The sequence below is a fragment of the Equus asinus genome, chromosome 9 (genome assembly GCF_041296235.1).
Source record: "Equus asinus isolate D_3611 breed Donkey chromosome 9, EquAss-T2T_v2, whole genome shotgun sequence".
Taxonomy (NCBI): domain Eukaryota; kingdom Metazoa; phylum Chordata; class Mammalia; order Perissodactyla; family Equidae; genus Equus; species Equus asinus.
In genome coordinates, this window is record NC_091798.1 from 71,903,649 (window position 1) to 72,047,827 (window position 144,179).

Sequence of the window (144,179 nt, forward strand, 5' to 3'; positions counted from 1 at the left end):
GGCTGGAATTTGCAGGATAAGTAAAGGAGATAAAAATATGCAGAGCAAGTGGTTTCCTACACATTATTGCTGAGGGCAGGGCCGCACATGTACACAGTGAGTCTTAATAAGAGCTAACAGAGAGTAACTGCTACATGAGGAGAGCCAAGAGAGACATCAGAGGTCATGTGAGGACAGGAGATGTTGGAGTCACAACATATCCGAGACTTCCTACAATGCATTGTCTATCCCCAAGAACCACTACACAGTAAGAAAAAAAGAGACATACAAAACATGTGACCCACAATCAAGAAAAAAAAGAGCACACAGAGATAAATCCCAAGACAACTCAGATAGAGAAATTACCAAAAAAGACTTTAAAACAGAAATAATAAATATGATAAAGGTGTCACAGGGAAAATTGGATGTGATGAATGAGCAGATGGAGACTCTCAGAACTGATTTAAAACAATCTATAAAAGCGAACCAAATGGAAACACAAAAATACAAAATACAATATCTGAAATGAAAAATTTAATGGACAAGCTTAGTGGGAGATTATATATCTTGTGAAAAAATGTTAGTGAATTTGAACCCAGCCAAATAGAAATTTTCAAACCTAAAGAATAAAGAGAAAAAAGAAAAAACAGTTGGGAGAAAAAACAAGCTCAGTGACCAGTGTCAAAATATCAAGCGATATGATACACGTCTGTGGTGTTTCATAGAAGAGGAAAGAAAAAATGGGTCAGAAAGAGCAAGAATGATGCCCAAAACTTTCCCAAACTTTGTGAAAAACATCAACCTACTGATCAAGAAAGCTTGTTAAACAACTCCTAGACACGTAACAATCAGACCGCTGAAAATTAAAGATAAGAAGTTGAATGTTGAAGGAAGCCAGAATAAAAGGCACATGCGTAGGGAGGAACAACTACATGAATCAAGGCTGCCTTCTCATAAAAAAAGGAGAAATAAATATAATGGAAGAACATTTGTAAGGTGATGGAACAAGAACAATAAATATTGACTACTCCATGCTCTATTTCAAGCAAAAATATCCTTCAAAAAGTTGGGTGAAATGAAGAACACGTTGCCAGCTGACCTGCATTATAAGGGATGTTAAAGGAAGTGTTTCAGTCAGAAGACAAATGGTGCCACATGGAAATTCAGATCTGCACAAAGTAATAAATTTAAAAAACCCAAAAGAATATAAATATATGGATAAATATAAACACATTTTTATTTTGCATTATTTTAAATTTTTAAAAATTCAGCCAACTAAAGCAAAACCATAATGTATTGTGTAGTTTATAATATACACAAAGGGAAAATATATGACAACAACACAAAGGACAGAGGTAATAAATGGAATTACATACTTGTAATTTTCTTACATTTTACATGGTTTCATAATATTAATTGAATGTTCTAAGAATTAATATTCTAATACACACAGCAATCAGTTCATAAAATAAGTAGAAATATACCTTAATATATAAAAATAAAATCAAATGGTTAAAAAAAAATTGAAGTAATCCAAAAGAGGGTGAGAAAGGCAGAAAAGAAGAAGAATAAAATGGATCAAGTAGAAAAGTAATATCAAATTAGCATACGTAAACCAAAATATATTAATAATTAGTTAAAGTTAAAAAGACTAAAACAGACTTAATAGATTAGAAACTCTAATTAAAATTTAAAAATTGAAAAACTTGATTTGAAAAAATTAAAGCTTAAATGTATGTTGTCAACACATTCTCCTTAAACATAAGGGCAAAAATAGTTTGAGAGTAAAGGAGAAAAAAGATAGATCATACAAACTATCGATAAATGCGGCATTGAAAACTGTCCAAACCAAGTCACAAAAGAGTATGTACTGCATAAAGTCCATTCTTACAGTGCTCAAGAACCAGGTAAACTAATGGATGGTGAGATTCATAATAATCATTGCATATGGTAAATGGAGTTTGACTTGAGAGAGGGGCAAAGGGCATTTCTGGGATGATGGAAATGTTCTGTGCTCTGATCAGAGTGCTGGTATTGCTTATAGATTTTACCAAACTCATCAAATTCCACCCTTAAGAACACTATATTTCACTGAATATAAATTATTATTTCAATAAAGCAAAAATAACTCTTGATAAAGTCCACAGTGGACAAGGAGAAAGAATAGCTAAACTCATTGTTTTGCTTTTGTAAACACCTCTATTCTCATAGCTAATTGCTCCTTTGTTTAACTAAGTCTTTCTGCCCTGATCAGATAAATATTTTGGGTTGTTGACTTGATATTCCAGAGTTTTGAAGACTACCTTTCAAATATAAATATTGCTAATTTATTGAAGTGATATAATTAAGGCAAAACTTTCTCCAAGATTAAGATTCAGGAATATGTGTATATTATGTTGGTTCTTTGGAATTACAATGAAGTAAATCCTCTAAATTTTTAGAATGGAGTCAGGTAATGGTTACCTCCTGAGAGAGATTTTTTAAAATTAAAGAGCAGAGATATAATGTTACATGAATACGTATAACTACCTAGCCGTGAATACCTAAATGTAACCTGACTGTGTGGATTAAGAATGCTAAAGAATAAATGTGTCGATCAGAAGGGTTAAGATTAAACCAGAAACACTACAGAACAGAAACTTGAAGATATGTTTTGGCAGCTCCTAACCAAGCACAGTCTTACAGAAAGAGGGCTTTGGCCATCAGCCTTCAAATACATTTACCCCACTGGCGAAACCATCCTTATGCTGAGATAAATAAAACAAGCTATTAGCTTCAAGGGCTTAGTAACATAAGTCTCCCCTTTGACACATGGAGCACTTGTGGAGTGATGATAAAAATCATATATCTGAGTCAGTAAATTTGGTGGCCAGACATTGGATCATGAAAAATTGACCATAGAAGAATTGCCACTTTTGAGGGTTTCAGGGTTACAGACTAGCTAACCTTTCTTTTCTAACAGTATTATTCCCATTGCTTCACCTGTTTTTATTTTCTATGATTTTTACAGAAAAATATTCTTGACATTTATTCTTTCTTTAACTCTCCCATCCCTCCAGACCCTGCAGACTTTGTCAGCATTTGGATTACTATCCATGGCAGATACATGTCTCTCCACCCAATGTGGATTTATCACCTGAGTATTAGTCTCTTAACGATTTATCTGTTATATCTTTTTATCTTGTGTGAGGTATCAGTGCTACCTATGAATGGTAGATCTTGCTTTTGCTGCTAAATTTTTGCTCTCTTCTCTTTCTAGTAAAGACTTCATTTTGCCTCATGTATGGACATGTGGTGTGCAGTGCCCTCCTGAAGGAGGTGCTACTTCACTGACTCATTGATTTGGGGCTTGGCCACAGCACAAGCTTTAGCCAAAGCAATGTGAGAGAACATAACACACAGAAATATCTGAGAAGAAACTTTAAGAGGCATAAAGAGCTTCTGCCAGCTCTCTTTTTGGATGTCCTAAATAAGGCTCGTTCCTTGAGCCTGGAATCTGGAGTGAGAAGACATATGGAGCAGAGCCACAGAAGCTGACCCACAGCCACTGACATCTATCATGAACAAGAAATAAATGTTTGTTGTAAGTCACTTTGATTTTGGGGTGATTTGTTATAGTAAAGTTAACTAATAAAATTCATATACAGGATAAGGAAATAATCCAAATGAAATATTTAACAGCAAATTTGAATCCATTTTAGATGTGTAAAATAAGTGTGAAAAATACATTGTAGAAAAAATAAAAAGGATTAAAGTTATTTAAAGTTTACATTAATACAAAATAAGAAAAAAATCTTAAGAGGATGTCTCCAATCCAGAGTTACTAAAAAAGTGATTTTTTGCCTTTTGCCTTTGCCTTTTGAGTATAATAATTTAAGATTAAGTAACTAGTCTTCTCATCACTTAGTGATCACTTCTGAGCATTTGAGGGGAGATCGCTCCTTCTCCAGCAACCCCTCACAAGTGAAGGCTGTTTTTCTTCGATACCTTATGTAAGTTATGGCCAGTAATAGGAAAGATATCCTTTTGGGTTCCCGATTACATATACAAAACATCTTTTCATCTCCTTCAGAGCTTGTGCCATCAATGGTATCTCCTGCTGCCAACCCTCAAGCTGACATATACAGACCACCTATTTACTCCCAGTGATTACGGGCCTGCTCAGGTTGTGTAATCCATCCTTACTCCTGTCATCAAACATGGTGACTTTAAATAATCACATAGATGATCCATCCAAAACCCTAGTCTTTCTCTGCTTCTTGTTTTTCTCCTCTCTAGCAAAATGTGGGTTCACCTCAATTTAGTCTCCCGTTAGTCTTCCATTCCAACAGAAATTCTGTATCTTGCACTGGCATTAACTTATTTTACCCTGAAATCCAAATTGCAAGCACATCACTCTCTGAGTATATTCTCTCACCTTTTCAGCTCACTTTCTCTGGTAGCCCCTTAAAATTATTTCAGTGTACTAAGATTTCATCCTATTGGGTTGTAGACTTTATCTTTATGTGTCTATCCCCTTCTATTTTCACTCCCCCTTTTATCATCTTAGATTTGCAGGTCATCAATATTTTCATGAGTTTTTTAAGCACTTCCAACTCTGGTTTTCTCTCCCTCTGCCATACTTGTCTGGCAAAACCTCAACCCTGCTTGAACTCAAGTATATACATTCTGTGTCTAAAACCTATATAATTCAACTCAACTGGAAGTAGTCAAATAACCATATTGACAGGTCTCTGTTTAAATTCATGAGCTCAAGCCTCAAATAGACAAGTAGCTTTGCCTAAAAATACTAGTACATGTCCAAAATAAGTTTGCTTTCCCAGGCTTTGGTATAAATATTTCAGAAATTTGCTTTCAACACATACCTTCTTATAAGGTGTTCTACTTTGCTTAATTTATTATGCACGGTATAATGGCTTCCATTATATTCCTTATTTTCTGACATTTCTGCCTAGTCATTTTCTCCTTCCTGGCCTTTGTACTTGTTATTCTCTCAGCCTACAATGCTCTTGCCTTTTCCTGTGCATTGCTAGCTCCCTCTTATTCTGCAAGTCTCACTTCAAATGTCACCTCCTCAGAGAACTCTTCCCTGATCAACTTATTCAAAGAGCTCCTTTATTACCCTCTTTACATTGCTCTGTTTACTCCTTCACAGCTCTAATCATCGTATGTAATTGCCTCCATTTTTTCCTTTTATCATACCTTTCTACATCTAGAAATTAAACTCCTCAAGAGGAGGACATTTGTCTGTTTTGTACTCTGCTGTATCTTCAGTGCCAAGTATAATGTCTGGAAAATGATATGTACTTAAGAAATATTTTTTTACTAATGAAAAATAAGTGACTATCATATGCAAATCAATTTACAACCCTCTATTCATTTTTTTAATCTGTAAAGTGAAAATATGATAGTACATGGTTTCCAAAGTCTCCTGTGGGATTCCAGCTCCTTCTTTGATCCCTTGACTACAGGTTGGGAATAACTGTACCATGGGATTAAGTGGGTAGTTGAATCAACTGGTAGTTTGAAATATCTTTTTGCACTTGTTCTAACATTTGCCATCAGAGAAGTGACGATATAAGGCTAGCGTTGATGCTTCCTATGGGTGACTTCATCTTCAAACAGATCTCAACATCCATCGACAAGAATCATCAGCTTCCCAAACACCTCTGCTCGCCTCAACAGTGAGCAATAATACCGTGAGTAATACCGAGGACACACATTCGTAATCTTCATGGGTTCCAGGTTAATCTCCACAGGAATTTTACACATCAGAAATGTTGTAATAATCCATTCACTCCTGAGAATTTCCTGTAAACTTACTCCTCTGTCAAAGAGATTTTAAGTGGCTAACTCTAATCTATCTTCTTTGTGTCCCCATCTAACACATGGTATCAAAAGGTAAAAAGTTTTACATTTAGGTCACACAAGAGGTGTAAAATCCCCAGATATTTTGAGTCTTACCAGTAGAATTTTAAAATATATTTGTTTTTCTAATGATAGGATCACAACTGCAACCAATATAAGCAATCACAATTTGCAAAAGCTGTACATTTGTGAGCACGTGCTTAGGCACAATGCCTATGTTGTCCATAGGTATTTACATAAAGTTTTCTGGTGGAATGCAGGGAAATATGATGGTGGTATTACAGAAGATAGATCAATTATTTATATTATGAGGCACAGGTCAGATGTGAATTAGACTCATTATTTTTCTTTTATTCCCACAGCCTCCCCCCAGGAAGTATCTGTCGATTCATTTTCACAGAGCAACTTTCTCCTCCTGACAGATTAGGCATCTCTAGACTTGGCATTCAAAATTTTAGTTCATAAGGATTTTATTTAGTTATTTGCTCAAGTGTTCACTTTTAAAAGCCAGGACGATCAAAATTTCAATCTATTAAACAGGTAAATTGTGAAGTGTGTATCCTTTAATAGAATTATTTACCCGAAGGATTGCAAACTCAAATACATGCAGGGGCCAAATAGATAAAATAAATGAATAAAAAATTCTGGAATAAACAAAAATTATGGAGAGAAATGAAACAGCTGCTACTTAACTCAACATAATTGTTACCATCAGGGTAGGTGAGTCTTGTATTAGCAAGTCTTTTGATATTTTTGAAAAAAACAACCTTGAATTACTAGCAACTAATTATATGTGTGAGTGTGTATGTGTGTATGCATGTTTGTGGGTATTTGATTTCAACCCATTTTGTGGAAAACAAAAGCCTTCTGCAGCCTACATCCTATCACAAGTTTTCCAGTTAATAATGACCTCTATGTTATTTTTCTTTAAAATCTTCAAAAAGCAAGTACATAGATGTACATTTCTAGAAAGAGATAGACCTACACAAATAATTTTTTAACCATGAACAATTTGTACTACTATTTCTTTTTTGCTTTAATTACGATGAATTGAAAGTAATATGAAAGGAGGATAGGTTACATTAAAGAAGAAATAAAGTGGGTGATTGGATTGAGCAATAGGATAAAAGAAAGGTAATAAGAGAGAGAAAGAAATTGGTTAAATCAGATACAAGAGAGACTTTCAGAAAGTCCACAAAGATTAAAGAAATTACAGGGGTCAGCCCGCTGGTGTAGTGGTTAAGTTCAGTGCACTCTGCTTCTGTGGCCTGGATTCACGGGTTCATATCCCAGGTGCTGGGCCTATATCACTCATCAGCCTTGTTGTGGTGGCGACCCACATACAGAATAGAGGAAGATTGGCACAGATATTAGCTCAGGGCTAGTCTTCCTCAAGCAAAAAAAAAGAGGAAAATTGTCAATGGATGTTAGCTCAGGGTGAATCTTCCTCAGAAAAAAAAAAGAAAAGAAAGAAAAGAAATTACAACCCTAAATAATAAACTCTCTAGATAGTGACACAGAAAATTGCCTCATAAATTACCACTATCCAATAGGAGAGCAATTTGAGGTAATATTTAGCCTGATGGTTATTTTCTTCCTACCAGATAGTTCCTCCCATCACCATTGAGCACAGACACACAGCAGAAGGAGAATACAGAAAAAGTATCACTAGGCAATAAGGTAGGATATATAAGACTTCCCAAAATATGCATGGGATTGTGTATCTGTTTATTTTAACATTTCAGGGGTCTGTGCAGTAGGAAATAAAATAGCAAGAGCTAGGACAATAGAACTAAAGGAAAGTGTTTATAAACAAAATGTGGACCGTGAGCAGTTGAAGTGTCCATTCCAAATTAGGATATATTTGACTAGCCATAGTTAAAAGATGTCTCAGAGGACACATCAAATGGATATTACAAATTGAAGAAGATTTGACTAACAGTGCATAAGAATTGTGTCTTATAAGGACATTCGTGTTTAAATATAATAAAGTACTAAATGCAAAGGATGATTTAAGTGGCATGGGTTATATAATGGGAAAGAATTGAGAATGGCAATGATGGAATTTTCCTGTTGTTCCAGAAATTGTACTAGATTCATGATTGTATCTTGTACTTAAAGTCAAGGTCACTCTTCTGTTGTAACCTTATTATATTTGGTTATTATGCATTAAAAAAGAAACAAAAGTAACATAAGGATAATGAATATACATACAGAAAAAACAGTTGTGAAGCTTTTAAAGAGATTTACATGGGCAAAATGAATTAGTTTAAAGTAAAATTTTAAAAACTGGATATTTTGTCCAGAAAAAGATAAAAGAGATTGAGTTGCCTGGTGGCGAACAGCTGAATTTTCTCATTAATATGCTTCTTGCTTTTCCTGACCATTGATTCATAGGTGAAAGTCTTCGCATTAATAATTTTCACTATGTTCTAAGGTCGTTAACAAGAACGTCAACCAGCTAAGCTGTGATGATTATGTACCAACTTGGTTAGGCCACGGTACCCAGGTGTTTGGTCAAACACCAGTCTAGATGTTGCTGTGAAGATGTTTTTTAGATGAAATCAATTTTAAATCAATAAACTGGAGGTAAAGCAGATTATCTTCCATAATGTGGGTGGGCCTCATCCAATAAGCTGAAGGCCTTAACTCCAAAAAAGAGACTGAGGTTCCCCAAGGAAAAAGGATGTCTGTCTCCAAATGTCCTCAGACTTGAGTTGCAACATCGACTCTTCCCTTTCCCAGGTCTCCAGTCTGCCAGCTTACTCTGTAGAGTTGGAAACTGCCAAGCGTCCACAATCACATGATCAATTCCTTAAAATAAATCTGTTTCTTATCTATAAACACACTTCTTTTTGGTTCAGTTTCTCTGGAGATTCTTTACTAATACACCAACATTCTCATTATGAAAATGTCATGAGTACTAGCAAGAAACAATTGGTATTTGGAATTAAAACAAAATTGTTTGAGCATTCAAAAAATGAAGCACGTATGTACAAATCTAACTAAATACGTAGAAGATCTATATAGGGAAAACTACCAAATCTAATGAAAGGAATCAAAGAAGAACTAAATAAATGAAGAAATAATTCAATGTTCATGGATAGGAAGACTTAATATTGTCAAGAGTCAACCCTCCCCAACTTGATCTACAGATTCAATGCAATTTCACTCAAAATCCCAGCAAATTATTTTGAGGATATTGACAAACTGATTCTAAAGTTTATATGGAAAGACAAAAGACCCAAAATAGCCAACACGATATTGAAAGAGAACAAAGTTGGTGGACTGACATTACCTGACTTTAAGACTTCCTATAAAGCTACAATAATCAAGACAATGTGATACTGGTGAAAGAATGCACAAATAGATCAATGGAACAGATCAAATGCCCAGAAATAAATAGATGCACACAAGTGTATTCAACTGATTTTTGACAAAGGAGCAAAGGCAACACAGTGCAGAAAAGATAACCTTTTCAACAAATGGTGCTGAAACAAGTAGACATCCACATGTGAATATTTATATATGTATAAAATGGGAAACTATAAAACTCCTAGAAGATAACACATGAAGAAATCTAGACAAACTTGGGTTCAGTGATGACTTTTTAGATCCAACGTAAAAGGCATAATCAATGTAAGAAATAATTGAATCCTTGAATACATGAATAAACTGGACTTAAAATTAAAAAATTCTGCTCTGTGTAGACATTGTCAAGAGAATAAGAAGACAAGCCACAGACTGGAAGAAAGTATTTGCAAAAGACATATATGATAAAGGACTGCTGTTCAAAATACACAAAAGAACTCTTAAACGCAGTGGTAAGAAAACAAACAACCAAATTAAAAATGGGCAAAAGATCTGAAAGCATCTCACCATAGAAGATATAAAGATGGCAAATAAGCATACGAAAAGATGTTCCACACATATGTTATCAGGAAAATGCAAACTAAAAAAACAATCAGACACCTCTACACACCTATTGGAACGGTCACCTAAAACACCAAATGCTGGTGAGAAAGTGGAGCAACAGGAACTCTTATTCATTGCTGGCGGGATGGAAAATAGTACAGCCATTTGGAAGACAGTTCAGGTTTTTCACAAAGTTAACCATAGTCTTAACATCAATCTTCCCAGTAACTGCTCCCCTTGGTATTTACTCAAATGAGTTGAGAACTTATGTCCACACACAAACCTGCAGATGGATACTTATAGTAGCTTTATGATTGCCAAAACTTGGAAGGAACCAAGATGTCCTTCAGTAAGTATTCGGATAAACTGCGGTATATCCAGACAATGGACTATTATTCAGTGCTGAAAGGAAATGAGCTTTCAAGCCATGAAAAAATATGGAGAAATCTTTAAAGCTTATTACTGAGTAAAAGAAGCCAATATGAAAGAGCTACGTGTTCTATAATTCCAACTATATGACTTCTAGGAAAGGCAAAACGGTGGAGACAATAAAAAGATGAGTGGTTGCCTCAGGCTGGGGTGAAGGGAGGGGCATGAATAGCCAGAGCACAGGGGATTTTTAGGGCAGTGAAATTGGTGGATATGTGCCATTATACATCTGTCAAAGTGCACAGAATGTACAATACCAAAAGTGAACCCTAATGTAAGCTATGGACTGAGGGTGACAACAATACGTCAATGTAATTTCATTGATTTTAACAAATGTACTGCTGTGGTGTGGGATGTTGAAGTGGGGGAGGCTGTGCACGCTTGAAAGTGAGGCTATATGAGAAGTCTCTGTACTTTCTGCTCCATATTGCTGTAATCCCAAAACCGCTCTAAGTACAGTCTTTTAAATAAAAGTCATGGGCCATTAAAACCCTCTATGAGACTCCAAGTGTTTCTATTTCTTTCCAGCTAAAGTTGAGGGCACTGCCAGCAATTAAAACATGATTTACATTAAGTTAAAGGATAAAGTAGCATTTTAAAACCAGCTGCCATTACTTGCATTATTTATTCATAGGGTACTGTGTAATTGCAGAATTGTGCTGAATAAAGACAAATGAGTTATCTTTATTGAGGAACATTCAGTCCAAAGATAGAATGGAAATTTAGGAACAACTTTAATTTCTCAGGATCATCAAAATGGGCATTTGAATGGAAGGAGGTGAGTCCAAAAGACTCTTGCATGGACAAGACTCCTTTCCGGATATTTATACTTCTTGTACCTAACTGCACAGTGAGAAGAACCATACTGTCCTCAATTTGGCCTAAGTGTTGGCCTATACATATATATTTTTTTTACTTGGCAATTTGTTATGAATGCATATTTCATGAATCTAATAATATTAAACAAATGTCACTAAATTACACTCTAAATACAAAGTTGTCCAAATATGGGAAGGGAATCTCTTGAGTCTCATTGAACCACTACCAGTCATCAGAAGTGTTCATCTCGATATAAAATGCACTATTCTTAAAGAATTCAGAAACAGCAGCATTATACAATTGGAGAGCTTGTTTTTTCTCTTTTAGACATTTAAATTTGTCCTACGTGTTCCCATAACTAGTTCTTGGTGTGCTTTAGTTTTGTTGTTGTTGGGTTTGTTTTGTTTTGTTTTGTTTGAGCCAAGTGAATAGTTTCCCCTATTTTAACTTAAAGCTTAATACGTGAATTAGACACACTTTCCTCTCAAAGATTTTCTTGTTGCAACTTTCCCATTAGAGAAGATGGTTGACACTGTGGAGCTATAGAACATTATGACCACACTGAAAGCTTATGTCCCACTGCTCTCGCTTTCCACTTCCTGTTCTAACAGTACTGAAATACTTCCTTTTGTTCCTCTCTGAAGTCACACAGACTCTTTCCTCTGCTTGCAATGTCCTACCCTCCCTCTACCAGGCTTACTCCTTAACTTTGCAGACCCCAGTTTAAGCGTGTCCTCCCCCAGGAAGCTCACCCTCCTTGCTCCCAAATGACTTAAACACTCCATCTGCTTCTACCCGTTAGCTTACCTACATACCACATACGCACTTCAAATTGCTACTGTTAGTTTATGGTTCCATATTGCAACATTTCTTTTACAGTTTGTCGCCTCTGAGTGAGTGAACTTTGCCTGGTTAGATGCTATCTTTTATTCATCTCTGTTTTCTCATGCTCTCACACATTGCCTAGCCCATAGTAATTGCTCAAGAAATGTTGGATGAACTTATGAAGTAATGCATATTACTTCATCGTCATCAGCAAGTGGTGTTTTATTTAAAATACAAAATATATTTGTTTACAGTTTAAAAATCAAAAGTTAAGCTAGAGAATTTAGCATCCTAACCATGCCTTGTCCGCTCCCTGGCCCAGTTCCCTTGTAACTTAAATAAGAAGCTGTTTTATTCTTGCAGTTTCTGCTAGTTGAGAACTCAGTGTGATAGAGATGCATTAATGCAGGCTGGATTTGCCTAGACATCAATAAACTAGAAAGGCTCCCAGGGGGCCACTTGTAGTGTCAATAAAGGCTCATAATTACTTGCTCCTTTGAGCATTTTAGACCCTGTCCCCTAGTTCGCTCTGCTGTGAATATGAGGCTGGAGAAATGAGAGGTTCTTAACTTCTCAAACCCTAGGCGAAGAAGGGCAAACCTTGGCGGGGTCCCTGGGTTTTTAAGCAAATGTCCTGGCTGTTAACGTTAGCTGTCAGGGGAAGGGTAACTCAGAACTCTCCCTTTTGTCCCTCTCTGGCGGAGGACTGGTGGTGGGCCTCACCACTTTCGGGTTTGAGGAGGTGTAAACCCCAGTGGTGAAGAGTGGTTGACTGCGGCTCCCAGATACTGTCTCACGCTGGAGTTGCCTTCTGACCCATCCCCACCAGCCCCGCGGTGAGGAGCCAAACCAAGGCGTGATACAATCAGAGCAGCAAGCTTCTCTCCAGGTGAGGGCGGGGACCAAACGACCGAGGAGGAGTACTCAGACTGAAGACTCTAAACCAGGTCTAGAAAAGTGTCCCTGCCACACAATACAATAGACATAAGGCAAACAGTAGAGGGGAGGAGGATGTGAAAGTCAGAGGTTAAATACCCATCATTGAGACTATTTGGAAAAGAGTTTGCCTTTCATTCTTTCCTCTTTTGCTTCCTTCTTCCTTTCTTGCTTTCTTCCTCCTTTCTCTTTCTTTGTTTTCTCTTTCTTTCTTTCTTTTTCTTTCTTTCTTTCTTTCTCCTTTCTTTCTTTCTTTCTTCTTTCTTTCTTCTTTCTTTCTTTCTTTCTCCTTTCTTTCTCCTTTCTTTCTCCTTTCTTTCTTTCTTTCCTTCTTTCTTTTTCTTTCTTTCTTTCTTTCTCCTTTCTTTCTTTCTTTCTTTCTTTCTTTCTTTCTTTCTTTCTTCCTTCCTTTCTTCTCTCTCTCTTCCTCTCTCTCTCTCTCTCATTCCTTCTTTCCTTCTTTCCTCCTTTCCCTCCTTCCTTCCTTCCTTCGCGTGGGTATGGGTGTATTTAAAAAGGAGGTTCTTGGTGGCTGCTTTTCGCAGAATCCTGTTTCTCCGCAGTGAAGTTTAAGTGGGATTGGAGTTTCTTTGACTTCCACGTGAGGAGTTTCCAAGTGGCAATGAAAGCGTCACATAAATATCCATGAAGTTCCTAATGACACCTCTGTCATCACTTGTTTCCCGCAGGATCCTAAGCCAGGGTAGTCATCCACCACCCTCCCTGAGTATCGACTAACCGGTTCATGTGTGTATTTGTACTTTCCAGATTGAGCTGTGTACAAAACATCCTCCTCTTCCTTCCCCATTCACTCTACTTGGGAGGGCGTGCGTATGCGTGTGCGCGCCTATGTGCGCGTGTATGTGCGTGTGTGCGCGAGTGTATGTATGTTTAGCAAAGCGCTTGAAAGAAGCTACCCGTCTTGTAACCCGCCCCCAGCTCTAACCGAAGCATCTCTTGAGCAGGACGCTTCTCTAATCTGTCCCCAGTTGAGATGCCCTCTCCGCTGATGCGGGCAATCTCGGCGCTCCCCTGGCCAGGAGAGCTGATGCCTTGGTGTCCAGGGAGGGCGACCTGACTTCCTCCTAGCACGCTGCGCTCTCCCTAGGGTGTTGAGCGCTGGGGCGTGCGAGTGTGTGTGTGAGTGTGTGCACGACGGTGAGCTTGTGAGCTTCCTCTCTCGGCTCCAGCGCAGGCAGCGCCGGCAACGTTACTCTCCAAGCAGCCGCCAGCAAAGCAAGGAAACAGCAGCCTCCGCCTCCTCAGTCCGGTGATTGGCTGGTTTTGCTCATCATTTCCCTGCTAGAAAAAGGGAAGGGCCAGTGACGCCCCCAACCCAGCTGCAGAAGCGGCCGCCACCTCCAAGGCACAAGGTGTCTCATCTGCAAAGAAACCTGAGCCCCAGGGAGGCGGCGCGGAGTGTCCGGGCAGAGCTGGCGCGAAAGGCGAGGGAGAGCGCAGGGCAGCGCTGGAGGACCAGCGCGAGCTCGGCCGCAGAGGACCCTTGCGACCTGCTCCTGAGATCCCGGCTTCACGCTCTCCTCGCATTTTACAGAATCCTCCCGTCGACTGTATCTCCTCAAAACGGAGCCTCACCAAGAGAAGGTGAGGGAGCAGGGGCAACCAGGACTTTTCCGGGCACCCAAGATGCGCTCCATTAGGAAGAGGTGGACAATCTGCACGATAAGTCTGCTCCTGATCTTTTATAAGACAAAAGAAATAGCAAGAACTGAGGAGCACCAGGAGACGCAACTCATCGGGTAAATGCACAGCTTAATTTCAGGATATGACAAAAAGTCAAGCCATAAATGAAATCTGAACATGATAGAGTGAGGGCTGGGATAGTATGTGTGTTCGTATGAGCTTGTGTGTGTTTAGTCTCATGAATTAAATAACAAAGGCTGTTGTTGTGGTGTGTGTGCTTCTCTACAGCGTGTTTTCAGTAGGAGTTCAACTTGCCCTGTGCGGTGGTAGTGACGGTTGTGTTGGCGCCGGGGCTCGCACGCCAAAGGAGAAGTCACTGCAGAAGTGTCAACAAAGAATGTGTGCCCTTGTCCTTTTAATCCGTGGGCAGAACTCAAGCGAGTTCTCTTGATATTCACCATCTGATTGCCCTTCTTTCTCTGCCTTATCACTGCACGGAGGCACTAGAGAAAGCTGGCTTTCTGAAAGGCTGAAGTAAAGCCCAGAAAGCAGGAAATGTATCTCTTCTGTTCTTTACTCTTCTTAGGCGTCGGTAGATGTATGCATTTTAATTTGAATTAGTAACTCCAGTACAACCAAGGATACTTCCTCATTTGCTGTTTCGTGGGTTAAACGGATGGGCGTCATGGTTACAGTTTTAGAAACTGGGTACTGTTGCTTCGCACAGACTATATTTCTGCTCTTTCTTTAGTTTGTCTAGATGAGTTCAGTCTCTCCCCGCCCGGCCCCACGAAGTTCTCTAAATATCGCACTTCCTTCCTCCCTCCCCCCGGCCTCCGTGTCTTTGAAGTTTACCCAGGAGGCGGCTGCAACTCTGTGTTGCTTACAGAGCTTGGAAGCGTTTTCTGAGGATGTGAACCTGGTTGTCAACTCTGTTCAAAGTCCTGTTTCCGAAATCCTCCCTCATCCGGAGGCGTGCGCTGTTGGAAACTCCACACTGGCAGAGATGCCCGTCTGGTTTTTATTTTCCCTGATGTTTATTAAAACGAAGGGAGACCTTTGCTTCTGTGTGTGTGTAGTGTGTGTGTGTGTGTGGCATAGGACTGCTGTTTTAGCACACACACACAAACTTCATGCACTCCATTTCTTAATATTCCTGCTCCTCCCTAAGTAATGAGCATTTAAGTGAGCACGATACAGTCTTAGCCTTACAGAAGGAATTGCTATGTTAGAGAAAACTAAGCAGAAATACAGTCGAAAGGGACGGGAAGAGAATGAAAAAGCTAATAAGGAATGGGCTTGATGTTCGTTATGCATCACCAAATCTATAAATGGTCTATTCTGGGGGAAAAATGCCAAACTGTATGAGGTTCTTTACACAGGGAGTGGGTGCGTTGAAAATGCAGCCCAGTTCAATTGTCAGAAAAGAAGGACTTGGGGCAGGGGTGTGGGCATCCCCGCCAGACCTGTGATTCCCAGGCAGACAAAGGGGTCTTTAGGAAGGTGATGAACCGGCGCGTGGGGGAGAGGCGGAGGCTGGGGCGTGGGGGTCGAGGCTCTTTGTTCCCTTCCGGGCTGGTGGGCTCCAAAGATGAGCCTGAGCCCAGACAAAGCGGCCGAACCCGGCCAGGACTCTGAGGGTTCGGGCCCCGGCTCGGGACCCTGGAGAGCAGGAGTGGGCGGGGCGAGCGAGAGGAGGTGCCGCCAGCTGCCCAGACGCCCTCCCAGCCTTCCCTAAACCTCAGGGAGGGCAAGACGGAGCTGCGCACCCCCAGTCCCTCGGGGGGGAATAACAGAGCCGGGACGCCCCACGTTTCACTGGCGACATTCCTCCTTTCCTGGACGCCGGCGGCCGGGGGGAGCTGCGCAGCGTCGAGAAGGAGGAGGCGGCGCGGGCACGGCGGTGGCGGTGACAGTGGCGCTGGCCCTGGTGGCTTTCGCTCGCACCCTGGTCAGGATGAGCTGCGGGTTCTTCCCGGCTGCTCCGAGACAGCGCGGGGCGAGCGCCTGAGTTAATCAGACAGCAAGAGAGGTGCGCCCCGGTTCTGTCCCCTCCTCCCCGAGAGCTGGCAGCGAGGATGGAGGAATGAGTGAGGAGACAGGAGGAAGCCTTTATTGCAGGAATCAGGCCCCTTAAAAAAATGACTTTTGCTGCTCAGCCGGCAACCAGGCTCCTCCTCCTTTATTAAACCCCGCAATTACAGCCACGCGGGGCGAGGCAGAGAGCCCGCTGCCGGCGTCGCGCTTCCGCCGGTGCCCCGCAGCGTCCTGGCTGCTGTGGCCGCGCCGACTCCTCCCTGAGACTGGGAAACAGACGCCGCCCGGAGCAATGCGAGAAGGACAGCTGGTCCCCCTGAGCGCTCTTTCCCTTTTCCCTTGGGATGAAACGTTCAGTGGAAAAGCTTGTGATACTAGTTTGTGATTTCGTTTCAACTCGCAAATAGAGCCTCTGGTGGAGGAGTTGACTCATCAAAAGATCTAATCGTCTCATTGACTCTCTTTCTAACCAAGCCACGTGGAGGTACTAGCTTTGAGATGAGTCGACTAGAGAGGCGGTTTGGCCCCAGAGCCCAGGCCAGTAATCAAAAGTGAGGTAAGAGAGGCAGTCTCTGACCTTTGGGGGGCACTGCGTGCCTTGCGTGTGGGCTGTAGATTCAGTTAAGGGCCTTGCATAGTCCTTGTATCTTAGAACATCCTCCTAGATGCATGTTTAGCCTTACTGCCACCATTTTGCAATGGGCAGGCAGTTTCTTTATCTATGCGACCTGCCCCTCTCTTAACTGGAGTCCCCTCTAGAGTCTGTGCGCCATTACTCTTCTTGTATACAATATCGAGCAGAATTCCACGCAGAAGGAAAAAGAGAGCACACCAGTACAACTTCCCTGCCAACCATCCACATTCTCATAGCTCCAGAGGAATACTAGCAGCACCTATTTCATAAGGAATTTATTAGAGAATAGGTCAAGTAATTCTTACACATTTAAAACTGCTATTTCCTTCCATGCAAACCTGTGAATTGCCTGGTATGATGACTAGTTAATAAAGTTTAACGCAAAGGGCATTGGGGTATGAAGTGGTCTGTTCCTGACTGACATTTTTTCTTAATGGGAAAATGGCACGTGCTTCACAGTTGGCCCATGATTTCACTGGCTCTGTGTGTGCTCTTTCGGTATAATTGGAAGTGTGTTAACTTAAGGATCCTACAGATAAAAAGATGTGGATATGCTCATTTAATGAGAGAATGTATTTGAAAATTGTCACACAAGCTTTCATATCATACAAACTTTTGTTTTCATTGTTACTCCTTAAAACTTGCCACATACTATTTTCCTAGTTGATCAAAAATGAGACTTTTAACTTACTTTTCTTTCATCTAGAGATCTCCTTTTTAACTTGTGTACATTAGGTTGCTCACTAAATGATCACCAGAATTAGTTCTGAAACTCATGATAGAATTGACAGTTGATATAACATTCCCACTTAGAGTATCACCATTGTCAGCAAAGATAGTTCCAGTGTCTTCTAGGGTAGAACGCATTGCTGTAAATCTGAAAACTCAGAATCTGCATTTTACTTCATATTGACGTGTAGAATTCTACTAAAAGTCATAAGCAGTCAGTTAAGGTAGTACATCCTATCTCTATTTTTTGTTGTTTGACACTTAGGTAATGAAGACACAAAATTTCCTGCTGGTTGTGTTCAGGTTTAGTTTGAGGCAAGTTCTCGTCTTTTAAATGACTTCTAAAATCTTATATAAAGGAGGAAATGTAAAGTAATCCAAAGGGAACACATTCATTCCAAAGCCAAGTTATGAAGAGATTTCCGTGGGGTTGAATGCAGGGCTTTTGAGACCTAATTTTATGAAACAAAATTAATCATGTTTGTTATGTACTGCAGAGCTAATAGAACAAATCGTAGGGATATGCCTAGCAACTCATATCTCAAAGAGAAAAATATCTGTAAATGCTAGTAACATAACTAATGATTAGTTTCTGTTATTAGTATCACATAGTATCGGATCTAAGTGGGTTTGTCTTAGTTCCATATAAGCAGGAATACTTTATAATATATATTGCTTTATGCTGTATTATTTCCTTGATATGTTTTGTAATTTTCTCTTTTGTGGTATTGCATCTTCCTGTATATAGCCCTATGCGAGGAATGTTGTCAGTGCAGCTGTTTAGCAACTGAGTCTGATCTGGAATGAGAAACTAGTAGGGGGTGGCAACATCCTTCATGCCTTGCATTCACGGGAAGGAAAAGCCCTTTCTAAGACAGAACACTACCAAGGTCACAAGTGAAAAATCCCTTGGGACCCATTTAACTTTATACAAAGAAATTTGCTCCAGACCTAAGATTGCACTAAGCCTGGCCTTCTCACACATGAATTCCATTGACGTCAAGAAGTGTGACTAGTTGTAGTTATTTTCATTCAAAGTTATTTCCAGTGATAAAAGTCCAGAATTTGGCTCATCAGCAGTTCAATGAAAATAATTCAAAGCAGAGTAATATGGTAGTATTTCATTAATATAAAATTGATCTAAACTTTTAAGCCTCTGTTTTTTAACCTTAGAGGTTCTGGAAAGACTCCATACAACTAAGTACATCATAGCAATCATTCAGCCATGTAAAAATGTATATAAATCTACATGTCAGTACTGCAATCTTCCACAGAGATTTAAAAATGCCAGCCCATGTATATTTTTACTTCTCATATAAAAGTTTATGGGGTGGTGAAAATAATTATTATCATCATAGCAGTCTGTGGTTAGGAAAAGATATTGACAGGCCAGTTATTAACAACATGAAGACCAGAAAGATCCCTACCCCTAGAAATGGTGAGAGTTTGTGCCCATACTTTTGAAGGCACATCTCGAAAATTGTGAAGGTTAACTTCCATGTATATCCACACTTTCATTCATATATAGTTATTATCATTAGATATGTAATATAAAAATTGACTTCTGGGACACTGAGTAGTAAATTGCATCCTGTGTTTCCTTGCATCCTAAATGACCTCCATAAAGTGATTATCATTAGCTGTGCATAGAAATATAAATGTATCATTTTCATCAGTAGGATAATTTAAAATATTAACTTTTATGGAGTTCTAAATTTCACAGGGAGTAGTTGCATATGATGCTTTGAGTTGCTTCAAATTTGAACAACATGTTTAAAAAAGAATGCAAACCAAAATAACAAACTGTAAGCCTCCAATTACAGAATTCATCTAACAGCTGTTACACAGGCATGTTTCCATTGATAGTAGGAGAGGATTGCCTACATAATAAACACAGATTTAGACTTTGTGACTGAGCAAATAGTCATGCCACTTCTTAACTATGTTTTTGAGATTCTAAAAAGTTAAGAGGTAACGTAAAGGAATAAATGTAGATATTGAAGGGCTATGCCGTAAACAGAAGGCTTTTTGATTCTTTGAGTCGAGCTTTACATCTATAAAGTGCCAAGAAAATAGTTTATTGAATAATGAACTGGTTGAGCTGTAAATGTCCTAGTGGCATAAATGCTATCATAGGTATCTGTCACCATTATCACTACCACTAGCACCGCTGCTACCACCATGCCACATGATATACTTGCCTGACACTATTGACTGGAGGGGTAGCACAGTTTATTTTTTTATGTGGTGGAAAATACCAATAATAATGTCTATGAAATGAGTTTTCTCCTCACTACAATCTTTGTTTCCCCACCACCAACAACTATCAGGAAAATGTCTCCTGGGGATGTGTTGAGACCCAAGGTAATTTTAGAAATTAGCACTTCGATAGTGCTTTATAAATTACTTTCACATACAGAGTCCCACTTAATCCTCACAAAGTCATTGCATATTAGATAATGTTATTGCAATTTTCAAAGTAAGGGAAGGCCAGTGTAACCTAGAAAGAGAACATCGTCCAAGGACATAAAGGTTAGCAAGTGGTAGAATCACCCCTGCCCAGATCAACTGATATTCCAAGGTCTTCTTACTCCAAAACAAAAGCTCCTCCCACTATGTCTCTATGCCTTCTGCGAAAATCAAATTACAATCTTGGGAGTCACGATTATACAGATGCAGGAGAATTGGCCAAACATCCTGTCTCTATTGTCTAGACATAGTGGGGATGGAGGGACTAAAGGGGAACAGAACTTTGATGAGAACTTTTTTCTTTAAATACCACAAAGCCCTTTTCTTTACATGAAAATGATTTTATTTCAAAAAGAATAAGTCAAAATGATTGTCCTGATGAAGTCGTACTCACTTAATCCTTATAATACCTTTCATCATGTCATACCTCTTATTCTAACATCTAGAAAAAGTTGTACCTACAATTTGTCACCAGTAATCTAAATCAAAAGATCAATTATGCTGCTTCGATAAAATGCTTCTTACTTTCACAAAGCTGGCATTTTTGTTTTGTTTCAGAGATGGTGAACTGTGTTTGAGTCGGTCGCTTGTCAATAGTTCTGATAAAATCATTCGAAAGGCTGGCTCATCAATCTTCCAGCACTCTCTAGAAGGTTGGAAAATCAATTCCTCTTTGGTCCTGGAAATAAGGTGAGTTTCTCTAATAAGGCATAATAAATTTCACATCATGTTCTCAAATATGTTGGGCTTGGCAAACTTATAATGAATTCTTGATTTATAGTTTAAGTATGAATACTTTAATAAAAGGGTGAATCAGTTCTACTTAATGTGGCTCATTGAAGGATGTGAAATCATAAAACTGAAATCTTTATACAGTCAGAAATTTAAGGATGAATATGTGAGTTTTGAATATACCATCTTCAAACTAATAGATATTCAATATTAAGTACCAAATATTCAATAGAATGCTAAATTTTCAATTCAATACTAAATATCAATAGAATACTAACATTTAACATACTTCGCTCTATTATTCAGGATGGACACATTTTGAGAATTATCTTTAACTTCCCTATTGAGTCTTCATACTGAGCTTGTGTTTTCTCACACTAGATAAAAACAGAGTCTATTCAACTCCTATTTTGCTGACAATTATAAGTAAATTTGGCTAACTCTATGAATGAGTATTTCTATGTGAATTCCTGTAATAAAATTCTCAATAATTATATTGTAAATAGGTAAAAATCAGAAAGTGAGCTTATTAGAGTACTGGTTTATTCTTTGTAAGATTTTGGCATTTTAGCTGAAATAAGCTCTTGAAATCAAACTCATTGCCTACATATACCCATTATATCTTATTTTCTTCAATTATAATCCTGTTACTAGTAAGAAATTTAGGCCCAGACCTTTCTAATTATGGAGGAAGCAAGATCATTTTTCTCTGTAGTTACATTGCTGTGTTGGTTGGTATGTTTAAATCAGAGCATTTCAGTAAATCAGAACTCTTTTTAAAAGTTCAAGAGAACAACCATACTTTACATAGTAATACCATTGCATTTTTCTAGTACTGGCAAAATGTTGATTATTAAATGATTTGATATTAACGCAGATTTTGTAAGAGTAAGTTAGTGGTTAGGAGGATAAGCTGCTGATCTGTTTGTCTGGGTTTCTACCTACTCACTTCTTGGACCACACCTACATATAATGTAGATTATAAGCCAGTTGAAGGAAAAATGTACTACACTCATCTTTAGAGTAAGAATGCATTGCAGCAAAGGCACTCACTGCATGTTGAAATATACTTGAAACAATGTCTGGAAATTAAAAAGGGATGGGTGTCAGGGAAATGCAGGAATGGTTAAAGTATTTTGTTTAAAGCTTTGGCCATGGCTGGAAAGGGAAACAGGAATCAAACCTTGGCAATGTCAAGTTGTGTATGTTTGGTTGCTTTCGGTTTAGGGGGCACTTTGTATATTTGTAGGCAGAGTACAAGATGAGTAGAGTCTGAAGACAGAGTTTATAAATTGGTGTCTTCTGGGGGTAATGTGGTCAGCAAGCAAGATTTATTTCAACTGGTTAGAAAAAGAATTTAAAGGCAATATTAAAAATTAGGAGATTCCTTATAAAAGTACTGATTTTCATATACTCTTGAGAAACTGAAAAATTTGACTACTCTGTACCTGAATTTCTTTTGAGGACTAGTTGGCTAAAGCCAACACTAGCCATGGTCTCTCCAGTTTGACATTTTTACCTCCAGGCATGCCTTCTCTCATGATACTTACCTAGTATCTAATATCTGCCTCACTATCTCACACCGCTATATCCACATTTGAATTTAGAAATCCTATAAGAGATGAGATAATTATGAGGAAAAACAACAGGATGTGGGACTATATAGGGTCATAAATACAGGTGTGTTTTAGTTTAGAACAGAGTAAGGATTCATATTTCTTGGAGGTAGATTGGAAAGAGAGAAGCATGTGTGATTAAAAAGGGAAATATTTGATCTATAAAGATGTCTCAAAAGAGAATTTTCAAATCGAATTATTTGGCAAGAAGAGAGCCAATTAGGTAAGGCTGTACCGATCAGGAAAAGGAGAGTAATGGAAGAAAGTAAAGTAAAATAAGAAATTGCATAGTTTAATTAATATATCTAGACATGCTAAATAATATATCAAATAAAGTAAAGCCTAATTAAGTAAATTTAATAAGTAATTGGCAATAGTTTAATTAATATATCTGGCTATGCCTTCCTAGTATCTATACAAAAATGAATACTGTGGATGTGCATGAGGCTACACAGGTACACTTTGCTGTTTTTAAGATATTCAAGCTAAGGATATTAATCATAAATTGACCCAAGTAATTCCTTATTGCAAGTTTACAAATTAAGAGCGGTTGCAGTGATATCTTTGAGGGTGATCTATTTTCAATTATAACAGCTGATAAGATGAAATGTGTGAAATGTTAGTCTTTTCGCATGGTTCTCCTTAACAGATGAAGAAGAAAACAACAAAACAGTGAGCAAATATTGAATAATACCCACAAAGTTGTCACTTCCGTATAAGGAAATAATAACTTTTAAAATCATTATTGTGCGATGTGCAAACAGTTCATAAAAATTCTAATTGCCTATGGCAGTAGTGACTAGTGAGTATTAATCATTTGACATCTGTAATAACAAATTTAGAATACAAAAATGACCGATTGTTAGCTTAGCTTTTGTTTATCTTAAGTCATACTGGAAACTAATCATAAAGTATTTTGGGTTATTATTCTTCTTTGTTTCTTCCCCACATCTATAGCATTTATGAAGAACCATGTTATTTTGTGTCTGTGAGTGGGTGCGGGCATATTTTACAAGTCTTTTCAAAATTCTACTTTGAAGTTTTTGATTAAGACATTACAACTAATCATTTTTGATCTTACATGATTGAACCATGCTTACAAATATTTCTCATTTTAAAAATCTCATTAAACTTATAATGCTCTTATGACATTCCTAATAAATTATTTATCTATTTACATTAAAATGTGAAACAGTTACTGAAGATAAATTGCTTTTTCCCTACATTTGTAGACACAGTTTTCTTATTACTAATTCTCTCAGTCCTGTATGTACTCTGCTACTGTCATAGGCACATCAAGAATTGATTCATATATATTCATCAGGCAACTGTACCTCTGGGAGCTAAGAGAGATGGTTCCACATAGTAGTTCGTTGTGCTTTGAAGATGCATCAAGATTTAGGGGATTTTATGTATTCTATAGCTAACTTCACAATTAAAATAACTTGGATAAGGCTCAATTTTATTGGCAATAGTTTGTTCTTTATTATTGTAAGCTAAGAAATGACACATTTAAGATGCATCAGATGTTGTGAGTAAATCCGTGAATATTGTACTGAGAGATTATGTGGTGATGTCCAACACTTGTGACTTGACTTTTTTTTCCATCTTTGGGTTGTTTCTTTTCTTTCTTTTCTCTCGTTTTTCGTGTGTCAAAGAATTACAATTACAGAGAATTACAACTACCTAAAGAAATACGATACCAAATGTGAATGTATAGAAACGTATGAGGTCATCAGGACAGAGTAAGCACATCATAATGAATCAGAAAAAATATTTTCAACTCTTAGTATCAACATATATTAAAGTTCTTAAATTGATAAGCCTTGCATTTTAACTAAACATAACTGAAAATTTATACGTGCCTACCCTTTGAAAAGAATTTGCTGTTGATTACTTGAGAAAAAGGTCCACATTCAACTCTTTTACTTACTTTGCTCAGTAAGTGACCAGTACAGCACGTCTTGGGTCACACAGCTTATTAGTGGCAGAATCAAGCTTCAAAGCCAGGCCTGTCTGACTATAGAACCAGAGCTCTTATCATGAAACCAATTTCTTAGAGATCTATATTTAATACTAAAAATGCATCCTATTAAAATGTATCTTTAGGGAGTACACAATAGTTTTTGGTTCTAAAATAATAAAACATAAGATATTATTCACCCAGTATTACCCAATGCTGGGCCAAATATCACGTGGCCATCTGAGGTATAAATTAAACTTAAAAATGCTTTTCTTCAAACATTTTGAGACAATTTTTCCTTTCATTTGGTTATGTTCAGGATTTTTCTTTTTGATACTAGAATATCTTTTAACAGCTAAGGCCCTAAGCTCAGAAACCCTAACAACCTACAGGTTATGTTCTTTCAGAGCTTTGAGGCATGTTGCCTTGTGGAAATAATCTCTTGAGACAAAAAATTGTGTGTTCTCTCTGCTTTTTGTAGGCATAATGAAACACTTGGCATTTCTTAAACTTTTTTTTTCTCTTTAGTAAACCGTGTCAGTAACAATTGAATTGATTCAGTGATTTTTGTCTGGAGTCAAAAGTTTGTAAAAATTGATTCCTAATATATGTCTCATAACCTAATTTGCTTCTCACCTTGCAATGCATTCCAGCTATAAGATTTTTCTCACCATACTTGCTGATGGAGTCAACAATGTCATTTAGATTAAATTTTAGTTGCCCCAGCACGTATGCTTGTTGTTGACAAGAAACGTACAGAGAAGAAAGAGTGGCACCTGGTGATGGGTTAGCTATATTTAACATTTCACAAGTGAAAACAATGTGTAGTAAATTAGTTCTCCGGGACTCTGCAGCTGCTATTTCAAGGGACGGGTGGTGTTGAAAGGGAAGTTCTACTTGAAAATTCAGTTGAAAAGTTTCTGTATAGAATCTGTTCCTGTCAGTTTAACAGTCTAAACCGGCCTTTCGGTTTAAGTCAACATTGCCTACAAGAAATAATCTTTATGACTAAGTTCTTTAGTCTTACTGAAAGTGAAACATATTTTCAGATTCTTTCAGTTATCTTTATCGTTAAAAGTTGCTGAATTTTGATGTTTGCTTATCTAATGGGGTTTCAAAAGTTATATTATGCTTGCAAAATGACAGTTAAAGACCAGTAAGGAATCTTTGTTGTTTCTTTGAAGTCAGACACAGGAAACACAACTCCTGCTTTACATTTCTGGTACTAACTTGATGTTAAGAAAACTTGTACCGTCACAGCCAGCATATTAAACATTAGCTTTTATTGATTCACGTTTCTTTAAAACCCAGAAGTTAAATTGAGTTTTCTTTCTATCTCAATCTGAAGTAATTTTGTATAACCTACTCTTTTCATTTATGTCAATTATCTTGTGAGCAAAAGAGTATATGTTGTCCCTGGTGATACTCAGTGTTGTTTCAGTTCAATGTAAGTACAAGAGATTTTCATGCTTCCAGTGACATTTAGTTAATTATATTCAAGCGCTAGTTTTCTTCTTTCCATAGTCTGAACAACAACTAGCCTTAGCAAATACACAGAACTTTTTATAGTCCATTACCCCTATGATCTAAAAAATGCCTACTGCCTGCTAGAGAGAAAAAAGAGAAAGTAACCTTTTCTTACTGTTTCCAAAAAATATTAATCATTGAAGTCACAATGTTATTCACCAGTAGTAATTATTTTCATTCTACCTTGCATCCAACATCAGGAATCTTAGCTCAGACAATTTTCCATCCATACATTCAAGCCCTAAAATAGAAACTAAAAATCTGGTTCTCTGTGAGATAAAAGAACACGATGGAGACACTCAAGGTTTCCTTTCCCACCTGCCTCTTTCAGTTTAAAAAAGTAAATACTCCACTAACAGTCATTCTGAGTTTTTCCTAAGAAACTTATATTTTTATATTTTGATGTCTATGTGAATTGATATTTTTTAACTCTGTCTTGGAAAGCACTTTTACTATTTTTACTGCTGCCATTTAAAAAAATAAACCGTGTTGAGTCTCTAACACAGCATTGGAAGAACACATACAATAGTGTCATCTGCGCTTAATAACTTTTTATCTCATTAAGCTGTTTTCTTCCAAGAGTTAGACAATGTGATATCTTTTAAAAGTTTGCTGAACTCTTATAGTCCACTTTTTTATATCAATTTTCCCTGGGTGAATAAATTAAAGATGTTCCATTATTCAAGAATTTAGAAGACTCATGCTCAAAAACATTTTTACTGCTGACTTTCTATACCACAGCAGTGCTGTTATTGGAAAGCCCCTCTTGCTATCAGTTGACAAGCATGTAAGTGTTAACCTTTTTCATAAGGAAAGGGATTTTCCCTTTTGCATTTCCAAGCTAAAAAATCTTCTTTCAAATCTAGACCTCTAATCTAATCACTTCGTGCTTGCAAACATGCCCCTCCTTGTGAGTAATATCTTCAAATATCTAAAGCAACCCATTTAAATTATGTTCAGAGGAAGATGATGATGCCGTCTAGTTTGGTGATTTGACCACATCCGTGCAGTCTTCGTTTTAGAGCAAGTCTTGTTGTTGTCACAGGAAATGAAAAATTTTTGTTGAAATACAGGTGTCAGGCATTACTTATTTTCTTCACTGAACAAATAAACGGTAGTTAGTAAGTGTGTACAAAAGTTTCTATGGATTGCTGCTTTTGATGTTAGATGTTAATTTTTGGGAAGAATCATGTTATGTTCAACACAGTGAAAGATCTCTCAATTTTCTGCAATTCATTTGCCCAATAGTTTCTGATTTCACCGGCAACTCTATTGTTGAATAATCTGTATTTTTGTTAAGATGAACTGTTATTGTGTCTGATAGTATTTCTGTTAAATTTTAAATTTTACTTTTAGGGTGTTTATACACGTTTTCCTGTACAAATTTCACTCCTTATGAATCTGACATCTGAATATTTGAGAAAAAAATGCAAAAAATATTTTCCTTTTCAGAGAGCTGATGGACATTATCCCTGTCATATAAAATCTGGCCAAATAAAGGTTTCACTCACTTGGCTTTCTAATTAGACCACACATTAAACTGGTACCTATTTAAAGCAAACCAAAACAAAGAAAACAAAAGGAAAAATATGATTTAATTATTTCCCATCCCTCCTTGCTAGTTATGCTTCTGGCTAGTAAGTGCGATTTGGGGAATTGCCCTTTTGGTGGAGAGATGGGAGAAGGTCATACATCGTGCTCAGTAACAAAATTTATGATTTCTGTGATAGAGCTTAAATAATAATAGCACTAGAGGGAAAATATATCTGTCATATCTTGAATGTTATAATAATGGCATTGTTTCTAGCACTCTGAAAATACAAGCTTGCAATAAAAGCACTTCAGTAAATAACATCCAACTTCCAACCTAGAGGAGAGCTTTCTCAGATGGCTTCTGGCTGGTATATATTTGGTAGCTTGGGGATCAAGCAATCCCAGACTTTTGTAGGCCAGGTTCATAGTTTCTTTGGCAATATAATTCCCTCATAAACTTACTAGCTTCCTGGGATATTTCCTTTGTAGTTAGTTCCTGGTATAAATAACCCCACCCACAGATTCCTTCTGATCATAGTTTTTCAGCTGTCTGACTTCTAATTATTCTGGCCTATCCATCCTTTCCCTCAACTTAGTGGCAGCTACTCTTAAGTCATTTGAATCTACAGATTTAGGTGGGAAGGGAATATCCTTCTTGCTGCTGGGATGGCTCTGATTTATAGTTGTATCTCTTGCTAACTGGGGTATTAGAAACATTTGCGAGGTCCCCTTTACTAGACTCACGCAATTTAGATTACAGGCTCTTGCCAGATACATTCCCTTCCATCTCAGCCTGCAACTTGGCTATTTCATGCCTGGCTTCACCTCTTCGCCTTGCTAAAAGGAGTAACCAATATAAAACAACATACAAACACTTTTTAACCGATTCTCCAAGAGCAACAAGCTAATTAGATGTAGGGTGTGACTCCCAAATTATGGCAGACAATAGTTTTATCAGGTGCTTTGCTGTATCATGCCAAGGGTCACCAACTTTCCAGCCAGCTATATCTATTTTGTCATTTTCCATCATCTAACTTAGCATATGCATATATGTCTATATAGCATCTCACATCTGTTATCAATTTATTTATTAGATGTGGGATAGGCTAAACTTCCATAAAAAAGAGACCTTAAAATACAGTGGGTCAGACAAGTTGGAAGTTTATTTTTCTCTTCTATAGTCACGCACTTGATCCATTCATATCCCACTTAAGAAAACTAACTCGTATGATCAAACCCAGCTGCGCTTGGGTTTAGAAACTTAGAAATGTTCTAGCTGAGCATCCGTGTACCAAAATACTAAGGGAAGAAGGGAAGATTCAAATACTCAAAGGAAGAAGGGAAGAAAGAATATTAAGGGACAATTAGCTGTCTCTGTCATGCATAGTCCTCTTGTTCTATCTGTCCATCTTTTCCTCTAATGTACCCGTCTTACTTCCCGGATTCTTGAGCTTGGAAGAAAACTTTCATATACATTGAATGCTATAGTTTTAACTCTTCTTCAAATAATTATAGTATACACATAATTTGGATAAATGTATATAAATTTATTGGGAAGTTGAATCCTTTTAATAGAGTTAACTAAGGTATAATTTCAAACAAGTTCAAGTTATTTCTCTTCATCTTAAGTAGGCAACATTAAACAGAATAGATGACTATAGAAAATTAATTAAAACTAGCAGATATCTGGCTATGCAAAGTCAAGTCATAGCAAATGTATTTTATTTAATAAACGAACTTTTCTATATATTTTGATAGATGGGGTCTTTTTTTTACTCCACAAGTAGGGATATATGCTATAGCTATTTACAAAATCATTGAGAAACTATGTGCAAATGATTTTTTTAAATTATATTCTATAGAATATACTTAATTTGTTGGTTTGACTACCACCTGACAATTTAAGATTAATAATTTACCAATTTACATTTTAACATATGCATTACTTTGTAAGTGATATCACCAGTTCTTGGATATATTGTCACTAATGGAAAACTTTGCTTGTATTTCATCTGTAGGAAGAACATTCTTCGTTTCCTAGATGCAGAACGAGATGTCTCAGTGGTCAAGAGCAGTTTTAAGCCTGGTGATGTCATACACTACGTGCTCGACAGGCGCCGGACACTGAACATTTCCCAGGATCTGCATAGCCTCCTACCTGAAGTTTCACCCATGAAAAACCGGAGATTTAAGACCTGTGCAGTGGTTGGAAATTCTGGCATTCTGCTAGATAGTGAATGTGGAAAGGAGATCGACAGTCACAATTTTGTAATAAGGTGAGCTTTCTTCTCTTCTGGAAGATAGTAATTTCTTCAAAGATATTTTACTTCAGAGTAGAAAACTAGCAGAAATGTTTAAATCTAATATTAAGATTAAGAATTATAGAAAACTCAAACATTTATCTACGATATATTTTTCTGTATAGTATACAAATTTACATCTACTCTGGAACATAAAATTAAAAATTGTTGTATTATTTGAAAAAGGTGATCTTATTGCAGCAATAAGATTCATGCCAGCTTTTTAAAGTTTTGGCTAAATAGTAATTTTATTAGATTTAATACTTACACAAGAAAACTATTTTTCTTAATATTTCTTCTTTATATTCATTACTTTAATATTAATTTATTCATTCACTAATATAAAGAATTAATTATTTATATTAGTTATTTATATTAGTGGATGAACAAATTCACTTAATTATATCCCTAATTCACTGTATATTCATAAATTATATTAATTAATTTATTCATAAAGATTATGAACATTACTATGGAATGATGTAACAGATGTAAATTAATTTTATGTTTTTACTGATAATTATTTAGATTATTTAGATTCTAAGAACATAATGTAGTAAGTTTATATTTAATATCGTGGGCCACATTGCCTTCACTACTATTTATTTATGGTATTTGTGTCTGTTCATACATTTTAGTTTTTGAGTTTTCTCACATAATTAAACACGCCTGTTTGTTTTTCATTGACGGTCGGCAGATATTTGATGAGTCACGTGTTTAACTTTTGATTATCAGAAAGAAACATAGCAGTAGAAATAAAATTGTGATAGCATCATAAATATTAGCATTTTTTAATTTATTCATATATCTGAATAGATTTTTTAGCTTGTTTTAGTTTTTTAGAAAAATTCACTGAATGAATAAAACCTGTATATTGAACAATGAAATAGCACCATATAAAGATAAATAGGAAAGTATGCTGATTTGCCACATTGACAAATAACCTAAAGTCTTGAAAATACACTGGCATCCAGCCTGTGAAAATCTTTTTGAAACATTATCTTAAAAATAAATATAATTAATTATATAAATATTAACCATAAATAGGCAACACCTTTTTCATAAAATACTAATAGCCATGGAAAAATCACAATAGAACACTATCAGGTGAATACAATTCATAACGGTGAATGTAACTACAAACACTTTATTATCTTACTGTTTCCTAGTTGGGTGCAGGGTCAGAGATTGATCTGACATCAGTTGAACGTTTAAAAACTTGAACTCTTAAATTGATTGGACTGAGAGAAAAACCCTGCTGACATGTAGATATATAAACAGAATTGTGTCCGAGGAGGAGGTAGAAATATTTGCTGAGGGAGTGACAATGGCAGTGAAAGTCATAAGCTTCAAAGCCTAAAGTCTGTGTGAAGTATGGTTGTGAAGAAAAAGTAGGGCTTCTAAAATTTCTGAAGAGACTAAAATCACAAGGCATGGAGAATAAAGGAGTAAAGATTTAGAGCATAATAGAAATTGTTGCAAAGGAAAGAAGAGAATTTTAAAAGTTGATTAGTACTGGAGAAATACTGGATCCAAATGTGACTGATTCCTTGTTCCTCTGACCTTCTAAGCTTCAGCATTGAGGTCTAGATAATCCATCAGGTTCAGCACCACCTCTGACTCTGAAATTAAGACTCTAGTGTTAGCTAACACTTCTATCAGATCACATAATTATCGCTTCTTTTTTGTGGTGAGAACAATTAAAATGTATTATTTTAATAATTTTGGAGTTTATAATACAGTACTGTTGACTGTAATCACTATGGTTACTGCATTAGATTTCCAGAATTTATTCATCTACTTGTTGCAAGTCACTTCCTGGTGTTTGGGCATTTGCAAATGGTAGAGTGTTTTTAGGAATAGAACTTCAAGAGATTCTTTATGCTTTTGTAAACTATGATTATTTTAAAAACTTGTTTAACAAGAACACAATAGTGACCAATCCTATGAATCTATACTTGTGTTGCGGTCTTTCCAAGAAGTATATTAAAAAATGAAGATGAGCATCTTAATGAAGCCATAAAAATGATCACCATAATTATTTTTGAATTGTTTCCCCCATTTTTACTAGTTTCCAAAAATAGAAGTTGGAATATTCTAGATTAAAGTATGTTCTAGGGAAATGGAACCCAGGATTGGGTTTCTGATTTTCCAAGAAAAACTTTCTAAAGGTCCACTTATCATTAGAAACAAATAATCTCTGCAGAAAAACCATCTTTGTTTTGTAATAGCTACTTGGGAAATCCATTCCTTTGAATTTCATGGACACCAGGGTCTGCAATGACATATGGTTATACCAAACCTCCATCCTTCCTAAATCTTGTCTTTCTCATGGCATTCTGGCTCATCATCTGTGTGCCAAATACCTTCTCCTTCCCCAAGTATGTGTTGCCTTCTGTTATTTACATATGTCTCTTCTGCCCTGGAACATTAAGAAGGATTTTTGACTTAAAACTAAGTCAAAGCCTCATTCCTTGAAATAGTTTCCCATCCATATCAAATTTCATAAATTTTAGTAACAATCTTTAGAATTTTTCAAATTTCTCAACTTCCCAGAGACGTATTGTGTGTTTATCTGCACAGGTGTAGACAGTTTTGGTGGTTGTTTGCATGTTTGTTTGTTTGTTTGTTTCTCAATTTTCCTGTTAGATAGTAAGTTTGTTAAGGGAGAGAGAAATTATGCCTGGTCTGCTTGCAGAAGGCAGTAATTAGTTCAGTGACCCCTCAAGGATCAGATTCAGCCAGGTATTACGTTCAAGTTGACCTCTAACTTTATAAACCAAAACGTTATTTTTAGATAAAATCTTCCATTCAACATTAATTAAATTCTAAACTTTACCTTTGTTTTTTTTTGCAAGGGCTTTGAAGAAATGAAATGCTGTTTCTTTGTTTAGTGAGATACCAGGACCATTATTACATGCAAACAGGAATCTCTTGCTCTAAACAGTTGTCCTATTGGGGGAGGAAGACAGAGGCCATATACATGGCATTATTGTCCTGTGAAGTGTAGTTTTTGTTGTTGAGGAAGATTCGCCCTGAGCTAACGTCTGTCACCAATCTTCCTCTTTTTGTTTCAGGAAGATTCTCCCTGAGCTAACATCTGTGCCAATCTTCCTCTATGTTGTTTTGGTCGCTGCCACAACATGGCCAGTGATGACTGGTGTAGGTCCACACCTGGGAACGAAACCCAGGCTGCCAAAGCAGAGCGTGCTGAACTTAACCACTGGGCCGTGGGGCTAGCCCCTGAAGTGTAGTTTTGGATAATATTATTTTTAAAATCCCACACAAATATTTTAAAATAAGCCTGTGAAAAGTGCCCATATGTCTACACAAATAATGGTAGCTATACACAAATACAGACACACATACACATTGCCATGCATTTCCTCTTCTAGAAGAGATTGTCTCTCAGTGGCTATTTGTATTGTCAATTAGTCAATTAAATTGAATGCTGGTTTCTGTGGGATATTACACAAAATAGGAGCTCTGATCAATATCACTACGTGTGCTTCAAGTAAAAAAAATAATAATAAGGATAGGAAAATAAATTAAAGCCTAGTTTTGATTCTCTAATGACTGAATAAATATTGAACTGATTTATAAAATTTAGGTCTCATATACATATATACCTAAATAATAGAAAATAAACATAAGAAAAATAATTTTATTGCTTAGTCAGAAGTGCCTAAGATCAGAATTCAGATAATAGTGTTATGTTCACTTGATCAGTGTTTTTCATATGTGCAACCCTCAAGACATCTAGTACGTGGTTCCTCAATTAATGAATGCCATGTTGCAAGAAAGGAAGCTTGGCTAAGACAGATAAACATGGGTGGTCACTCCCTCAAGTTGAAAATATCTTACTTCTCTTGACCTGCAATCTTGTCTGATAGGGAAGATTCACAAAGGATGATAAAGTTTTTGTGACGTTAAAGATGTTGTCATATGGCTCCAGATAAGCAAAATTTTAACTAATTTACTCTGGCATTTTCTTGAGAAGAAAAAAAATGGGGGCAAAAAAGGAAATGTGATTTTTATCTTTCCAGCTTTATTGAGATATAATTGACATATAAGGTTGTGTAAGTTTAAAGGGTACAATGTACTGATTTGATCCACTGACATATTGCAGTATGATTACCCCATAGCGTTAGCAAACACCTTCATCAGGTCACAGAATTATCATTTTGCGATGAGAACAGATAAGATCTACTCTCTTAGTAACTTTCAAGTATATAATATAGTATTGTTAACCATAATCACAGAGTGCTGGGCATTAGATCCTCAGAACTTACTCATCTTCCAGCTGGCAGCTTGTATTCTTTGACCAACATCTCCCCAATTTCCCCACCCCTCACCCCCTGGTAACCACCATTCTGCTTTCTGTTTTATGAGTTTGGCTTTTTTAGATTCCACATATAAGTGATATTATGCGGTATTTTTTTTCTCTGCCTGACTTTTTTCACTTAGCATAATGCCCTCAAGTTCCATCCGTATTGTCACAAGTGACAGGAAAGGAAATATTATTTTAATATTATCCATTAGACCTAATTCTTCAGATATTGATAGGCATTTTGAATTTTCTGGACATGATATCTTGAAACTGGAGGAAACCATGACTTCCCTTTATGTGCTTCTGCATCCATAGAGGGGGCATAGTCCAGGATCCATATAAAAGAATGTTCTGTGGAGTGTATGATTTTATCTCCAATATTCTCTTTTTCCTCTCTGGGATAAGCTCTTCCTTTATCCAATAATGTCTATGTCCATGGTGTTTTTAAGTAAAGAAAAGTGCAATTTTAGGCCTAACAATAGCTTTGTTTTATTAACTAATAAAAAGACATTCCAAATATTCAGTTGACTAATGTTACACTTCTAGCATCAATTGTATTGATGTGTGTAGAAAGAAAGAAGGAAAATATATATGATTTTAAAATTGTGAAACACTCCTCTGTACAAGTACTTATAGGCCCAGTAAATTTAGAGGTCTCCACAAATAGTTCTCTAAAATCCTGCCATCAGGTGCTGCATTACCTATAATTCTACCCACTGAAACACCTTTGTTTGGTATTATTCTTATGGTCATTTAAAATGAAAATAATCTGTTAAAAGGTAAACATTAAGGGCTGGCCCTGTGGCCGAGTGGTTAAGTTCACGCGTTCTGCTGCAGGCGGCCCAGTGTTTCATTGGTTTGAATCCTGGGCGTGGACATGGCACTGCTCATCAAACCACGGTGAGGCAGCGTCCCACATGCCACAACCAGAAGGACCCACAACGAAGAATATACAACTATGTACTGGGGGGCTTTGGGGAGAAAAAGGAAAAAAAATAAAATCTTTAAAAAAAGGAAAAGGTGAACATTAAATTATTTTCTCAAAGGTACTAATAATTTATTATATTAGTTTGTTCATTCAACAAACCTTTATGAGTGCCACCCATGGGCAGCAGAGGAACACAATTATGGAAATTATATTTTTACAGTCCTTCATGAAATGAGGCCTGGGGCTGTGTGGGGTCAGGAATAATCATTGAAACAAGAATCTCTGAAGACACATGATAAATTTAAAATATTAGTCCATAGCAAGCTCTGTTATTTCAAATTATGTAGAATGATTTACAAAATATTTGCTTCTAGTACTGAGTGAGATTGTTCAAATTCAGAATTTTACCTGAAGTCTTTGAAGTATCTCAGAATAACTTTACATAGATAACCATGCTTTAGATATCACACACAATACATTTTAAGAAGATAAACTAATAAGGTACAGTGTAGTGCCATGAACTGTCTGGCAGCCTGCCGTACACTAACTGGAACACACCAGATAGCTACACAACTTGTAGAAATAGTTAAACCACTAAGAGACTGAGTCATCTTTACAAGGTGTGGAGCGATATTCCACTCAGTCTAAAAAGCATGGTAATTTCGACTTTAGCTGGACTGTAGGATAGTTGGACCCACTTTTAGACTTTACATATCGTTTATGGAACAGTCCAAATTGTATCATCTCTGAGCCAAATTTAACTTCAATAACTCTTTTTAGTGCCACGTGAAGAAGAAAATGATAGCGCTCAAAGCTTAATCAAGTTAAAAGAACTGGTAAACATTAGAGAAATTGTTCTACTGATATTAATTTTATATTTTATATTTGGATGGCCTGCCATTTGCTAAATATTGGAGAGAGAGGATCAGCGCTGCACAGGAAAACCATCGCCCAGTGTAGAGTCCAAGTGTCCAAGCAGAGTTCATCGTAGGTGATATTGGATGAAGTTGTAGCCCTTTCTTTACTTTACTTTTCCAATTTAGAAACTGAGATTATTGTACAAACTATTTCTCTCTACTTAGAATGTTACAACTTACCTACTCACAGAGCCGCGAGTGACAGAATTGCCTCTACAAAATCGCTGCCCTGAGTTTACCCAACGTACACTTACTTATCTAAAAGTACGCTGTAAAATTTCAAAAAGTTAGAGTTTAGAAGACAGCATATATCTTTTATATATCACCATAGGCAAAGGAAAACAAGTTTAGAAAGCTACCTTCATGCAATCTGATTAAAAGTTCTTTTGAATATTTTCTTGGGTTTTTTTTTTTTTTACTTTGTATGATTGTAAAATTATCGTAAGCGTATATCTTACATTAAAGAATACAACTATTTAACAGTGAAAATTGCTTTGGACTTTGCAAAACAATATTTAAAGTGCTTTTAAATTTTCCTGCAGTTATTTTTCAAGTGTTTCAGATAATTTACTCCCATGTGTATTTACAAAAAAGCACATTCTAATATTGCTACTGTCTATACTCAAGAATTTCATAAGCTTAACAATGGTGGTTTTCTAATGAGAATGGAAAAATATTCAGATATTTCCTAATATTGATGCTGAGGGATGGTGGAAAACAATCCAGGTTCCATCTTCCCTTTTCTTCTCTTCCCTCACCTTGGTGTGGAAGACTGATGGTGCGTTCTTTCCGTTCTCTGGGCTATCCAGGGATTGCAGGAAATGTCCGACAGCCTGTTAAGACTGGTTTTCCATAGAAGAGAGACTGTGTCCATCCTGATAACTGTCAACTTGGCCTCACAGCGTACTGTCCCTGATATTATATGGAGGACTCTGGGTGAGGGGTTATTTGACAGTTGCAATTGGCAACAGATATTTTTCGACCATCAAATGCCAGTTCTCCCTGGGTAAACAGAGATACTAGAAATAGTGAATATGACTTGAGAGATTCAGAAATGGTTAACTAAGAGCAGCAAAACATTCTTATTTCTGTTCTGGCTAGTTGGAATTTCAAATTTAATTTTGTTTATTTATTTTTTCCTTGGACCTCTCTTTTCTCCATTCTATATAGTCCCCATCTTCCCTTTAGCCTAGATCACTTTCTTCTCTTTGCTCATTTTTTCATTTGTTAACCAAAATCCTCAGTTCCTGCCATGTTTGACCAATTCCCTCCTAATTTCCTCTTGGTTCATATTTTTTCCCTAAGAATCTAAGAACAGTAATGAGAGATCAATTAAAATATCCATTTAAATATAAATGTGTTTATGTAAGTAAATTTTTGCCATTCAAATTGTGGTTCTGAGCTACCAGCATTGGCATTACCTGGAAGCTTGTTAGAAATACAGAATCTCAGAACTTGCACCAGACCTGCTGAGTCAGAATATGCATTTGGTCACAGTGGACAGGTGATTCTTATGTGGATTAGGGTTTGAGAGGTACTGGTCATCTCAATATGCCTAGACAATATGCTCTAGGCAAGCTGGAACTCCCCACTGTGTCTGATTTATTTAGCCTGTATCTTCAGGATCTAGCACCTAAATTGATATATTGAGGTATATGCTATTTATTTTCTTGAATGAAAAAATTATTGTAGGATTTGAGAAAAATTTGGCTTGTGTTTATTTATTGTTGTCTTAGAATTTATACAACACTGAATTCCAAAGTTAATATGTAAGAGGAGTCATATATAAGCGAAGATCATATAAATCCTTACAATTACTAAGAAAATACATAACTATGAAGAGTAGTATAGTGAAATGTCTTAGATGTTGGGGATCAAAAAAGCTGGGTTCCTGACAATTACTGTAAAAGTAATATTGGACAAATATCTTAGAGTTCTGAACACCATCATTCCCACTGTAGAGTGAAAATAATAATAGGCCTATCATTTCAAAGTGTTTTTCTAAGTATCAGATAGGAAATAGTATAGTAAAGAAATGCACAAGCTATAAAGCTAAATTAATGATGAATGATACTAAAACATATCTTGTCTGAGTTAGCTGTTGTAATTGAAAATTAAATTTGTCCCTGCATTTCCTAATAGCCGTGGCCAATGACTAGAAATGCAAATTGTCCTTGTCTGTTATAAACAAGAAGACAAACTTTCCCCAAATTTATCAAATACGTATATAGTTGATGATGAATAACATATTAGATAGTATGAAATTCAAAGTCACAGGGACACTGCTCAAATAGATAGGAGTGTCTATAAAATCTGAGCACATAAAATTAGAAATAATTGTAGTGAAGATATATATTTCTTAAGGAAACTCAAGTAATAAGATAAAAATGTTTTACTTTATGATGATCTAGCTTCCTAAGAGAAGGAATGATATGTTTCACAAAAGAAAATGATGGAGGAATTGACTTGCCTTGCCCGATACAATGCATTTTTATAACTCAATCAATTTTCCATCCTCCGCTGCTGGTGGATAATTTATGGCAAACTCTAAATCATCCTCTTGACCTTCTATGAATGCTAACTCTTTTATAGCAAAATAGCCTCTTTTCTGGGAAAGAAAAATTATACCTTCTTCTTTACATTCACAAAAATAGCCTTAATTCTTTCCCCCTCCACTTTCACAGAAAATATATTTGTTCTTAAACTCAAATGTTTTAACTGCAAGCAACTAAGTTTCTGGTGGGAATCCAGGTCCAGTGCATTAGAAAGATTTTTAAAAATTCTTATTGATTAAAATTACTGCTTTATATGTTAGGGATAGCAACATTGCTTGCGTGATATTTGCTGCATATATTTTCTACCTTATTTTTACATAATATTCACATTTTTGATCTATGAAATTTTTTAGTTGTATAGAGCTAATTATCCTTGTGATTTCTCTTGACTTCAATCATAAAATTCATGTTCTGCGTATAAATCAGAATTTTCATATTATTCTAAATATTTATGATTTTTAAAATTTAACTTAAAATTAAATATGCAATTTGTTATGGATTGTGATGTGAGGTAAGGTTCTAACTTTTTATTTCAATCATGTCCTTCCTTGGATAAAAAGATATTTGGATACAAGATATAATTTTTTTAAAGGAAATAACAATAACAAACTATTTTAAATTTTAAAACATGGTTTTAAAATGTTTATTCCATTTTCTAAAAACGAAATATTGTAAACAGATAAAATTTCTCATTATCAATCTGGCAAAGATTTTTATAATTCTTAATATTGTAAAGTGTAAAGTTGCGTAAAATTGCATGGATGTTGGCACTCCAATGAAATGCTTTCAAAAATGTAAATTGATACAACTTTTCCAAAAATCAGATTGATAGTATCTCGCAAGCCTTAAAAATAGTGTATTCCTTTATTCATCATTTCCAGTTCTAGGAACCTATCCACATGTGAACAGTTGTTTAAGTATAAAGGCATTTTATAATGCACAACAAGAAAGAGCAAGTAAATCATCATTCATCTGGATGATTAGTCATTCAACACATGGAAAAGAGTAATCTAAGGCAAAGGGACCAGTGAGCACAAAGACAAATACTTTCCATAGTCTTAGGATAAGACAAAGCTTGGGACTACTCTACTATCAGGTTCATAATGAGGAACAATGTGAAAGGTGCAATAGCAAGGTATGTTGAGCTTAAATGATAAAGGATCGTTAAGGATTTACATGGTATCTTGTAGTCCAAGAAAGATCCTTAGAATTTCTTGGTTTGTTTGTTTATTTTTTTGTTCTTGTTGAGGTTTTGATGTTGTTGTTGCAGGAGAGGAACATACTTAGAGGTTTAGAAGCATGAGCATATTTGCACATGCAAGAATCATGATGATAAATAAATCAAAGAGAGGAAAGACAAAGAGCACCCAATAAGGAAGATACTAAAGGAAACAAAATGTGATGAAATCTAAGTCAGAGGAGAGAGTAAGATGATCAAGCAAGCTTGGGGGGTATGATTCATATTAATGTGAAGTTGTAGAGATCATCCTTTCCTGACATCAAATGAGCATTAGCAAATGGGCGGGTGATTAGTCCTTCTATAGATTTGCAAAATATAGCTTCAGTTTTGGCTTTGAAGTATTTGTTATTTTTCAACTATCAAACTCACCTGTAAATTGACGTAGGCCCAAAATATGTCCTCCAAGGCCAAACATGAACAAACTTTTCAGTACCTATTGTTTCAAGCGCTACGTAGCATAGCTTTGATCTTTCTTTCTTATGATCTTTCAGCATCCTGGAATAGAAGGTTGTGGGGGTCACTGGAAGCAGGTGAGGCTGGAGAGGGAGGTAATGCAGGGTCCACTGTGCCTTGCTAAGGAGGTTGGACTTCACGTTTCAGATAGTCCATGAAGCCACTCGGTAAAGGAGAGGCATGGTCAAATTTAAACTTCAGGAAAATTTCTAGGTGATACATAAATTAAAGAGGGACAAAGATGGTAATCCTGAAAGCAGTTGAAAGGTGGTGGTAATGAAGGACAGAGATAGTGACAGTGGGGATAGATGTGGATGGCAAATTAAGAAAATCAAGGAATGATATGAATTGTATGATAAATGAAAAGTGCAAAAGATAATGAACATGAATGCTGTGTTTTAAAAAGTGACCATTTTTGGATGACAGAAAGTGAATCTTGAAGAATCCAAATTGGTTCCCATTGGTACCTCTGAGATAGGCTTAGGTTAACAAATTACATTTTTCCATAGAACTGAAAGTTAGAGTGACTTTCTGAGTGTACACAGTAAATTGGAGCAGGGAACAACAATAGAGCTTTTTAACTTTTCTACTTGAAGTCCAATACCTTATTTTCAAATAAGGATTGGAAACACTTATCTTTTTCAATTAGAAATAATAGTCAGTGCTACACTAGATTGAGAAGTTGTATGTTTACTGTGAAACATGAAGACCAATGAGAGATTGTCTTAATTAGGGTACATTTCAAATTTTGATGACTTAGCATGAAAGATAGAAGAGGGAATGCCATTTTAATATCTGCTGTTTCCACAAGGTACCAGCCATTCTTCAAAGTAGGGGCTAACAAAACAAGCAGATTAACAAATAAAACCACACACAAAAGTGGTAGCTACGTGAGGTAATGGATGTATTAACTAACCTTGTTCTGACAATCATTTCACAATATATATATGTATGCCAAATCACCATGTTGTACACCTTAAACCTGTGTGATGTTTTATGTTAATTATAGCTCAATAAAGTTGGAAAAAATTTTTGAAATCCAAGAAATACAAAATAAAAACACACCAAGCTGATTTTATAGTGTTGAGTAGTTTCTCCAATTGTGGTCTATGGACCATCTTTTGAGAATTCTTTTCTTTTATTAAGTACTTATTGTGTGCCAAGAGTATGTCAAAATATTCTAAAGACAGATGAATGAGTAGGAGACTCATGACCTTTTCTCTCAAGGGAGCTAGCACTTTAATCCAATGAGATGAAGCTTTAAATCATATTGATCTGAATTCAAGTTCCAGCTTTTCCATTTAATATGTATGTTTAATCTCAGGTGATTTATTTACTTCTCTAAGCCCAAGTTTCTTCACATTTAATAGGAAAAAAATAATCTCTATGTTCTGTTTTTGTGGATGTAGAAATAATATGAGATAATGTGTGAAAGTGTCTAGCATAAACCCCAGCACAAACTAGTTACTCAATCAATACAAATCTGTCTTCCTTCTGATGGCTTAGGATTGACATATGTGTAGTATACTTGTGGTGTGAAAATTATTTCTGTGACCTAGGCATTGAGAAGATGTAAATATTGCAGTTAAAAGCCATTGTTGCTAAGCAGTCCGTATTCCTCCATGAACTGTAATAATACTCATTTGAGAGTTCAGAAACCTGGCTCCTCCTGCTGGCTTTGCTGCTATATATAGCTGTGTGACTTTGAACAAGTAATGTAAGCCACTTTGGGTTTCTGTTTCCTGATATGCCAAGTGAGGCAGCTGAACTAGTTGGACTCATAAATTGCTTTCTGGCTCTATGATTCTATTTTCTTACAATTCAACAGTCACTTTAGAATAGGTCCTGTCAACTTGCATTGTTGTTTGAATTTTTTTTCTTTCTGGTTGCCATGTTTTATGAATAAATTTCCTCCCTCATGAGTCAACTGGTGGAAATAACTTTTTCCACTTAGTACTAAATCCTCTAATCTGGCCTTTTGTTTCCTTTGGTCCAGGAGTATTGCCTTTGCTCCTGATGTAAGCAAGCAAATGTTGAGACTTAAAATCAGGAGATGAGTATCACTTTTAAGCCAAAGAAAAAGAAGGATTATTTTTAATGACTCATACAAATAATTGTCAATGTGATAAGGTCAGGGCTTTGGGAAGTCATGATGTGTGCAGAATATGTAAAGAAGAACCAGTACACACAAGGAATATCAAAAGGAAGAGAGGATGTTTTAAATCAATATCATTTAGTATAGTTTTGGGGAAAGGACCTTGACGCTTTTCTAGGAGATAAGACTTCCCACTTCCCATATCTACTTCACTGGCAACCACCAAAATTCTTGGAACCACAGAATGCAATCTTTTCAGTATATTATTTGACTTATGCCATTATTGGAAACTTCTTTTTAGAGTATGAGCAGTCAGTACAGTACCAAATGTTAACAGTGATTATCTTTTAGAGGGAGACTTCAGAATTAGCTTAACTTCTGGTTTTGGTACTGATTATTAATGTTTATTTGTGTGTGTGTATTTTTTCATGCAGTGAACACAAATAATGTTTGTGGGTTTTTTAACTGAGGTTGTAATAGTTTACACCATTGTGAAATTTCAGTTGTAACAATGTCTTTAAATTGGGAATGAAAACAATTTTAATTTTAAAAGTTGTGTTAAAAATCCGGAGTGTGGATGGGAAAGGTAATATAAATATTGTGCAATAAATTTTGGGTTCATGATGTTTTAGATTCAAAGTTGGGTTCAAATCCCAACTTTGAAGATTGTCAACTGAAGGGTTTTTTTTCCTTATTTGTAAAATGTAATTACTAATACTCAATTATTTGGATGTTCCTTATAGTCTGTATAGTACCTGGCATAAGATAATAACTGATAGCTCTTATTATGTTTAGTGAATTAAATAAACAATCAGACTGAACAATACAGTCTTGAGTCAAAAGCATGATGATCCTATAAAGAGTTCAGAGTGATTTTTCTACTGTAATTCATAAATTGTTTGGGGAATAAGTTCAAAATTAGAATCCCATAATCAGTTTTTGAGTGCCAGTATAACCTTTGGTATAAATATATGCCTCCTAAATATGATTATTTAAAAATTTTATTTTTTAAAGATTTTATTTTTTTCCTTTTTCTCCCCAAAGCCCCCCAGTACATAGTTGTATATGCTTCGTTGTGGGTCCTTCTAGTTGTGGCATGTGGGATGCTGCCTCAGCCTGGTTTGATGAGCAGTACCATGTCCGTGCCCAGGACTCGAACCAATGAAACACTGGGCCGCCTGCAGCGGAGCAAGCGAACTTAACCGCTCGGCCACAGGGCCAGCCCTATTTAAAAAATTTTAAAAATCCATTTATTTGAAGTTTAAAAATGGAAGCAGTAGTTCCATTAATTTGTTGTCACATTAATTCAACAAGTATTTCTTCTGTTAACAAACAGTAATCAAGCAGCCACTAAATGCCAAGTTCTGAGGTATTTGGTAGGTATTAGGGATATAAAGATAAATTACATGGTATTCTTAGAGTTTGCAGTATGATGGAGGAGACAGACATAGAGAGAAGAAAAATGAAATAGTACAGTAACAGTAATAATAGAGCTGGGAATAAAGCATTGCTGCCAGGGAGACAGAAGGAATTAATTATAAAAATGAATGAAAGCGAGTTTTAAGGCAGTTCTATTTGGGACAGAAAAAAATAATTCCCTTTCCAGGAATGTCGTATTTTTATGGATATTCTTGCCCTATTCTTTGTGTACATCAGCTTCTCAAAGTACTGTGTGGCTGTGCTTTTCTTGCATGTCAGCATCGATGATTGAGATCATTAATAATAATCCTACTCAGTTTTCTAACATGTGTAGACGCATGCCAGGCCCTTTACTTTAATGCTTCAAATTCTCCAGGCATGATCTTCTACATGTAATTTAAGAAAACTATTAATATTTGGAATGCTTAATTTGGTGCGTTTTATGTTAAAGGTATTTCTGATCTCTTCTTTAGTTACCCGGTGAGAAGATTTCTAAGTCTTGGGCAATTTTAACGTATAATAGACTTAAGCGTATCTCAATATTTTATGTAATGTTCGGCAAAAAGCAGAACGCTATCTTGGTTATGGAAGAACTGGGAGTTTCATTTTTACAAACCACAAACTGAAATTCTTGTATTTTAATAAAATAAAGGGGGGAGGGATCCTAACAATTAGAAGCATACTAAACATTGTAGTTTCTTTTTTCCACTTATCATCCCTTTGTACCAGATCTTCTTATGGGTAAATTTTGACTTATAGCTGCTTTGAAAAATCAGAGTAAAAGAATATTACCAGCCTTTAGAATCTCTCTAGTTTCCTAACTTATTTTGAATGACGATGGCTCTGCTTACAGAAAACATTAGTCACCTAAAATAGGCACACCATTGGAACAGATCCTATTTCTTGTTTTAGTTTACATAATTCCAATTTAAAAGGATGATTTTTTTTCAAATTTGGTCTAATTTAATTAGCACAACTTCTGAGATTTAAACATGTTAACAACTGCAGTTAAAAGGCAGTTTTTAGCTTAACATATATTTATTAGTACCTTTTGTTTTCCTTAGCTCACCTTCCAAAACACACACTATGTTAACTTTGTAATGGAACAATCTTTAACATGTTTAACAGAACTAACATGTTAGAAATGAAAATTGAAGTGATGGCAGAGGGAATCAAAAGATTTAGTGCAGAGCTTGCAAACTGACAGCCTGGAGGCCCAAGCCCGGTAGCAGAATTGTTTTCTTTGTCATTTATAATCATAAGCCCAGAATACATTGTCTGTTTAAATGGGGAAATATTTAAGCAAAGTTACCCATTTTTTAGTTACCTTAATCTCTGGTATAGAGGCCTATATGTTTTCAGGACCTGGTTCAAGCATCACCAGTGCACATAGCAGACTGACAGGTCAAATGCCATTGTAAATAGGTTCTCAATTCACATACACAGAGTAACTCTCATTATTATTATGGTTAGCTCTACTAATTTCATTAAAGATATCAACTCCATACAAGCAACTAAATATGACAGAGTTTCATAAATGATAGAGTAAAGAAACAAGTAAATATTTTAAATGTTGCAGCGGAAGCAATTTGTTCTGACAAAGAAATCATGGAAAGCATTTCAGTGGATATTAACCTTTGAGTTTTAAGAGCAATTATGACTTTTTCAGGTTGGAGGTTAGAGTGCCTTGGAGAGGGAGGTCATTCAGGCAGAGACATCATCATAAATAAAGGAACACAGACAGAAAAGTACACAGAGTAGTCTGTTGCCATTCAGATCTAAGATAGGCAATGGATGTGTAGAGAGAAAATTCTGGAAAGCAAGAGTAGGGACAAGTTCTGAAAACCCTGGACTGATATCAGAAAAAATTTTTGCTTAGGATAGTAACATGATCAAATGTGTGTTTTAATAAGATAATGACATCCTTGAAACAGAGAATACTACAGTTGGAGTCCTTGTGTTAAAGAACTGATTAGAACAGCATTTGTCAATACTGTTTAATGAAGACGCATAATGAGAAATAGAACTTACATCATGACATTCTCCTACTGCTGCTTCCACTGCTACTATTGCTACACACGTGCGCACGTGAAGCTGAAACAAGTGTTCATAAAACTATGTGCAAGGACCACTGTCATTTTCTATTATAATCCATGCTATTCTTTTCATTCTTTAAAAATTGCTGATCAATGACCCCCAATTTAATTCATGATCCACCAATTAGCTGGACCAATGGATTCAGCTAATAGTTGGAAAAATAATCAATTAGGAAATTATTCCAATAATAGTTGAAAGAAACATGGTGGTGGCTAAGCTGAGAACTATCCATAGGCATAGAGAGGAAAGAATATATTCAGGAGAAATTTTCTGAGAGGAATTTTCAGGGCTTTGTAATGAACCAAGCATGGAGGATGGTAGAATTATGGAGATCAAGGCCTTTCAGCCAAGTCAAAATGTGGCTTTCTACTAAAATAGAACATGAGAATGATCCACTTAAAATAAATATAATGTAATGAATGTGAAGTTGCCTTGGCCTATCTTGTGATATCAGAAAATAAAACATTCATTTTTATCCACTCATGATACGATACATTTCTAAATGCTTGATTGATATCAGAATGCCTAGATCTTCTGAGCATTATACCAACTCTTTCTGGGACCAACTGTCAAATAAATCATATATACTAAGTTAGAAATCATTTTTCAACCTTGGATTGTACTTTCAAAAAAAATGAAAAGAAAAGTATTATTTATAATTTATAATGACAAATCAAATATTTTTATTTCTTACTTTCTTAAACAGGAAAATTAAATGTCAAAGCAATGTTACTGTGACAAATTTGGTGGTGTAATCACTAGAAGTTAGAAAACTCAGATATGTTTCCCACAGCCCCTATAATGACCCCGTTGTACATAGTTTATCAACACCATGGATTGCAAAGAAAAAAAGTTATGGTTTTTCTGCCTTGGTTTTCTGACATGGGTGATTAAAGTATCAGCCATAATATTTCATGAATGCTGTTTCCTTCTTTTTAATGCACAGCATAATTTTTAAGGACATAAATTTCAAGCTGAATCAGTTCTCTCTGTAAAACAGTAGTAACTGCTCAGCAGCCACTGATCGATGGGGTAGTCCTGTTCTCTGATTCTGACAAGTGTGCCTGAAAATACACTCTAAAAATTCTTGCTTGGTTTCCCACCCCCTTGCCTTAAATATCTACCAATCGTGAATTTTTACCAAGGACAGTGAATAGGAAATTTCTCAAGAACTGCCAGAACTTTCTCTTCCCACTCCCTTCAGAAAAATAAAAATGATCCTTCCTTTTTTAATTACAGACAAAGATTTAAAGAGTATGCTTAGTATTCATTCTGTATGCAATTTCAAGATACATGACATTTGTAATAATTCAAATAAATATTAGTCTTACTACCCTATGTATATCTATATTCACTTTTGTAAAAAAGAAAACAATCATATATAAGTTCTTAATTGTGATAAAGGGTGAAATAAATAGGTCATATTTAAATTATTTGAAAATTCATGTAGTATAATGTCAAGTTTTGAACATGTTCATGAAGTTTATAAACTTTTATAAGTATATTGTCAAGCCCCAGATAGAGAATAGCAGTTAAACCTCTTACCTTCTATGTTGCTTAATACACACAACTGTGCGTTGAGACAACCAAAGGCTGTGAGACTTTATTTTAATTGATAAAAATATATTTTTAAACATATTTTTGCAAATTTTTACCCCTTCCATTATTCCTTTTACCCCTTCCTCTATTTTTTGTTTTGTATCCTTTCTTTTCTTTTTTTTTGAGGAAGATTAGCCCTGAGCTAACTGCCGCCAGTCCTCTTTTTGCTGAGAAAGACTGGCCCTGAGCTAACATCCATGCCCAGCTTCCTCTAATTTATATGTGGGACGCCTACCACAACATGGCTTGCCAAGCAGTACCACGTCCACACCTGGGATTCCAACCAGCGAACCCTGGGCAGCCGAAACGGAACGTGTGCACTTAAACACTGTGCCACCGGGCCGGCCCCTATTTTTGTATCCTTTCTTGAAAAACAGGTGATAACTTGTAAATAGTCACAGCAATCAAAATTAAGTGGACTCCAAGGAGAAGGATGATAAATGCTAAACTTGAGCTTGATCAAAATGTGGAATCGCAATGAAAATCTCTGACCAGAACCACCCTTTCTGATTTCCTAGACTCTTGACTATTCTTATGCTGGAGTTAATCACGAGAGTCTAAGGTAGAGGTCTATGGAGTCAAATTTTAGTCCTTAGCTGCAATCTTGGATTAACTCTGCACCTTTAAGCTTTAGTTTTAATCCATTGCTTTATATCATATTAGATGTAATATTTATATTACATTTAAATTCATGAAAGTTACTAATAGCCTTCCAGTACTCTCAATATTTTGAGAGAACTTCAGCATCCTCTCATTATTTTAAGAACGATCTGAGTTCCAGTGCTAAAGGAGATTTGTCCTTTCAGCATTTGTTCATATGTAGTTTTTCATAGTGGGGGAACACTTTTTAATAGGAAATAAATCTCCAGAAGACAAAGAGAAGAAACACCTAAACAGTTGAATGTATTTATTTCAAAATTAAACTTAATAAGTAAACTTTACTTCTCATTCTCATCTAGGACAATTTCCCTGTTTTAGAGAAGAGAATGTAATCCACTAATTTTACTATAGAATCTCCAAGTGAATTCACATGTTCTGAATATTAGTCCTACCCTTTTAAATGGTATCGCCTGCCTCCCTTCTTTCTTCCCTCCCTTCTACCCTTTCTCTCCCCCTTACCTTCCTTAGAATGTGTACTTCTACTTTTAATCACCTCACCTTTCTTCCATACTCCACTGGTAAGAAATTTCAGGATCAACCTTTTCTTTTCTTCACATTTTCATGTCTATTTGCTTTGGTGGCTTTTCAGAGGTGCACAGCTTATTTATAAATCTCTGGCTAGGAATGACTCTCTGTGTAGTGGGATTATCATCTCCTACTCAAGACCTGATCTTTATGGAGAGATGCTCGCAGGAGAGTGAGGAAGAATGAAACCTCCATCCTAGCCAACCAGACCTTCAGACCAGACATGCATGTGAACCAATTAAATCAATGAGAAGATAAAAGCCACAGTTGTTATCACATTCAAATGCAACTGAACTTGTGACCAAGGTCTCTAAATTTGTTCTGTGGTTTAGTTCTTCCTTTTCATTCACAGGCATTAAGAGGTGCACAACGTTTAAGAGCTTAAAACCTGCCGCTACTGCTTATAAACTATGTGAGTTTGTACAACTTACCATGAGTGAGTTACTTCTTCAGTAGGGAAATATAAGGATAGTGCCTGTCTCATGGGATTATTACTAGAATTGCCTGTGATTTTACATGCAAAGCAAATAAGAACAACTTCTGGCACATAATAAGTGCTCAATAAACTTATCTCTTCTTCTCACTGTCATATTGAAAGACCTTACTACCTTATATATGAACTATTTCAAAGTTCTAATTGTAGAGCCTTATTCTGACTTCTCCTGCACACCTGTGTTGTATTCTTTGTCTTAAGTACACTTGGCCATGTCTGTGAACTTCAAGTTTTCACGTTGCTTAAGGGGTCAAATTTGTTTTCTCTAATATTCAATATGTTTGCAATCAACAATTGAATCAATCATTCAGGCCATAGTTGGTTTCAGACAGGGGGCTAAATTCCAGGCAAAATGGTTTATTCAATGTTCTATAAATAAATCTTTTTTTCCCTACACTGTTGCTCAGTAACTTCTTTCTATCTGATGTGCTCTTTGATTTGCCTGCATGCATTTCTTTTGCCTCTCACAATAGGTTGTAAAAGGAAAGAGCATGTAAAAAGATGAGCATGAGCTAATATTTATTAACAATTTTAAGCAAGCAATTCTGAGAGGAAATTCAGATATTTTGCTTTATTTAATTGTCTCAAAAGCAATTCAATCACTATTAATAGCCTCATTCATAGAAAAAGTTGCCTCTCAGAAAGGTTAGGTTACTTGCCTGAGGTCACATAGATTGGGATGTTAATGCCAAGGCCCTTGCAGCTACTGTTGAAAAGATGCCTGAGGGCAGAAACTAAACTGAATACCTGTCATTCCTCAAAGTTTAAGCAAAAGTTAGATATATATTAGGTGCGTATTTAACATTTTCTTTGAATTAAGCACAATATATCCATTCCTTGGCATGATTTCCCCTCAGCCTCAAAATTGTTATTAAGTAACATCTGTGTAGTTGTAGCAAATTTGCCCAATGACTACATTTTGGTTTTGACTAAAGTATGGGAATGACATAGTCTAACATATTTCTTGGTATTCAGATCTTTGTCGTCTAGAGTGGATTTGAGTGTTTTTTTCCGTCCTGTGATTTCCCTAGAAATAATATGACACTGTTCTTCTCACCTTTGCCAGTAATGTAAACAAATCTGGGTTTGTGAAAAAATTTCCTCTTCTGTTTAGTCACTTAGTTATTTTCATGACATAAGCGTCATTTGTTTTTATTTCTATCAAGTTGAGGATTTCCTTAATTATCAGCATGCATAAAATGTGATGTGTGTGTCTTCTTGTGCGCATCCACCATACTGAAATGCAAATCTTCAGCATGATGTCGCGTCTCTATTTCTTACCCTTTGTTTACTACATAATGATATCCAACATATAAATCAACTATTAATCCTGTGCTTCATGTTTCAGAGTCACATCAATTTAACCTTTTTACCAGCATTTTGAAAGTCCTTCCCCTCAAGAGATCTGAGGTGTAAATATTGTTTTTTATGTTTTAGATACCTAAAACCCTTTGTTTAATAACTGCTCAGGATTTGGGGAATGCCACGGCTGAGAGGACTTGTATAATATGTTTCAGTCCTGGGAGTCTGAGACTAAAACCTAAGACTAACTGGTGAAGCGCTCTTTCTGCTACAGGAAGGTTGGGGTGAAGGATGAACATTTAGACATTCGCTCCAATTCTTGAAGAATCACATGTGTCAATAGTGTCCTTTAAAGCTCCTGTCCTGAAGTCGTTCTAAAGTAGCCGTGCTTTTCTTATATGTACACTGTGTCCTTGGACGTGTTCCTTATCCATGCTGACCTTAGCTCCTCATCTCTAAAGTGGGGATAATATTACTCTTACCTTAAAGTATTGCAAAAACTATTGGTTTCAGTTCTATTTGAGGCCTACTACCCTCACCTCAAGAAAGTCGGGGAGACAGATAGGTTGTATGTTTCAGCTTCCACTATCAATTTTGAGAGGGTAACCGCAAAGCTTAAAAAAAGACAGGTATCACAGATTCTTTGTTTTCATGGCTCTTCAAGCTCAAAAACAGAATGGGAGCAGACAGGAACCATAAGTTTCCTGTGGGGGCAGAAAAGAGAAGAGGCTATCTCCCACTTCATGGTCAGTAACAAATGTGGTTCACTGGTAGTGATGGTTTGGGTTGAGGGGTTTCAGTGTTAGTACAGAGAAATACACAGTGGGATTGGCCAAAAGAGAAAAAGGACGCAAATCATATGTTTGGAACTTGTCTGAACATTAACTAATGGTGAGAAAGGCTAGAGTTTAATGTATAATCTACTCGATATTGTTTTCTTCTCATTTAATCTACATTGTTTGTATAAAGATGTAATCAACAACCTCCTGTATCACAGCACAGGTATTACCTCAAGGTAACTCAGATGACTAGTTTTACAGCTAGCACAAATGTATAATATGCACATGGGATGAATAAACACATGGCTAAGTGAATGAGTATTATCTTATTGATATTACTAGTAATAACTGTCAAGATTATATTTTGTCCAGATTATATCATTGCAAAATAGCACAAATGGCAAAATAGCTGGAAAAAGAGTTCTGAGCACGTGGTGTAGTATTTGCACAATGAACTCTCAAGACATATCTGCTGAACTATTGAAAGAGGGAACTCCTTGTATCTTAGACTGTTGAGCTATAACTTAAGGGAATGCAGAGAATATTGACAAATTTAAGAGATATGTCTTCCTAGGGAATTCTGTGATCTTGAGGTGTTCAACATGAAATAAGTGTTTCTTCCATATGAATTGAAAAAAATTTATATAGCCTTGAAATAAATGAAAGTCCCTTCAATTTTGCATATAAAGGGTGTTGAGAGGTAATCACATCCACTGTGAGATGATAGAAGAAATTTCAGAGGTCTAGAAGTACCAGTGGAGCTAGCTGCATTCCTGCAGGTTTTTAATCAATGATGGAAAATAAACACAAGTAAATTTAAATTTGGGCATCTTAGAGTACACAGAGAGTTTGGCCAGCATACCTAATTCTGTGCATATGTTTTCATGTTTTTGATATGCCAAAAATAGTTGGACAGTACAAAAAATTTAATTTGGCTAAAGAAATAGAGCTTGAGTGTATTAAAGATTCTTATGAACTCAGTAGTTTTGACTCCTAAAAATCCATCATTTAAAAATTGGCCACTCTTCAATTTTATGAGACTGAGAATAACATGTGAAATAATGTGCTACTTCATAAATTCTTGCTACACATTCTGGATCCTTTTGAATGTTATAACCCCTAAGAAGATTTTTAAAAAGAAAGATGAGGAATGTACGATTGCAAATCTATTTATAATCTTGCTCAATCAGCAGTTATTGCTGGTAGTAACACTATGAAGTTCACACCAAGACGGCAGAATTGTTGGAGTGCAACACAGCTGGTTGGTTATTTTGGCTTTCTTAATGCTTGCCCTGATTATGTGGCATTCAGCTAATTATTTGACTAAATATCTGACTCAACCACAGAGTTAATTTACTGGCCACATAGGGACCTGATTTTAATCTTCCCTTCCAGTGAAAAAGTAAACATAGTCACTCCAAGGAAGATGAACAAGCTGGACTCCTAGAGCCAACATAGATTATATTTTGCAGTGTGTCCTTCTGTCACGCTATTTTCTGTACCCCTATTTCCATCCCTCACAAAGCCTAATTGGGCCATGCTTAGGTCATAAAAGCTTTACGGTAAGGCTCTCGGAAATTGATTATTCTTGGATCTCCTGGTGCTTTCTTAGGTAGCATCACAGTCACTCAGCATTCTTTGATTGCGTCAACTCTGTTGGTTTGTCTTCCAGATCAACCTTATTCTCCAGAAATATTCTTATACTGTTAGTTTCCTTTTGCTTCCAAAGTGGAAAGTACCTGTCTTTCGACACCCAACTTTATTAATGAATACCTTATTGTCTCTTAAAAGACAGATGGCCAGACAATCATGTTTAAGAAACATGCTGAGTCAATCCTAAAAGAGCGAGTGTTAGCAAACGTGGGGGTGGAGGGGTTTTTAAGTATGTGATAAGTAATGAAAAGCACAAAGTAATTGATTTGGTTTTCTTTCCTGAAAAAATAATTCAGTAGAATTTTTTTTGCTCTCTTTAACTGGTTTGGCTCTGATTATTTTTATAATTATAGAGAAAATGAAGTATAGATATTATCTTTCTACAGTAGAAATCCTCTGAAAAGAATTACCGAGGAATTCTTATAGCAGAAAGATGTATCTGAAGCCATCCCCCCGACAGAAACATGTTAACTGTAATGTTAACAAATTTTGTTTATTTTTCACCTGAGGAAGGAGAAGTGTCTGTAATAATGATGTTGAGAATGCTTTTTCTCCACAGCATCCAGATTCATCTTATAATCAGCTTGGTCAGAATTTTAGACTATTTTTAAAGCTGGTATGGAGTGCATTTTAGGACTGTAAAAATTATCATGTCCTCAGTCTTTGATGAGTTCCACAGTAAGATCTTCACTTCGGCTTCTGTGCACGTGTAGCTGTTCTTTTCTGGGGCAGACCCTTTCAAAATATCTTTACTGAGATGGGGAAGAATAATATCTAATCTCAAACAGTGTGTGGGTCATGGATAGAGAGAAATAAGTACTCTACCATATAATATAGTAGGTGTAATTAAAGATATATAGAAAGATATATATAAAGATATAACTTGAAAAGATTGTTCCCAAGTAATATGATGTGTTAATTTTTATTTGTTTTCTCTCAGTAGCTCATCCTAGATAGTACAGACTGAGTAACTGTGTGAGATGAAAGATATTTTTTGTGGTGGCTAAATGTTGTGAGAGATCTAGGAAGTAACAAGATATATTAACTAAGAGAGATAATGAAGGATATACAAGCCAGTATTTTTAATAGCAGAGTAGACTCTTTACTTTTTAATTAAATTTAATTTGTTTGAGAATTTAATTAATGTGATAAAATGCACAAGGAAGAGAAATGTAAAAAACTGTCATAATGGTGTCAAATCAGCAAAAATGCAGAAAGAAAAAGTCAGTTTATTTTCCTTCCTCTTAAAAGGCTGATATAAGGAAAGAGAAAGAAAAGAAAAAGAAATTCTGTGGGTATCTGTGTTTTCATGAAGGTGTAGATTGAATAGATTCAAACGATTTTTTCCAAATCAGCAAACTCTTGTTTTTTTAAACTTTCATTTTTTGCTTATCAACTAGTTAAAATTTGCCTTTCTTAGCAAGTTAAAATATTTTAAAATAAAAAGCTTTTTTTTTAAGTCTAGTGTCTGAAGACCCATGTGACAAAATCAAAGAAGCATCACAAACTGCTTGAAGATGAAAATCAAAGTGTTTTCTCATAATGCACGAATGAAATCAGGTTCCAAGAATAAATTCAGGCCCAGGAACTTTGTGAGGCCCTGGAGCTTCAGTGGAGAGAACAGGACAACAAATTCTGTTTCTCCTCCACAGAAGGCCGACGTGACCTCTTAGCTTCCACAGCCCAGGGTGTCGCTGGTTCGGATCTTGGGCATGGCCCTAGCATTGCTCATCAAGCCATGCTGAGGGAGCATCCCACATGGCAGAACTAGAAGGACCTACAACTAGAATATACAACTGTGTACTGGGGGGGGGGGGCTTTGGGAAGAAGAAGAAAAAGGGAAAAAAAAAGATTGGCAACAGATGCTCAGGTGTCAATCTTAAAAAAAAAAAAATGATAACTCTATTTTTCTTACTTTTCTTTCCTATTTAGGCCTATAGAAGGTAAATACAAATATGTTTGTGGAAAATTATAAAGAATTATACTTTTCAGTTAACTTTAGGATACAGAAAAGCCATCTTCACTTACTTAACGTTTATAAAGTTGTTGAAATGACTTAAGCTTGGCAGGTGGTGCAGATTGGAATATCAGGTCTAATGTGTTTGACTGACTTCTAGAACAGCATGTGGCTGAGATTGCCTACTGCATGGCAACAGAGCCTTTGTGAATTTCCCATAGTAAATGCACTGATTAAGAATTCATATTACGTGGTTTTATGAAGATAACTTCACAGAGTATTCTAGAACAGCAGGTTGAATTAATGTAAATAACAATTCGAGCCCTATACTAAGAGTGCACATCCTTATTTAAGACAATATTCTTGAATATGTGGTGACTTATTGAGAATATAATTTTACCAGATAGATTATTTTTTTCTACCTGGTGGAAAAAACATGCTCGTTCCCCATTCTTCTTTTCATGCTCCCCATTTTAGGAGTGAATGTTTCATATTTATTTTTCATATGTCCATTAATTTTTTCCTCTTCAGGTGTAATCTAGCCCCTGTGGTGGAGTTTGCTGCAGATGTGGGAACTAAATCAGATTTTATTACCATGAATCCATCAGTGGTACAAAGAGCATTTGGAGGCTTTCGGAATGAGAGTGACAGAGAAAAATTTGTGCATAGACTTTCCATGCTGAATGACAGTGTCCTTTGGATCCCTGCTTTCATGGTCAAAGGAGGAGAGAAGCACGTGGAGTGGGTTAATGCGTTAATCCTTAAGAATAAACTGAAAGTGCGAACTGCCTATCCATCATTGAGACTTATTCATGCTGTCAGAGGGTAAGTGTCTGGAAAGGACCAGTCTGTCCTTGGCACAATGGAACACATAACCAAACATTTTCCCTAGACAGGAAGGAGCCTCAGTAATCTCCCAACGGATGTACGTTTCCATTATTTTATAATGGCTACTCTATTCACCAACTTGAATTTTGTTTATGTTCTATATTATTTTAGCTCATTCTCTGTCTTGAAAAAGCAAATATTTGAACTTGGAGCTTATTTATGTCTTCTCATGAACAAGCTACTGATTTTTATATTTTGCTGTGGTAAAGAGTAATAAGAATTGATAGTAAAATTGATAAATTTGGGGTAAGAAAACTACCAACAGAAGTATTCAATGGCTAATGGGCAATATTGTGCAAGCATAAATGTTAGGTGTATTTGAGGAGCAATTAAGCCCCATCTGTAGTTAAGAGGACTACTAGTGATAGAGAAGGCTGGCTGAGATAATATGCTTTAATGCTTCTCCCCAAAAGTCACAGATGCCATTTTTATGAATTGTCAACATTTCCCTTTTATTAACACAAGCTCAGGAGAAAAACTTAAGAAATAGACTCTTGTTTAAAAGTGTCAAATGACTAAAAGACCAGACACAGTCATGCATACATTTAAGTGTGTAGTAAAATACACAACACAAAGATAAGCAATAATGTACATGTTTATTGAATATCCACTGCGTGTCAGATACTGTAGATAACAAAAACTGACCACTCCTTTAAAGGAATGCGTAAGCTTTCTGGTGGAAACAGAGGCATGTATAACTAGCCAGGGCATAAACAAACGGTAAGGAGTTATATTGTCAGGAGTGTAGGATCTGTCCCTCAGGCTAGCAAAGAAGTCTTAAAAGTCTAACATTTGAACTAGACTTTCAAAACAAAGTAGCAATTGTCAGGAAAAAAAAGACAAAGCGTGAGAGAGAAAGAGACAGAGACAGAGAGACAGAGAGAAAGAGAGAGAGAGAAAACTAAACAGAAAGAAATGTAATTGCATCATTACAGCCAAGAGAGGCAAGGAAATAATTAAGCATATGGTAAACTTGTGGAATAATGGAGTCCATTGTGGAGCACTGGAAAAATAACTTGTGATCTAGCTGGGGAGAGAATCAGTTTTATCCTGTTTTAAGCACAGTTAGATGTGTGAGTTTAGGAGAGTAAATCTTGTAACTGCAGACTCTGCACTGGCAAGGAGAGATGCTAGAGGTATGAAGGCCGATTAAGCTTTTTGATTGACTTACTCAGAAGATGGTAAAGATGTAGGGCAGAATCAGTGGACGTGGAAAAGAAGAGCAAGTTCAGGGACTCTATTAAATACAATGGCCAGAAGGCCTAAAAGAAAAGGTTTCCAAACCCAGAGTTAAAAATAGTTTGCTTCCTATACTGTAATTGGGACTGGGCTAAAGTGCTTTCGTGTTGTTTTGTTGTTGAGACGCTTCCCTTCAAGGATTTACCATTTCCTTGTTTAATCCTCGGGACAGTTTCTTGGATGTGTTATTCGGCACACAAATTGCATTCTTATAATTAGATCATGGTTATTCAACATGCATTCTCTTGATGTTTGACATGAAGTTTCAACAAAGTAAGATAAAATAAGTTCATTTGGAGGATAAGTCAGTAATTTTTTTTAAGTTACAAAGATTCCTGATAATTACAATTTGACTCTGAAAGAAAATGATGGGTTCTTAACAAAAGCTTTATAATGCATTGTGCTAAGAACACATCTTAATTTTTGATTTGTCAATGTTGATATCATTTGGTTCAAAGAAAAACTGAAAGATGTCACTTTGTCCTATCTTACACACTCACACACTGACACATACATACACATATACACACACTCAAGCGGTAGCATTTTAAGATTCAAAATAAATACTTTGAAGTACTCCTTGACTATAGGAAACTAATAAGAAAATTTAAGATTACTCTGAATTAGTACTTTTTTTTAATAGATTATTTTTAGAGCAGTTTTAGATTAGCAGCAAAATTAAGAAGAAGGAACAGAAATTTCTCGTCTACTCCCTGCCCCCATACATGTACAGCCTCTCCCATTATCACTATCTTCCACCAAAGTCATACATTTGTTACAATTGATGAACCTACATTGACACATCATTATCACCCAAAGTCCATAGTTTACACCACAGGTCACTCTTAGTTTGTACATTCTATGGGTTTGACAGATGTATAATGAGATATATCCACCATTATAGTATCATAAAGAGAAATTTCACTGCCCTAAAAATCCTCTGTGCTCAGCGTATTCATCCCTCCCTCTCCAATAACCTATAGCAATCACTGATAGTTTTACTGTCTCCATAGTTTTGCCTTTTCCTGGATGTCATAAAGTTGGAATCATATAGTATGTAGCCTTTTCACATATGCTTCTTTCACTTAGTAATATGCAATTAAGTTTCCTCCATGTGTTTTCATGACTTGATAGCTCATTTCGTTTTTGGTGTTGTTTTAGTGACATTGAGTTTATTCTGACTCCTGGTGCCCCCGTGGACAGCAGAGCAGAACCCTGCTCAATCTTTTTGCACCATCCTCTCACCTCCCAGTGCTGTGTCAGACAATGCTCTGCTGCTATTTATAGGCTTTTCACGGGCAATTTTCTTGGGTAGTGGGTGGCCAGATGCTTCTTCCTAGTCTGTTTTAGTCTGGAAGCTCTGCTGAAACCTGTCCACCATGGATGACCTTGCCGTGTTTGAAATACTGGTGGCATAGCTTTCAGCATCACAGCAACATGCTATCACCACAGTATGACAACCAATAGATGGGAGGTATGGTTCCCTGACCGAAAAATGAACACAGGCCGTGGCAGTGAGAGTGCCAAATCTTAACCACTAAACTACTGAGGATGGCTCCTTTGTTTTGGGGGCTGAATAATATTCCATTCTCTGGATGTACCAGTTTATTTATTCATTCGCCTATTACTTCCAAGTTTTGGTAATTATGAATAAAGCTGCTATAAATAGTTTTGCATTTTACAGTTAGATCTGTGATCCACTTTGAGTTAATTTTTGTGAAGTGTGTAAGATATGTGTCTAGATTGATTTTTGTGTATGTAGACGTCCAATAATTCCAGCACCATTTGTTGAAAAGACTATCTTTCTTTGCTCCATTATAGTAGTGTGCTACTTTCTCAAACATTAGTTGCCTATATTTATGTGGCTCTATTTCTGGGCTCTTTATCTGTTCCATTGATCTATTTGCCTGTTCTTCACCAATACCACACTGTCCTGATTACTGTAGCTTTATAGTAAGACTTGAAGTGGGGTAGTGTCTGTCTTCTGACTTTGTTCTTCTCCATCAACATTGTGTTGACTGTTCTGAGTTTTTTGCCTCTCATATAAACTTTAGAGTTAGTACTTTTGTTCCTAGATTCTGGTTTATATTTCTTCATTTACTGCTAATAGCAAAACACAAAACAAGAGGCTTGGTTGAATAGAGCAATATCAGTAAGTTAGAATCCTGATAGAAGTATATATGATTAAGAACTGTGAATTCATATAGGATTTTACAGATATTTTACACAGAAAGTACAGAGCTTTTTAATAATTAGTTCACTAATATTCTCCTTTTATGTTTTGTCTTATCCATTTTTTCTCCATAATTATTATAAATATAAACTACTTGACTAATTCCTAAGCTTTTTCTTGCAAAGAGCAACGAGGCCAAACTTCTGACCTCTGGTGAAGTTAATGGTATGCTTTCTTTTGGTTACTGTGCTTGAGGTGTTTTTGACAGGACTGATTTTGAACCCTACAGAAAGAAATCACCTTGCTACTTTCCTGCTTGTACATCTACATAGTACCTCCCATGTGTCAAGTGATTGAGTTCTAAACTGTGGCCCAGGATATAAAAAGCAGCTCTAGAGTTCCCTTTCACCTTTCAAATACATCGGAAATTTGTACACGTGGTGTATGTGAAAGGTGAATTCACTTATGGAATTAATGAAATTGATATATTAATCCATGCAATGTAGCATTTCAACATCATGTTTGTACTCTACAAAACTACTAAAATTCTTCCAGGAAAATAAGGAAGTGTGAGCGCTGATGAAGCAAAGAAGATTCACATGATATGAAAGCAAGAGCAAATTTCCCAAAGCTCTGTTCTTTAAGTATTTGTCTTACATTTCTGAAATCCTGTGGTTAATACAATTCAGGAAAATAGGTTAGAGAGTTTCATTTCCTCTGTGGACTACTGGAGTTTGTTGTCTCTCATGAAAGGCTTACAGCCCCCAGCACATGCATGTTAGGGTACACATAGTCACCAAGTTAAAATGTGAAGGCCTTTCCAGTACTGCAATTATAAGTAGAAAGTTTAAGTGATCTGGAAAGCAAATGACTCTTGATCACAATGAGAATCATTTAGGTACTTTTCATATTGTCCAGCCTCATTATTTAAACATTTCCCTCTCTGAAAATTATAATGGCTTACTCACTTTAAGTATCCACTTAATTGTAGGTTTCTTAAAAAACTGTAGAAATATAACCATCGATCACATAACTCAGAGAGATTAAAAAAAAATACAGCTGGATTCTAATTTTAAAATAATCTTACAAAATAATGAAAGCATAATCTAATGGGGACAAATAAAAGATATAATTACAAATTTAAGAGACTACATGAATGTGTTAAGCACGTTTGGAATTGCAAGCTTTTCATTGGTACTTCTTCAGAAGCCCTACATGTCTACATATATTTATTATTATTTTGTAATTTGCCTTGTGAAGAATGGAACAATTTTTGTAAGACTTTAAGAGTGAAGAGGAGATTTTTAAATTTTAAAATGACTTGTTGAAACTTTAAAAATGTGTCTACACGATAAAAAAGTCGGTTAATTGTTTATGCATTTGTAATAAAATTATAATGTACAAGCTAATGTATCAATGTACAACCTAAAATCTCCTGAAAAAAAATTTAACCCAATTACATAAGTTAACATACAATTTTTAATTATTATATGACATATCAAAATATATTTTTATAAAATATTAGTGTTAGGTAAAAAAGTCCTATTTTAATAATTACTATAATTTGATTCATAATAGCCAAGTACTTTTTTCAGTGGGATTGTTATATTTTATTTTCTTATTTTTTAACATAGTGAAAAAAAAAATCAAGCAGTGCAAAAAGTAGATCCTTGGTTCAACTACCAACTACCATAGATAATTTCTTAAGAATTCTTCCAGGAAATAGATACATAGATAAATAAGCATTTTTTAAAGTTATATTTTATATGCATAAATATATTACATATAGATTGTTAGCTGTAGGCTAGAATAATATGTACTCTTCTGAAATTCTTTTTGAAGTTTGCACTTTGGGAAGTTTGCTCTCATAGTTCTTTTCTATTTTTTTAATCCTTTATCATAACGCTCTTATTCAGATATTTATATTTAAGAGCTTAATTAATTTAAACTTTAAATTTATTTATAATCAGTTCTGGAAATAATATTTAAACATTTATATTTGAATCCTTTGCCCCCGGCAATTATTATAAACTATTATTAAAATATTTAAGCCAAAAATAAAATATTTGTCTTAATTTTATAAATTTATATGATCCATTAGTTTTATTATTTTAATTCTACTGTAACAAAAATATTGCATTTGTCCTATTTTGTCAAAACAGTCTAATTATCAATTTGTTTTAATATCAGTATTCATATAATAGGAACTATACTCATTAAATTAATAAGCTGATACTTTGTATTAATCAAAGTAAACGCTTGAATTGAGGTTTCACTGGTGATTATTAAGATAAATAAAAGTACATAATGTTCTGTGATGTCACCCTCATAGTTAATAATTCTAAAGTTATCCAACAATTTTATAAACAAATATCTTCACCAAAATGATTTTTAAGGGGTAAATTTAGTTCTTATAGATTTTGAAAATTTTTATGCAAGTTCTACTTGTGACTTTTGTTCTTTATGCTTCAGTGAAGAATACATATGTAACCCTTATATTTGACAAATCTCCCAAATGTTTTTGTTTGAAGGATAATTTAACACCCTCCAAAAAAATGTGCTAGTGTGAGGTAAACTGACTACGTGAATGCTTTAAATCTGCTTGAAATTAAGAAGTTTTATTTGAAATGCTTGGTATACCCTTTATGACCTACAGCAGTGTTTCTCAAATTAGAGTTCACAGATGTATTTTGTAGGTTCTGAGAAAATGTTACTCTCTTTAAAATGTGTGTTTATATTAATGCAGACTGAGAACACTGGCTTAGAGAATTTTCAAGACTTATGTGGGAGTTTGTTTTCTGAGGAAGGTCAAAACAAACCCTTTCTATGGGTGGACAAGACTATTTACCGTGGACAAGACTATTTACATTCTTGAGTCTCAGAATTGTATCATTTGAAATGTGGGTATTGATATAATAATTGTTCATATTCCTTTAGGCTCCAAGTTTCCCTGTTTCTATACTTTAATTGCTCTTACTCAAATGAATATTCAAACAGCCACAGTAAACATTTGTGGTTAATTTTCATAAACATCCTCAGGAATGTCTTCTTTAACTTTTTATTTAACTTTTGATCCTCACAATAATTGAGGTAGCTTACTAGAATATTCCTTCTTTAAAGTCATTTCTCTTGAAATTTAAATATTCTTTATATTCTTTAAAACCATAACTAAGCTAACCCACCCTCAACTAAATATTTCCTGTTTATAGTAAAAGATACACTGACACAAGCAAACACATATATACATGCAAATATGTATATGTATGTATTATGTATATAGATTGATATGGAAGATACAGGTATATATATTTGTTATGGGGCCATTTAATCTATTGAATTTATTCTTTCTTTGAATTTCTACAATTCTTAAACTTCTAAGAAAGCATGGCTCTTTCTATAAATGCAAATTTTGGAAAATTATTTCTAGAGTAGTGTTTAAATATTGCATATATGAAAAATAAATGTAGTATGTAATGTCTACTTTAAAAATAAAACAGCCAGTTATTTTACCAGCAAAAATGGGTTTATTTGGGAATGGCAGAGGAATTGTAATTCAGGATACGCGAGCTGTGGTGAAACCTGGGCAAGCCGGAAGAGACAAAGGGAAGGTCAGCTTTTATCAGGTTTTAGGAGGAAATTGGGGAGGGTTGTTATGAACAAAAGTTCATTGGCGAAGAACAGGAGTTTGAGGTTGTGTGGTTTCTCGTTGGCTGCAAGTGGTGGTTAGTGTGTCGTCTGGGTCAAGGAGGGATCTTCGTTTTCTTAAAGGCAGGAGATGAAACTTCCATGCCATTAACATCTTCTCTTGTCAAAATAGCTTTTATCTTCCTTCTTTCTGCTGGTCATTCGGGCTGCAGTGAGTGGTACAGGTGGGCGTTCCCCCTTCAGGCTTCCGGACTCCATTTTAAGTGAGGTTTCCTTTATTTATTTTCACAACCTACATGCTATATACATACACACACAGCATATAACAATATTTAACATACCATTAATATTTTATATACACTTTACACAAATATTTAATATAAGACAACTGTTATGTACATACTATATAATATAGTTTGTATGTGAACTTATTCCACGCAAGTTGCTTTGCCAGACCTTTTGCATGTCAAACACTGTACCAAGAATACATTGACTTTTCTTATAATGATGATACACTGTTGATTCATATTCAACTTGTTGTCACTTGGGATATTCAAAAATTGGCTTTACTGTGCTTAATATATAGCAAAAGTCTCCCACTTTAGATTTATGTTGTTGTTGTTTGCTGTGCTATCTTGAATTTATTCCTGGTAATTTCATTTTGCATTGAGAGGATAAGTATTCTTTTACACCGTTACTGTAAGTGACTACATAACTTTTGAATTATTTCCTCTTATTCGGAATATATGATAATATTCTAATTAATATTCATATTTCATGAGCAATATACTTATTTCTCCATTTTTGTCGTTAAATAAAATTATATTGAACAATGGGATATCATTTAATATACCTTCCTAAGTTTCCCAGGGTTTTGCTGGATCGTTGATCAGGGTTTTCTTTTGGCAGGCAGCCCATAAACTAGCTGAGTATTTAATTCACAATGTAATGATCAAGGTCAAAATTCCTAACTTGTGGATTTAAATGTAGGAAGGAATAACTAGCCTGGCAGAAATCAAATCAAGTGACATCTCTAGCTCACCTCTTATCTGTGCAGCTGTCATTCTGTTGTGAAATATTTCATTGGTCAAGTCTATCTAAAAAAGAAAAAAGGCACGCATTAGTTGCTTTGTTACAAAGTGTGATTGTTTTTGATTCTTAACAAATAAACAGGCTGTATTGTCACACATCTTCCAGCATCAGCTTTTTGTCTAGTTTTAAGACTAACACAAAAATACCATTTCTCAGACTTTAGTTACTACATTCATCTTTCAAATATGAAAATCTGTCCATTTTAAATGAGTGTAAAGATAAAAGGCTGTATAAAATTAGGGTGATCCTCTGCAAGTTAATTCACGTGAATGGTGTGTGCTTGCAGACCAATTTAAATCAGACTAGGCTCCCCATAGAGTCCCAAGTAAAAGTATAGGCTGAACTAGATCATTAGTAGGCTTCACAAAATTAGAGTTTATCACTGTTAATCAAATGGATTGTTTTGGGGTATTGAATCAATTCAAAGTCACATAAGGAAAAGCAATTTTAAAAAACAACTTTGAAAATGGAGACATTCGCCACGAATGCTTTCTGAAAATGACTTGCTTGTATTAAATTTAGTTTTATGCCAAAAACATTTCCATATGGTTTCTATTTTGACCAATGAGCAACACAGCTGTAATATTTCTTTATAAAACATGTATCCTTCTTTATGTTTTTGAATAGCTAGATACTGTTTGTTTTTTTTTAAGATTTTTTTTATTTTTTCCTTTTTCTCCCCAAAGCCCCCCGGTACATAGTTGTGTATTCTTCGTTGTGGGTTCTTCTAGTTGTGGCATGTGGGACGCTGCCTCAGCGTGGTCTGATGAGCAGTGCCATGTCCGTGCCCAGGATTCGAACTAACGAAACACTGAGCCGCCTGCAGCGGAGCGCGCAAACTTAACCACTCGGCCACGGGGCCAGCCCCTAGCTAGATACTGTTTTTAAACCTCATGATATTTCCATGAGGGAATATTCCTTCCCTTACTGGGGACTCGGATATCCACCCTTCTGGCATTGCAGTATTCCTGATATCTTAACCCAGTTACCCTTGAGTCACAATATTATTTCCTAGCAGCTCCTATCATTCGTATTTCACTATGCAATGTGAAAATGTAAATGACTTATATCTGAGAAGTCATTCAAAGGTGTATGGCTCAGACAGGAACCTATGGGAAACAGAGCTGCCAGGCACCCTTGGCCAACATGCTTTGCAATTCTTATTTCTCTCTCATTGAGACTAAGAGGCTCTGCAAAGTATCTAGAATGTCTTTGAGGAGTGGGGAAGCCTTCATGGTGCTCAGTGACATTGACATATGCTGGTTTTTCTCTTTGGTATGCATTTTTCTCTCTTCTCCACCTGGATCATTTCCACTCCTTCGAGCCTCAGCTTAAAGTAAGTTCCAGTTAGGCACAATTCTTCATTCTTGTCCCTGTCTCTGAGATTGATCCGGGTGTCTTTTCTCTGTATTCTTTTCACAAAGGGTGCATGTCTCTAATAGAACAGTCATCAGAACGTATGATTATTGTTCATTTTGTTCTCTGTCTGTTTATATTGTAAGTTCCATGAGAGCAAAGATTGATTTTTTCATCTCTATATATACCTAAGAAGAAGCATGAAAGCTCTGTTTTCATTGTGGTGGAGGCTGGGGCACAGGTGCAAAGGGGTGAAGAATGGAGTTTGAAAAAGGCCAAAGTTGTGCTGAAGAAAGACTTTGAAGTTTGGTTCACAATTAGTTCTTTAGAGCAATCAAAGAAGCAGGGCAGCAAGCAGAATGGAGAAAAGGATTTTTTTTTTTTTTTTAATCAATCTAGTTACCTCTGGAAATCAAATTCACCATAAGCTTATGCTGGAACAGAGGGAAACGATGCCAATAAGGAAGGCTTGAATCTCAAATAATGAAGATAGAACCTGGATATCTTGTCTTCCCAGCAATTTACTAATTAATCAACTAGTATATATCAAGAACCAACTTGTGCCCAGTATCCACAGAATTATGAACCCAAGACTTACTAAATTTTACCTGCATAAGGTGTTATTAGAATGTTCTAAGTTCTGATTAAAAAGAAAATGGATCATAATAATGAAGTGTGACACTAGGGAATATCCAGACTGAACATCTACAAATTCATCCTGGGCACCTGAGAAAGTTGCCTTAGTTCCATAATTTAGTAACTTGGTATTACCTCTTGATTTTTATCTTCAAAGTCTGTATATAAAGAGAGATTAATCTATTCACTTAAAAAATAATATTAATCTATTATGGTGCTTTCTAGAAGAAGAGTGATTATTTTAAACACTTTGGCTGGGAAAGAAATTGATTTTCATTATTTTTTAATTCCAAGACTGAAATTTAGTATTCAGAACAAAGGTACAAAGGTTTACACTGCCATAATTAAGAACTACAGGAAAAATTCATGAATTTATTTCATAGGTTATATTCATTACATGCTTCTTGTTGTTTTATTGCCCTCCTGCTTACGAGACCCACTGTTGCACTGAACGATGGAAAGTACGTAAATAACCTTAGAAATTCCCTTGTTTCTCTGACCTTTCAGGAAAAAAGAGGAACACTGATCAACATGCAAAATTCATATTGAATTAATCTGCATAAAGCTACTCTAATTTAAGTCCAGATGACTAGGGAATTACTACATTCAGAGACTTCTTATATACATTAAAATAATTGGTTGTGAATTTAAAATAAAAAGCAAATATATAGTAATGAATTTTTAAACAATGAGCATGATTAGATACTGAGTTTGTTGAGAAAAATTATTGAATCAAGTATCCCATAAATCTTTAAAAATTTACTATTTCTTATCTCTCTAGAATAATTTAGATGTGGTTTAGCTTGAAGGAAATAGTTCAGATTAGGTGTATCCATGTGATTGATTATAGTTCAGTTGGCTGACTCTAGCTCCTAATATGTTTGATCAGATGATTACAACCTCAGGCTACAACTTCCAGATCATGGCTATAGATATTTGAAATGCCAACTCAGGATACCAATAATATATGAGAAGAGAATAAGGCAAAAGGCTTAGGGCTCGATTACTCATATTTTCATGTAGTAAACAAGTTATTAATAAGGTCTGTTGCATATGTCAAAGGCCTGTGTTCCAGCACACCATGATTCCTATTGGCAAGAGATCAAGTAAAGATCCGTCTCTCTTTCTTTTTCTCTCTCCTTGACAGCCTTAACCCCAAAACACTGAAAAATCTGAGTAAATAAACATATTGTACCAGAATAAGGACTTTGACTATGTAATATTTTTAAAAAGTCCCTTTGACAATTTCTTTTAGTTTTGTGTTTATGTGAAAACCAAGAATTGAAAAGCTTATTGTCCAGGGGCAGGCTGGAAGTACTATTTCCTATAGTTTCTGGTTGGAGCCATATACCTGGGATTGACTTCTCAGAAATAAGACATTTAAACTTGCATGTCCCATGGATGAAATAAATCAAGAAAAATATTCAGAGGGTAAAGAGAAGAATCAAAATTGTAGAGCCCTAGTGAAAACCAATATTCACTAGTAACAAGGGAAACCACATCACAGTGGTTTGAGTCTGATACCGCTGCCAGCTTCTCTTCATCAATGTGCGTCCCAAACAGCCAAGGCTATTCTCCGTTCCCCACTAATATGCTGAATAATGTTCTCTCTTATGCATTCATAAGTGAGTATGCTCTCCCTTCAAAATAGGGCATTTGTGGTTCAATATGGTTTCCTGAAGACTATATTTACACACAATATATGTTTGTCGATACATGTGGGAAATATTGTTCAATAGTTCATTTTGAAAAACACTCAAATCACATTAAATAAGTAGGAAATTATTATACTGTTTTTTCAGATCAGTGTTCCTTGTCACAATTGTTTCCTCCAAATGGTATTATTCTGTCACTTCAGCTGCCTAAGTGAAAGTGAAATCCTAAGGTATTTTCTCAGTTCTTAAGAAAGGATAGTTTCCATCATATCATAAGAACTTTAGCCTTCTTATACAACATTTTTACAACTTGTTGATAAATTAAGTTTCCACTTATATGGTAGAATTTTTGTATGTGCCGTGAAGGATTCCTCAAAAGACCTTACTCCTATGTGCTTTGAACAGATTTCAGTCTCAATGAGAAATAACCACCTAAACTTCAAATGTTCAGGACAGAGATAATAAAATAACTTAGATAAATAGTAAGGTATGCATAACTGATAGCTAATTCTTACTTAGTGACAAATAAGTTGTCGTGATTAAAGGAAAGCAATCCTAAAGTCCCGATGAATAGACTTTGGAGATTTGGGGAGTAAGAAGTAGAAAAGATGTGGGAGCAGCCGCGCTGCTGATTTCTGCGCTCGTGTTGCTCTGTCCCTGTGCACCTTTGTTCAGCTGGATCAGGAAGTTAGGCATCGTGGTTAAGGTTGGTACCAAAAAACCGTAGGTTACTAGTCACTGCTCTTTATTGGCTAAATGCCTGCCGCTTTCTTGTTTTCGCATGAGTTTTCAACACAAGACCTCATTACCTCAGCAAGATATTATTTGGCTATATTTCCTGATTAAATTATCCTGGAGAGTCAAACGCTAGCATACTAAGAACTTAGGTACAATCACTCAATTCTACCCTGCTTCCACTTTTATCTTCCAAACCATCATCCAGTGACCATACTGATGGTCAAATGGAATGTGTTGCAGAGAGAGATTGTGCTGGCGGTTGCTATCTTATCATTAATTTCTTACCAAGAATAAATTGGTTTTGTTTCAAGCAGTATAGATTTTCATTATCAAAACGAAGTTGTTTTCATAATGAAGGCATGGTTCGTTTTGCTTGTCCCATTCTGTAATTACTCATGTAAAGCACACTCTTGAAGAAAATTTTGCCCTTTGATGTCACTCTAGAGTTGGTAAAATCAGAAGAATCCATTTCTCCTTCTATAAAAAATAAAGTAATACAATGATAGTGTAATAAAGTAATTAGGAATTCTTAGGTACTTGGCTTCTATAGATTCCACTGAATCAATTATATGGACTAAGTTTGCTTGGCCTTCATAACAATTTCAGAGAAATTTGCAAAATTAATTAGGCTATAGCACCAAGCAACTGAGTTCAGATTTAGAGCTTCCTTGTTTCAGATATCCAATGATATTTGTGCCAGTTACAACCTTGGGTGAAATTAAATAGCTAAAACAATCATGTGACATCTGGATATTCTTTATGTAATCTAAAATACAAGGACTTCTATATTACACTGTTAATATTTTTGATAAGTTAGTCTAATAGGAGCTAACTTCTTTTTTTCCCGTTGCTCCCATGGATCTTACTTAAAGTAAAATTATTACTTGCAGCTGAAGTTATGATTTTGCATTTTATTCCATCGATGATCTTACTCCTGTCAGTAGAGTTCTGTAAACTTCCTGCAGAAATAATTTTATAGCCACATATAAAACTTTTACAATATGACGAGCTGATCTTTTCTGTTAAAATATCTGTTTCTCAGTAGTCCTTGAGAAAATTGTATAGTCATTATAAATGTTTGGCAGTACCTATTTTAAAATAATAAAATTAAATTGAGGTGAGATGTGGGCACTTTCCCAAAACTCTTATGTTTGTTTTTGCTTCTTAAGAGCCATCTTACAAAAAAAAAGAATTTGATACTTAGCGTAATCCATATGTATTGTAGTCAAATAATCTTTCAGCAGGTCTCCATTAATAAAAGTCACTACTAGGAAGCATCAATGCTGCTAAGCACATTTTGTAGTCTATTCAGCTGGGAAATATTTTCTCTTTTTATTTTTTCCCTAGAACAGATGCCTACAACTAATTGCTGTCAGTTTCAAAATAAGTAAGCTGATTATTTTACGGGAAATAATTAACACAGAATATGTTTCATACAAATATTTTAGCAATGCACAAAGCATGGCATTCCCATCAGAAAGGATAAAAAACGAAATACAAAATTTTTCATTAAAAAAGTCTATACTGAAGCAGCAAAATACTTCAAATCACATCATTCCATGTTTGGAAAATATGAATAGATGTGTTTCTGCACATTCACTCTTTCAACAACATTTAGAGAGTGTGCCCTGTGCCAGGAGCTGGATTGGGTCTGAAGTTACAAAGAAGGTAACAAAAGCATGGGCTTCCTCAAGTGATAGAATCACCACCTTCATAGTCCAGAGATTTACATCAGGAGGTGACAAATAATTTGGGAATGCTAATTCAAGGGATTTGGCAAATGCTTGGAATACCTCCAGTGGGATATGTGAGTGGGGTCATGGAGTCGAGCCGCCCAGAAGAGTTCCCAAGCAGGACTAAAGGTCAGCTAAAAGCATAGATCAAGAATATACAGTAGTGTAGGAGCCAGCCTGGTGACGCAGTCGTTAACTTCACACGTTCCGATTTGGCGGTCTGGGGTTGCCCGGTTCGGATCCTGGATGCGGACCTACGCACTGCTGGTCAAGCCATGCTGTGGCAGGCATCCCACATATAAAGTAGAGGGAGATGGGCATGGATGTTAGCTAGGGGCCAGTCTTCTTCAGCAAAAAGAGGAGGGTCGGCGACAGATGTTAGCTCAGGGCTAATCTTCCTCAAAAAAAAAAAAAAGAATTTATAGTAGTACCTATTCACAAGTTGTATCATAGCTAAATATTGAATAATAGTCCTCTTTTGAAAACTCTAAATAAAATAACTCCAATACCTTATGGCTTGATTTAAAAAGTGAATATTAATCAGAGTATCAATTTACAAAAAGCTTCAGGATCCAAACAATGATTCTACATGTTAAAATTTATCCTAGAAAGGGTTGGAAGGTGATAAAAGGAAACAGTTATGCAACTGCTGAAATGAGTAACCTATTTAGAAATAATTCAAGGTGACAGGACAAAATTATTTTCAAATAGATTTATGAATCTCTCTTCTTTCCCCACCGTGATATACAGAAGTTGACATTTCCCTTATCCTGGTTTTCTCATTTAACTCAGTGTGCACAGGAACTGAGCACTTGTATCTCTCACTGCAGTGAGACACTGAACGTGACAATGAGTAGGCATACTGTGACTGCAAGTAGACTAGGTGGAGGCCCAGGACTTACTGGAGAATAAAACAGGAAGAAGCAATTACAAAAGAAAAAAGTGACACAGTAGACAAATTCTCTTCATTTTGTTTTACTATTTTGGATCTATGTAATAGGAAAATGTTGGAGATTGGTTTTCTTATATTGTTAAATAATCTGGGGACAGGAATGTTACAAGAGCAAACAGGCTGACTAGGAAAGAGACTCAAAGCCAGACAAAACTATTCAAATGTGCTGCTGCCCCTTGTGGCCAGGAGATGATGGGGGCCATGTGGTTTCCTCACCAGCAGTTATCGTATCAGGAAATGACTTCGCATTGCCCAAGCGCTGTGACTCACCATGATGTGAACTGCTAGGGGAATTTGGCAAGCACGCTCTAAGTTCTGGACCTTTTAACACTTAGGTATGACTGGGGACTTTCTAACCAAACTGATGGTTGATGATATTAGGGAACATTTTATAACCTGTTCGTTATTCCACTATAGTAATATATTGAAAACAAGTTTTGTAGTTCTTTGAAAATCCCCCATCTTTTACCCTAAAAAGACTCTAAAATAGCCATGTACTTATATATGTTCATCAAGCAACTGTATCCTCTGCTTTGGATTTCTTTAAAAATAGCCCTATAATCCTCCCTAAAATAAGTAGGAAATATTTGAAAATGTTGGAAAGGTGCGAGGAAATTCATAACCGCTTAGAAAAATCTAAACCCATCTGAAAAGCATTAAAAGCTCTCGTTATATGCATCAGATAATTTTGCTGTGTCTCACTAATAAAACTGTATAGAACATAATGTGAAAGATCAGGGTCAGAAATAGTTAAAAAAAGGTTTTAGGTGTAGGGATAATATTAAAATGATATAATTATCCTAAAATATATAAATATATTATGAATAGGTAATTAATACAGATTGAAGAGATTTTAATGATCCTTTGACATAATCTAGTTAAACCCCTCATTGTACAAAGGAGGCTTTTGAGGCCGAGTCTCATCCAAAAGTAGACACTCAGTGGCAGAGCCAGAATCGCTGATTCCAGGAGCAGCTCACTGTCCACCAATATCTCTATAGAAGAGTGTTGCTTTATTAGCATGACAATATTTGTGCCATTTTAGCATTCCTTTTGATGTATGATTTTTCAATATAATGAAACCTATTAATTTATATAGCTTTGTACCCTTTGCCAAAATGATATTCAGAAAGTGAATGCATTCCTATTGATATAAATTGTCACAAATCTTAAGCTGTTTCTGGCTTGTGTTTCCTGGCCAGAGATAAAAAGATTATTTTTCACAGATAAGAAGAGGAAACAACTAAATAAACTGCCTATCTAGCTAAGGATTTATACTCCAAACTTCCAATACAAGTTTTTAAGTCATTCTAAAATAGAATTCCAATATTTGTGCTTTTTTAAAAACTCTAAGAGAGACATAGCAGGGTTCTGAAGCATTTCATTAAACTCAAGTTCATTCATCTACTCAGGCTTTCAGCTGACATCTGCAGAGCAAAATCAAGATCTCTTCTAGAAAATTGATTGGTGGTGTGCCATCTTATTTGTAAAGCTGAAACCATCTAAATTTGAAGTATTTTATTTTAAATGAAATTCGAAACACAATAAGGAACTTCAAAATATGTATTTGGCCAGAGAACAAGTGAAATGTGTATCATAACTAAATAGGAATTCTTACATACTCTAAGTTGGTGAAAGGTTATAAGAATAGAAAATAATCCTCTGTTTTTAGAGCAAACTTTGTCAACAGGGTTTAAATAATTTTGCTGGGAAGTTTACTGTGAATGACAGTGTTAGAATCAGAATGTCACTGTTTCACAGTTTGCTGAAATTACCTAGTGACAATTTTGTTTTCTATTGTCTGCATTTATTATTCTATACAAAGCAAATATTCATGAGGATAGACATGAAAAAAATGCCACAGAATGTATTCTAAGTAACTACAATGTTGTTGACTTACACTTCAGTCTCTGAAATTCCAAAAAGTCTTTATTTTAATTCAGATTAAACTAATTGCGTTCTTAAATAAGCAAATGACTTGTAGTACTGTGACTAATTTAATATTGAATTTAGCAGGGTTTTTTCTTTAGTGCTCCCTGTAGTGTTCCGACCATAATCAGTTACTGATATTGGGACTGGAATGAGAAGAGTGTAATTTAGATATTATTTCTGGTCAAGATAGAATTTTTAATATATTATTTAGTGTCTATTTTGCATTTACTTATCTCTTTGTTAGCAGTCTAAGTAATATGATATTGATCTTCATTAAAATCCCTGATTCCTTTCATTTCTCTTGTAGAAACACCTTATTAGCATTTCTGTTTCTCTTTCTCATTATTGAATAAGAGGAGCAACTGATGACTAACAATTTGATTCCAGTCTACTGACCTATTTAACAACACAGATATTTGAAAATGAAGTTTGTTGCCAGCATTTAGGAACCAAGGGCTTTAAATTAAAAATTTTGATTCTTGTTGACTCTTTAAAAAAATCAGAAGATCTGGCAGTACTGGACTTTTATTTCTGCTTGATAACTGTGAGCCAGAACTGAGTGTTCTGTCTTCTATGGTCTAGGCATTGTTATCCACTTCTTCACAGTCCATGTACCCCTTTGTCTCTTCCATCTTAACAATCAGCCCGACTCATCCTGGTTTTCTGCTTTATCCAGTTCTTAACCATTAAATTCATTGTTCTACCTTTTGGGAGGAAAATGAGTTATAGACATGCATGGTAATTTATTCAGGCAGTCTTTGAAAGGAGAAGACTTTGCATAGCATCTAATCAAAGATTATCATTTAATCTCATTAAAAATAATGAGATTAAGGCATATTTGGGCAGGTTAAGTGACTTAGTAAGACTCTCTATGTAGCAGCTTGGTCTGAAACACCTATCTGTTGACACCACATGTCATGCTCTCGTCATTAGCTTATGAAACTGTGAAATAGTTGCAGAAAATTACTCAGCATTTCACCAGTGGAGGTTCTTTTCAAGTAGGGTATGCTAATAAATGTTTATTAATCAGCTCTCAGGGAAAACAAACAAACCAGGATTATAGCATTTGTCAATTTCCATAGTGTAAATACTCCCACCATGTCCAATTTCAAGCTACTGATGAGATGTCAGCCAGCTTATAAAATTCAAGAAAATTTAACAATGGCTCTTGTGAACCAATAAGAGATAGCTCCAACCCACCAGAATAAATTTGTGAATCAAGGAGATTCTTGCTTGTGTTACAGAGAAATTCAAGCCATTAACATACAAGCTTATTAAATGAAAACCTTTCCATCACACTGGCAACTCTACCAGAAATGTCTGTCTCATTTATTAGAATTATTCTTTTTTTACTCTATCTGTCATCATAGTTTAGATTGGCTAATACAAATGCACCGACAACAGTGATATATATAAAAGCAAAATCAATAACTTTTATATAATTCATTTCTTTGGTTTATTATACTGATCAAATATAAGCATTCATAAAGGGTGTTTTATTTAATAATCCCTGAAGTGGAGTCTCTGAATATTATTGACTAGAGAAAAAGTGCTCAAATTCTTCACCCTGCTAATGAGTTTGGCCTGGCTAAATGCTGTTGAATGGCAGTCAAGTTTTATGATGCTTGTCGGAAATGAATGTTTACTCTAAACCTATTATTATTTACCTACATATTCATCTTTTTTTCTAAAATGTAAGAACTCCCAATCTTCTTAATAATAGTTATGATATGGCAAAATTCTTATATACTAATTCCTCTATTATAAATGCTTGAAAGCATCGTAACAGGAGTTAAAATTTTCCATTTTATTCTAGAAATTTTGTAGTTTTGACATTGATTCTCACAGGTAAGAAGACTGTTTACTTACTCTATTGGAAAAATTTGATTTCTTAAATACTATTCATAAAAACCAAGATGATATTAGTAAAAATGATAATAACCTATCTGAGAAAGTAAAATTGTATTAGTAATTTCCTTTAGCATAACTAAATACATAGAAAGAAAAAATAATTTTTGGTAAAAGTTTTATACAGAAAACAGAAATAAGTTTTAATGCTTGATAATACTAAAATATTATAACATATATACATGTTTGTATATATGTACATATGCATGTGTGTATTCCACTTAATGTACATCTAATTCTATATTTAGTTCCAGAACTGTAATGTAGTATTTTATTGAACTCATTGAACTAATTATTAATACAGATTAAGATTCATTTCTAAATAGAAAAAAGATGTATGTGTACAAAGTAGCAGTTTGGATTTTTAGGAAATAAAAATTAATTTCATCTGTGATGTTTTACTATAACTCTCAGTTTTTTATTTCAAAGATGTTTTAGGTTAAGACACTGAAATACTGTTTCTTCTTCATTCCATTATAAAAAGCATCTCATCAGCAAAGAGAATTAGAACCAAATGTTTCTCAACAATACTTGAGATCCTACATAGTTCATCAATACTTTATCTTCTAGCAGTTTTACTCTTATAATTGAAGGGAATGATTCTGTCAAGAAAACTGTGATTTTACAGAGCTGTTCTGGCAAAATAAAATAGTGCTGCTGGCAAAATAAAATAATTCATCTAATTCCTCTTAAATGCATTCCTATAGTTGATTCTTATAGTTGAATGTGGTTCTGTTGTAACCATTGCATCTGAAATATTTCACCTCTTTTGCCCAGTGCCACAGAATTATTAAATGTTACAGGTGGTGAATCTGTGCCATTTGTTTCCATTAATTGTCTTATCTGGGTGAAAGAAGCAATCAGAAAAAAGGCAAATGTATATTTGATTTAGGAAAAGCAAGTAAAGATAAGATTTGGAGATGAATATTAAAATACTAGTGAAAGGTTGCTGCTACTCAATAAATGGGGATGTATGAACCCCATTTAGTTTATTTTGTCTGTGAAAAGACTGGCAAAATGGAAGAACGTGTGAGTGTGTTGTCCCGGGAGAATCACTTGAAACAGTTGTTGAACTCTATCCTCTGTTATTTATAGTTCTCCATCCATGGCAAAAAGGAAATAATCTCTTTTGCTCAATTGTTTGGGGAAGGTTAGGACTTTGAGTTTGGGGTGAGTAGTTTATGAAAGAAAAAACTAACATAAGAAAAAGGTAAAATAGATGGTGCTCTAGTATTCTAGAATTATCCTTGAGACAGAATTTGGGGGTAGAAATGGATGCATAAGACTAAGATATAAATTGACTTATTTTGTTTTATGTGTTTTCCCCAAATTTAAAGAAAGAGTGTGGAATGGAAAATAAAACTACAGGAATCTATCTATCTATTTATCTATCTATCTATCTATCTGTATTTTTTCTTTCTTTCGTTGTAAATCAGTTCAACACTGACTCCTCAAAGTACCTCTAACACTTATGATGACCCAGCTGTTACAAGTGGAAAGTAGAGCTACTAATCACAATGGTATCTTATTTTCCTCACGTATTAAGGTGTATGTGTGTCTTTTAGCACTAATGAGAAAATTCCCCAGTCTTCCTTTAGAGTGCCTGTGAGTAAAGTCAATAGTGACAATAACTGGCATGGGAGTATTTTACCTGGAAATTGGAAATTAAGTCTTCAAAGTATTCCATTTTAATATCAGCACAGAACAGTGGCAATTTTCTCTGACGGATTTTATTTTTTTCCAAGTATCAGCATTATTCTGCCAAATCTAAGTAAAAATACAATCTAGAGATGATAAAATGCTTCTCTAGAAACTTTTTTTCTAATTATGTGTAGTTAAAGTTGATTGTTTACATTATTTTTTATTTCTAAAAACTATTTGTCCCCTTCAGAGATATAGAATGATAACTTTGTTTTGACAAATTGAAGAAGTCAATATGGGATTTAACATTTGCCATAGAAAAGTGAAAGTTGTTTAATTCCAGGTTACACTTAGTAAGGAGTACCATATATTTAACTGAGAAAAGCATGTTAACCTTTTTTCCAATAGATTTTAGAAGAATTTCAATTTCTCTCTTGTTTTTCTTTTTATTAGTTAATGCAACACACCTAATGATTAATCTCAGAATAATACGCAAGAAAGCTGATAAAATGCGGTATTGGATCCTCAGTCACGTTTTACTTTTTAGTAGTTTAATTTTTAAATTTGAAATTGATGTAATGCCAACTAAAAATGGCAAGGCCAAATTAATAGCATTACTGAGATTCAGCTCAACATAATTTTTAGGGCACAGATTCTGGAGAGAGATGGTTTTTAATTCCCAGTTCCACAGCTGACTAACTCTATGACTTTGGGCCAGTTCTTTATTCTCATCTTGCTTCAGATTTCTGATCTATAAAATGGGGTTATTAAAAGTACTTCCCTCACAGGGTTGCTGAGAGGATCATGTGAGTTACATGTAAAGCATATAGAACAGTACCTGGCACACAGTAAGTGCTAAGACTTAGCTCTAATTAACGCATCAGTAAAAAACAGGTTCAATAAATTACCCTTTGGGTATTTAAGAAAAACTCATTTCTCTCTCCAGGTATTCCTCTTTCCCCTTCTCCCCCTTTCTGCTGGTTTATTTAAATTAATAGCAGTTGCTTCTAATAAAATATATTGAAATAAATAAAAACTTTGGCTAGAAAAACCAATAGGAGACCCAGAAATTACATCTTAGGCTTTACTCTGATATCAGAAATTACTGCACTCCAGATGCCTGAGTTTATCTTCCTCTCTACTTCTATATCTCTCTCAATTTGGTTTGAAGTCATCTGAGGTTTATCTTTCCATTTTGGTGCATATTAATAATGGATAAATATGTCTAATGCATCCCCAAAAGAGGAAACACATCCATTCCAAACTTGGCCGATGAAACCGCTCTACATTAGGTGTTGGTAAATCTCTATTGTCTTTTACTATGTTATTTCTGAAATACTAATTGGCAACCACAGTATCTGTAATGATTTTTTCTATTTTAAACTTCATCTTAAGCTTTTTACATGAAGGATAAGTACAACTTCTGATGAGAATTTGGTATGAATGAATATGAAACTTACCTCAACTACCAGTAATATCAATATTGCATGAAGCAAATTGGCCAACATTCCCCTTCTATAGCATCGTACGTGTTCCAATTTCTGGTGGCCACACTTACTGTGACTTTTTAAAAAAAAAGAATTTTAAAAAACATTAATGCTTTTTCCTATCCATTTTCTTATTCATTTACCCATATAATTTGGTTATGTTTGAGAAAAACGGCAACTTCTTTCAAAATAAATAGAGAACCATGCTTGGCTGTCAAGATATCTATCATTTCCCTGAACAATTGACTAACTCGCCATATGGTAGTCTCTGGAGTGTTTTCTGATACCAACAACCAATTTCCCAGTTCTCTGGACGCCAACTAGGGGTCCACCAATTTAATTCAATTTTGACAGAATCTAACTGGAATTAGCATCAGATCCCAAAAGTTAAAGGGCACAGTCCCATATGCCTGCCCCGACTTCAGACATCAGTGGCAAGTCCCAGGCCACCTGTACTTCTGTATACATCAAGGGTTCTCATAACCCCTGCCTCAGGTTTGATAATTTGCTAGAACAACTCACATAACTCAAGAAAGTGCTTTACTTGCTATTACTGATTTATCATAAGGGATATAACTTAGGAAATGCTGAGTGGAAGACACACATATGGCAGGGTGTGGTGAGGGTGAATGGGAAAAGGGAGCTGGCTAAGAGTTTCCATCACCTTGGTGGGTATATTAACCAGGAAGCTCTCTGAATCTCCTTGTTCAAGAGCTTTTATAACCCAATCTCCAGACCCCCACCCCTTTCTGGAGGTCAGAGGTGGGGCTGAAAGTTCTCACCTTCTAACCAGTTGGCTTTTCCAATCATTAGCCCCAGTCATGAGGCATCTAGGGGCCCCAACTTAAGTCACTTCATTGATATAAACTCAGGTATAATTGAAAGGGCACTTGTTATGAATAACAAAAGACACGCCTACCACTCAGGAAATGCCAAGGGTTTTAGGAGCTCTGTGCCAAGAACTGGAGACAAAGACCAAATGTATTCTTATGATACCACATAATCTGAGAAAGAAATGTCACTTTGTATGGTTAATGAAATGGCCACTTGCTAATAGATCTGAACTTATGGATCTCTTTAGAATTTGTGATTGAGAACTTTGTGTACAAATTGAAAAGACCAAATTAGTATCATGTCTAGAATGAAAAGTGCTGCAGCTATAAATTTAAGGATATAAATTGCAAGACTTCTTCTCACTTCCTCCCTTGTTTTATGGCTTTGAAAAAATTAATACAAGAAGGATGGGTCAGTTTCATCAGGAGTGACAACTTGAGAATGAGAAAAAAAATTAAGGGCAGAAAGCATATTTTTTAAGCATTCAAAGCCATCAAATTAAAATGTCACAATAATTCCCTCTAGCAGCTATGTTTTAATGTCCCCATTAGATACCAAATTACAGCTATTGTCACAAAAAGGACATTTCTTTTTTATGTGAGATAGATAACAATGAGGTTACTATATTTAATATCCAAGTGAAGTTTTAAGAAATGCTAAATCCTAAACTGTTCTACTCTCTTTCCACGCCCCATGAACTAACAATTGCTCCTTTTGTCACTATCAGATTTCATGTTCTGTTTCCTTTTATTGGTCTTTTGTTTTTTGACTATTCTACTTCTATTAAACATAGACCTGAATACATTTTATATGTGTATATATATTTAGATTGCATCTTATAGTAATCTTCCTTATTATTATGTTAGTACTCACTTGATTAAGTTGATTTCCTAAACTTCAATTTTCTTTAGTTCTTTCATCTATTCATTCAACTTTCCTTGAATATATGCTATGTGCCAGGTACTTTGCTAAGTCGGGGGTGCAAATTTGGATTAAACAGACACAATTCTCACCTCCACTTGGATGATTATATCCATACCAGGAAATTTCAGTAAAGTGTAATAAGTTCCATGATAGGGGGAGGGAGCAGAATTGCTAGAGGAAGTGAGAATGGAGATTAATTAAAAGAAAAAGACCTGCTGGAGAAATTGATGCTTTAGTCAATGCCAGGGATGAGCAGGAAGTTTTTCAGGCAGAGAAAATGCATGTGTAAAGACAGGTGGCATTTTTGCAATCATTTCATTATATAGTATTTTGTCATGTTATTGTTAGTGCTGTTTAGTCAATTCTGACTCCTAGTGACCCTCTATACAGCAGGGTCTGTATAGAGCAGAACCCTGCCTGGTCTTTTTATAAACAATGCTTTACTGCTATTCACAAAATTTTCATGGCTAAGTTTTTCAGAAGTGGATGGCCAAGCCTTTCTTCCTAGTTTGTCTAGTCTGGAAGCTCCTCTGAAACCCATTCACCATGAGTGACCCTGCTGGTATTTGAAATATCTGTGGCATAGCTTTCAGCATCAGAGCAACATACCGTCATGGTATGACAACCAACCGACGGGTGGTATGGTTTCCTGACCAGGAAACAAACCAGGGCCTCGGCAGTGAGAGAGCAGACTCTGAGCCACTAGGCCACCAGGACTAGCCTGTGTAATATTAGCTAACACTAATGTAACACTCACTATGTGCTAGTCGTTATTAAAGTGATTTTCACACTATGTAAACAACCTGTGAACTAGTTCTGTTATTACTTCCATTTCCACATGGGGAAACTGAGGAAGGAACTAGTCAATAGTTTGTCCAAGTTTACACAACTAGTAAACGGCAAAGCCTGACTCCAAGTGAAGCAGCTTGATTCCATAATCTGTACTCTTCCTCTCAATTCTGTACTACCTTTTACAATGGATATGGATCAAAGCAAAAATTTAACTTATTATACTAGGTATTCATTTTGGCATCCAATAAAACCAGTAAAATTATTTTAGAGATCAACTTACAATAGCTGAAAGAATAATGTAAATCACCAAAAAGTCTCTGTGTCTTTATCCTGAACCAGAAGTCCACAATAGGCTAGGAATTTTCACTTTAAGAAAGATGTATTGTCTTCCTCTACATGCAAAATTCCCTGCTAGGTCCCAGGGATGTAAAGATCAATTAATTTAATCTCTGCCCTTCAAGGCTTCTCAATTTTGCCTTTGAGGTGATGTGTTAACCAATAAGAGCGTATAAAATTTGCAACACATACAACAAAACCTTTGAATTCATAGCACAGTGTCTAGCACCTGATTAAATATGAACTGAATGAATGAATACAACAACGTGCTATAAAGAGAAGAATTACTTTCATCAGGGTACATCATGAGATATTTCAGTAAAGGAGGCATTCCAGGCCCTGAATAGTGAATTGGATTTCCCTAATGGAAGATGGTAGCGTAACAGGGTAAATGAAACTTGTTTGCCCCATAGAGGAGAGGATGAACAAAATCATTAGAGTAGAAAAGTAGGTATTGAATAAGAACAACGAGAGAATTTACTAAAAGGTTTGACTAGTCTAAGATTCTAAAAAGACTTGAAAGATGTAATGAGCTTTATTGTTTTGAAGGTAGAGAATCAGCAGAGGCTTGTGAGCAAGAAGTGACAAGATCAGAGCTGTACTTTCATAAAATTAGTGTTGCACTGGGTAACTGGAACCTATAAGAATATTTTAGAGGTTAATTTGTTACACCGTGTGTAAATTAATGGTGGTCTAAAGCAGGCCAATAGAAGCAAGAAGAGACGGAAAGAGAAAGGTATGGAAGTTAGCTGAGAGCATATTGAATTTTCAGAATACTGCAATATGTTTTAGTGCACTAACCTACATTAACTGAAAGAAGGAGAGCCACACTTTGAAAATAAGAACAATTTCCTTCACTTCATTGATGGGAATAGCAGATCTTTCTTCTCATTAATACAGTTGCAGTGGTCCCAAGCATGTTTGAAAATGAAACATCTGTGATACTGAAATATCCCCAACATATTTTTAAGAATTTGGAAGGCTTCCCTCAGGCATATGTCCCAGATATACAGTATCACATTTTAGGTATAATTGCAAAAATTGTGGTGCCCCAGCAGAGACCCAAAAGGAAAACTTAGTCCATATGGAGTTAAGTAAGAAAAGAAAAAAAGGATAAAACCTAAAGTGTGGCCTGATTTGTATCAAAGCTCTTGCTTTAAGTGTAAATGAACACAACACATTTAATGTATCCAAACGTGAAGTCTCTGTTACCAATAGCCAGTATTTACTTAGACAAAGGTAGTGTTTAAATGAAACTGGATTCCGTTTAGAACCCATAGAGAAATTCTAAGTCTTTTCCAGAATCAATGTTTTAAACAAAGTTATAGTTCTAGATTCTGAGACCATACTCAAATATTTTTCATTTGCTTATATGGATTCCCATCGTGTCTCAACTCCTATGTTACCCATCTGTCACCCCCTCCAAAAAAAAGAGAAAAATCTGTGGAAAGTTAGATCAAGAGTGAGATGAGAAGAGTTTTTAAAATGAAGTAATTTATATTGGGGCCTCCTCAGAGATGATCGGGCCTGACCCATCAAGGAACACTTTCTCCAGCTAAGAACTGGACTCCAGCTTGACTGGAAGTTTAAGCAGTGGAGCAGAGATAGTGGAAAATGAAGGAAAAGTGAATGTGATGAAGTAGGATGGAGCTGGGATGATATGCTGGTGAAGAGTTGTGTGTCTCTGCACGAGAGGAAGGACAATGGCAGTAAGAATAACTCCATTTACTGAACATTTATTTTTTCATTTAATCCTCATAACAAGTAGGTTCTATAAGTCTCTTTTTATGGTGAGAAAAATTGGGGTTCAGAAAGAGTAAGAAACTTGTCCAAGAATCCAGGTACGAGGTTGTAGAATTGGGAAATATTTAATTTCATACGATATAATCCTAGTATTTTTATAGTCACATTTTGGAGCTTTTCCTGATCTGGCATCTTCAAGGCATTCCATGCTTTCCCTTGCTTGGCTTGGAAACAGCTCACTGGGTGCTCAGTTATGGGATGGAGATTGTCACTTTCTACAGGATGGTAGACTGTGTCTGTTCTGTTCTGCAGTGGTTCACCAGCAGGGTACCTGGTAAATAATAGACCCTCAAAACTAAGTGGTTGCTGGGGGACTGGAGCAATAAATGAAAAAAGGGAAATCTTTCCAAAATTAATTTATGCAGATAAATATAATTACATAATGTAACTAATGATCCACTGGTAAAACCAGCAACTTGAGTTTCAACTCACACTGTTACAGAGAGTTGTCAATGGACACTTGAATCAGGTCCTATATGTATTCACAGTAGGATCTATTTTGACAACCTTTGGGTCTAAATTTTAAGAACTAAGGTATTGGTCACATTATATTTTAGCAATTTGTTATTAAAACACTGTACATAGAGTTACAACCTAAGTAAATATAATAAAAAATAGTAATTATATTTGAAGTCATATGTAAGGATGGTTATATGAATAGATATGATTATTTACTTAATCCTCTGTAGAAATCATTTGTCTGTATCTTTTTTGAAATTAATTTTAGTTGTATTTGTGCACATATGCTTTTTGCATGTCTACACACATATGCACACACATGCACACATATGTAGACAATATAATGCAACCATTCGAAAGGGTATCTTCACTGAAAATAGCAATGAATTGCCGTGTCATTCTTCATGAAGTATCCCTTACTTCTTGCCTAAACTCACAAGCATCATTGCGATATGTTACCATCCAAAGATATTACAAGGCATAAAATAGGTCTACTGAGGTTTTGAAAGGATATCCTAAATTCAGAAGAATAAAATCTTTGTTTTATATAGATATTTGCTGCACATGCACAGTTTCTAACTTAGAAATGGATTGAGCTTCAAAAATTGCTTCCTTATTGGCTGTTTTATTCAACGATAAATAGTCTAGTCCTAACTATGTGCCAGGCATTGCTTGCAGCACTTTGCAAGTTTTAGCTTAGTCTCCATAACAATCCTATAAGGTAAATCTTATCCCCATTTTATTGATGATGCAGTGAGACACAACGAAATCAAATGTCTTGTACAAGCACACATAGTAAGTGGTGGCACTGGGCCTTGAAACCCATCAGTCTGACTCCAATGTGCCCATAACTACTGTACAGGGATACAGCTTGCTAAACTTTGCTGCCTTTCACTTGCTTGCCCTTTGGAACAGATCTCATACAACATTTTTATAATTTTTATAACGAGCTAAACTCTTAGACTGGGACACACAAGCTCCTTATCTCTAATGCTGCATATTCACGGCCAAAGATTGCAAAACTATCACTGTTACACTATTAATAGTACAGCATAAATAATAAATAGATAAGAATTTGTATCTCTTTATCTTGTTTAATTGTGCTTTAGAAAAATCAGTTTTACTCAGAGGAGAATGAGTTACTAGAGAGAAACATTGTGGTAATTCTAAAGGATGTGTACAGGCATTTGGAGGTTAAGGACACAAGTAATTTATTACGTCCATTTTCTGTTTAACTTATGACTCTCCTTTCCCTATTATAGATTTGTCACTGTCAATTCCTTTGTTTTTCAACCTTTTCTTTAGTGCCCTAAAGTAGAATTAAGGCAAAGAATAAACTTCAAGTAAATGGAAAGATTTATCAAAGCATTTGGGCAACAGTAGGGAGGAGTCAAGAAAAATGGATCAAAGAGGATATATGTGCTTATGTTTAAAAAAGGATTAAGGTTAAATTTATAATCCGTGAGAGAAAAAAAGAGAAGAGGGCATCCGGCCTAAAGATAATTGCTTTGAAGGGGGAGAGAGACAGTGCTGGGGAGGGGTGCTTGGTTCACAGAGCTCTCAGGGTCTCACCAGCTTCTGTAATTCACTAAGACCCTTCTGGTAATTCTGCTGAGAGGGCAGAGCACAGAGGGTTGTGGGTGTGAGGGCATACAATGATATTTCTACATGCAGGATATTCGTAGTTCATGAGTAACGATTTGTAACTTGGGAATATTCTTATACCTACAAATCCGTATTCCCACACTGTCCATAGGAGGATCATTGTACTGTATTTTGGGCTCAAATATTGTCTGCATCAGAATTCATCAGCATTGCATAGTAGGTCACCTGACAGGGCTCTCTTCTTTTCCTGACTGTAATAATTAAGCTAATGGAAATTCTCCTCCGTCTCAGGCTTGCTAAGAACATTTCACAGGAATCTGGGCCTTTGAAAAAACTGAACTCTTCCCCTGCTCAATTAGCTGAAGGCCTTTGCCTCTTTTGACTCGAAGTGACACCAGTGGACTAAGGATCTGCCACACACCATGCAAACAGCTCATCCTCCTCTATTAGAATTCTGGAGCTTTCTACCTAGATTTTTGACGGGCAAACTGAAGTTTTAATCATGGAACATGGCCCTAGATGTCTCTGGAGCCACACAAATGAGAAAATCTAGGGCACAATCTCGGCTTTTGGCCTGAGAGGAGCCTTTTTGCAAAGATGTGCTTAGAAATCTTAAACTCAACCTATGTTTCCATCTAACACAAAAACTTTTGATTCCATTATGAGCTGCTCTCAGAGGTTTTCAAAGCGGTATTGCTTTTTGAGTTTTCGAGGTGTGAAAAATGGAGCTTTGAGACTGCAAAGGAGTAGCAGACAGTTTCTCTCTCAGGTTCTCTGACTGAATGCTCTGAAAAACTGCTTGCCTGGCACAAAAGAGGGACCCTGAGAGGCTGAGGGAAATACTCCTCACGTCAGCACATATTAATTTATCACCCATCAGCTCATTAGGATTTTGCATAGTGGTTGATTTGTGTAGGCGCCAGTTGGTAATGAACTTGAGAAGTGAAAACTCACCCCTAGAAAGAAGCAAGGACTCACCCAGGACAGGTAATTTACTTTCCAGTTAATGGGAGTGGACTCATGTTTTGTTGTTAAAATCACAGATTTGCTGATTGGTGAGATGTCCAGAACTGGAAATTAGGGTGTTTTAATTTTTACTTCTGTAAATACATAGATAAATGGATGTAGATATAGATTTCAGTTTGAAACTTGAATCCCTAACCACTATTTACCAACAGTGTACATGGCACGTGGTGTCAGGGAAGAGTGCTATCGTGGAGCACAGGAAATCTGTCATCTTCAAAAGCACTCCACACTGTTCTTTTAGAGCCACGGAAATTGCAGCCATGAATGTCAGTGCTATTTAGGGAGCAACTAGAGCAACAGAGGTACATCTTGGACTTCATTGAGTGGCCTGTAGCCACACGTGCAGCTTGTCTCTGAAGCCAGGGAGGGTGTGATTAAACACAGGGCCCACGCACTGTGAGAAAACTCTCTGGCATCCCAGCTGCCATTCAGAATGTGAAATCCAGGATATGACCTGTCGAGATGAGCCACTTCAGCATATTGTGGCAATGCAGCTGTCGCTGAGACACATAAGTCTCCAGAGGAAAGCATTCAAACTGTTTCCATGGTGGAATGAATACAAATGCACAGCTCCAGTCCCATTTGAATGTGATCTTTTCAACAGGATCGTCTACACTAAATATACAGATGAGTGGATGTGACCCAAGTACCTCTTATTATCTTTGATTGCTGAGCATTTTCTGGGAGCAAACTAGTTCAATAATTCTCTTCGGCCCTATTTGAGAGGGGCAGGAAATATTTGGAAGCCTTACAGAATTAAGATATTCAGTTGTCTTACTCTTTCCTCAATGAAGACAAAATTGCTGTGGATCCCCGAGGTATTTCAATGAATTGTTTGAAAAAGAGAGGATTCCATAATCTAGATTTAAAGAATTATTTCATATTTAGTTCTTTGCTCATCATTTTTATCAATTTATAGCACTAACGCCAAAATTTATAATAGAATTTGAAAACTTCTAACTTGTACCACTAATGTCAAGAGAAGCTCATGAATAAGATTAGTGATTATATGAGCATTTTCCTAATAAAGAATTAACATGCGTGGTCCCTCAGGTGTATCCAAATAGGTGGTAATAAATCAATTTGAGAACAAATTTGTTTTCTTTTAACTTTGTATTAAAAGTTTCTAAACAGTAGGAAACAGGGTCAAGTACCAAATTCACTGTTGAATTTGATAAACTCTTGATGAAAATGATTGAAATACATCTCATAACAAAAATCCCTCATCTTAGGCAGAGTTTTATCAGGAATTGTGCAGATCTACATTGTCACCCAACAGGCTTCCTTCTAATAACAAAAAGGAAATGAGAGAAACATTTGATTCAACTAACACTAGTTAAAAAAGTCTTGCTATCCCAAATTAGTTTTGATTTTAGGCAATATTGTCAACTATGTATTCTGATATTTAAATAATTGTAATATACCTATGGGATGTTTGTGTATATATATATTTGCATAGCAAACTAGCAATATATATTTACATATGCATTATATTGTTTATTTACATATGTATTTCTACATATTAATGTATTTATATATAATATATATGTAAATATAATGTATGACATAAACTATATATATAGCCGTACTTAATAGTATGCTTATAGAGATTCACTTTACTAGTTAGAATGAAAAATCCTATTTCCTAATCATACATGTAATAATTTGTTTCACTTGTTTATCTCAGAAACTCTTGATTCCAATAATTCATTAATTTCTTTGACAAATATGTTCACGCTTACTATCTGAAATTGTTTAGTAGATAAGTGTTTCTAGTTTGTGTGTATATAAATTCAGAACTTGTCTATCCCAAAATACCTGAAAGCCATCACTGAACTGTGAGGTAACCTTGGAATTTTCACACGTGTCATTTCTTCATTGCACTGTGACAGATTTTTTTTCCCCCAAACACCTATCATATTCCCCAGATGGCTTAGCCATCATCACTGGCAGATTATGAATAATGTTTTAGGTTGAACAGATGTAGGCAATTTGCAATTTTTCCCCTTTCTGAACCAGCTTTGTTTTGATGAATCATCTGGAGATTGAAACTTATGTAGAACTTTGGTTTGAAAAAGAGCACTGTTTTCCCACATTGGAATATGTAGTCAGCTCTTAAAGATGGACAAGATAGGGAGCAGGGAAACTGGCCAGAGTATGTGACAATAAAAACTGAAAGATCATCACTTAGTGTTGCAGTGTAGTTCCAGTTTCCTTAGTCTACAGAACCACATGTAAAAAATAGTTTTAGGTCATTCCAAAGCAACCAAAGTTCCATCACATTTTGAAAAGAGGGTTTTTAACTAGTGTATGTATCAAGTTGCCTGTGTTCGTCTCTGGTCAGAATACTTTTCAAAGAACTGGAGTTCTGGAAATGCAGCAAGTGCTGATGCAACGTTAAGAGAGAAGGAAATGAACTATTCTGCAAGGATCTGTTTCTCCTGCCAAATTACATTTTATGTAGATTTTACAAATTATATTTTTGACATTAATATACTCAAATTAAATTGAGCCTTACTGGCAATTCAGTTTTAGAGAAAGCTCTCTATAAGCTATAAGTTAGTTAAATGCTCTTTTCTTTAAAAAAAAAAAAAGATAAGAAAGAACTACCTAAGGCAGATAGATCTTAATTCTGTAGCTCTAAAATGCACATTTATTTATACATTGGTGTTCCATTTGTAAATAATATAACTTATTTTCCTCACCACAACCAGTTACCAGTCCTAAAAGACCACTCAATGTCTACAGTTCAGTCACTGCCCTGAACTTTCAGAGTCTGTCCCTGACCTGATAATTCTAGCCATGGAAAGAGCATAGTGAGCATTTCAACTTTCTTTAAATTAAGGTCTATGAGAGCAAACTAATTGGCAACTGTTTAGACTAGATAACTCTGACTTCTTGAACACTTAGCAATTTGGAAACTCCATGTGCTAGACAGAATTTAGTAACCGAAATGTGAACTCTCAAAGACAGCCATCAATGCACTTGTTCCTCCTGTGTTCATTACTACATTTCAACATCACCAACTTAGAAAGTTTAGTGTTGCTATTATTTTCAGGTAGAATTCATAGACCCTCCTGAAAGCTTTTGTAAACCTTGCCCTCTCTTGAAACCATGAGATCTCATGCCCTTTTTTAATTATATTTGGAATTTCAAAATGAATTCAATACAATGACTTAAACCCAGTCAAAACAACTATAATATTTATTATGCTTCTTCTACTTCCACTCCAGTCCAGAAATTTTCCTGTTTCCCCTTCTTCAGTAAATAAACACTGGTTCTAATAAGCTAGTAAAGCATCTTATTAACCAACTCTCTCACATAGGCTGCCATTTTGAGGAAATCGTTAGGTAGATTTTATTTAATTAAGGAATTCTATAGGCTTGTTTTCATGCTTGTACAAAATGAGGGGCCCTCTGGACAGTTCTTACAGAGTGCCCATGAATTTTAACGATTTGCAGTCTTTTTGGTGTTGAATTTCATTTATCCTCTTTATTCGAAGGGATGAATATTAAGAGAGCAATTGAGACATTTTAGAGGTGTTTTATTAGTTAAGCAAGATCATTAGAAATTCAGTGTGAGATTTCGAAGTATTTTAATCCTAATCACTCTTATTCCAAATTTAAATGTAATTTATTCTCCAGTAGTGTATACACCTTTTCTGAACCTGTGTATTCCCCAGATTCATCTCCTGCTTTCTGCACTCTATGCATGCTTCATCCATTAAGAAAGTTTATAAATGAAGTTTGAGTCAGCACACAAAACAATATTATGTGAATATGCTAACACAAAGAGAAACAGATGGTCAAGAATACTGTACACATGCTTTGTAAACCAACTCCCACAGATTGCCTGTCTTCAGATTTTTTTTCCCCTAAGTAGTATCAATCATCAGACAAGTGATTTGAAAGTCTTTATTATGGAAATATTCCTCTTGAACAACAACAACAAAAAGCCATTTCAATTACATTTTCATTTTAAAGAAAGTTATGTTTCACTCTCTTGATAAGTTTATTGTTATGAAGTCTGAGCTAATTATCTCCATCAATTTGTATTCTTATTCAAAGAGTCTGGAAAAAAAGTTTTGTGATTCTAATTCCTGAATTTCTATTATATCAGTATAGCTAAAAGAAAACAAATCGTATGAAATAAATGGTTGTCTTTAGGCAGTGCCTCTAAATTTATGTGAATTTCATGATTGCTATATTCAGTTGACTTGTATAGTTCACATCTAGATGGAAACCTAATGATCATTTCTCCTTGCCTTTTAAAATTTATCAAGTTTAAAAGAAGTAACTATTGGGTTTTTTGTTTGTTCGTTTGTTTTGTTTTGCTAGATGATTTTTAAGCACTAGTTGTATAATGCAAGCAATAACTCATCAAGTTCTTTAAACAAAAACAAGAACTAAACTAAACTGTACTCAGGATCACTAGTTGAGTCTTGTATAGACATGTGTATAAGTAATGTGCCTGACCTTTCCTAATACGATTGCATCAGCATGATATATTAAATGTCATTTGCATATATTCATAATTCACAGTGAATTGCTATTTGTATCATATCTTTCAATTCCTCCAATATTCCCAGAAGGTAAGTTGTTTTAGTTCACATTTATAGAGTAGGAAACTGAAACAGAGACATGAGAAGGAACAGCGAGTCTCACAAAGCAAATGAAACTCAGAGCTCATTCTCTGATAGCTGACTTCATTCTAAGCCCTAGAATTTTCCATCGTACCAAAGCTGCTCAGTTGAACAACACAATAAAGCCAATTTTATACTGGCTTCTGAATTAATTTTTTCCATTTCTCATTCTGAGGAATATTATAATAGTAAAGAGTTGATTCATATAACTGATGTATAAATGAATGATATAAGTAGATAAGTAGATGATAGATATCTTGATTTTAAAATTGTTCTTTAGTTTCTTTAGGGTTATAATTCCCTATTCTTTAATTTTTGAGAGTTGTAAATGATTTATAATATTAAAAGAAAGTAATGTTTGACTCAGGAATTTATCTGCCTACCAATGTGAGGTATAGACGCTCAATATTGCATTGTTTTATAGAATAACTGTATTGATATATAATTTGCATACCATATGATTCACTTTTAAAGTATACAATTAAATCGTTTTTAATATATCGACAGTGTTGTGCAACTATTATCACAATCACTTTTAGAATATTTTCTTCACCCAGAAAGAAACCCCATACCCATTAGCCGTCACTCCTTATTTTCCCCCGAATCCCCAACTCCAGCTCTTGGCAAGCACTAATCTACTTCTTGTCTCTACGGGTTAGTTTCTTGCAAACATGTCATATAAATGGAATCATGTAGTAACGTGTGGTCTGATACGACTGGCTTCTTTCACTTACCATAATGTTTTCAAGGTTCATCCATACTGTAACATGTATTAGTATGTCATTTTAATTGCCATGTAATATTTCATTATATGAATATACCACATTTTATTTATCCATTCATCAGTTAATGAACATGTGGACTGTTTTCACTTTTTGGTTATTATGAATAATGCTGCTATAAATATCTGTGCGCAAGTTTTTGTGCAAACATATGTTTTCAATTCTCTTGAGTATCGTCAAAGAGAAACAGAGTCAGACACTGGTTAAAAGTGGTAAAGACAGATTTTATTCAGAAACTATTGCAATAGCGCAAAAGAGACTTCAGTATAGAACTGAACTCAATTCCAAACATAGCGAAGAGAAGTGGAGATTTATAGCCAAAGAGGAGAGTGAAGGATGGAAAATTGACAAGAGAACACATCAGAGGTAGAGACATTCTTGCTAAATAGGATTAACAAGATTCTGTTAAAGATAGGTGAAGAACTTAGACATCAAAGATGGGGATGAGGAATTTGATCAGCTATCAAGGGTGGTCAGATATCAAGGACAGAATGATTCTCACTAAACTAACTTGGCAGAATTCTTGCTAAAACTGGACTCAGCAAGGATGGACATAGAAGGCCAAAGTAGAGGCCCAGTTGAGAAGAGGGCTCAGAGGAGCCTAACTAAAGTTTGCTTGAGGAAAGAATCTTATACCATGAGTGAACTAGCTGCATCATATGCTAACTCTATGTTTAAACTTTTGAGGAAGCTCCCGACTGTTTTCCAAAGGGGCTAACTACACCATTTTACTCTCACAGACAGGCACTGTCAATGTATGAAGTTTGCAATTGCATCACATCCTCACCAGCACTTATTGTCTTTTTTATTATAATCATCTAGATGGTGTGAAAAAGTATCTCATTGTAATTTTGAGAAATTTCCCTGATCTCTAATAATGTTGACCATCTTTTCATATCTATATTGGCCATTTGTATGTCTTCTTGGGAAAAATGTCTATTCCTTTGTTTATTTTTTAAGTTGATTTTTCTTTTTATTATTGAATTGTAGGATTTATTTGTGCATTTGAGACACAAGTCCCTTATCAGATATGTGATTTGCAAATATTTTCTCCCGTGGATTTTTTCACTTTTTTGATCATATCCTTGAAGCGCAAAATTTTTAATTTTGATGAAGTCCAATTTATTTTTTCTGTTGTCGGCTGCACTTTTGGTCTCATATTTAAGAAGGCTTTGCCTGAGGTCAGAGTACTTCACTCTTGTATTTCTTCTAAGAATTTTAGCTCTTAAATTTTGGTCTATGATCCATTTTGAGTTACTTTTTGTGTATAGTGTGATGAAGGAGTCCAACTTCATTCTTTCAACATTGCGTTTTAACTGAATATTATGGCGAACATCACCATAGGGACAAGGGTCAGGCAAAGTATACTTTGTTACACAATGGCCTGATTTTGTAGTACTGCTCTCACTTTCATACTTTTTATTGCAAAGAATAGTATATTACATAATGTAATTATCTTTACAGCTGTATTTCTGATTGTTTTATTCCCTCAGGAGAACATGAATATTATTGTTTAAAAAATATCTACTAATAGCCTTTCATTCAGGAACTATTTTATAAATGTGATTTATAAATTAAATGATTATGCCTAAAATTTTGTTGAAGGGATCAGCATTAAATGAGGCTAAAAAGAGAAAAGGGAGAAAAGTTATCATCAATTCCATTAGTTTGGATTTCACCAAATAGAGATTGACATCTAGAGGGGAAAAACCCCAAGTATTTACTGATATTTGACAATGAAAAATATTATATATCACCTCATAGCCCTTCAACATTTCAGGGATAAAAATTTAAAATTATCCCTTAATTAATCTTGCAGAGCAGAATTACAGCAGTGGTATTTCTAATGATAGGTACTTTGGAATATAATTCAGATCCCAAAGCCTGCATCCCTGGGATTGCCTCAGAATATTCCTTCATGGGGCTTTTCCCTCAGCTGGAAACCCCTTTCTCCACTTATGTGCTTATAGAAAGTCCTTTATTGCGTGATAAATTTATGCCAAGGACAAGGCAATTGTCTAAAATGGGCAGTCCCTTCAGCATCACACCCTTTATGGCAGGAATAAAAATAGAGAATAGTGGTATAAATTTGACTAACTTCCCCAAATGCTATTATTTTGATACTTGTCGGAAAAGCTTCAGAGAATACTCTGAACTTGCTTATGGCTGTCTTGATTCTATTTCTTCACCGGGCTTTGAGAAGGCTCTAATCTTTGGCTGATGTTTAGTTTGCACATTTTGCCAGCAAGGATTTTACCTTATTGAATGGATTATAGATCGCATTTGTTGGTCCTTACTCCACTTGAAATAGATTTTAGCACAACTCCTATCTGAAAGGTTAATGTAACCTGACTTACTGATGTAAATTGGGCATATCCATTTGTAAATAGTCCAAATCAAGCTAAAATGAGATTGTCAGACCATTAGAAGAGTTGTTTACATTTTGTTATCATAGTAAAATGGACTTTTATTGGGAAACTGTCCTGATGTTGGCTGCGGTATGTGGAAGTATAATCTCTAAGTGCCTCCTTGCAATAAATGTTTATGTAAATGAAAAATTTGCATGGATAAAGCACCGCTATCATTTTCATCTTCCAATATCTAATCCATTTTTGCTAAGTTTTAGGATTACCTACCCCCACTTGCTTTCAATTCTTCTTTCTTGTGGGATTCCATGTCCTGCGAAAAACTATTTCACTGCTCTCTTTTAATAGGAAAAAATGTAACGTTTCCATAATTTTTGATTTTCAGAAAGCAATCTGATCATAAGGAGGATCATACACAAGGCACTTGGGCATTAACCTCCTTTGACTCCATGATCAGACTTCAAAAGAGCACCCCCTTCTATGCTTCCATCTCTGTTTCCAGTATTTCACTTTGGACGTCACCAATTCCTCATTCTGGCAGTTTCCATTTTAAATTTCAGTTTTCTTTCAGAATTCAATTGGGTTAAAAGAGAAGGTCATTAAAACCTGCGGCATTACATCTACTTCATTTTTTGCCATAGCCCCCACACACCAGTTCAAGTTTTTAAGCATTATCTTTGAGGAGTTCTAAAAGATATTTTCTTAAATACAGTTAGAATCCATCTATATGGTAATTATTATTTTAATTCTCCTTCACTAAAATCTAACCAACATATGATGTAGTTTTGGAGTGACCCATTTAAATCCCAATCAGGTTTCTGTATATGGTAAACAAAGTCTAACAGGTGTCCTCTGTTTCTTTTAGTTTAATTTTTCTTACTTCTCAGCAAGATTCCATTTTCCTGTGAAATCATTCTCTTTCATTAGCTTTATCTTTGAGGTTATTAAGGGTAATTTTATAATTTTTAGATAATCAAAAATCAATTTATTATGAATTTGTAAGTAGAGAAAATTTTATGTCCTCTAGTGACAAGTATCACAGGAAATTAGAAATGATGTTCAGTTTTTCAGCAAGGATGATTTTCTTGAACAGCTCTATCATGTTACTGCTGCGTGTTATGTCAGACCACTCTGTAAAAGTAGGAGTGGTTAAACACTACGAGCAAGACATAAAGCTCAGACCACTGCTACAGCTGGACGAACTCTCACGTTCCTCGGTCTGAATTCAGATTACTTGTGACCTCTTATTAATGAGAGCTTTAGTTGTAGTAGAAACCACAGTAAGAATCTCTTTTTGTTGGTGAGTAAACTAAGGCTGAATAAGTTTAAACGGCTTGCCCAAGATCGTATAGTTAGCTAAAAGTAAAGCAAGGCCAAGACTCCAGCTGTTCCAAAGCTTTCCCACTATTGAATATTGTCACTCAGAGATTGCCAAGCCATGAGTATGCTCCATTTTATTAACACTACAAATCTCTAAAATGCCAGCAAGAATACATTAAGTAAGCAATCATTAAGCACCGACTGTGTATCCAGCACTGAGCTAAATATCCTAAGAGATAAAAATGGAAGCATCACTCACCTCTTTCTATTTTCGTTATATAAGAATGTTAAATTTCTGTATTAGTATGTAGGGAAGCTCTCTTTTGCAAACATGCAAGTTATACCCTCATCTTTTCTCTTTACAAATGGAGTAAAGTAACTACATGGAAAATTTTCAAAGGCGAAGTTCTTTAATGTTGAATTTTCTTGTGCAAGCCTTACAGCATTAAGGTCAGGAGGAATGTTTTCTATCTTTTTCTACAGCCAGTGATGCACCGGAGCCGGCTTGTGCTGGCTTGCAATAGCTGATTGTGCCATCTCCTCCCAACGCAGTAGTCACTGATGTTAGGTTAGTAGATTGAAATCATCTATAATGGGAACATTTACACTTCAGAAACTGGCAAATAGTACAAGTCAGCAACTCTCTCTCTCATCCAGTCAGAGTTTGCTCTTAAACATTTATTAACACACCAATGTACAACACGTTGGCTGAGCAAATTGGACAAGTGATTTTACTTCTTGAGCTATTAACTACATCCTCTGTGAAGTAGGGACGATTAATGTATACTATAGCATATATCACAGGGTTTTCTAAGGATCATGTGAAAGTACTTTGGAACTGTGAGTATGAAATAGAATTACTAATATCACAATAATGAGAGTTATATGTTCACCAATAAAATATGAGACTATAAATCCTATACAGTATAGGTACATCAAGAGTTTCTTAACACTGTATCTACACTCAACCTGACTATGTACCTGGCCAGATAAAAGGAAGAAGGGTGAAATTCAAAGCCTTTTCATTTTTTATTTTTTTTGAGGAAGATTAGCCCTGAGCTAACATCTGCTGCCAACCCTCCTCTTTTTGCTGAGGAAGACTGGTCCTGAGCTAACATCCATGCCCATCTTCCTCTACTTTATATGTGGGACGCCTGCCACAGCATGGTGTGCCAAGCAGTGCCATGTCCACACCCGGAATCTGAACTGGCGAACCCCGGCCGCTGAAGTGGAACGAGGGCACTTAACCACTGCGCCACCGGGCTGGCCCTCAAAGTTAATGTCAAAGCCTGATTCCTATAGTAGACATCAAATAACATAAATAGGTACCAAGTAGAATCTGGAGATAATTGGGCCTAAAGTAATATTCCCACCAATTTCGCCATTCCATGAGTCCTCTATCCCTCTGATGAATTGGGCTTACGAGGGTTGATAGCATTTTCTGTACATATGCTACAAAAGGTGTCTGCAGAAAGGATTTTCTGTTTTCTTTTCATCACCTGCTTACTACAAAGCTCTGTATACAAAGGACACAGAAAAAAAATATTCACCAATTGACCTCTTGAAGTCACAAATTCCTGTTTTCATTTTAATAACACTTAAAATACTTTAAGAAGGCTTATTGAAAATATGCATGGAAATTCCCACTCTTTGATACAGCATCACTGCCTTTGGCATTTGCAATGTGGTTAAGTAAGTTATGTATTGAAACAATTCTGACTTCAAACACTTTGGAGAGTGTTTATGGGAAAAGTGGGTCCTATATACTGGTCACCTTTTATTTACCTTTGAAAAAGCCAAAAAAGCTCCATATGTAAAACATGGTTGACGTTGAACTGTTAATCGCCAAATACATACAGATCTTTATTTTTCCCCATTATGAACTCTGTGTTGAGAATGGTCCCAAGGGCTTGCTATTCCAAGCTGGGTGCTCTCAAGAAGCTAAAGAATCCAATTCCATTTTAGTTAGAATTGAAAGCATCATAGCCAGATCTATGGGGCTTTAAATCCTGGTCCTGTCACCTGCAATCTGCATGACCTTAAACTGGTTATTCAACCTCCCCAAGCCTCGGTGTCCTCCGCTGTGAAATAATATCTATTGATAGGTTTGTGGTGAGCATTAAATGAACAAAAAGAGCTCTTAACACTGTCCCTGGCCCATTATAAATATTCAATAAATTGGTACTATCATTGCTACCTTTTAATAAATTGCTTATTTTTTACTCCTGAGTTTACTCCTAGCTTGTTAAATCACATTAAATATGCTTGTCTGTCCCTTTGTTGCCTCACATGAGAAGGAGATTCAACATCTGTCACTTTTTGTTTCTCATGGTGGACTGAATTATTCTCAGTGACTGCTCTGCTAGAAATTCCATTTTTTTTAAAGAAGTCGTCACCAACCCTACTTTTGTGGCAAGACAAACCATGTCATAATCTTAAAAGGTATCATGAACTTCACCAAAACAGTTTTAAAAACAAAATTAAGTTTTATGCACTTTAAAAAATGAATTCATGTTGTGTAGCATGCTGCAGACTGGGAACACTATAAAGGACTATTTGAACAGTTGAAAACAGCAGATATTCCATTTCAATATGCCCAGGGATGAGTGCTTCAAGTTTTATATTTTATAGCCTATGCACATAGACTCCTCCTAAGAATGAGCCAACATATTGACAAATATGGAGGACAGAACCTCTGAAAATTTGTGTATAATACTCAGATATTATAAAAGAATTAGTTTTGGGGGAGTGGAGTGTAGAATCGGGAAGATGCAGACATCTTCTGCAAAGATGAATTATACAAAGCTAATTCTTCCATAACATCTCAGACTTCTGTAGATGTTTTAGAACCAGAAGCTGTATTATTTACCCTTAACTGAATTTTCCCGTGCAACCAAGCACAAAGCTCAGTCGTGGGATGATAAAAATGAGGGGAGAAATAGAGACGAATCCTCTGAACTAAGAGTGCACAGGGACCTTGTGCTATGTACTTTATCTCACGTTCCAGACAAAAGAATTCCTGGACTCTGCATGTAACATAATATTAAGTTAAAATTGTTGGCATAGTGGGATTCCATACTCTATATTCAAGTTCTTCTGGAAATGTTCATGTTTGATTTTAGGAAGAATAATGTTATTTTAAAAGGACAAAATATATTACTTCTAAACTTTTAAACTTTTTTTAAATATAATTACAAATTAATATTCCTTGTTTGCCAATATGTTGAGTGTGAACTGTCGTAAGTATACTAAATGCTGTTAAATATAACATTTTTGCTTTTATTTTTGAAACATTGGTTGCTTGAAATAATCATATACTTTGGCTCATCAGGTAGATTTTATCTAATTTTATTATGAGATAAAAATCTAACATATTGCTAGTTTTAAAATTAACAGGCATTTATTAAGTCCATCCTTTGCTTTGCAATATATTGAAACCTGAAAGAAGGTAAGGGAAACAGGATGATGAGGAGGAATTAGACCAGGACCAAGAGTGTTTCACACAGTTTCAGGGAATGTGGAGTTTCATGAAGGGAGAAGATTTGAAATGGCAATAGAATCTTATAGATAGAGGAAACCTCAAAGCCATACAATGAAATGTTTTTATTTCTCAACCAAAGAAACATGCCCATTGAGGTTAAATGACATGACCACAATTGTCCAACCAATATGTAGTAACAGAAGGCACCAAGAGAGAAGTGGGATGTGTGAGTGGGATGGACCTTGAGGACATTATGCTAAGGGAAATAAGTCAGATGGAGAAAGCCAAATACCGCATGACTTCACTCATATGTGGAAGATTAAAAACAACAATAATAACAACAAAGAAACACATAGACAGAGAGAATAGATTGGTGGTTATGGGAGAGGAAGAGGGGACAGAAGAGGGGAAGGACGAAGGGGGTAAAAGGGCAGGTGCGTACCGTGACGGACAGCAATTAGACTTTGGGTGTCACCACAGAAATAGAAATAAAAGATGTACACCTGAAAAAAAAAAAGAATGAGTTGTGGGATATGTTGAAATTCAACTAATACTACTTACCATGTGTCAAACTTTATACTATGTTCTTCCACATTTACTGTCTCTTTTGCATTATCATAACAACCTTGTATGCTAAATATTATTAACCGAGATCCAGGGAAGTGACGTAGCTTTCCCAAGGACTCAGAAGCATTATAGTGCAGATTCACACCCATGTCTTGTGACCATAAATATGGGCTTCTACACACACCGATTTGGTGGGTAAAGGCATTCCAAGTGTCGTTTGTTTGAAGTAAGAAATGGGACTGATATGTTGGAGAACAGTGGATAAGACTCCTGGCTTAGCAAGAATAGAGCTTCAATGCTGGCAAGTAGTGAGGCTTAGGGAGGCTGTTGTATATATAGAAAGTTAGAAATGTTCAATTTACACATAAAATCCGGGGTGAGTTTGTTTCATACAAGACAGAGTATTACAACATTAAAGCAGAAAGGAAGGGAGGGAATTAATAGAATCTGAAATAAAGCTTAGCCTAACTGATGAAAAAAGAGTCTATATATGTCTATGAATGATTGTTACATATAGTCAGATCCAAAACAGCCAGGAAAATAAAAGAAAGCAGCACATTATAACAATAATTATCTATGTGGTTGGATTGTAGGTAATATTTTTCTTCTTCATTCATTTCTTTTTTCTTCAAATTTTCTATAGGGAGACCACATTGATTTTATAATTAAAATAACCAATTTCTATAAAAAGAAATACATCTGTGGAAACTAGATTATTTGCTGATTGAAAACATTCCTAAATTTTACTACAGTAGATATGAATTTGGGATAAAAATTAGAACGGCTTGTACTGAGTTAGTGTATGAATAGTTCGTTATTTTATCAATGAATTATTTTCAATTCAATTTTTTCCTAATTAGGATTAAACACAAGTTAATATTCTATATATTTTTGATAAACGCCTCACAAGAAATTTGTAGTTTTTAAATGTCAGCTTGTATTTAAGTGGGTACTTTCAGATATGGATTTTAAAATTATACTCTGGCCTTGTAAAGGTGACAGATATTATCTAACTGATTATGCCAGTAGGATTTAAAAATAAAATCCATTTTTGTCCTTCTGTCCATTTTGTCCTTTTCACATGTGTTCCTGAGCAGATACTGAATCTCAGTAATTTAGGTTGCCCTATACAATTTCGAGCACACTAGATTTATAATAAGCACATATTAAACTCTTGCTGATTGCATTTGCATCAGCTCCAGTGTTTTTTAATTTCACAGAATGTTTTCAGTTGTAACCTTAGTTCTTGACCTGCTCTAAGGTTTTGTTTCAATTGGTCTGTTACATATCAATGCCATTTGTTAGGGTCTATTTTCCTGTAACGTTTTTTAGAAATCAATAAGATAAATGGCGTTTATTTTGTGCTTTTTCTTCAAAATTGTCCTGACAAATGGGTAGTTTATTTTTCTTTGAAATCGTTTGAATTGTTACAAGCCAGATATCACAAAGCTTAATTTATTCTTCTGTTAACATTTCTAAAGCAAAGTTTATTACTACTGGTATTTTAGCCGTAGATTAAAAGAATACAAGTTCCTAAAACCTCTCTACCAATTATTTTCAAATAGAATCCTCTGTGATCAGAGTTTAGTTTTCAAAACACTATTTCTACTAATATTAATTAATTTATATCCTAAGTATATCCTCCCTATTAAAAAATTCACAAATGTATCTCCTCCATAAAATCATCCCTGAAGTCACATGACAGAGTCGGGAATTGTCCCAATAATTATATTCTTCTATCATTTTCTTCTGGATGTGCTGATGTCTCTATCAGGCTCATTCGCTTGCTCCCTTGTAGATGTCAGGTACTTGAGGATAAGAAGATGACCTCACTGATTTTCTGTTTGTGATATCTCATATGGTGCCCGGATGAAAAAATGAGTGATTGTACATCTCCCATACTATTTTGAAACATTCAGCTCAATAATTTCGCCTTTAGCTTTTCTTTCTAATACTACAGTTGCCTATTTGTGTTATATATGGAAGTTCCTTTGATATTTTGTCTATAAATGACCATAATTCAGTGGATTTCCAGAAAATATGTCCAGAATTAGGAAATGGAAAGTGTTTATTGATAATGTGATCTTCAAGTCACATGTAATGTGAACTTGGAGCCCCATACAAATAATATAGCATTATATTATTTTATGCTAGCTATTTTTTTTTCTCACTTTAGGAATAAGATAATTCAGAATCACCTTCATACTGCCAAACTATTCCCAATCGTTGACATTCCCTGATGGAAGTAATCATTTTTTTGACTGAGTTTGAACTTGCCTCACCCACTTTAAAAAATGCACAAATAAATGCGTTTTTTTAAACTAACCAACTTCATCAACTGACATGTAACCACACACAAATCACAATCACAAAACCTTCATTTTCTATAATAGTCATTTCATGTTTAGAACACCTGCTTTCTCAAAGCTGAGAGCTCCACGCTGTATTCCAGTCTCTTCTACGCCTTCAAACTAGTTTAACTCTGCTCCTTACGCGGAATCAATGTCTGTGGTTTCTTCATGATGTTAACAATATGTGTGCTACGGTCTTTACTCATTCGGCTACCTTCGGGTTGACAGAAAATTCTCAGATGTTCTTCTCTGAAAATTCCTTGCAAATCTTCTTACTGAGAATAGGCCTTCTCAAAACATTTGTGATAACAAAAGGTCCATGATGCATTTCACATTGTTCAAGACATTCAGCACGTGGCCTTTGCCCAATGAGAAAAACAGAAAGTTTGAAAGGTCAATCTTGGTTCAAAGAAGGGAGAAAAAAGAAGAAAAAAAGAGGAATGATAATGGCTGAGTATATTTTCCCTGTTTTGCGTATTTGTAGTGAGGTTTGAAAATTCAATATTTCTTTAACCAAATGAAATAAAATAAAATTTTGATTTTTCGTATTCAATAGTCTGGATGTATTTGATCTCTCTTGGAAAGCTTTATAAACCATTTTTTAAAGATAAAAAAATAATATTATATAAAATCTAAGGCAAGTGTTTAAATACAGCAATGCCCATAATTTAATAGTCTTCCCCTTACATTTGGATAGCAGGGTATATATTTTCCTAATATGAGATAATAATAAAAACAAAATTAAAAAACAAGCAATTTATTAACTTTATTCTATTTATAATTATACAACTTTGAAAGTAAAAGAAAATCCACACCCTTCCTCTTTTAGCTGTTTCCATATAAGAAAATGAATATGCCAAGAAGTATCGGAAAGCCCCATAGTGATTAAAACCTGTGACTTTGCATGATATTCAGGTGAACAGAGTTTGGCAACAATGATGCATCTGAACATTTTGGAGTGTTTTATTGCCTTTGAAAGTGAATAATATAAAATATTTATCAGCATTGGAATATATTGTACCCATTAAAATGTTAAGCTGCGTAAGTGGTGAACTGTTAACGAATATATGTTATTTGTTTAATGTGGTTCTTCTGTGGGTTGAGGCAATATTTTCAATTAGCTTTAGGAAAATGTGGCTTGGACAATTGAAGTTGAATGAGTCAGTTATTATAATGCAGGCAAAACATTAATTTGTTTAGATTTTTACTTGAAACATTAGAGATTTTGAAAACCTATAGGCATAGTTTCAAATTCTCTTTTTCTCGGAGAAACATTTACTCACTGCCCAATTACTGTGACTTTTCTGGTCACATTTAACCTTTCTGAGAAGATTCTACTCTCTATTTTATATAAATGTTTATTGCTAAATCATTTTGAATACGAGATTCCACAGTAATATTTATCTACATTTCAGGTCCGTTGGCTATTTATATGACCTCTAAAATAAGCAAGAAAATAAAAGATAAAAAAATAAAATAAATGCATTAAATTTCTAAATTCTTAAGAAGTATATTATTCCTTCAGCATTTTTTGATTATTATTCATAAAGATACTTTTCAAATTTCATCTACTTTAATTCTATATAGTATATTTGCTATGGGTTATCTTGTATATTTCTCTAAACTCTTCTGTGTGTGTGTTTTTTCTTCTAGGTACTGGCTGACAAACAAAGTTCCCATCAAAAGACCCAGCACAGGTCTCCTCATGTATACACTCGCCACAAGATTCTGTGACGAAATTCACCTTTATGGATTCTGGCCATTCCCTAAGGATTTGAATGGAAAAGCCGTCAAATATCATTACTATGATGACTTAAAATATAGGTACTTTTCCAATGCAAGTCCTCACAGAATGCCACTAGAATTCAAAACATTAAATGTGCTACATAATAGAGGAGCTCTGAAACTGACAACAGGAAAGTGTGTAAAGCAATAAAGCACATTGGAAACCATACAAACAAACTAAATATGCACTTCTTTTCTGAAGATGCTTCCTAAGATTTGAAAATAGGATCCAAAACAAGACTCGGTTTCAACATCCACGAATTATCTGAAAGGTGATAAAGGACGTTCATGACAAATCCACTACCAGCTGATGAAATACCTGCAAAGTGCTCTAAAAATCAAATATTTTGACTTCAAGGGTCCTAGTAAGTGCCACTTCCACTGAGAACACAGTTTGAATGTATAATCAGTAGTGTTTACAAGATCCAACAATGCACTTGCCATTAGTTAACGAAGCAAATGTGTTCATCACTGTTGGGCTGCCACTGCAACGCCAAGCACATTAGAAGAGGAACCCAGGAACACAACTCAGCCCTTGGGGAAATCAAACCATCCTTGTCCACAGAAATCAAGATGGAAATAAGTTTGAGCAGTGAAATTCATAAGATTGAATAACTCAAGTAAATGCCTTCAGTCAGGACTCTTGAGTCTGATCATGAATTTTATGTTTTGCTTTCTATTTTTGTTTGTCTTCTGGAATCTCTTTTGGTTTGGGTATTGGGCTGCTTAGAAATCCTTTCTGAGATAAATATGAATGAGATAACCTTCAAGTAATCATTTTTAAAGTTCTTATATTTTTTAAGGTGCAATCACACACAATGACTTTGTAAAAAAAGTTTTGTTTTGCACGGCTGTAAACCTCCAGATTTTTTTCCAATGGTGTAGAAGGTACCAGCTAAACCATACCATTCAGTAATCTTGAACCCTTCTAAAGGAAAGATGTTCTATGTCCTCTGAGATGGTAAAGTGCACAGGAAAATAATGTACTTTTGGTACCAAAGATTATACTACACAACAAACCATTCTCCTTTCATAAAAAAGAATATATTAATATGTTATTATGTTACTAATGTAAAAGCTGTCTCTAGATATTTTAAATTTTCCAAACTCAAACTTTATTTTTATTTGAAGGAAGACTTCCCCAGCTTTTACACTTCATGATAATTTTGTGGAACCATTTTTCCCCTTAGAATAAATGTTTGACTCATAGGGCTGAAATGTGACTGCCAGTTCTTTGATATCCCCCTTTATTCAAATGAAAATATCGGCATGCTCTTTATATTATTGTTGTTGTCTTAGTGCAGAAATAACAAGATGAAGAGAGTATTGTTTCCATAACAGAGATGATCAATTTTAAGAGGTTTAACAATGAAATTGTGTGTCAATACTTTGCACTTCAAATGGATTAAATTGATCAATATTTTTTCTGTGGTTAAATTTATTCACATTATCACGTGAATGTGTTTTCAAAGAAGCACATGGAATTATTAATAAAATGATTTTAAAATTTTAACAAGTGACAGAATTGACTAATGAGCCAGTTTTCTGGTAACTTGTACTACACTGGTAGGTAATTCTGACGGTAAATTGTTTCTTTAGAAAGCAGAAGCACTGTGTTCCCACTTCTACTCTTGGCCTGAAACCAGTTAGGTGACTTCTTGTTTCTTAGGGAAGGCAGTCTGAGGAAAGAAGAAATGGCATGGGGAGTATGTACATTTTGTTTCTTAGGAAAGACAGTCTGAAAAAAGAATAAATAGCATGGAGTATATACATATTATCACGGAAAAGGATATTCACAGTAGTGCAGTTCTCAGTATATTAATAATATTTGGCATTATTTTTAAAAATACAGTAGAACCTTGGGATACAGACGACTATATTTTCTTATAATTCATGTGTCTCTAAGAAAACAAAATAGAATGCATAAAGGAGATGCCTAGCTAAAAATAAATAGAACATGATGAACTTTTATCATTAACCTCTTATCTACTGGAAATTTTCAAAGAATTAGGTACATGTTTTGAATGTAAAGTTGAAAAGTCTGATTTACTTAACAAATCAAAAGTAGGTGATTTATAGAATCTTAAATTCAACTACTTGCATATCAGTTGTTTGAAGAGTCTTTCATTTGAATTCAATAGATATTTTGAAGTCACAAGTAAATTCTTTTAGGTAAAATCCATCTCAGAATTCATTCAAACTATGTCTTAAAAAGCAGCAGCAAAGTACCTTGACATTTTTACTGCATTTTCAACAAATGCATTTAAACAATTTTAAGGCCACAGCAAAAGCATCACTGCCATTCACTGTTCCGTGCGTTGATGTCTATCTCGTAGATGCATTGAGTAGTGCCTTTTTAGCTTCCCATTGCTTTGTTACCCAATGCTTTGTGTTTTCTAAATACGTTGCCCAGTTCTGAAAATGTTCAGCATATAAAAAGGGCTTCAGTATCGACTGAGACTACTTTTGTTCATCTCAGGGAACTTTCAATACTCAAGACTGAATTCAATTAAAGGCATTTAGCGTTCAAAGAAGACGCACTGTACAAGACCATTTCATTCCCTGCAGTATACCTTTCCATCCACACTCCCCCTTCACAATCCACTGTGGTCTTCTGACAAAGCTAGCGCAAGGAGGTCAGCGAAGGCTAACAGCAAGAATGAGAAAAAGAATTGAGATTTAACCAATACAGGTGCAAAAGAGATCATGATAAAATCAAATTATAAATACATACTTGAAATATCTGGAGTGGTTTCTTTTGAGACTATCATATGTTCAGAGCTTTAATTTTTTATTTCTTTTTCACCATTTAACCCTGTACCTGGCAATGCTCGGGCAGCTGGTTGTGAAATATTCCTGTCCTTTAGAGAACATGTTTGCTACTGTGCTGTTGACATGAATAGGCCATGGAAACATTTTCATCATTATTACCCAGCCTGTTCCATGCTTAATATTAAGTTGCCAGAATAAAAAAATGAATCAGTAACAGATTTTTCTGGGCAAATCTAATGATTCAGCCCACAGGACTGATGAAATTACTGTGGAAGTTTTTCTATCTGAAAGAAAGTGCTGGGCATTCAAATGTCTTTATGCATTGTATATCATATGAAATGTATATCAATTGCTAATGGGAATTTCTACATATATGCTTACAGAAGCAATTTATTTAAATAATGCTATCGGTAGTGTACATACCAACTAGTTATTAAGCTACTACACAGGAAAAGGGTGAACAAAGTAATTTATTTCTAATTGAGCCAGTTAGTCATAATGCACACCATGTGGTATTTGGTTCATAAAGGAGTTGTTTTCATGTGGTTGTTGTTGGGAGTATCTATAATTGTGGAAGGGTGTAGGAGGAGTGATGTACAGTTAGCTGTTTCCTCTACAAGTTTGAAAGTTTCCCCATGAGACATTATCAATATACCAATGTTTAAAAATTGAGTGAAAGAGGGTTATTGTTCATATTTGATGAAAGGAAATCCAAATAAAGCCCACCTAGAAATAGATATTTTATTATATATGTGCTATAGATATACCTATATAGTACAAATAGACGTGTGTGATGCATATATATAATGTTATATATGTGTATCTGTGTGTATACACACTGAGTCTGTAATATACACACGCTAGATTTGTGTGACGCCAACATCTTCAGGGGCTGCTGTCTGAAGCGCTCTGGAGAGAAGACCACTTTAGAATAAAGAAGTTCTTTTGAGACTTCAGTTACTAACCTGCTTTAAGAGAGATCTGCTTTATAACTGAATTGTATGTTGTTCATACCTAGAGTTACAATAAGGGTCTAGTTTGTCCAAATCTTAAAAAAAAAAAGAAAATTTTTTAAAAAAAGTCTTCAAGCTGGCAATGTATTTGAATTAGTTTTCAGATTGTGGCTCCAGGCCCTGTGTTTCCCATTGAAGTAGCACCTTTTAATAAATACTGTTTCTTTGTGTAGGCAAAAGCACAAGTGTTTCAAATGTATATAGCAGGAAAAAAAAGTTTACAGAGCTAGCGCTGCTGCACAGAATAATTGCTACTGAGTATTTCTTCTATCATTTGTGGAATTGAAAAATGAGGTTTATTCTGTCAAGTTCATGCTGTCCAACACTGTTCCCCTATTGTTCATGTATAGGAATTGGGTGTTGCTGTTTTATCATTTGTAAAATAAATTAAATCTCTTTTTTTTTTCAATTTTTCTCTTCTCTCTTATATTCAAACCCTCGGTTCCAATTTATATATCAATATAAGGTGATTGTTTTTAACAAGCTTTAGCTAGTGCTTTTGTCATCCCTGCCTCTCAGCCCTTGTCATTGGCGATTTGGCAAACCATTTATTTTAAAGTGTATGCATGGGAATCTGAGCATTGTCAAAAGCCCCGTGAACATTGGGAAATCCTTCACAATTTTTGTGTGGTGCATTCTGTTTGTGGTTGAGAGGATGGAGTGTTACACAAGTTACAGTCATTTATATCCAATTTATATTCCTACTGACTGCTGTCAGTGGGTCACTCTAGCATCATGTCTGGAGAGGCCAATCGCTCCTTACACACTGCACATTTTTATGGCTGCCCTTTGACTTGTGATTTCAACTGCTATTACATTCACTTGCTACTACTGTTCACAGTTCATCTTCTAGGAGATGATTCTGAAAAACTGCGTGTTTAAATCTTCTTTCATGGCTTTCTGTAAGTGGCTAGTCTATCTTTTCAGACTCTGCACTATTTTCTCCAGAAATTATTAACTCTATTTCCATGAGGTCACTTTTACCATTCTGCGATTTTGAAACATTTGCTAGAGACCAACAGTGAACCCACTAACAAAGGTTAACAAATATAGATCGTATTTATATTTGCATAATTACTTTTTGCTGTCGAAGATCTATATGGTCATTCCCATCTATCCTTGGGATATAATCAGACCTCATATGAGCCTATGAGATGGTACTGAAAATATTCTGGCTTTACAGATGAGATTAAATGAGAGGTTATGTAACTTGCTAAATGTCACTTGGCTCAGAAATGAGAACACCAGGATTTGAACCCTACTGGTCTGTCTGACTTCAACGTCCACTGTCTTAACCATCACATTTTGATGTCGCCTCTTTAATTGGCAAGAAGTTCCCTGGGAAAGTTAACTTTGCAAATAAATTACTTTTAATGAGCACAGATCAAAAATATAGGTAAGTATATAGGAGGGATATATAATTTAGACTTTGAAACAGTCTAATAACCCCTGCCCCCAATTAGAACAATCATCTCTAATGACGAGATCTGCTCCTTCCAGGGCTGTGGCAGTCCCCCTGGCTGGTGCTGCATAAACACTGCCAATTCTTGCTCCAGATTCTTCAGATATTTTTTTCATGCAAGCTGGATTACTCTTATGTTAGAATCTGACTTGATGTAATACAAAATGTATTACATTACAGCTATTTTAAAGTCTAATTATAAGGTTCCTATACAAACATTTTGATTGAATTTGGATGTTTCATTCATCTCCATTAGTAACTATTTACAGAAATATCTTAAGGTTGAACTTCTGCAGATGGCTAAGCTTATCCATTTTATATTGATTTTTTTTAAATTGGTTTCCCTTTTTTCCTGGGAATGAGAGTAACCCAATCTCTAAATTAAGGGGGCAGCTTAACGTTTTCCACTTTATACTAGCTTCATCGTGCACAAGCCCATGAAAGCAAAAGCATAATCTCAGATATAAGAATAAAATTATGATTTGATCCATTCTTGAAAGATAGATTTCAGTCTTTTGATTGCTCAATTTCTGGAATCTCGATAGATAAATTATTGGGAAGAATTGAATGCCAATATAAATCTCTCTTTTTTAAATTTTCTTGCCTCCAGATTGCTGATTTCTGACTCGGTTACCAAAGTAGAATTTCCCAAGTAAACATCAGAGAATACTAGTCCAGGACATGCTCCACAAAAGTGTGCTCCATGAGTGACAATTCCATGTACCTTTCCCTTAGAGATTCAGAAAATACATTAACAGAAAAAGATCTGAGAAATCTTGCATAGAGAAAGAAATTTCAATGGTTTAAAAAGTCATAGATAATTTTATATATAACTTGTATTAAGTATGAAATTATGTTCTACAGAACCTACTTTGAATAAAACTTCTGAATATAACAAACAATACAAGAGAAGAGAACAAGTGAGAGCTTCAGTTAGACAGGTTGATGCTTACTTTCTTCAGTGTTTTCTTTTCTCATAGATCAAAATATTTTAATAATATTTTCAAATATGAAAATATTTAAGCCCATATATCTATTTATTCTCTAAACTTTTTATATTAATTTTTACATCAATCATTACTCTTTTCTAAAATATTAATCATACCCTGGCTACATTCCTAAGAGCAGTCCCAAACCTAAGCTTTAGTGCTCATTCTAGGCAATGCACACAAATTAGCTTTAAGGCATTAACAGCACAGGAAGAAAATAAAAATGCTATGAGGTGCTACTTTGCATTTTCTAGAATAACTCAGTATATTACATTAAGATCTCTGCTGTCTGTCCAGCGCAGCTTCCTTAGCTCCAGCCTCCCGTCACCACACAGATGGGCTGTCTACGAGCACATCTGCCCGTGCTGCCAAAATGTAAACACACTCGGCTGGTAGCAGATGTCTTCCTGGAAAGATAGCTACCACTGGAATCGCTCTGCTTTGGAGTCTATGTTAGTTGATCTCCGTGATTGGGCATAAGGTTATTGTGTTCAAATAAATCATTTGTCTCTCAAGTACAGAACAATTAACAGGGTAGATGTAGGCTCCACTGTTTGATGTTCACCATGTGCATATATGTAGAAGTGTTTCTGAACACTCTTCTACTAAGTCAAGATTTTTCCTTTTTTTTTTTTTTTGAGGAAGATTAGCCCTGAGCTAACATCTGCTGCCAATCCTCCTCTTTTTGCTGAGGAAGACTGGCCCTGAGCTAACATCCATGCCCATCTTCCTCTACTTTAAATGTGGGACGCCTGCCACAGCATGGCTTGCCAAGCGGTGCCATGTCCGCACCCGGGATCCAAACCGGCGAACCTCAGGCTGCCAAAGCGGAACATGTGCACTTAACCGCTGCTCCACTGGGCCAGCCCCAAGATTTCTCCTTTTTAAAATATGAGCCTTTATTTTACTTTAAGACCTTATTTGTTGAGCTCTTCAAATGTAAAACATAGGCTTAGTAAAAGAAATATAAGTAACTATACTCTTGGCTTTTCTCTGGTCATTGTTTGAATTGTTACTCTTCTCTTGAGTTGTTATAATAACTGTCTGTATTCGTAGTTCTCAGTCTCACTTTTTATCAATATACTAGGCATTCATTTATGGGTAATTTTAATTAATTCAACAGACACTGATGGCGTGTTTTTATTATGTGAATTTATAAATGCATTTAATATGTATATTTTCAAATCTTGACAGTATGTAAAATCTAAAAATACTTCATTTTGTAAAATGATTACATTTATCCAGCATTTATCAATACTATCTACTAGGCAGTCTACTAAACATGAGGTGTGTCTTTCCTCTTGGTTTTCAAAATTTAGATGGAAGACACTTACAAGGAAATAAAGACTCATATCCTATGGTGACAAGTATTCCATTCCTAGAGAGCCCAGGGAGTTAGGGGAGCAGAGAGAAAGCCGGGCAGAAGATGCAGGCTACACCGAGCATGGTTTGTAGTCAGGTGGCAAAATCGAGACAAGCAATAGTTCATTAACCCAGAAGACCCCAAAAACAGAAACTAGCTGCATTTGTATTATTAATAGTAGTAGTAGTAAGTTAAACAGCAGAGTTTGAGAAACTATCACCCTAAAAAACTGAAATACTCAAAATCTCTGCTTATGGAAATTACACAATTTCCACTCCCTCTCTTGACCATTCTTCCCCAGGACCATTGTTGAATTACAAATTTAAAGAAAACTGAAGTCCACCCTAAACCAAGCACTTACACCAAGACCAAGTGGCTGCAGACCTACTGAAATTATCCATTATACAAGACCCTCCACTCCCAAATATCTCTATCTTAATATTTACTTTGCATTTCTAGCTTGAAGGAATGAACCATCAAAGAAAATGCCTTGTACTTCCTTTCAAGTAATGACTTTTAAAAAGGATTTATTTCTGTCACCCTAATACATGTTTCTGAATTATCATGACTTTTAAGTTTGATTTTGGGATACTCCCAGAATTTGAAAATCCACCTACCCAAACTTTCCAAGACGTAGAACATGAGTCTTCTCATATTACTTCTCATTCAATAACCACGCTTCTCTCTCCTCTGTAGGCTCCTTCTCTTGTCTAAAATGTGTTTCTGTACAACTTTTCTTCAGTCTTCTTTTATCTCCCCATTTCCAGAGATCTTATCTATTCTGATGCTTTGTAAACTGGCAGATATATGGACACGTGGAGATAATAATAAAATTAAGGAATCTATTTATAGAAAAATGTGTACATTCATGTCATATTCATAGTGTAGGTTCTCTTTAAAACAGAGCTTATAGGAATTTTAAGGCAAATAGTCTATTGGCGCAAATGCCCTCAAGAAGCAGAGTGAGGAACCAGGGTGCTATAAACCAGGTGTTTGGGTCCCTCCAAAATTCACATATTGAAACTTGATCCCCAATGTGATAGCATTTGGAGGTGGGGCTTTTGGGAGGTTCTTAGGTCATGAAAGCGGAGCCATCGTGAATGAGATTAGAGGTCTTCCAGAAGAGACCCCAGAGAGCTCCCTCATCCTCTGCACCATGTGATGGCACAGCAAGAAGATAGCTGTCTTTGAACCAAGAAGCAGGCCCTCACCTGACACCAAATCTGCTGGTGCTTTTATCTTCGACTTTCCAGTTTCTGGAACTGTGAGAAATAAATGTTGTTTATAAGCCGCCTAGCCTGTTATATTTGGTTACAGCAGGCTGAATGGACTAAGACATAGAGAAAGCATAACAGGAAAGGAGAGAAAACCTATATAAAGGTATGTTTTTAAATTGACTGCTTCTATGGATACTGAGTGCTCAATCTCACTTGGACTATCTGAGGAAATCTATGATAAGGATCTCAGGATTCAAGGGATGTAAAGAGGAAGCAATTACCCACTAGACCCTGTTCCCCACTGAGAGTTTTCCTATGAGTCATAAACTCCCTGAACTTCTGGGTTGCACATGTGAGTTCTGAGCTAGCTCCCACAGATGTCCCAAAGCATATGCCAGAGAAGAACCCAAGCAGTACGCGAGAAAGGCAATGCATGATTGACTTGAGGTACAGTCTGCACCATATTGTTTGCTGAATCAGTGACTGGAATGGGAGGTGAGACAGAAAATAAATGGGGTAGTGGACAGGGTGTTTAATATAGTCCTTCTAGTGCACCACTTGAATAAGCTTGTGCCCTCCATTAATTCCAATCCATAAGCAACTCTCCAAATTGTTAGATGGCTGTCAACTTTACAGAAGAGTTTATATAAAAGGGGTTAGTTTGGCAACTATAGTCCCACCATCTGTAAATCATCTCAAGTCATAACTGGTATTCATCATCTCCTTCTTTCTTAGAGGCCCCTCACTTCAATTAGTGTGGGTTTCTTGACTAAGAAGTGACTTAAATTTTCAAGGAGTCTGAGCACTTAGTTGACTTGTCCCTGATCGACCTTAATTGCTCTAATTGTCTACTAACATTTATTTCTGGGCACTAAAGCACCAAGAGATACGAAGTGAATCTTCTGGGTTCCAGATATACTCGCTTCTTTCTCCAGCGTATAGTATCAAATCTAGCTCTGTCTTGATCAGTGTCAAATACTCCTGAAAGTATGATAACTCATTGCCTTGCCTATTGGCTCACTGGAATAAGCAGCCCAATCTGATGAGGTGGTAATCTTAGCTTCAAGTTCAGTGAGATCTTTATTGTGTCCCCTGGAAGAAACATTCCCCCATTAGAAATCAAGACTTATAATCTAACAGAGTCTAAATTGTGAGTACAGGAAATACAAATTTCCAAAATGGATTGACAAGAATAACTGGAAGAGGAGTCAATGGTACTTTTATTACTTGGTTATGGGCCTGATATTCTAGATATTAGCAACACAGCACCATAAAATGGCCTTTAGTTTAATGGACATTATGCATCTTAAATGACAGCATACCACCTGCATGGTGTCTTGGCTCTGAACTTGTCATTTTACTGAGCAGGTAAGAGGTCATTCTATTATTATAACAGGTTAGCCCTTTGTGGTGATAAAGTGTGTAGTGAGACAAATAGATTCCATGGTAATGGTAGTGCACCCATTGCCTCACCATGTTTGCTGTAAAATTGTTTTGTTAGTCTGAGGAAATTTGTAGGATCCATTCCAATGAATTAAGGATTTTGTAAAAGACTGGATGGTAAGGTTGGAAGAAACATTGTGTGTAGGAAAGCAAATCCATATCCAGAATTATGTTAATTTTGGCAAGGTTAAGTTGCTGCTTCCTCCAGAGTTGAAAGGGTCTAATTTGAAAGGGTCCAAGAATTTCACCTCATATCATTTCAACACGCCTCCAAATTGTTCAGCTTGAGTTGGTACCATATTGAGGGCCCACATTGGTTTCTGTCACTGACAGGTTGTACATTCAGCAGTGACAATAGCTAATCTACCTTAGTGAGAGGGAACCCACACTACTAGGCCCATGCATAGCTCCATTTCAACCACCGGGGTCAACCTGTTCAAAGGTCCATTTTATCAACACTGTGCTGGCTGAGAAATGAGATGATTGACATTGGCAGGATGGGCAATCTTGTCCACCTGGTGGTTGAACTTCTCTTCTGTGATAGAGGCTTTCTGTCTATGTTAGACTTTAATGTGAGACACACAGTAATCCACAAACTTTGTGCCTTTTCTCAAATCCATCTACATATAATGCTCCAGATTTCCTTTTTTCTGTCTTCCTATCTTTGTCTGTCTAGGTCCCTATCCAAATAGTCAAACCATTTGCCACTTTGATACAAAGTGAATGACCAAGGATGCTACGCCCAGCTCTGCTCACTAGGAGGATTTCCTCTCACCACTGTCTTATAGGACTACACCTGGACTGAGCTGAATTACAGCAAGTGTACATTTTCAGCTTACATCAATTTATTAAGCTGACCCATCTGAGAACCAGACTTGAATTTGCCCTCTCCGTCACTTGGTCCTACGGAACCCCCTAGGAGGCCATAGGTGTGAGCTGAGGGATAAACAATGGTTTCATATAAGTAGTTGATACGTAATTCTGAAGCACCTATTTGTGTAACTTATGTGTGCACCCTAGACTCTCATAGGCCTGATCCTCACTCAGTGAATTCAGATAGTAAACCAATGCCATATAACAGGTGTAGGGTTTCCCCTATAGTAATTTTAAGGACCAATAGGATTGAGTGGCTATTGCTAAGCACCATAACTGATGCCCTAGAAAAACATAATAAAAATCTATTGCTAATTACAAGGCAGTTGAAAAGCCATATGAAAGATAAATAAAGAGACTCCTGGGAGTTCACAGAGATACATTCTTCCTCTGAAGTGGGAAAGCAGAGAAAGCTGAGGACCAGGCCTAAAACTTAATCATCTGAATAGCCCAGCTCTGAAGCAGGTAAAACTCTCAACCAAGGAAGCTTGTTTTATCAAAATCAGTGCCTTCATTGGGAAAAAGAAATCAAGGGCACATAGGTTGACTCCTTCCAAAATACTGAATTCCTAGATTTCCCTGAATCACTTTTAAAGTGTTCAGTGGCAGTATAGAGCCAATGACTATTGACTCGGAGAGCACAACTCAAAACATTCTTTCTTCGATAGACTGCAGGTGTTACGTAAGGTGGATATGTCTATGCAGGCAGGAGCTCAGGGCTACAGACAAAAAGACCTGGTCTAGTCCTTTCTCCCTCATTTATTTGCTGCGAAATATGCGATTTTCAAGTTATCTGTTAACTGGAGAGAGTTATGATACCACATAGAGTCTGACACTTAGACATGCTAAGATATGATCATTGATAGAAAACAATTTTAATGGTGAGAAGAATTTGTAATGTACTATGCACTGAGGATGTTAGATATTAGAAATGTTGCAAAGGCACGACTTTCTCATAACAAATAAGTTATAGAAACTTTAACATATATATCAACATATATTCATAATAAAATAGAATATAGAACAATTGATTTTCCATGATAATTTTACCACATGTTTATATGATTAAATGATATGTAGTTTATTATGCATGGTTTAAGCTCAAGAAAAGTAGAATCATACGTTATGTATCATTTTAACACTGAATTTTTCTGTTAGCATGATATTTATGGGCCATATTGATGTTGATGCACGTAGCACTATTTGGTTCACTTTCATTCCTATTTAGTGTTCTATTGTGTGAATGTACATTTCAAAGTCCTGTCGGAATACTCAGGTGAAAGAATAATTTTCAGACAAGATCCTGCCTGCAGCTTTCAAGATGCAAAACCAAAGTTTCTCTGCATGCGTCAAGATGTGCTCTGAGTGCACACTGCACACCTGTACGTCTCAGGTCAAAGAGTTCTGTTAATTACAGGTTAATCCTCCAGGAAAACATCTTCCTTACCACAAACATTTAATTTCATTCACTCCGAAGGAAACAGGGCATCTCAAGGAGAAGATGTACTTACTGTGCCGAGGACCCTGACTGTATTAAATGATGGCTATCATACATCTAAATATAGTTTTCTATTACTCTTCACTTTTCAACCCTTTAATAACTTGTCTCTTTTTGTCTCTTTAATTGCATTTCTTGACACTAAACTTTATGAGCCAAACAGTATGTTCCAGCCATACTCAAGTTTTCCAGCACCATCCTTTTTTTTTTACCCCCTCCAGTCTATTACTTTTAGCTAGAACACCCTTCCTGACACCCCTTCCCACTACATATTCTCTGGCTAGCATTTATTTAGCATTTGGGTCTCAGATCAAACATTAATCTACATTTCCCATATCAAAAGTGCCATCTCACTTTATCACTATCACTTATTTAGTTTTCTCTCTACTTTGCAAAACTGTTAACTGCTTGGGGACAGAGATTGCATTGTATCAGTCCTGTCTATTGTGGCTAAGGTGCCTCTCACAGTACCTGGCACATGGTAGGCCTGTGATATTTTTAGTTGGATAAATTATTTAATTACTGTTTTCCATTGATTCCTAGGTGCACATATTTTAATATTCTAACATCTCTAAAGTCAGAGTGCTATTTAGCATTGGTAATGTTTATAGATTAATTGAAAGATTTGTTTTGTTTTAATTTCACCTAAAATTATAGAATCTTACAGTTGAGGATGTATTTAATTTTACAGAAAGATGGTAATTAACAATGAAAATGCTTGAAGTTTGAAATTATCTTCTCACTGTAGTGTTTGATATTTAATAAATAATAAGTATACAAATAATGTAAAAATGAGTTAATTATTAATCATCCGTTAGTGTTGACCTGATCCTTTCTGTCACATTTGTATTTTCAAGACAAGTTGCTTAACTATTTCTTTTAGGCAGTATTAGCTTGTTCTCATGCCGTAAATTGCTGCAAACCAAAATTTGCTCAGCAGAATCTCAAAATATCTTATTGAGAAGCATTATATATGTTAACCTGACCAGGTTATCTGCAAAGAAAGATCTTTGCAGCTTGAGAGAGTAATATAAGTTAGCTCCAGCCAGGCAAGAAGTAAATTCTTTAGAGAACTTAACCCCAAAAATTTATAGTGTCCTTCCATATAGTATCAAAAATAGAAACACTATGATGCTACAATGTAGCAAAATAATTGTAAGAAAATAAATTAAATCTCCAAGATGGATTTATATTTTTAAAATCAATTATCAAATTCCTAAAATTGTGTCCTTTTCATGCTGATTATCTTCCTATTGAGTAACCTGGCACTGGCCATCACACTCAGACCACAAACACTCTGTGCTTTCTGTCTGAAGGGCTAGAAAGTGTTTCACCATGTGTTTAAATCTAAATTACTTTATTTTCAAGTACAAATTTAAAAAATTAGAAACAACCAACAAACGGTCTAGAATGCCTATCATTTCATCTGAAGGGGAGGTGTTGTGGACCCCTTTTGAGGCTGAAAAGTGCTTTTCCATATTGACCTTGTAGCTGTGCCAGGACACAGGTGCCCCTGGCAACGTCTTGTTCTAAAGTCAGACTCCAGGGCTCAGTGGGAAGGAAGTGCTGCTCTCTTTGTTCTGAGTTGTCACTGCCAAGCAAGTGCTTCCTCCCCTTGGTCACCAGACTTTCCTGAAGAATCAGACACCAGGTGTCCAGCCTGATTCTGGCTCTGGGAAGAAGGCCTGGACACATGGGCATTGGCTCCCACCCACTTTACTCCACCCTTGTTATCAGCCCACTGCACCAAGAAGCCTGTCTTGAGATTTTCAAGATGATCATCAGTATGGGAAATACATGTAGGTCTTCTGGGTCCAATTTACTGGGTCTACATTGCTTTAATTCCAGTGCGCTTCATCAAACGTTCATGCTCCTGTAAGTCTTCACAATATGGACAATTATGTGACAAAGTACAATCAAACCCTTCCTCCTGACTCAGAAAGCTGAAGTCTTGGGGATTAACCTTGATTTGAATTCATGTTCCAAAAGAGTAACTGACAAATGAATCTTGATGCTCAGATAACATTTATGTATCCAAGCAGTGGAAATTTAAGGGTGAAGTACCTACCTCCCCATCTCATTCAGACATAAAGTCAGACCTAACAGTGGCCCTCCATGACCTGCGGCACTGACCCCTCGCATACTACCATGTTCCTCTTCACGCTACTCCGGCCGCACTGGCCTCCTTGCTGCTCTTCTGAAGTGTCATTCATTCTTCTGCCTAAGAGGCTTTGCTCTACCATACGCTCTCCTTAGTGTTCCCTCCACTCCTGGATATCTCCATGACTCAGTCCATCTTTTGTTCTTTTCCCAAATGTCACGTTCTCAGTGGGCCTTTCCTAATTATGTTATATTAAATTTATACCCATCTTCCTTTCCTGCTCTGTTTCCCCAACATTCATCACTATCTGTTATCTATGTTACTTACTTCTTACTTATGATCTACTTCCATTTACTAGAATGTTACCTTGAGAAGGCAGAAAGGCTAGTTTCTATTACTCATTGCTCTATTCTCAGCATTTACGCAGTCTCTGGCACATTGTAGATGCTCAAAAAACAGTTTTTGAAGAAAAGAAACATTTAAAAAATATGTACAGATTCAGGGTTACCATGATATTCACATCTGTAATTTTGATTGCCAATAAAGAGACTAACGTGGGAAAATATCCTATGTGTAATTCAACAAACCCGTTATTTATGACTAAAACTCATAATTTTGTATATTAGAATTCAGTGGAACATTGAGTATTCATTAAAAAAAGTATCTAAAGCTGTACATTTAAAAATGTTGAGCTCATCTTTCACATTTTCATAAATTTCTCACACCATAATAATAAATTAAATTCAAGCTATCATTCATTTACTTGCTCACTCTTTTAATAAAGGATTATAAAATGCCTCCTCTGTGTCAAATATTCTCAACAACCTTGTGGTACCACTAGTCAATTTGGATTATCATGGGTCACCCTATAAAACAAAACAACAAACAGTAAATATAGACTTTGTGATCTCAGTTACAGAACTTCACTGCGCAAGTAAGACAAAATAGACTTTGTTTTCCTTGAAAATGTCTAATTTTTCTTCATCCATGGTGTCAGATATGTTCCTCTAATTGTATCTAAGACATGGGAGTCTTCTAACTTTGTCTCATAGGCCTTCTCCTAAAGGACAGGGCACAGGTGTGTTGCTCAGATTGGAGGACAGGGTGCTCATTTCACACCAACTTACACACGTACTAAAACCTGTGCCCACACGGATGGTTTCGGCTTTTTTCTTTTCCAGCTTTAATTTTATTATTCTAGTTTATAAGTTTTCACTATTAAAAGATCTTTATATATTTTTCATTAATGTGGATAAAGTAAACTTTTTCAATCAGATCCAGTTATGAACATAATTTTCAGGAGCCAATTGAATTTAAGTTGGAGTGTGTCTTAGAATAGGAAAAAATTAAGTGAGAGGAGGAAAGAAAAATTTATTTTTCATTTTTTGAGAAATCTCTTTAACAATGCTTAGTTTCAGGGGAGCTCCAGGAGGTTTTAAGGGGAGATCTGCCAGTTTCAGGCGAGTGGAGAAGGTTAAATTTAATCAAGCTGTTCAGCCATCCCTGGCTGGATGCTAAGTGGTTCTGTGAATCATTAGAAAAGGAGGGCAGGCATAGGTAGGGGGTGCATTTTACTACAAGAGGTAAGTCCTAAATAAGCACATCTACATTGAAGATATATTTGTTTCAACAATTCACAGAAATCCTTAAAATGTTAAGCAGCACAGAATTTCATTGAGACTTTCATTCAGGGTTAATACATGGAAAAGTACTTACGCGAATCAGTTCTTCAGGCTTGCTTTGCCATTTGCACATGGAATTCATTCATAGCAAGGTGACTGTACAGTAACAGACGTAAAATGTAAAAGCTTCCATTCGGATAGATAGATATATGGTATTTTAATTACTACCAGCTAGATTGAGATGCTGCTCCAGTTCAGGGAGTTAAGAAATCAGTGGGATGCTATTTACGTTCTCCAGAACATATGATGCAATCGTGTTTTTCTATTATCTATTGCTCTTGGAAGGCGATTAGTTCCAGGAGATATACAGTTTGTGGGAAAAAATTACAATGCCCCCACCTATTCCTAATTAAGATTAAGAGAATTCTTTGTCATGTTGAGTGTATTTAGGCATAAAATTACAATCATTTTGACATTAAATTCTCATTACTGTATTTCCCCAGTGTGATCTTTTTACAGATATTTGTGGAAACGCTGACTGATGACAATCTTCCCCTAAATGCCATTCCCTTGCCTACTTCTGCTTCTTGCCTCTGCTTTCATCCCTCCCAGCACCAACACCTGACCTCTTCTTTGTTATGAACTTTGCAATTCAGGCACAAAGGAACTAAAAACAAAGAGAAGCATAAAATTATTTCCCCACTGGTTTAAGTAAGAAGAAAAACTCAAGACAGGAAACAAGTGGGAAAATCACTCTTGTACTAATCAGGTTTCTGAGAGCCCATTTCAGGGCTCATGAGGCTGCAATGACAGTAGGAAAAGGCGTTTGCCCTGCCGAGTGCTGAGGAGCCTGGCTGGTATTCCTCAGCTGCTCTGGGCAGTGCCCCCGCCGCGGGAAGGGACAAATGGACCCAGTGGTATAAACCCGCCCAGCCTCCAGCCTGCAGTTCGGGTACCCACTGAAGCCTGTAGGCGCTGCAGTCACCTCTTGAACAGCTGAGGCCAGCCTGCCAACAATGTCCTGAGAACTTGCTCCTGTCTGCTGCACACAATGCCCCTGAACTTCGCTCTCCAGAAAAGCTGACAGGCACAACCTTGGACAATGGAGCCTAAAAGGAAGCATGCGGGCTTCATTGTCTCTTTTAAAAGTCCCTTCTGAAGGAAGTCAGTCCACAATCTCATTGTAGCTCCCTCTAGGACCAGACTGCAAGGTCAGCACTGCAAAGGAGCCCTGCGCTGGAGACGTGAGAAAAAGATAAGAATATTTGACTTCAAACCTCCTGGCGATTTTCATTAAAAGATAAATCTACCTCCATCTATTTTGAGCCTTGGTTTTTATAACGTAATAATAAAAGGGGCAGTGTGAAAAAGATTTCATTTCATCTACCACATTTTTCCTACTGCTCGTTCTCAGTCTCTAATGCATTTAGCAAGTTTAAAGGCAATTGCAGAGCGTGCAGCATATGGTAGTTTGCAGCCAGGTGAAGTATTGCTCAATCCAGTTAGAAAATTCAAGATCTCACTCTCCCAAAGAGAGCTCCCCTGTTCATTTCTGAGGAGACAGCAAAAGTCAACTTGCTCTCCATCTGAGTCCCTTCATGTGAAGTGACAACATGGTCAAGGGCTGCATTGTATGAAAACACAATAAGCAGCAGAATGTCACCTATCACTTCAAAGCTATACTTCAGTGCCCCTGAGAGTCTGAGGGATCCCGAAGAGGTGGCTCAGTGAGGTAAAGCTGCCTTCAGGAGGTGCTTAGCAATGCTTAGGGACAGAGCATTCCTTGAAGGAGCTCCTCTGCTGCGTAGAATCAGATCAGAAAGGACACAATTGCACAGGAAGGGTGTGATTCTGCTGGGATAATCCATAGGCCGCACATTTCCGGAGATGGCACATAAAACCTGACAGCATTTAAATATTAATTTGTTCCTAATATTTTAAAAGATGTTAATATGCAGGTAATATGATTTTTGATTAAAATTGGTGTGCAATGAAACTTTGGATTCCAATTAAGTAAATATTTGTTGTGATGATGATGGCATCAAGATCACTAAAATATGAGTAGCCTCAAAGGCTAGGATTAACATTGTGTTTCAAGTCTGAGGGACCTAGTTACCTTGTCATTTCTGTCTACACAATTTAATTTTCCTCTGCTTTCCATGAATCTTGAATTATTTCTTCTTTCTGCTTTTCTTCCGTTATGACTCCTGTAGCCAAAAGCAAAATAGATTTTTCTTGGGTGCCCATTTATTCATGAAGTTCTTATTAAGGTTTAAATAATAAGCCTATTAGAAGCTTATTACTTTTAAGAGGACAGATTTTTCTCTGAACAGCCACTCCTGGAGGTAGCTGTTGCTAGGATCTTGTGTCCCAGGCCACAGGCAAGGAGCTTCAGTGCTCTTCCCTTAAAGCTATGGCAGGAAGTCAGGCCATCGCCAGCCAACTACTACCTGGCAGTGACAGACCAAATCAAATTGAACGCTAATACCAAACTTTAAAAATTTTAATTTGCAGAAGTCTATCTTTGCACTGAGAAGACTCTCAAAATTAGAAGGTTATATTCTTCTTTTTTAATCAAATCTTAATCAATTTTGGACTTGTTGAATATCAACCACACATGAGGGGTCCTGTGTAAGTCACTAAATACAGGTGAGCTGCAATCCTCATCTCTTCTCCCACTGTCTACTCTCCTCTCTTCTCATGGCTTCAGTGGCCTCCCTATACCAATGTTTCTCAGCTGATCTTTCAGCCCAGACTTATCTCCCCACCTCCAGACTCAGACAACAACTGCTTATTGGCAAGTGTAACACACTAAAAGCTAAACATTTCCCCCCATTTCTACCCATTTTTTTCTTATGATGTTTCCTGTCTTAACAAGTGGCATCATCATCCATCCAAGTACTAAAGCCAAAATGTAGTCATCTATTTTCTTCATTCCCTACACATAATCAAATGTTGTTGGTTATAACTCTAAACACCTCTTGAATACATAGATTTCTCTCCAATCCTTTGCCGTTATAGTCTGAGATATTCTAATCTTTCACCTACAGGATCAACTACAGGATCCTTTGTCTGGTCTCCCTGACCCTACTACTCCATTCTCACACAGGGGCAGATCCAAAGACAAAGCTGATTTTCTACTCCTTATTTATAATGCCATCAATCTTCTGACATAATTCAAGACTCCTTAACCTGCTTGGCAAAACCCTCCATTATCTGTTCCCAAGTAACTTTTCCATCTCAGTTTGTTCCCTCCTCTAGAAATCCATACACAAATTTCTAAGATTAATTCCTAAACAGAGCCAAACTCACTCTCACCTCCACATCCTATTCATTCTCTTTCTACACTCAGTCCCCTATCTCTTTAACATCTTCTTGCTCGTCACTCAAAACTCGGTCTAAACATCATCTTGTTGCGGCACTTTCCATCTCCTCCCAGATTACATTATAAACCCCCAGGGGTTTTTGAGATAACGATAGGCAATTAACACAAAACCCACCACTCTGTGTGAAAACCTTACACAAATAGAACTTTTAAATCATCTCCAAGCTATTTTTTTAAGACAATAAAAAGAACATAATTTCTTTCTATTTAGTGAAAGCTTACTCTGTGCTATGTGTCCTGCTAAGAGCTTTCTGTAAATGACTTTATTTAGTCTTTAGTATTAATGTCACCTCATCTTACTGATGAGGAATCTGAGGTTACATGAGTGAAGAGTGAAGCAGGAACTCAACGTCAGGAAATTTGACTCCTAAGGTCACACTCACTCATGAGTTAGCTGTGTCACTCTACAGGCCTCACTTACACAGTAGCCTCAAAACAGGAAAGGACAGTAGTTGGGGCTGGAAAAGTCAGAGGTCACTCAGAGGGAGGAAGGACTGTCGGTGGTTGAGAGTCTGTAAAAGACCATAGATGACGGTTTCAGAAGATCCCCTGAAACACTGTGTTTTATGCTGGAGACAGGCTAAAATCTGACATATCAGCACTGTGTTCCTAGGTCCTCATGTTGTGCTGGGTACATAATGGACAAGTACTTGTTAAGTGAGTGAATGCAGTGATGGTCCCTCTCTCAAGAACTTTCTACTTTAAGTGGAAATATGAAAGATTGGAAGCACGATAGAAGTATCATATTAGTAACACTAATATGTTAGAGAAAAGACTGACCATTGAGGGAAGTGGTATTGTAGACAAGGATGAATTTTGAGTCACATAATCCAGGTTTCAAAGTCCTGCTCTGTTACCAAATAGTTAGATGACTTTGGGTATATCATTTCTCTTTTGAGCCTTAGATCCCACATCTGTGAAATGTGTGTAATCAAAACACAGAGCTTGCCATCATATTTCTACTTTAAAATCTAAAATAAAATCCAAAATAAAATAAAAAAGAATCATGGGACAGTTTGAAGAAAAAGTGAACTATAAGCTGAGATTTTAAGAATAGATAAAATTTCAGATAAATGAAGAGAATGGAAATGAGGCTTGATTCTAGTTGCAGTAAAGAAAACAGAGTAGAGAAGAAAAAGTGCTTATGTGCAGAAAACAGGAGGTTATGGTGGTAGCATGGGGAAAGACAATGGTAGCTGTGATTAAATCAACAATGATGATTGGACTGTATTGTATATGGGGCTGAGTCAAAGATAATTCCCATGTTTCTGGTTTGTGAAACAAGATGGAGGGTGATACAATTCATTGAGGAAAGAACACCAGAAAAGGATCAGATTGAGAGAGTGGTAAATCAAGAGCTTTTTGGGTGATAAGTTGAATTGCTATAGATTTTTTTGATTTTAAGATGGAACTAGTAAGGAGTCAGTTGAATACATTGAATGAATTGATCTGGAGCCTAGAGGTTTCAATTAGAGAGGGCATTGGTGTTAAGGAGGAGAGTCTGAAATTGGAATTGGAACCATAAGAGAGGTCTGTTGCTAAGGAAATGGGTTAAGAAATTTTCAACTCAGTAGTCTAATTTGAAACCATGAGAGTATATGAAAAATATGAGGGGGAAAGTGTAGAAAGAGACCAGAATCTTGGCAGAGGCCCCATTTATGTAGCAGAATGGGGAAGAGGAGCTGTAACAGGAAATGAAGAAGGTACGAGTCATGGGAGAAACAAGTACAACTTCACAGGGGTTGAAGGAAGAAAGTTTTAAGAAAGGGCCTGTGATCAGTTACAAGAACCACAGAGAAACTAAAGAGATGAGATATATCCCATGAAACTAATTTTATCATGACTGAAGGTGGTGATGGAGGCTAGAGTCAATTTGCTAGGAATTTGTAAAGTCTATAGATATTTCTCAAAACATTTACTGACCGTTTTCTGAAGGATCTAAAATCTTTCTAATAATCAATATTTCTATATCTCTGGGTTCAACATGAGAATATCAGAAAAATAAAATATTCTCTTTTTAATTTTGCCATTATAATGTTTACGTGAAAATGTTATAAACATACATGATATTAGTGATAGATGTGAACAATTCTCTGAGTCACATCAAGATTAGTATCTCCATTCCCAGCTGGATATTCTAAACCCACGGAGATATCAAGTGACTTGTCATAATTGCTCCAGTAAATCAGAGACAAAATGGGCTTATCATTTTATATGAATAGCACTTGGAATGCCTTCCAATTTGCCTAAAGAAGCTTTTTATTTTCAGTGCATTCTTCCACAGTTTATTTTTAAACAAATTGTAGCAAAGAAAAATTGTGATTTGTTAAGTATAACCACATGCAAAAATTTCTTCCAAACTTATTAAAAGAATTCTTCTCTCCCTTAAATCAATGCTGACATAGGATTCAACAGGGATACAGACTTCCATTTTGTATTCTAGTATGATGTGACTCAGAACAAACGCTTCTTCATTCAGCATCTTCTGTATATGAGTCTTATATTTCACACATATAAATGGTTATATACAACCACATGTATATATACCTGTATATATATAAACATGGTTCGCTTATATATGCATATATAAACATATATACATAAAACGTATATACATGTGTGTATATAAAATTATATTCAAGTAGAGGTTTTTTTAAAAATAACTTAAGCCATAGCATAGAGTTGTGATAGGGAAAAGACTGTATTTTTTTACTTAGGTCATTCCATCTTCAAAAAAAGGGTAACATAAGTATGAATATGAAGAGAAAATATGTCACATGAGTTGACTAATTTCCTCATCACTATGCTTATCTCTGAATGGATTGTAACCTAACCGAAAGAAAAGCAGACTTCCACCCTGGAAATGTTTGCAGCACGTTAGAAAAGCGAAGCTCAGTTTAAAAAGAATTCTCTTCGAATTTAGAGAATGTTTTAAACAGTAAGCATGCCCACTCTCATATGCATTTGTAAGTAAACATCAAACTCACAGGCTTCAGCACCCTTCGGCCTGTGCCTTAGCCCACAGTGTCATTCTGCATGCCTCAGGGAACACGCAGAAGTCATCCTACTGGAGAAGTAACTGGAAGTGAAAGCCTGTTCGTTGCTATGAGGTCAAGCGCTTGACTCCTGGTTCTAGTAAGAATGTTACCCTTGTTATCACTCATTAGCAAATTTTAAGACCAATCAATAAAATATAATATGTTTGTTGCAAAAATTCAGCAATTTTTATACTGGATTTTCTTGGATCATCTTCACCTTCCAGTCCTCTTAAATCTCCTATGTACCTCATTCCTCTGAATCTCAGTAATTTGTTGTTACACTATCTGTCTTGGATACTCCTTTTTCCATCTTCCTTTCCTTTGCAAACAACTGTTATCCTGAACCCTCACCACATCACATACACATCTTTTAAAATTTGCTTAGCTGTGCCCAATATATCTTTCTCGGAAACTTCCCTCATCGTGCATTATATCTAAGAGGAAAAGTAGCAGTTGTTACATGCTATCAAGTCAGCTCCAACTCCTGGCGACTCTACGAATGAGTGGTGTCCACACTGTCCCGTCCTCAACGGCCCTACTCAGCTCCTGTAGACTCATGCCTGTGGCTTCCTTTATGGAGTCAGTCCATCTCATTTTGCTCTTCCTCTTTTCCTGCTGCCTTCTACTTTTCCCAGCATTATTGTCTTTTCCAAAGAATCCTGCCTTCTCGTGATATGCCCAAAGTGGGACAGCCTCAGTCTTATCGTTTTTGCCTCCAGCAATAATTAGGCTTAATTTGCTCTAGGACCCACTTGCTTATCTTTCTGGCAGTCCAGGTTATCCGTAGAGATCCCTTCCAATGCCATATGTTATATGAATCCATTTTTTTTCTGTTCGCCTTCCTTACTGGCCAGCTTTCACATCTGCACATAGTAATTGGGCCTATGAGGGTGTGGATAACCTCGGCCTTAGTCTCTAACTACACTCCCTTGCACTTGATGATCTTTCCTAATTCCTTCATTGTTGCCCTTCCAAGTGTCAGTCTTCTCTTGATTTCTTGGCTGCAGTCTCCATTTAAATTGATGACTGAACCAAGGTAGACAAAATCTTTAACAATTTCAGTGTCTTCCTTGTCCATGTTAAAGCTAGGTAGATCCGTGGTCATGATGTTTTTTGTAGATTGGCACCTGAGCTAACAACTGTTGCCAATTTTCTTCTTCCTTTTTTTTTTCTTCTTCTCCCCTACTGCACAGTTGTATATTGTAGTTGTGAGTGCCTCTGGTTGTGCTATGTGGCACGCCACCTCAGCATGGCCTGACAAGCTGTGCCATGTCCACTACCAGGATCCGAACCAGAGAAACCCTGGGCTGCCGAAGCAGAGTGTGTGATGTTAACCACTCGGCCACCAGGCTGGCCCCTGTGGTCATAATTCTTGTCTTCTTGATGTTCAAATGTAGTCCTGCTTTGGCACTTTCTTCTTTCACTTTCAGCAGAAATTGTTTCAAGTCATTGCTGCTTTCTGCCAGTAAGATGGCATCATCTGCATATCTTAGATTGTTGATATTTCTTTCACTCGTTTTCCTTCCTCCTTCTTCTGAGTCTAGCCCAGTTTTTTGTATGATATGCTCTGTGTACAGATTAAAGAGATAGGGAGATAAAATCCCTGCTTGTCCGCCACCTTTGCCTGTAGGAAACCATTCTGTCTCTGCATATTCTGTCCCAACAGTGGCTCCTTGTCCACATTGCAGGTTACGCGTCAGGACAATCAAGTGCCGAGGTCCGCCCATTTCTTTCAGAGTAGCCCAGAGCTTTTCATGATCCACGCAGTCAAAGGCTTTACTGTAGTCTATAAAACAGGCTAACTTTCTTCTGAAATTCTTTGGAGCACTCCAATAGCCAGCAAAAAATTGCAATTAGATCTCATGAGCCTCTCCCTTTTTGAAATCCACCCTGGACATCAGGCATTTCTTGCTCCATATAAGGTAAAACCCTGTGTTGCAGCACCCTGAGCATCACTTTACTTAGCATGGGAAATTAGAGCAATGGTCCTATAGTTACTGTACTCCTTGGCATCTCCGTTCATGGAGATTGAGACATATACTGAGTGTTTCTAGTCTGTAGGCCATTGTTTTATTTTCCATGTTTGTTAGCGTATTCTTGTTAGGATTTTGACAGATTCAGTCTCCGTGGCTTCAAATAATTCTTCTAATGCCCCATCTACCCCTGGTAACTTATTTCTTCCCAGTATTTTCAGGGCAGCTTTCACTTCCCTTTCTAGAGTTGTGGTTCTTCCTCATAGGAATCTTCTTCAAAGGAATCTATCATCCTTTTGTCTCTTCTGTATAGATCTTCAGAATACTGTTTCCCCCTTCCCTTTACTTTCTCCATCAGATCAGATGATGTGCTTCCCTGTTTGTCACCCAGCATTCCATCTAGTTTTAAATTTCCCTTTGATTTCTTGAATCTTCTGGAAGAAACTTCTTGTTCCTCCATTTTATTGTTTTCTTCTATCTCTTTGATTGGTTATTATAGTAGTTCTGTTTATCTCTACATGATAGTGGCTGAAAAACAGTGTTCAGGATTCTAACCCTACTTTTGTCACTTTTTACTTTCACTTCTCACCTGTCCTTAACAATTTTTGGTGTTTCTTCTGTCATCCATTTTGATTTTTCTTTTCTTTTTACTTCAGGCATTTTCCGTTCACAATTCTTCTTTAATAATATTTCTGGTTTCAGTACATTGTTCTGGTTCTTGGTCAATTAAGTTTAACAATGTAAACCTGTTTTTTACGTGGACTTTAAATTCATCTGGAATGTTGTTTACCTTGTATTTTGGCATGACAATTCTTTTAGTGCTCTTCTTCAGCTTTATTCTGATATTTGATATGAACAGTTCATGGTCTGTACCACAATCTGCTCCTGGTCTTGTTTTGGCAGAGAAAATATAGCTTCTCCATCTCCTGCTTCCAATTACATAGTCTATTTCATTTCTATATTGGCCATCTGGTGACATCTATGTATACAGTTGTCTGTTCAGTTGCTTGAAGCATGTTTCTGCAATGGACAGATTGCTGGCTTTGCAGAAATTCGTGAGCCAGTCTCCTGCTTCGTTTCTGACCCCTAGTTCAAATTTTCCAGTGATGTTTGATTTCACTCTATTTCCTACCTCTGTGTTCCAGTCACCTATAGTTATCAGCATGTCTTCTTTTGGTGTATGATCAATTTCTTCTTGGATACTTGTGTAAAATCTTTCAATCTCATCTTCTTCAGCACCTATAGTTGGAGCACAGACTTGGATGATGGTTGTGTTAGGTTTTCTCAGAAGTCTGATTGATGTAATTTGGTCAGACCTTGCACGAGAGCCCCTAACTCCCTGTGCTATGTCTTGCCTGATATAGAGCCGCTCCATTTCTTCTGAGTTTGTCATTTCCAGAGTAGAACACTTTGTAGTTGTCTGACTGAATGCATCCCATTCCAGTTCATTTTAGTTTGCTAACACCAAGCACTGTGATATTTAAACTTTCTACTTCTCGCTTTACAATTTCCAGTTCACCTTGGCTCGTGCTTCTGACATTTTGCATTTCAATTGTGTATGTGGTACAGCATCAGACGTTTCTTTCACCATTGAACACTTCAGCCACGAGACGTTCTTCCGGCTTCAGTCTAGTTGCATCATTAGCAACAGTGCTGTTCGTACTTGTTCTTTTCTCTTCTCCAGTAACTGGTGCCTTCCTACCCGGACTGTCATCTTCTAGCACTATCTCAAACTTCATTTTGGACTGTCTCATCATTGGGTTTTCAAGGTTAAAAAAAAAAGTTTAAAAGAAAGAGAAAGAGACAAAAAAGGAAAATACAGCAGTGTTATACCCTTGCTTTCTGCTGCAAAATGAGTGGGTCCAAATCACACGTGCTTGGGCCCCTGGTGTTGGAATCACCAAATGCCTACGAAATGTAGGTGCCACTGCAGGTCAAAGTAGCAGGCCATAACATGAAACATAAAAAGAATCTTTTCAGCTGTTCCACCTTTTTGTAGTAAAATGTTCTGATACTGATTTCTAACATATTCTTGCAAACACAAAAGAAATGCCTTGGTACAAATTGCTTCTTTTCCAACAGCAGAATTCACAACCACTAAACTGGAACTTGAGGAGTCTCTGTCCCCTCTTTGGCTCCATCCCCTCACTCCCACCCTGAGCTCAGAAGGCCAGGCTAATACTGCCTGACCGGCAAGCTCTGAGAACAGAAGTGAATTATTCAACATATTTCATCAAGGCCATTTAAAAAAAAATTCTACTGTGGGGTCAGTGTAGTTCAAGGTTGGGGAAGATGCTTTTACGCTAGTTTCCAATTTTGTCTCCATGTACTTAGTACTCTTTAAACTGTATGAGATATAAAGTGTAGGAGGAATAAGAAGAAATTATATTTTACACAGATGGCAATAAATGTAAAAGTACCATCACTCCAAGAGGTGTTCCTGGCATTAATGGATCCTAAAAAGGTCTGGACACCTTTGTAAATGATGGAGCCATAAATGGGAATGAAGACAATGTGTGAGTGTTGTACTGTATCTTTAAGTTTGACCTAGTCAAGCAAGCATATTCTCTATGGCATGACCCTCACAATCCCTCTTGACAGCAGGACATTGAGCGAGATGGTAGATGCAAATGGCCCTTCGTTGGCTACCCACTGTCTCTGCAATGCCTTGGTGAAAATAGAGTTGCCAAGGCACTTCGGGAGAGTTAATTCCATCCTGATCAAATTTTACAGGTCTGTGATTCAAATTATTCCACGTTGTCAGCTGCAAGACTTCATCAGGAATGAATTTGTTCTGCTTGAAATCCTTAGTTAGTATTCGAGAAAGACCTCTGTGATTAGCCAAATCAAAACCTTTCAGCGGCAGCAGCAGCCACATTCAGACGGAATCTCTGCAGCTGACTTTTCTAACAAAACATTATCTTCTCTTTAATCAAGGGCTAAAACACATGATTTTCTTCCTCACTTTCAGTAAATAATTGAACTGTGAGCTAAACGCAGAATCTGGAGGAGCTAAGAGCCACACTCCGTCCTGCCTCCCCAGGTGAGTGAGGTGCCTCTTCTCCAGTGCCTCTTGGTCCTCTCTACTCAGCTGGGCACTTAGAATGTCAGAAGTGAGGCCCTTAGAATCCCTTTGCCAAGGGAAGCAGTTGAACCCAGGCAACTGTAATTTGCATGAAAAATCCCAACAGGAGCACAGCAGGGAAGTCTCTGCCTGACCAAACAAAGGCACTTCTACCCCACTTAACAGCTAGAATCTGCTTTAGGGGGCCCTGCTTATTGCAGGAAGCTTATTTCCAGAGCCTCCAACAGCCATAGCTTCCCTCCACCATGGAAAGCACTGGGCACGTTTCCCTAGGTCTTGATGGAGATTCTAAATACCATCTTGCAGTTGCCTCGGCCTTTTTTTTTTTTTTTTTTTAAGCTCATTGACTGGCATCTCTCCTAGCTTAAGCATGCATACAAGTAGAAAATTCTGATTTCTTGTTTCATGCATGGTTAGCTGTTTATTGTTATCATTTGCTGGTCGGCTAAGCTCTTTGATGACTTTAGAAAGCAAGTAAGTACCTCCAGTTTACAGCTGAGCACCTTGGCTGGCAGGGAGCTGTGCTGGATTTGAGCTTATTTGGAAGTCTGGTGTTTGTTCATGGTTTTGTGATACTCTTCCTTCTGCTTCAAAAACAGCAATTAATCAAACATCTGACCAGTCCTCCAGGATTGCTTTGGAAGATCTAGTTGCCCAGAATCACCTGCCACTCAGCCCCAAAAAGACCACCATTCACTAATATTGCAGGAGATGCTTTTTGGTGATGATCCGTGTAGCAGCTCTACTCATAACATTTTTTCCCTAAATATTCATATTCTTTGACTGTTTTTTTTTGGTGACAAATAGCACCAGTTAACTAGATGTCAAAGGTGAAGTCTTTGACCATCAGAAAGAATAATAATGATGAGTTAACAAGTGTCGTCTATTCATTTTTCTTATTAATCTTTTAATAACCATGATGGATAGGTGCAACTATCATTATATTATTAATGAGGAAGCAAAGCACAAAGAGATTAAAATACAGCTGGGAAGAGTGCGTTATTTGCAGAATTTTTTCCCTCCTGTTACTTCCACCTAATCTTCCAAACGAAATAGTGAGTTCATCATCACATGATGGGATTTGAGGAAAAGAAAGAAACAGCCAGTCTCTGGTTTTTGTGTATCCTTAAACCTAAGTTTAGTAATACAATGTTTGAGGAAAATATCACATTATAAATTGTACCTTTGAAGGAAAAATATCAAATTAGGGAAGAGGAGGATGCCATACCTTCCAGACTAGAGAAAAATTCTTCCAGTTTAGATGTCTAGATGTAGGTGGGGGAGTGAGAAATGAAGAAAAAAAAGATGAAAGTGATCCTGAATTGAGGATCTTGTTTCCTCTAAAAAGACCTCAGGAAATGTTAATTGGTAACAATCCTGTGCTGTACATGGCACCGTGAATAGCCTTGGTGGGATCCTCACAACAGAGGTGGCAGGCAAAGATGACTCTGGAAGTTAAATTTGAATGAGGAGATGGATGGTTTTGCATGAACGAGACATATGTTAGATGCTCATTACATATTTGTGGAACTAGTGATGACAATTTGGAGGGAAAGTAACTTTTAATCTAAAAATATTGAATGTGTGGTGACAGTAGGGCATCCAGGATGAGACATCTAGAAAGCAAATTGGAAATGTAGTGCTGGGAAGTAGGAGAGATCTGGACTAGGGACATAGTTTAAGAGTTAAGCGTAAAGATGCGGTGGTTAAAGCTATAAGTGTGACCACTGAAAACACATTTAATATAAGCAGGAGGCGTGTTCCAGTCATTTTTGAATTCCAAATTCTTAAACAATATCTGGGCTTTACTGATTGGACTCGTTGGACAAATGTATGAAAAGAACAGAGAGAGAGGAGAGGAAATGAAATCAGATAAGTGGGGAAAAGAACCAGCAGCATAATCTGGTTAAAGATGAAAGAAATTAAAGCCTTTCAAAAGGATTGAAATCTCATTGAATATGAAAATATTTTTTTAAATTAAAGGAGATAGATTATTTTAGAGATTTCAAACCTGGCTGTGTACTCTCATCACTTGGGGAATTTAAAAAAAATGATAAAAGAAAAGAACGCCTGGTTAGACCACTGAAATCTAAATCTCTTGCAGTGGGGATACAGATATCAGGATTTTTAAAAAATTGCTCCTCATTTGACTCTATGGTTCAGCCAGAGTCAAGAGCCACTGGATTAGATGATCTTTAGGATCTCTGACATCAGGAACGTTCTAACTTCTAGCAAATTTTTAAGTACTTGCTATATTAAAAAAAAAAAAATACATTTTTTACCTTGACTTTGCCAAACCTTCTCAGTCTATATCTTGTTTAAATGCATCATTATGCTCGCAGTATCCACAATCATTTTTGACCTTTGTTCCTCACTCCATATATCCCACCAGATCCCATGTCACTGATTCTGGCAATTTGTCCCTTCCTTTATGTTTTCCTGGCCACAGCTGTGATGTGATTCTACTCCACACATTCTCCTGCTATGGTGTTAATCATTTGTTAAATGAACTCTTTAACTTGAATTTCTTGCCTCTGCAAGCTATTACTTTCTTGGCCACCAAGTTGACCTTCCCAAACACAGGCCAGATTGTGCTCTACCGGGCTTAGAAACCTGTTGTGGATTCCTAGTACTTAAATGATAGAGCCCATACTCTAGATTTGTGTCCAAAGTCCTACATGAACTAACTTCAACCTCACCTTCCAGCCTCAACTCCTGCTACCTCCTCCCTGGCTCTCAGCGTCCTAACCTCCGGAAGACTCTACGCTCGTCTCATCGTATGCATTAACTCCTGTAGGTCTCCAAGTTTTCTTCTTTCCTTTACCTATCAAAATCTGAGCTTTTCAAAAAGAATTGGCTCAAAATCACTTTCAGGAATCTTTTCCCTCTCCTAGTCAGAATTAATTCTTCCTTTTGTTCTGCTCTCCTGTCACATAGCTTCTATATTACAGCACTTAATACACGATGTCTTACTTTATGGTTAATTGCTCTAAACTTCTTTCTCCCACACTAGATTCTGATCCCTTAGAGGCCAGCTGTCAAGTCTTAGCATCTTCATATCCCACATCTTATCTAGCATCGTGCTTTATAAAGAGTAAGTACTTAATATAGATTTATTGCTCTGACATGAACTGAATTCACTAGAATTATGCTAAAAGAAATTTTACATAAAAGTTAAGAAAAAGAAATATGTCCTCAGAATCTAGTAAACACTTTTCCGTAAGAAGTGTGCATGGAACTTTAGTACAACTAATAAGATTCCATTTCAATTTTAAACACATTGTTTCACAATTGTGACATCTAATAAGCAAATCTATGGTTTTTTTATTTGACGCTATTTATCTGTGAAACAAGAAGCAATTAAAAAAATAGTCCTGAGAGAGAGGGTAGTTCATCTAGCAAAATTGCCTTTGTTCTTTCGGGATTTAAGGTAAATTGTATTTATGCAGTAATCAGTTTGGATTTATCCCATCTCTTTGTTGGCTAATGGAGTCCTCTTTCTATTTAATAATTATGGTAAAAAACTTTCTGAATAACTGTGGGCTTAAAAAAATTTTTTAAATGACAGCTCTTAAGGCCTTTCTTGTTTTCCTTTTTTATAAAATGAAAGTCAAAATTGCTCCCATTTTGTCACCTAGGTTGTACCATGCATTAAGAAAACATTCTACCAGAAAAAAATAGCAAATGACTTTCCTAGCCACATGCTTTCTGCTTAACTAATGACCCGTGTAGAGGAGCCCTAATCAGTTCTTGCTTCCCTGAGCTTATAGATGATATAATGCATGGATGGAAGCCACAGTTATAGCATTCATTTTTTATTTTTCCAACGATTTACAGAAAATCACCTTTCTAACTTGTCTGCAAAAATACTTTATTAATGAGGCTCTCCAAAGCCAAATTATAATCTATATTAAGGAAAAAGTCAAACAATGTCTATTATTTTTCCCTCTGTATTAGAAAGAGTTTCTTTTCTGGTTTGCTGATTTCTTTGTTATTTTGTCCAAGGACACCCATGCTGTTTGACTGCAATAACTAAAAAGTAACTTAGAGTTACTGCCTGTGAATTAATATGTACCTCTTTTGGTGAATCAAATATTCGAACATATGCTGCCATTTCAGAACACAGAAATGTATTTTTTTAATGGAATTATAACTGATAATAGCAAATCATACAGGGTTTTTGTTGGAGGTGGTAGCAGAGAGGAATCTTGAAATGCCATAATGTCTTGTCAGAGAAGGCTTTATTTTTCTATAGCTAAATGCTGCAAACCAGAGACTATTGAAAGGCTATATAAATAATCACACTTGCTCATAAACTTATTCCTATAAAAGTCTAAATTTTTATATTAAACAAAATTATGTGACATCCATCACGTGTGTTTGTGTTTTTTGGGGAGAGGGGGTTGTTTGTTGTGTGCTTGTCTACTATTGCCCTAGGAAGCTACCAAAATAAAAGTTGTATCAAACACATTTCTCCTAGTCTGTTTAAAGTCTGCTCCCATATCTGTTTTTCTTACGTATTTGCCTATTTCTGAACAAATTCATTAACAGCCTCTCCACCCCATCAAAGAACACTTTTCATGATCATCCTAATGTACAACAGCACTCTTTCTCTATCACATTGCCTTGCTTTATTTTTCTTCTTACAACTTATCATTAACTGACATTATATTATGTAGTTTTAAATTTATTTGCTTATTATTTATTCTCCACCAGAAGGTAAGTTATATGGGAGCAGGACTTTCATCAGTCACGCTCACACCGGATCCCCTGTACCCAGAACAGTGCCTGATATGGCACAGGTGCTTGCTCTTTAAGTGTATATGGGGATTTGAGTGAATGAACACTATGTATTATTTTTAACACCAGAAAAAAAAAACAGCCACAAATTCAACTAATCTGGTAAGCTCTAGAAAGTTTCAACCTTTAAAAAGAAAATTTCCAATAGTCCAAGAAAACATTAACAAGTAAGCAACATTTTACTATTAGAGATGGTAATAAGGATTATGCAAAACTTTTGCATAATTATTGAATTCAAAAGCATTATTTGGTGTCTAGTATGGTCATTTACTGTGCTAGATTCTGGATATACAAATGATAAGAATATATCACATTTCTTCCTGTGAAGAATACATCTCCTTAAGAAAATCATATACTAATGGAGAAGCAAGATAGGTAAATAATCTCAGTCCTGTGATTAAAGGAAAAAAAAGAGAGTGAGAACTATAAAGTATGGTGGTACAGTGGGAGGCATGATTGCCTGTTTTGGGGACATCATTGGGGAACCCTAACAGAGTATGTAAGGTTCAAGCTGGAACTTAAAGTGTAGTTTCCTCTCTTACTTCTAATGGAACTATTTCTGATGAGGGCATGAGAAAAAAAGGATCATAATTTTTCAAGTTACTGTGAATGAGACCACAGATGTTGGGAATGAGTCTTGCCTTCCCTGAGAGTTCATACAGAGATTTAAAACCAATGAGTCCACCCATAGAGAAATGTTATAATCTTGATGAATAGCATAAAAGTGAGCAGATTACCATTTAGGCCTTTAAAGTTTTAAAAGTTGTCTTCAGCGGAAACTGAGTATGTTGATCTATAAAGTTATTATTAAAATATAATGAACAAGGATCCAAGCCACCATCTGCTCAATAAATAACTGGCTATGTTTTCAACCAATTAAATTCCATATGTCTTCTGCTATTTGGTCCAGACCGTCACTATGGCTGCCACTGCAGGCAAATGGGTAACCAGACATTTCAGAGATTTTATTTCTTCCATTATCTACTGTGAACCATTAGAAAAGCCAGTAATATCTATGTGTTCTCTTCACTGGGCAAGGGAAGGAGGAGAACAGTCCTCTCCTCTGTAAAATGATTCTCCCCGACAATCAGGGCTGTTATTCCCCCCACTCCCATTACAGGAGAATATTACTACAGCATCATTGCCCTAGTACTGCATCTTGGCTAAACAACATTTGGTTTAATGGTATTTAATTTTAAAATATTTAAAAGAATGAAAGTATGTATTTGATTTTTTTTGTGTTTTCATGATAAAGATAACTATTCTCTTTGAAGTTTTCTCTATTCAGACAATTATTGGCATCCAATAGACAACCTAAATTTTAGTAATAAGGGATAGCTAATTAATTTCCAGGATCCTGAGGCCACTGTTTTGCAATTACAACGGGAAATTATTTAAGAATTTTAACCAGGATAATGAAGTTAAGAATGAATCTTCAAGGGCCAAACCAAGGGAGGATGAGCCAAGTTTAGGGTGTGTAGAAATCTACTTGTCCTTGACAATGGTTTGGACTAGGGGATTGGTAGTAGGAATTGAAATGCATAATGGACTTGAGAAATAAATTAGAAGTAGATTCAATAGGAATTTGAAATTGATTGTTCAGGGTGAAGAGAGAGGGGAGGTGGAGAAATCAAGAATACCCTGGTGGCTGACTTGTGGGCTAGTAAGTTTTTCATAAGGAAACTAGAAGAAAAAATAGTTTGGAGCTAAGGAACGATGACATAAATCTTGAAGTTGTTGAACATAATGTATCTAAGAGTCACTCAAGTGGGAGTAGTTGGTAGGTAGTTGTATATATGGATCTAGAGCTGAGAAGAAGGTTCTGTGCTAAAGATACAAACTAGGAAATCGACAGGCATGGGGCTATGTAAAGCCTTGGGAAATAATGGGTTATCTGAAATAAAAAGCGTCTAACTGGAGGAGAGAAGATCTCCTGCAATATAAGCCCAAGGAACACTCTCGTACGGTGTAAGAACAGAAGGAAGAATTGCTCAAGCTTATCGAGGAGTGGAAGGCAGGCAAAAAATTCAAGGGAAAGGAATGTTTTACAAAACTGAGGGTGTTCAACAGCATCATCAGGTACTGGGAGGTAAATATGGACCTGAAACTGTTCATTACACTCAGCAAGTGGAAGACTCTAAGGTATTGCAGTGTCACTGGGGACCCAAGTAGTGGAGATAAAGGCAGATTGAGGAAGGTTCATATAACAGTGAGAGTCATAACTCTTTTGTGGAATTTGACTGTAAGAGGAAAGAGAAGCCTGCTGACAGAGAAGCAAGCTGGCACACCATTTGTTATTTTGGATTAAAAAGACCGGGAAATGTCAACATGGCAGTGGAAATGGAGAGGCTGAAGAGCAGGGGTGGGGTGGTAATATTCTTGTGATAATGTTCCTTGATTCACATTCTACATCTGGGTAATACTACATGAAACTGTTCCCCTTTGGGACATTCATTATATATAATGGCATTTTAATAAAATCCCTATGAATTTGTGGCAGATCTGTTTGATTTTATGTACCCCAATATTTTCCCAAACTAATTTGATCAAAGAGCATTTTTTTCTTATATAGTATCTGTTAATTACCTAAAGGAATAGAATTCCTTAGGAACTTTGTGTAAGATGGGGCTCCTGAGGGAAAGAAAGTAATGAGATTCCTCGCTGAAATGGAGGGATTCATCTTAGCAGTAGGATGAACTCTCATAGTGGGACAAGATGAAAGAAGAAAGAGTATGGATACCGCCAGGTTTATAAGCTTGGTGGCATAAGTTGATAGCTACTACTTCTCTCTAAAGTTTAAGATGATACCATGGCAACACACACACAGGAATATCTCACAAACATACAAACTGAACTACATACATAGAAACCCACACACAAACATGTACGTAACCATATATAACACATATGAATTCACAAACACCAGCACTTACGCAAATATAAATTCAAATAAATGGAGATACTACATGATATTCAGATATGGTAGGATTATAGTTTATGAAAAAGAGAAGAACATTGAAACTATTGTGAAGCCAGTGTCAGAGAAAGTAGAGTAGGGTTCCTCAGCATTATTAGGTCCCAGGTAATGTAGGGATCATAATTAATATTGATACTCGTCTACTTGATAGTGCAATGCCTTCATCAGCTTTAAGCAGCTTCTTTGTAGAGATAGAGAATGAATAATGGGACCGATCCAGGATGAAGCTTTTCCAGGTGGTATGATGGAGAAAATAGAGTAAAAGAATTGAATATGTTGGGAAATGACAGGTTGAAGTATTAGGCAATGAATATAACTGTATAAACATAATACTACCAATAATTATGATAATAGAAGATCATCAGAATATCTGGGACCCTAACTCAGATAACATGGCTGCAGATTTTCGTGCTGTAGAAAGGTTTGGCCAGACAGACTAGAGAGAAAACATCTGGATGTCTTGATGCAATCAAAGATCAGGTTTTACAATGAACACTGAGTAAGAAAGATAGAAAGGGAGAAGATTGTACTAAGTCATGCAGTATTTCAATTTAGGATTTCAGAGAAAAAGTTCAGGTGATGAGATCTTTGGTCCTAGAAAATTTGTGACAGGAGTAGAACGGAGATGAATATCATTGAGAAGTTTAAGGATTGTAAAACTAGAATATTAATTGGATCTTCCATATGGCTACTAAAGTTATCTACCATAATGTTAGAAACAGAGATAGCAAGGGAGATGGTAATCCAGGTTCTAGAGTCCTCAAGGAGTTGTGATAGCTGGCGGCAAGGCAAAATAGTGAAGAGGTAAAAGATAGTATAATGGAAAAGCATAAGCTAGAAATAGTCTGAAAACTCTTTTATTTCCAAACAGCTCTTTTGAGAGTGACGTCACCACAATGGAAACATAGGAGACCTCAGCCTCCCTCTCCCAACAAAAGTCAACAATTAGGTAGCTATCCATGAGCAAAAATTGCTCTGGCCAAACTCTGGAGTACACTTAAGAAATTTTTGCAACACACTGGAGCAAAAGCCCGGAGAATAATTGCATAAGAAGAGAAGGAAGACAGCATCATTTTGCCAGCATCATCCCATCTCCTAAGCTGGCATTGCTTAGTGCCAAGAAGGTGCTTCCCAGATAGCATGGGATCTCCTCACCAGGAAAGAGGTGAGCGACCAGCTTGTCCAGCTTTTCAGGGCCCTCTTTCGTTTTATTCTACCCAGACTAGCAAATCTGAGACTTATAAAAGAAGCTGGGAACAAGGAAGAAAAGCAGAGGCTACCAATAGCAGCCACACAGTAGGAGTGAGTGTGGTTCACCATGACATCTTCTGCAGATAAACCCAGCGGCTTTCACCACTGAGGAAGGAACCAAGGGCCAGCACAGCTGTCACAGACACCCTGCAGACTTCACCAGCTCTTACACCACAGGGATTCGCATTCGCAGATGTCAGACACCTGAGTCCCTCCCCATCCCTCCTCCCTGCCCCCGCCAGAGCTGGAACTACACTGGCCATCAGCTTAGACCTCTGTGACTGTGCAAGTGTAAGGCACTGTAAGACGCCAACCTAGACCCCCATGGCTGACCCCCACTGTCCTGTGCACACTCGGGGCTAGCCCTGCCAACTGTACACTTGCACACCACTGGCGTGAGGCCCATCCCTGGCTTCCACTGTAGTGTGCAGTGGAAAGGGGTGGGGGGATTGTGCAGCCACAGGAGAGCAGGCCAACAGTGAGGACCCCCACAGTTGCTTGTGGCCGCAGATCAGGCCCTGTCTTCTGTCACTGGCCTGCTCCCTGCCTTGGTCACTGTGCACCTGCATGCCCCCAGCCCAACCCCTATCACTGACCTCCACTGCAGTGCACTGTGTCTGAGGGAGATTGTGCAGCCACAGGCAAACCCCCAGGAAAGCAACCCTGTGAAAGAACAACAAAGCTGGAGGTGATACTGAACTTCCCAATCTTAGATCTGTGCCTGATCTGGCAGTAAGCCAATCACTCAGACAGTGCTTCGAGGTAGAGAAAGGTTTATTCAAATTAGCCAAAAGAAGAAGGCAGAAGAATAGGTTCTCTCAGATCTGCCTTAACAAAAGAAGGAAGCAGGGCATCTTTATAGGGCTGAATGGCTTTAGAGGAGGAGTTTGAGGAAACAAAGAGGAACCCATGTTTCTTTCACTCCAGAAAAGACCTTTGAGCAACCAGACTTCTTGATGTCAGTGGCAGCTGGGGTCTGGTTATCTGGTGGTTATAACTTCCTTAAAGGCTTCTTTTTCCTTTGCAAAACAAGCTCAAAAATCCTTGTGACCCCTGAGTCACCCCTTTGGTTAGAGAAGAATACAAGACAGCAAGCTATATTTACTTGTGGGCCATGAAGCAAGCATTTGGATTCAATGAATATATCTAAATGGGACTAAGGTTATTTATTAACTTCTTTTCATCTGTGTCTGGGTTGGGAAAAAGGTCAGAGGATAACTATGTTATAGTGGAATATTTACAATAACCTTCAGGTATTTGGCTTCAGAGATATCATACTTTCTGATTTCAAACGATGCTACAAAGCCATAGTAATCAATACATTATGGTCCAGGCACAAAAAAAGACACAGAGACCAATGGAACAGAATAGAGAACCTAGAAATAAATCCTCTCTTATGTAGCCAACTAATATTTGACAAGGGATCCAAGAATATTCAATGGGGAAAGGACAGTATCTTCAATAAATGATCTTGAGAAAACTGGATAACCACATGTAAAAGAGTGAAATTGGACCTCTATCTTATATCTCTCACAAAAACTTACTTGAAATGGATTAAACACTTAAACATAAGATTGAAACTGTAAAATTCCTTGAAGAAAACATAGGAATAAAAGCTCCTGGGCGATGATTTTTGGATACGACACAAAAAGCACAGGCAACAAAAGCAAAAGTTAACAAGTGGGACTACATCAAACTAAAAAGATTCTGCACAGCAAAAGAAGCAATCAACAAATTAAAAGGCAACTTATGGGATGGGAGAAAATATTTACCAATCATAGACCTGATGAGGGGTTAATATCTAAAATGTATAAAGACCTCATATAACTCACTAGAAAAAAACAAACATAAATAATGGGCAGAGGAACAGAATAAACATTTTTCCCAAGAAGACATACAAATGGCCAACAGGAACGTGAAAAGGTACTAGTCATCATGAAGCATCAGGAAGTGCAAATCAAGCCACAATGAGATATCACCTCACACCTGTTAGAATGGTTATCATCCTGAGAATAGTACAGTTAGTGAAATAAGTCAGACGGAGAAAGACACATACCATATGAGTTCACCCATGTGTCGAATACTAAAAACAAAACAAAAACAAGTTCATAGAAGTAGACAACAGATTGGTAGCTACCAGAGGGGAGAGGGGGTGGGAGGAGAACAAAATGAGTAAAGTAGGCCAATAGTCTGGTGAGGGATGGAAACTAGAATTTGGTGGTGAGCATGCTGTAGTATATACAGATGTCAAATTACAATATTGTACACTGGAAACCTATATAACGTTATAAACAAATGTTACCTCAAACAAAAAGAAAAAAAGACAAGAGGTAGCAAGTATTGATGGGGATATGGAGAAAAGGGAACCCTTGTGCACTGTTGGTGGGAATGTAAATTGGTGCATCCACTAGTTTTCAAAAAACTAAAAATAGAACTACCATGTGATCCAGCAATCCCACTTCTGGGTCTATATCCAAAGGAAATGAGCACAGGATCTCAAAGAGATGTCTGCATTCTCCTGTTCACTGCAGCATTATGCACAATAGCCAAGATGTGGAAGCACCCTAAGCATCTATCAAGTAATAAATGGATATAAAAGATGTAGTATAATATTATGCAATATTATTGCATTAATGCAATATTATTTAGCCATTAAAAAAAGAGGAAATTCTGCCATTTGTAACAACATGGGTGAAACTTGAGAACATTATGCTGAGTGAAATGTCAGACAGAAAGGTACAAATACTGTATGATCTCACTTATATGTGGAATCTTAAAAAGTTGAGCTCTCAGAAACGCAGAGCATAGTGGTGGTTACTAGGGTCTGGGGGATGCGGAAATGGGCGATATTGGCCAAAGGGTACAAACTCCCACTTACAAGATGAATAAATTCTGGAGATCTAAGTACAGTATTTTGATTATAGTTAACAATACTGTATTACATACTTGAAAGATACTAAGAGAGTAGATCTTAAGTGTTCTCACCACAAAAAAGAAATGGTCATTATGTGACTTGATGGAAGCATTAGCTAATGGTGTAATCATTTTGCAATATATAAGTGTATCAATTCAGCATGTACTCCTCAAACTTACACAATGTTTTATGTGTAATTACATCTCAATAAAATGACAAACATAAGCAAAAAAGTAGCTTTTGGGGGGGCAAAATAATACATGCATATTATTAAAAATTCAAACAGTGAAGAAAATTACAGATAAAAGAAAATAAAAATCTAATCATGTGGAGATTTGCACCATTAATATGCTTACATAATCTTTTACTGTATATCTATGACCACAGATGCAGATTTTTCCATGAGAATGGAGGAGTATTTATCTGCAAGTGGGAAATGAGGAGAATGTCCAATCCACCCACGTCCCAACACTGAGGGAAGTGGGGTGTGGGACAATGCACTCCTTTGTCTGAAAGGTAAAATAATGGTTTAAGGGGAAAGGCATTGTCAATTAAAGGAAACAAGTAAAGTTAACTTTCTTTGGTTAGACAGTGATTGTGATTTGATGAGGGTTTGTTAACCATAGACTATAGATTTCAGAAGTCATAGAAGAGAGTTTAGAAACTGGAAAAGGATGTGTCACCCTAAGGGAGTACAAAACTGTGTCCGCTGAGAATCTGGCAGAAGAGAGACGGTCAGGATTCCATCTTGGATGACAGTGAAGGAACTTGAGGCCTGGCGGATGGAGCTGCTGCAAGCCTAGCAGGAAATTCATCTCAGTGCCCTCTTCATAGTTTGGTGGACGTGTAGGCTTCTCAGGGATCAGCTGCCAGGGTGGCACTCATCTTTCTCTCACTCACTCAAAAATAGGCTTTGAGAACCTACTACATGCCAGGAACTATGTGAGTCTCTAGGGTATAAACTGGTAAACAAGGGAGTCAGAGTCCTGCCCTCAGAGTGAACAGAAGGGCAAAATCATAGGTGTTTATAAATGTCACTGAAGGCTTGAGAGTGGACAAGCACAAGGCAATCGTTCCCCGGTAGATGATTATCAGCAACGCTGGCTAGTGACACAGGAATCCAGGGAAGGGCAATGCACTCCAATCACAGTTTTCAGACAAAAATCTAAAAAAGTCCAATATCTCCAAACCAATTAAAAGTTACCTGGGCTCATTTTTTACACAGACATTAGCATTTTTAAATAACTTTTACCAGGTTTTATCACTAGGGAATTAGCACAAACACTCAGGGGTGTACA

The 144,179-nt window shown here is 36.2% G+C and overlaps 1 protein-coding gene across 1 annotated transcript; it reads left to right on the forward strand.

Moving 5' to 3' along the window:
- The first annotated feature begins 13,903 nt into the window (after positions 1–13,903).
- Positions 13,904–107,299, forward strand: ST8SIA4 (ST8 alpha-N-acetyl-neuraminide alpha-2,8-sialyltransferase 4). The gene is made up of 5 exons (XM_014838815.3): positions 13,904–14,531; positions 20,843–20,974; positions 29,674–29,931; positions 55,489–55,782; positions 102,974–107,299. Exons 1-5 carry the CDS (start codon positions 14,419–14,421, stop codon positions 103,254–103,256), a joined length of 1,080 nt encoding a protein of 359 aa, XP_014694301.1. The 5' UTR covers positions 13,904–14,418; the 3' UTR covers positions 103,257–107,299.
- Positions 107,300–144,179: the final 36,880 nt, after the last annotated feature.

Excerpts from the sequence above, each read along its gene's own strand:
- ST8SIA4 (XM_014838815.3), top strand. The coding sequence starts at position 14,419 with ATGCGCTCCATTAGGAAGAGGTGGACAATCTGCACGATAAGTCTGCTC. Across the intron at positions 14,532-20,842 it reads CAGGAGACGCAACTCATCGG|AGATGGTGAACTGTGTTTGA; the intron begins GTAAATGCACAG and ends GTTTTGTTTCAG. Across the intron at positions 29,932-55,488 it reads AGTCACAATTTTGTAATAAG|GTGTAATCTAGCCCCTGTGG; the intron begins GTGAGCTTTCTT and ends TTTCCTCTTCAG.